The sequence below is a fragment of the Cynocephalus volans genome, chromosome 14, assembly GCF_027409185.1.
Source record: "Cynocephalus volans isolate mCynVol1 chromosome 14, mCynVol1.pri, whole genome shotgun sequence".
Taxonomy (NCBI): domain Eukaryota; kingdom Metazoa; phylum Chordata; class Mammalia; order Dermoptera; family Cynocephalidae; genus Cynocephalus; species Cynocephalus volans.
Genome location: NC_084473.1, coordinates 50,216,074 through 50,360,252, shown reverse-complemented (window position 1 = coordinate 50,360,252; position 144,179 = coordinate 50,216,074). Strand labels below are relative to the sequence as shown.

General features: G+C 40.1%; 1 protein-coding gene and 1 pseudogene across 1 annotated transcript; one reads left to right on the top strand and one right to left on the bottom strand.

Annotated features, from left to right (window-relative positions):
* Positions 1–32,699: 32,699 nt before the first annotated feature.
* Positions 32,700–88,400, bottom strand: LOC134362515 (mitochondrial import receptor subunit TOM40 homolog). Its single transcript, XM_063077771.1, has 3 exons — positions 88,395–88,400; positions 84,116–84,173; positions 32,700–33,799 (listed from the first exon to the last, which is right to left on the bottom strand). Exons 1-3 carry the CDS (start codon positions 88,398–88,400, stop codon positions 32,700–32,702), a joined length of 1,164 nt encoding a protein of 387 aa, XP_062933841.1.
* Positions 88,401–130,406: 42,006 nt separating this feature from the next.
* Positions 130,407–144,179, top strand: part of LOC134362514 (probable cysteine--tRNA ligase, mitochondrial) — a 21,363-nt pseudogene continuing 7,590 nt past the window's right edge.

Below are 144,179 nucleotides of genomic sequence, written 5' to 3'. Positions count from 1 at the left end.
TAAGCAGTAGTTCCCAGTGCTGATGTTTTACACTTTGATAGATATTTCTTTTTTTCTTTCAATGAAATCTTATAATATTTTTAATAGCTATTTCATTAATAGAGAACAAACATTTAGGTTGTGAGTGTGCAAAAAGTGAACCTGTGCCAAATTATGCTCAAGGACTTTAGGTGATAATGTGTTCTAAATAACAAAATAGAGGATTTTTACAGTAAAGAATAAGATTGCATGGTTTTAAGGCAGGTCTTTTGGATATGAAGATTTGACTTGGCACCCAGGTCCAAGCTGGTCATCCTACTGATGAAACAGATTAGTATTTCTAAGGTTTATTTTTTATTTTTTCCAAATGTTAACAGTTAACTGTACAACCCCTGCTCTTATAAGTAAATAAGAGACAAATTTTTTAAATATTTAAAAGACAAATACAAAAAATTTTAACACAAAGTGTGTTAAAAGACACATATTTATTAAATACTCAATATTTACACTTCAGAGAGGGATACAAGCCATTTAAGACATGGTTTCTGTCCTTAAGAAGCTTAAAAATCCAGATAAAAGGAAAGAACTAAGATGCATAGAGAAATTTAATGCAAACCTATGCAGTACATTTTCCCCAACTCTGGCTTTTTTGAGGAGGAATTCTACTGAGAACATTCCAGGTTTCTCTCTCCCTTTTATTCACTCTACCCCTGTGGAGGGGGAGAGTGAAACATGTGATTGATTAAACATGCTCAGGACAGTTTCAGCCTTCTTCCTCCTCTTGGGCACTAGCACATCCACATAGAGCATGGGCTCTTCTCAGTGCTTCTCTTCCAAGATGTGTGATTCACTGGGGCACGCATCTACCTCTCGCGCTGGTCCAGGACTGCCTGAGATTGGGAGCCAGTATACCTAAGTAAATAGACAAGGAACCCACTTGGTAACAAAGTCAATATTTTGGTCTCCATATTTATTCTTTGTTTTAATTCTCAGTTTTTACAGAAACCAGGTTGGGAGGAGACCTGAATAGTATATGATACTGAAGTTAATGTCCATGGTAAGTCAGGGTAGGCTGTAAGTGGTTGGGGAAGTCCTTGTGAAAATTTGTCGGGGTTGGGTCTTGGAGAATGAATAAGATTTAAAAAGTAGAAAGAAGGGAGTCTTTTCAGACTCATTCGCAATCTCTTTAACTTTTAGGCTAATAAAGTATGGAGAAATTGCACAATTATTTTCCTACTGCAGATGACCTTATGAGATCAGAAAAAGGATTTTCATAAATACCACAAAGTGGAAAAAAAAGAGAGGAGAATTCTAGATTTTCATAAATTGCCAGGTTTGTGGAATGAAGCGACACTATGTTTGTGACCAGTCTAATTACAAAAGGTTCCCTAAAGAAGTGTCATTTATCCAAACCCTAGTCAAACTCATCCAAGTCCTTGGAGAAATGGGTCAATTGACCAGAGGGCACAGTCCTGCTGATGGTGACTGAGAATCAGATGCCAAACATGGAACACAGTTTTCTGATGTGTTTGAAGGCAGCTCTTCCCTACGTTGTGCAATTGTAGGCAAATCATCTACATGCTCTAGGTCTCACTTCTCATCTGTCAGAGGTTGGGATGGAGTGGATGTTCGTGAACACCACTGTATCAGTCCGTTTTTGTGTTGCTATAACAAAATACCCGAGACTGGGTAATTTGTAAAGAAAAGATTTATTTGGCTCACAATTCTGGGATAGCTGCATCTGGTGTGGGCCTCAGGCTACTTCTATTTATGGTTGAAAGCAGCAGGTAGCCAGTGGGTACAAGCAGATCACATGGCAAGAGGAAGCAAGAGAGAGAGAGAAGGTGCCAGGGTCCTTTAAACAACCAGCTCTCACAGGAACTAACAGAGTGAGAACTCACTCAACCCCCACCCCCTGGCCCCCAGGGAGAGCATTAATCCATTCATGAGGGATCATCCCTGTGACTCAAACAGCTTCCAACACTGCCACGTTGGGGATGAATTTCCACATGAGTTCTTGGAGGACAATATATCCAAACTCCATCAACCACTGACAGCTCCTGGACAAAGCTTCTGTTAGAAAATTTGTATTAACCAACCCGGAGCTCTATAAAACCTGTGGATTTGAGCATAAACGAATAGAAACTGTCTATTACGTTTAAATTAACCCTCCTATTGTGTTTTCAAATTCATCCTAAATCCCCATTTACATGCTGAAATGGTAAAAAGCCTTTCAAAGGTTATTTGAAATCAAGCTGATTGCAAAGAATTGATACCAGCAAATGTGCCAAAATGACCAGGAGGGATTCAGAACAGCTCTTAACACTGTGATATTCAATAAAAGGTCATTGACTCCAGAAGAAATTAAGGATTCCTGAGCATGTATTGAATATTCCTGTGACTTAGTATTTCCTCTCCCTTCCTCCATATCTCAAATCCCCGCTAAATCTATGCCCAAACAAATGATCAAATGTTAGAAAAGGAAAGTTGGAGTCCTGCTGTGTTTATTTTGCTTTATTTGTTCTGGATTTAGAGTTAAAACCTTCCAGTAGATGAACTGTATGAAGGGCTTTTCATTTCATATTGTGAAATGCGTTGTTATGCAGCGTTCATTCTACTAAAAAAATAAACGTGTAAACCTAAACTAAAATGCATGATGTGCATCCCTCAGAGGGGGCTTTTGAAACACCCAGGCATTAAATGTTACATAGATTTCTTGTTAACTAGAAAGTTATTTTAGCAAGCGACCCTTCCTGAGGCCTTGTGTAGGAGCTGGGGTGTTGTAAGCCTCTGAAGCTGTAAGGTGGGTGCTTGATATTACGTACATTTATCTCAGTTGCCAGGAACTCCATGTTGCCATCTGTCTCAAGCTTTGCCAGAAGCTACCTGTGGTTTAAAGGCTGGAAAGGTCTAGACAACAGTGGGGGCTTAGAAGAATAATGTGGAAATAAAATATTGTGATTTTTTTGTAAACTCTCCTCGACACACTGCATGAGATATGCAGCTCTTTCTTAGATTTCATGCTGTGACGATACTTTCATGATGATATTTTAAAAAGACAAAACCAACTTCCTATGGTGGACACAATCATAACTTGGTGTCTAGAAATACAGTTATCAGCCCTTACATTTGAGCTATTTGCTAGAGCTCCAGATGAAGAAGTGAACTGCTGGGTGAATAGCTCTCCATAAGAAGGGGCTGAAAGTATTCACTAAAGCTTGGTCCTCTATAACCAAAGGAAATAAGAGAACAAAACAGTGATCAGTAGAGTTTAAAAAAAAAATCCTCTTTTAGGCTGCATTTCGAGTAATTGTCTCAAGCATTGGTATTAATACTGACGTCTGCCCCTCCTGTCTTCTACAACTGCATGCTAAATAAACAGCTTTGGAAATCAGATTTAAAAATTGTGGCTATTCAATGAACTGTGGACCACTACGGTCTTAACTAAGTATGCGAAGGGGAAATGAAAGTTGTCTAGGTAAATGAAAATGTCCCAGTAAATATGTTGTATTTTTATTTCAGCCTTAAAAATCAAAGCCTAACCCATGCAATATAATCCAAAAAAATGAAGCAGCAAGTCTAAATGATAATTGGCCAGCAGTTCTAAAAGATAAAGTATAGGCTAGTTACCTTGTTACTTGCTCTGTGACCTTGGCCGAGCTACATAACTCCTGTTTCCTGATTTCTAAAATGAAGACCTGTGAGGATCCTATCACATGCCTCATGTAACTCACCAACACTGCCTGGTGCTCAGCACTTTGTGAGATTCAACATTTTTACTGTTTTATTTCTGTTCTTTTTCCTGTCTCTCTTTTATGATGTTTTTAGTGTGACAAGGTTAAGTGAGAGAAGTGACAAAGTGCCATCAGAAACCATGCTTTCCCATTTATTTAAAAACAAAAATCAGGGGCGTGGTTCTGAGGGCTTTAAAAGGAGAACAGAGTCTGTCTCTCTCTCTGAGACCCCTGGGTTGCTGTTGCCACCAACAGAAGGACTTTGGACTTTCCAGCCTCAGAAACTATACGCAAGGTTCTTCAAGATGGCAGTGGCTGCGGCGGTTGGCACGGAGTAGCTGAGATGGAAAAGGCGGCCACTGGGCCTTAGGCAGCCGGGAAACTTGTGGATCTTCCTCTTGCCGTCTCTTAAGGGAGGACCACTGCTGGTGGCCGGTCATGGGGGCTGACCGCCACTTTGCCCCCGGCAGGAGAGGCTGCCTCATTTACAGGCAACAGCTTTGAAGTATGGAGCAGGAAAAGAACTGTTTCTTAGCTGCAAAAGCGAGTCTCTAAACAGGGAACATGGCGCCAGGGCTGCTGTGGATGCAGCCAGGATCCTGGAGGCTGGGGCCAGGCTGAAGGCGGCCAGCTGCCCTATTCAGGATTCGAGGTTTCAGGCCGGCATAAAAGAAGATTCCTGGGAGTGCCTGAGCCGCGCCGCGGGACCGACTGAGCAGCCCGAGGTGGCGGCGGCCGAGAACGAGACGGCGACAAAGCAGAGGCAGACAGGGAGCCGCCCGACCTGGCACAGCACTGTGAGTGACCCCTGACCCGGCCCTGCTCGGGGGGCAGATGCCTGCCCGGCTTCTGCCTGCGTCACCGGGCCACTCACCGCCCCCGGGGCTGTCTCCATTTTCTCAGGTGGTGGCAGCTCTGGCCCGGCTCAGCCAAGCATGTCCTCCTTGCCCGGCTTGGCTCCTCACTGAGCCTTCCCAATTGCTTGCCCCGGCGCGGGGCTTCCCGGGGCCTGCAGGCTGGCCTCCCCTCCCACTCCCTCCGCGGATCTCTGGTGGGGCAGGTGGCGTGGGGCATCCCCGGCCAGCGTCGAGAGGGCAAGGAAGTATGGGCGGGGCCGACTGTCACTCCACCGCACCCTGGGCTCCGGCCCCCAGTAAACGTCCTGTGACTGGGAGGCAGATACCATCTCTGTGGCCACCAGTTCGGAAAGACACCTAACCAATTTCAGGTTAGGAATAGTGTGGTTGGAGAGTTCCCAAGTCCGCTTGAACCTGCCGGAGAGCTGACTGCGGGCGGGCACGGGACTCGGTCCGCGCCGGGGGGATACAAAGGTGAACCGTGTGCTGCGGGCTCCTCCCCTGAGGAGCTCACGCTCTGATGTGGGAGATAAGACAAGTACACAAATAACCGCAATACCAGGAGGAAGGTGATAATTCCCAAGAATGATCTACACAGTGCTACAAAGGCACCCAGAGCGACTGGTCGTCTGCGCCTAGCAGAAACCTGGTAGACTTCCTGGGCAAGGTGGTGCAGAGGAGGGTCTTGAAGGCCCAGCTGATAGACGAGGGTTGCAGAAGACACCTCCAAGCACAGCCCAGAGCGCACAGAGTGGGGAGACATCCGGCTAGGGAGGTGGAGACTCGACAGAAACCACACACCCTGTGGGGTCGCCACTGCACGATCCAACAGCCTGGGCCAGAGCGCACGGAACAGGGAGTAGTCCTGCACGGGAAGTGAAAGCTCAGCAGAGACCACACACCCTGCAGTACTGCCCCGTGATCCAGCAGCCCAGCAGAGTCCAAGCTGACCAGAGAGGTGGCTCCCCGGAGAGGCCCAAGACCCAGGGCAACCATACACACAAGGCACTAGAGGCCAACTGAGCAGTCACTGAGGTAGCCATACCAAATTGGCAACCACAGCAACATCTTAGTTAGTCAATAGTCTCAAACCGGTGGACTGTGAAACCCCCTGCCACAATGAATAAACATCAAAAAAAAGATACCAGAAATACAAAAAATCAAGAAAGTACACCACCAAAAGTTAATAAATCTCAAATTCAAGATCCTATAGAACAAGAAGCCCTTGAAATGACTGACAAGGAATTTCGAGTGATAATTCTAAGGAAACTGAATGAGATACAAGAAAACTCAGCTAGACATCATGATGAAATGAGGAAAAGTATACAGGACCTGAAAGAGGAAATGTACAAGGAAATCAATGTCCTGAAAAAAAATGTAGCAGAACTCACTGAACTGAAGAAGTTATTCAGCGAAATAAAAAACACAACGGAGAGTTTAACCAGCAGGCTTGTCAAAGTTGAAGAGAGAACCTCTGAACTTGAAGATGGGCTGTTTGAAATAACACAAGCAGACAAAAAAAAAAAAAAAAAAAAAGAAAAAAGAATCAAAGACATTGAAGAAAATCTGAGAGAGATATAAGACAACCTTAAGCGCTCAAATATCCGAGTCATGGGTATTCCAGAAGGGGTGGGAAACGGAGATTGCATCGAAAACAGATTCAACAAAATAGTGGCAGAAAACTTCCCAGGTATAGGAAAAATCACAGATCTTCAGATCCAGGAAGCTCAACAATCTCCAAACATATTCAACCCAAAAAGGCCTTCTCCAAGACATGTCATAGTCAAATTGGCAAAACTTGGAGACAAAGAGAGAATCTTAAAAGCTGCAAGAGAGAAGCGTCAAATCACCTATAAGGGAGCCCCAATCAGGCTAACATCAGACTTTTCATCACAAACCCTAAAAGCTAGAAAGGAATGGGATGATATATTCAAAATACTAAAAGACAAAGATTGCCAGCCAAGAATACTCTACCCTGCAAGGCTATCGTTCTGAAATGAAGGGCAAATAGTGTATTTCTCAGACAAACAAAAACTGCGGGAGTTCACTACCACATGACCACCCTTACAAGAAATCCTCAAGGGAGTACTGGGTTTGGTTCCTGAAAAATAGCTACCACTGCCATAAAAACCCAAGAAAAATCAAAACCCACTACTATAATAAAAATGGCATTCATGAAGAGAAAAGAAACAAACAAAAACGCTATCTACAATCTAAGGAACCAACAAACACAGAAACCACAACAGTAAATCAGAAAGCAAGGAAGAAAAGACACCTAAGACAACCAAACAACCAATAAAATGCTAGGAATAAATCAACACCTTTCAATAACAACTCTTAATGTAAAAGGCTTATATTCCCCAATCAAAAGACATAGACTGGCTGACTGGATTAAAAAGGAGGACCCAACTATATGCTGCCTACAAGAGACCCACCTCACCCATAAAGACACACATAGACTAAGAGTGAAAGGATGGAAAAAGATTTACCATGCAAACAGAAATGAAAAACAAGCTGGAGTAGCTATTCTTATATCTGACAAAATAGACTTTAAACTAAAAACCATAAAAAGAGACAATGAGGGACACTACTTAATGATAAAAGGACTGATCCATCAAGAAGACATAACAATCATAAATTTGTACGCACCCAATGTTGGAGCAGCCAGATTTATAAAACAAACTCTATTAGACCTAAAGAAGGAAATAGACACTAATACCATAATAGCAGGGGACCTGAACACCCCACTGTCAATATTAGACAGATCATCTAGGCAAGAATCAGTAGAGAAACACAAGATCTCAACAAGACTCTAGACCAATTGGAATTGGCAGATATCTACAGAACAGTCCATCCAACAACCTCAGAATATTCATTCTTCTCATCAGCACATGGATCATTCTCCAGGATAGATCACATATTAGGTCACAAATCAAGTCTCTCTCAATAAATTCAAAAAATTGGAATTATCCCATGTATTTTTTCAGACCACAATGGATTAGAACTAGAAATTAATAACAAACGAAACTCTGGAAATTATACAAACACATGGAAATTAAAGAGCATTCTACTTAATGACATATGGGTCCAAGAAGAAATCAAGCAGGAAATCAGAAAATTTCTTGAAACTAATGAAAACAATGATACATCATACCAAAACCTGTGGGATACTGCAAAAGCAGTATTAAGGGGGAAATTTATTGCATTAAATGCTCACTTCAGAAGAATGGAAAGATGGCAAGTGAACAACCTAACACTTCACCTTAAAGAACTAGAAAAACAAGAACAATCCAAACCTAAAGTTAGCAGACGGAAAGAAATCATTAAGATCAGAGCAGAACTGAATGAGATTGAAACCAAAAAAATAATACAAAAGATCAATGTATCAAACAGTTGGTTTTTTGAAAAGATAAATAAAATTGACAAACCATTAGCATGGCTATCAAAAAAAAGAAGAGAGAAGATTCAAATAACAAAAATTAGAAATGAAAAAGGCGATATTACAACTGATTCATCTGAAATACAAGGAATCATTCGAGACTACTATAAACAACTATACGCCAACAAATTTGAAAATCTGGAGGAAATGGATAAATTTCTGGACACACACACAAGCTCCCAAAACTGAACCATGAAGACGTAGAAAATTTGAACAGACCAATAACAATAAAGGAGATTGAAGCTGTTATCAGAAGGCTCCCAACAAAGAAAAGCCCAGGACCAGATGGATTCACAGCAGAATTTTACCAAACATTCAAACAGGAATTGACACCGATTCTTTACAAACTATTCCAAAAGATTGAAACGGACGCAAATCTCCCAAACTCATTCTATGAAGCAAACATCATCCTGATACCAAAACCAGGTAAAGATATAACCAAAAAAGAAAACTACAGGCCAATATCCTTGATGAATATAGATGCAAAAATCCTCACTAAAATACTAGCAAACAGAATACAGCAACACATACATAAAACTATTCATCACGATCAAGTGGGATTCATCCCAGGGATGCAAGGTTGGTTCAACATATGCAAATCAATAAATGTGATACACCATATTAATAAAGTCAAACACAAGGACCATATGATCATCTCTCTAGATGCTGAAAAAGCATTTGATAAAGTTCAGCACTCATTCATGACAAAGACCCTCTATAAGTTAGGTATAGAGGGAAAGTATCTCAACATAATTAAAGCCATATATGACAAACCCACTGCCAATATCATCCTGAATGGGGAAAAGCTGAAAGCTTTTCCTTGAAGAACAGGAACTAGACAAAGATACCCACTCTCACCACTCCTATTCAACATAGTGTTGGAAGTACTAGCCAGAGCAATCAGAGAAGAGAAGGAAATAAAGGGCATCCAGATTGGAAAAGATGAAGTCATACTGTCCCTGTTTGCAGATGACATGATCCTATATATCGAACAGCCTAAAACCTCTACAAAAAAACTGTTGGAATTGATAAATGATTTCAGCACAGTTGCAGGATACAAAATGAACACATAAAAGTCAGTAGCATTTCTTTTCTGCAATAGTGAACATGCAGAAGGAGAAATCAAGAAAGCCTGCCCATTTACAATAGCCACCAAAAAAATAAAATACTTAGGAATTGAGTTAACCAAGGAGGTGAAAAATCTCTATAATGAGAACCACAAACCACTGCTGAGAGAAATTAGAGAGGATACAAGAAGATGGAAAGATATCCGATGCTCTTGGATTGGAAGAATCAACATAGTGAAAATGTCCATACTACCCAAAGTGATATTCAAATTCAATGCAATCCCCCTCAGAATTACAAAGACATTTTTCTGAGAAATGGAAAGAACTATCCAGACATTTACATGGAATAACAAAAGACCACGCATAGCCAAAGCAATGCTGAGCAAAAAAAATAAAGCTGGAGGCATAACACTATCTGACTTTAAGCTATACTACAAAGCTATAATAACCAAAACAGTATGGTACTGGCATAAAAACAGACACACTGATCAATGGAATAGAATAGAGAATCCAGAAATCAACCCACACACTTACTGCCATCTGATCTTTGACAAAGGCACCAAGCCTATTCACTGGGGAAGGGACTGCCTCTTCAGCAAATGGTGCTGGGATAACTGGATATCCATATGCAGGAGAATGAAACTAGATCCATACCTCTCACCATATACTAAAATCAACTCCAAATGGATTAAGGATTTAAATAGACACCCTGAAACAATAAAACTTCTTAAAGAAAACATAGGAGAAACACTTCAGGAAATAGGACTGGACACAGACTTCATGAATACGACCCCAAAAGCACGGGCAACCAAAGGAAAAATAAACAAATGGGATTATATCAAACTAAAAAGCTTCTGTACAGCAAATTAACAATTAGCAGAGTTAAAAGACAACCAACAGAATGGGAGAAAATATTTGCAAAATATACATCTGACAAAGGATTAATATCCAGAATATATAAGGAACTCAAACAACTTTACAAGATAAAAACAAGCAACCCAATTAAAAAATGGGCAAAAGAGCTAAGTAGGCATTTCTCAAAGGAAGATATACAAATGGCCAACAGACATATGAAAAAATGCTCAACATCACTCAGCATCTGGGAAATGCAAATCAAAACCACACTGAGATAGCATCTAACCCCAGTTTGGTTGGCTAAAATCCAAAAGACTCTGAACGATAAATGCTGGCGAGGTTGTGGAGAAAAAGGCACTCTCGTACATTGTTGGTGGGACTGCAAAATGGTGCAGCCTCTATGGAAAATGGTATGGAGGTTCCTCAAACAATTGCAGATAGATCTACCATACGACCCAGCTATCCCACTGCTGGGAATATACCCAGAGGAATGGAAATCATCAAGTCGAAGGTATACCTGTTCCCCAATGTTCATCGCAGCACTCTTTACAATAGCCGAGAGTTGGAACCAGCCCAAATGTCCATCATCATATGAGTGGATATGGAAAATGTGGTACATCTACACAATGGAATACTACTCAGCTATAAAAGAATGAAATACTGCCATTTGCATCAACATGGATGGACCTTGAGAGAATTATATTAAGCGAAACAAGTCAGGCACAGAAAGAGAAATACCACATGTTCTCGCTTTTTGGTGGGAGCTAAAAATTAATATATAAATTCACACACACACACACACACACACACACACAAATAACCGGGGGGGTGGGGAAGAAGATATAACAACCACAATTACTTGAAGTTGATAGACAAGCAAACAGAGGGGATATTGGTGGGGGGGAGGTGGGGAGGGAGGAGGGAGGGAGGTTTTGGTGATGGGCAACAATAATCAGCCACAATGTATATCGACAAAATAAAATTAAAAAAAAAAAAAAAGAAAAAAAAAATCACAGTATTAAAGCGATTTTCCTTGACAATGCCAAGAAAACAATTTGTTCGAGTATGAAGAATCATTGCTAAAAAAATAAACGTTCTTTTTGCCATTCAAAAAATTTCAAGATGTCCTAGTCTGTTCCATAGAACTTTGACTCTCCTTCTGCACTTCTGCCAACACATTCCTTAGTAGTCTCTTGCATTCTTCATCAATAATTCCTATAAAATGTTCAATCGCTTAGGAGTAGAGGTAGCTTTAGGATCTTTGGAAGAGGTGGGCACTAGGAAATTGGGAGACTAGGTCTTTGAGCCCCCTCTCCTCTGACTTGCTGTGGTTCCTCAGGCAGCTTCAAGTGAGAAAATTAGTACAAAAGCTATTATCAAGGGTAAAGATCTCTTCTTCCTTCTCACACTCTTCTTCTTCTGGCCACTGATGGAGACAACATGAGTCCGTGTCCTTGAGGGGCTTCCAGTTTTCAGCTCTGTGATAGCAAGAGAGGAGTATTTCATGAATTCCTGAAAGGCAAGTGGATGGGTTGGGGGTCCCAGGGCCCACCAGGGTGGGGCAGGTAAGTGAATGAAGGTCGGGGCCTAAGAATAGTGGAAATGGTGGAGGCTGGTGAGGTGGAAAGCACAGCCCAGTTAACCTTTGTTCTAAACTCTTCTATACATATTTAAATGCAAATCTATAAAAATGGCATCTGCAGCTGGATTCAGCTTCAAATTGCCAGTTGACAGACTCTAGTGAAGACAGCAGGTGGAAACTTGGGTAAAGTTGAGAAAGGTGCTGAACGGCCTCTTCTAGGTGTTATTCATTTCAGAAGGGGTGGGTCCCAGTCTAAATTGTAGTGTTTTTTTCCATTTCTAAAGGATTCAGCCTCGTTAGAGCCTCTCATCTTGGAAAATCAGAATTTTAACTGGCTCAATTTCTCCGAGTCAGCATTGGATGCTTATGTGCTCCCCGTCACACCTTTGGTTTGTTTTGCAATTCAGAATTTGGTTTCCCTGTGGGGCTGATGCAGTTGGCTTTGGTTATAGTGCAATAAATTCAAATAAACATTTATGAGGGTAAGTAATCATATTTTATGCAAACAAATTATTCTTCCTTAAAAGTCACTTTTTAAAAATGCATGCTATTTCTTTTCACAGTCAGCACATCCAGCTAATAAAAGTTATTGTATCATCTAAATTCCCTTCCTGACTGTTTATTGTTCCATTTATGTTCAATTTAGAAGGTTGGTCCCTGTTTTGTTTCTCCTTCTCCTGCCCCCATTAAAATTTTATACTCTTATTGTTGTACAAGAAATCATGATTAGTTCACATTATCATATAATTATGGCAAAAAACTAGAGATTGCTACTCCCAAGAAAGGACAGTGTTTATTAAAAAATGTATGTAAAGAGCTGCCCAATTACTCAGTTGGTTAGAGTGTGTGTTATAACACTAAGGTCAAGGGTTTAGATTCCCATACCAGCCAACAGCCAATTAAAAAAAAATGCATATAGTTTCCAAATCCAAGTGTAGCGGATTGAATTATGTCCCCCCCCAAACTCACTGGACCTTGAATTATGTCCCCCAAGTTTTACATATTAGAAACTTAGCCCCACTGTGACTGTTAAGAAGGTGGAAAATCCTATTACGGTAATTGAAAGGTGAGACTTGAAGAGGTGATTGGATTGAAGGACTGTGCAGTAGTGAATGGATTACAAATGGTGGTCAATGGAGTGGCTCTGAGGGCTTTAAGAGAAGAGGAGAGTCTGTCTCTCTCTCTCTCTGCTTCCACCATCTTGCAATGTGAGACCCCTGGGTCACTGTAGCCACCACCAGATGGACTTTGGACTTCCCAGCTTCAGAAACTGTAAGCAATAAATTTTGTTTTCTTATAAATCACCCAGTTTGGTGTATTTTGTTATAAGAAACAGAACCCTGACTAATACATCAAGAAAACAATGAATTCCTAGCTCATCAACATTGTAGATTTGTAACTCAAGGAAAGAAAAGGATTAGGGGAAATGGTGTGAACCATTGTAGGGTGCAGCCCTTTCGCAGTGTTCTGCTGGGAGGGACCCTAATAATAATAATCAGCATTTATTGTGTTCTCCGTGGGTGGCCCATTAGATGCCATGTGCAATGGTTGCTAAGGAGATTGAGGTTTGCCGAGCATAAACATTCAAAACCATCTGAACCCATGGGTTCTAAAGCCATCAGAACCAGGCTCTGCAGACGATGCAGTTGTACAAGGCTCCCGCTGAGAGCTCATCTCTGGAAACTCTGAAACTTGCTTGGGGTTATCTTGCATTCTGCATGAGTGAATATACTGCCTGGTTCCTTCTTGGCTATAGAGCATAACTTTCTAGAATCTTTGCTTCTGTATCTGTGGCAGCTTCTAAAGATCATTTGGGCAGAGCCTTGCTCCCAGAATGAGCACCTGTATGCCATTCCCCTAAAGCTTGAGCTAGAGGCAGCAATGTAGGAGCAGCAAACAAATATAGACTTGGGCCAGGACATAATCAGTCTCCATCCTAGTTTGGCCACTTACTAGCTGTGTGATCTTGGGCAGATTACTTAATCTCTCTGCACTTGTTTTCTCATTTACAACGTAGGAGTTAATACTACCTATTTCTTGGTGTTATTGTGAGTATTAAATAAGAGAACACATATAAAATATCCATCATAGTACTTGGAATAAAATGAGTACTCAAAAAATAGTAGCTTTATTATTTTTATGACAGTGATTTCCCATCACAGTAACTCTAACATAAAACAGTTAAACTGATTTGCATGTACTGCTTAGGTATGCAGTTCGTTCTGGTTATTTAAATCCATTTTTATTTTGTATTCAGTTTGAAGTATAGTTCATGTCATGAATATTACTTCCAGTCTTTAAACTAGAAACACTCAGAAAATTATTGCCAGCAATGTGTATAATAATTATAACATTTTTGACTTAACGTTTTAAAAAACAACCAGTCATACTTATAAATAGCTAAGTATAATATTTTCCTTTCTACTGAAGGGAAAATATTTTTCATTTATTGCAGTTCTACTTCTGAAAATAAACACAACAGTGTAAACATAACAGCAAAGCTGTCTTGAGCTCAAAATCAGTGAAAAGAAATTTAACTTCAGGAAAAGATAATGAATGCACGTACAAATTTCTCTTTGAGAAGATGTATGAACTAGGGGTAACAGTGCTGAAAAGTAACTGGCCCAAATGGAATGCTGTCCCAAATTCTGGCTAAAAAAACAATATATCATCATCATCATCATCATCCTCAAGCTTGCCAGGCTTAATGCATTGTAATTTGTTAGCCTCCATAGAAATGAGGTTTCACCCTGCAAAAATATCAGGAGTCTTCAAATTTACAAGTGGATTTTCTGACTCAGGGGAGAGTTGCTGATTGGTTGAAAGGCCTGTTGACACCTGTAAGAAGCTGCTTCTGTTTCCTGCAGTTTCTCGTTCTGGTACCAGGGTAAGTACCACTTTACCTGTGGGGTTTCCACCCCTTCCTCTCTAGCTGGTTTCTGTCCCTGGGGCCACTTGTCCCTTTGTAATTTCCATCGGTCACCTTTTCTCTTCCCTGTCCACACTGACATCTTAGAACTGCCCTACTTGTGATGGTGGCCTCATTCTTCCTCATTTTGCCTAACTGCAGTCTCCCATGTTGAGGTTCTATGTACTCCCTGCTCCTCTGGTTCTTTGCATCTGTCCCTGGAGGCCACTGCAGTCACATTCTCAGTTGCCTCCCATCTGGGCTTGGCCTCCCTCTGCCTTTGGCTGGGCTTCCACAGGTCTCTTCACCTGAAAGGAACTGGTCACTATAGGACCTGATGCTCTATTCTGAGCCTTCCACGGTCAAGTGAGTCCAAGCTGCTTATGAAACCTCCAGAGAAGAAGAGCCATTTACTTTTTTTCTCTCTCTCTGGAATTACTCTTCTGGCCCAGGAATCTGTTCCATGGGCCAGGTGATACCTCAGGTGGGCATGTGTGTGTGTCCATGTAAGATTTTTCTCCCTATAGTGGGACAAAAGTTTGTCACTTTACGTGCTGGTTGCTTTAGGAGAATGTGTTTGAACTGTAGTTTGAGATCCATTAGTGGGTCATGAAATCAATGTAACAGATTACAGCCAATTAGAATGTTTTCATTAAAAAATGAAATAATGTAAAAAAAATCAGAGAGTATTTTAGTAAAGGTAAAATCTCCCTCATCCATCACATTTGTATAGGTGTATATACTGTGTTACAATGTAAATGTATTTTTTATCGAGGTTCTCAATCAAAAATGTTTGAAAGTCACCACTCTAGTAGAATTAGAGCAGAATTCCACCCCAAAAGAACATTTTTTTTTCTTTTGTTTTAAAAGTTTAAATACCTCCTAGGGTGGATCTACAGAACTTGCGATTCTTCTGCTTACTCCCTCACCCAGCTCCATCCCAACTGCTACAGGGCCTGCTTAGAGCAGGGCACGTGAAAGAGAAAACTGATTTGCATAATAGAGTCACCACCTGCCCCACCATCATCCCACCCCGGTTCTGCAGGCAAGAGAGCCCAGGGTTTGGGGGCTCTGCACATAAACAAGAGAGGAATAGGGGAGAGGTTGCTGGAGGCTGAAGTTTGGGGGTTCAGAGGACAGAAGGAGAGATGGACGGAAGGACAGACAAACACGTAAACAGGAGAACCCAGATAGTGAGAAATACTCTAAGGGGCGGGGGATGGGGGAGGACATGGCAGCAGGGGGAGATGGGGGGGTCCTAGAGAAACCTCAGCACGGGGAGGTGTAATGGTCAGTTTGAAGTTTCGGGTTCCATGCTGTACTCCATTACTTCCAGTTCCTCACACGAACGCTCATCTTGCTCACAGCCTGTTTGTGGTGTTCTGCGACAGAGGGCAAAAAAGACGGTGTTCCCAGAACTCCTAGGGTGGAGCTGAGGGTGCCTGTTAGGATCCAGAGCAGAGCCAGGAGCAGGATTGATCGGCTGCGGAAGCTCGACAACCCCCTTTCCCTCGAGTCTGCTGCGGAAAATGACATTTGAAAAGGTGAGGATGCATCCGGATATTCTGTGGGGCCAGTGTTCTCTAGCCAAAGACCACCAGGAGCACATATGTAGCTGAACAAGTTGGTCACACTGTGCACAAGTCCCTCCCCCTGTGGGGAACCGGGGGCATCTCGGTGAGAGGGTGTTCGGGAGGGCTTGCAGGTTTGGGGCCTGCGTTGGGTGTTTTGGGGGAGGTTTTGAGGCCTTGAGCTTTGCTCTGACCCAGCGCTGTCGGGAAGTGGCAGTAATTCTGTGACTGGATATCTTCACCATCTTATCTGTAGGGGGCACACGAGAGCGAGGCTGGATCTGTAATTGGTAAAAAAAAGCAACAGTTACCCGTATCAGTCAGGAGAGGGGATGTTTGGTATGTGGTGGGTAGGACAATGTCCACGTTTTGTCTAAGTTCGCACATGCGGAGTGGTCTTGTTTTTGTCTTGATCCATCATGGCCACAGAGTGGCCCTGTCTGATGCTGATACTTCATGAAGATGTTTATGTTCAACACAAGAATACCACAGCCCAGCTGTGTGTGCCAGGCCAGCTCCTGGCAACATCAAGGCCTGGCTGACAGTCCTGGGCCAGTTCCCAGCTATCAGGGGCTGCCTGTCTCTTTCACAGTGGTATGGATGTTTGAATCATTTTACCTGAATATTAAAAGACAGGGTGAACCCAGAGAACTGTAAGATTAGGGACACCAAAGTGACAAACACATATTTGTATGTGTACATATGTGATGTAGTTTATATATATATAAAGGTTTCCTACATAGTTGTTTAAGATACGTTGACCTATATGTTAAGTACCAAGTTCTTTCCTTGAAAGGAAGGGAAATTCACACTTTCCTCATTAACTGAGGCAAATTCCATAATGTCTCTTGTGAATTTCATTCACTACTCTCAAATTTGCAAATTGAAAAATTAGGAAGCCAGGCACCTGGTTTAAATTTTTCTAGTCTAATTTGAATGACAAGGTCAGATGTCTTTAAGGATGGATGGAACTAATTACCTCCATAAATTGAAATGAGACTTTGTAGATATGGAGTCGTAGCATTTTTGTGTGCTGTGATCTTTGTGTGGATGGTCTTAAACAAGTAGTTTCCATGAGGCAGTTGGCTGGGCTGGGGAATGGTGCTGGCAATATAGCATTTGTGCAGCTAATTTCAGCTGAGCTCCACTTGAAAGACAGCCGGCTGGCTTCAAAGGAAAACTTAGAACCATAACGAATCATTGCACACTAAAGTGGGTTAGTACCATAATATCACTGAGAAATCATTTATAATAATGGTGAATTATACAATGCAACAATATGCTGACTTTAATTCCAGTGCCGTATGGCTTTAGGTTTACTTTTATGCCTTTAGAGGGGTGGGTTGGGTGGTTTAAGGCTTTTTGCATAGAGAAAATCATAAAAGCATGAAGCTATTTTATTAGGAGTGTAGAAATCTCAGTAAAACATAGACCTCAGATAGAAAGACAGAAAGTGGCGATGGAACATGTAACTTAAAAATGACTATTACACGTCCCTGTGCTAAGGTTTCCCTAGGACTCCTTCCCATCTCTGCCTGCTAACCCCTCCTCTCCCACTCTCCACCCCTCAGAGAATTTCTTACTATCTGGGTTCTCCTGTTTGTCTTCCCTCCATCCATCCCTCTTTCTGTCCTCTGAACCCCCAAACCTCAAAGTAGAAATGGAGAGGGATATACCAAATGCGAGACGAATTTCATTATTGTGTAGTCAATGAGTGTTGTGGGATATTTATGACTTTTTGTGGTTCCAGAGGCAGTGGGTGACTTCAGAATGCACAGCCTCTGCTCTGGGGCTGTAGCATTCAGGGCAAACCTATCTCTGGGTATATGAATTAGGATTGGCATGGAATGCATAAATCTGAGTCAACAACTTTGCCGGGTCAATGACTGAGTTGAGTGGTGATCTTTCTAATAACAGTTAATATTTTCAAAGCACTTATAGTGTGTCATGTACTGGGCTAAGGATTTTCATACATAAATTGAATTAATCCATACAATAAACTGTAAGGTAGATACTGCAAACACTCCCATTTTACAGGCTGGATACACTGAGGCTCTGAGAAGTTAAATCATTTGTCCAAGCTAGTAAATACAAGGCTTAAACAGATGTAGATAGGAGAGAAAATAAAAATATACAGTGTTTGGAATACCAAAAAGTGTTTTAGAAGGAAGAGCATCTATTTAATTTCTTAGTCCAGTTAAGACGGCAAGTATTCACTGAGTATCTACCTTGCAGGGTGCAGGGTACATTGCCAGACTGTCCTATAAACAAGTCTCCACTGTCCTATAAACAAGTCTACAAAAGAGAGAACGAAGAGGAGCCTTGAGAGGTCCCCATTGTAACAATATTAAGAGGTTGGGAGATCTGACTATGATATTTGGAAGGTGGGGCTTTTAAGAGGTGATTGGGTCATCAGGACTCTGCCCTGATGAATGTATTTATCCATTTATGGATTCATAGATTAATGGGGCTAATGGGTTAATGGATTAATGGGTTATCACAAGAGTGGACTGGTGACTTTATAAGAAAAGGAAGAGAGACCTGAGCTAGCATGCTCAACTCTGTCACCATGTGATGCCCTGTGCTGCATAGTGACTCTGCAGAGAGTCCCCCACCAGCAAGAAGGCCCTCACCAGGTGTGCCCCCTTAACTTTGGACTTCTCGGTCTCAACTATAAAAAATACATTTTTTTCTTTATAGATTACCAAGTTTCAGGTATTCCGTTATAAGCAACAGAAAACTAAACCAGGCTCCAATTAAGACACCTGTAGAGCACATTCTGTTTCTTTTTCATCCATCTTATGATTTAAAGTACTGCCTGTACATCCCTGCAAAGAAAATTATGTCCCACATTTTTCAGAAAAGAACTCTGGGATTGAGAGGCATCGTCCAACTTTCTTAAAGTACATAGGACTAAAAGCTGTGCCTCTGAAGTGTCAAACTCATTTCAGATCACCACAGGTGCAGGTCAGCTGACATTGCACTTAGAAAAGTGAACTTACCAGTTGCCCTTGTCTGTACCTCTATTCTCCATTTGAGCCAAACACTCACACCTGTGTCACCTATGAACCCTGGGCCAGACAGGTGCTAGCACTGGTGTTCCTGAAGGCCCTGTGATCAGCAGGACTACATGATCGGTAGTGTATCTGCTGGTACCTGGCTGGTGACTCTGTCTAGATTCTTGGCCTGAGGTCTTACTTCTTGTCTGCTTTCCTGAACTTTGGTCTGTGCTGCCTCTGACTTGGGACACATGTACAGCCCTTAAATCCTGCCGGCCACCTGGCTCCTGACCCGTTTCCCATTCCCAGGCACTCTGCGCCATCTAGGACTTGCCCCAGGTCCTAGACTCTGTGCTTTGTTATCTCTTTTAGTTCTCCAGGTCTGAATCACTCGTTTCCCTTATTTTTTTTTTGTAATTTATAATATAAAAACAACTTCTTATTTTTCAAATATACAGTTATATTAAAATGTTGAATATGCTTTAAAAAATGCATGAATTTCCCTGCCACTAGATTGTGAGACACCCTTGATATGCTTCAGATATGCCACTCTGAGGTTTTACATGGGGATCATTACAATCTCTAGCATGGTGGTTCTGAATCCTGAATGCCCACTAAAACCCCCTGGGAAGCTTAAAAGAATGTATGAGACCCACTCTAGAGACTGGTTTAGCTGCTCTAAAGGGAGGGCCAAGGCAACCACAGGTAATTCTAATGTGTAGCCAGGATTGAGGACCACTAAGCTTGCACGATCAGCATTTTCAATGTTAGGTGAGGCATTAAGATTTGCCTTTGTAGGTAGGGTTGCCAGATTTAGCAAATAAAAATACAAGATGCCAAGTTGAATTTGAATTTCAGATAAAAGATGAATAATTTTTTAGTATAAGTATGTCCCATGCAATATCTGGGACATTTACTAAAAATTATTTGTTGTTTATATGAAATTCAAATTTAACTGGGAATCCTGTTTTTTATTTGGCAATCTTCCTTTTGCAGAGAATCCTTATACTTTGGAGAATTTTTTTCATTTTCCTGGTTTGAGTGATACTCAGACTAATATTGTTCTTTGTGCTCACACTCCATTGAAAAGGCACTGGAAATCAAATTTGCGTGCCTAAGCCCTACCAGAAATTTCTATAGGAGAAAGCTTGATATGATGGTACATCAAAAAGTTTGGGGAAAGGGCCGAGCCTGTGGCGCACTCGGTAGAGTGCTGCGCTGGGAGCGCGGCGACGCTCCCGCCGCGGGTTCGGATCCTATATAGGAATGACCAGTGCACTCACTGGCTGAGTGCCGGTCACGAAAAAACGACAAAAAAAAAAAAAAGTTTGGGGAAAAATAGAATTAAAAGATAATATGAATTTTCCATGAACTTTTTGAAGTACCCTCATACAACCGAAAAAGCAAATGTTTCAGCTAGCAATGAATTTCTATTTTTATTTTTATTTTAACTTCTTATTATACATTGTAGTTGATTTTCATATCCCTTTACCTGTTCCTCTTCCCCTCCCCACCACTATACCATATCTGTTCACTTGTCTTAACAAGTTCAAGGAATTGTTGTCATTGTTGTGACTTCTTCCTCCCCCTTATTTGTTTGTATATTTATTTATTTGTTTATTTATTTTTAGCTCCCACAAATAAGTGAGAACATGTGGTATTTCTTTTTCTGTGCCTGACTTGTTTCACTTAATATAATTTTCTCTAAGTCCATCCACTTTGTTGTGAATGGTAGTATTTCATTCTTTTTTATAGCAGAGTAGTATTCCATTGTGTAGATGTACCACAGTTTCCTTATCCACTCATCTGATGATGGACATTTGGGCTGGTTCCAACTCTTGGCTATTGTAAATAGTGCTGCAATAAACATGGGAGTATAGGTATCCTTTTGGCATGATGATTTCTATTCCTCTGGGTATATTCCCAGCAGTGGAATAGCTGGGTCATATGGTAGACTTATCTGTAATTGTTTGAGGAACCTCCATACCATTTTCTATAAAGGCTGCACCATTTTGCAGTCCCACCAACAGTGTAGGAGGGTTCCTTTTTCTCAGCAACCTTGCCAGCATTTATCATTCTCAGTCTTTTGGATATTAGCCATTCGAACTGGAGTGAGGTGGTATCTCAAAGTGGTTTTGATTTGCATTTCCCAAATGCTGAGTGATGTTGAGCATTTTTTCATGTGTCTGTTGGCCGTTCATATATCTTCCTTTGAGAAAAGCCTATTCAGCTCCTTTGAACATTTTTTAATTGTGTTACTTGTTTTTTGCTGTTGTTTGAGTTCCTTGTATATTCTGGTTATTAGTCCTCTGTCAATTGTATATTTTGCAAATATTTTCTCCCACTTGTTGGATGTCTTTTTACTCTGTTGTTTCTTTTGCTGTGCAGAAGCTTTTTAGTTTGATATAATCCTGTTTGTTTATTTTTCCTTTGGTTGCCTATGCTTTTGGGGTCATATTCATGAAGTCTGTACCCACTCCTACTTCCTGGAGTGTTTCCTCTATGTTTTCTTTAAGGAGTCTTATTTTTTCAGGATGTATGTTTAATTCTTTAATCCATTTTGAGTTGATTTTGGTATATGGTGAGAGGTATGGGTCTAGTTTCATTCTCCTACCTATGAATATCTGGTTTGCCCAGCACCATTTGCCGAAGAGGCAGTCTCTTCTCCAGTGTGTAGACTTGGTGCCTTTGTCAAAGATCAGATCAAAGATAATATGAATTTTCAATGAACTTTTTGAAGTTCATACAACCATAAAAAAAAAAAGCAAATGTTTCAGCTAGCAATGGATTTCTAACTGTCCAGCTCCTTTTTACTTTTGTATGCTTTGGTTGGTGGCCTGTCCAAGCAAGTTTATAATCATATCATTGTGCTTGTTTCATCTGTGAAACAAGTCAGCCCATAAGCCAACATAGGGCTGGCCGGTTAGCTCACCGAAACAAAACAAAACAAAACAAAACAAACAAACAAAAAAAACCAACTTCTTGGCTTGGGACAAGAGAAGATTCCAAAGGACTCTTTGAAAGAACCCTGGGATGCCCAGGAACAGAGCCTCCTAGCTAAAGGGAGAGGAGCGTGTTCGGGGACATGGAGAAAGCAGATGCTGTACTGGCTTTGTCAGATGGGAGCAAAGTGATTGTGAACCAAGGTTTCATCAATAATGCATTATTATTTTGAAGACATTCAAGGTAACTAAGTGTTTACAGAGTTTATGACAGTTCTGACATTTTAATGGGCCTTAAAATGCATTGAATTATTAAAAAGCATACTTCGGATGAGGTCACGGATTCTTTAAGTTTAGGGATCAATAGAAATAGCCTGTGTGTGCCAATGTGGCAAAAGCTATGCCAGTAATTTGTGCTGTCAGGTTATTATATTAAGAAGGAACAATGAGAACCAGCCTCTCCTCCTCTCCCCCACTCCCTTCCAACATACATCACAAAGATGAGATACAGAGCAGGGATCCAAAGCGAAAGTCTCATCTTTTCTAGTTCTTATGTGGAAAATATACATGTATGTTGATTGCTCGTTATTATTCTAAAAATAACAAGAAGATAGAGACAGTATCTTCTGTTTTCCTGTGGTTTTTTTTGAATGATCTGGTTGTTTATTTTGCTGTAAGTTTTATTTTTTATCTGACTGCAAACATCTGGATGACTCCAAACATTGAGTGTCAACTAGTGTTTTAAAACTTTAAAAGAAAAAGCCTTTTCTTCAAATGGAATATTCTGTATTTTATATATATATTTAATGTAGCTGTAATTTATATATATATAAATTACACATACAGACAAATGCAGAGCTTTTCGTCTGAAGAGGAGCCAAAACCGATCTCTGCTTGCTCAGTCCTTTCCACGCCACTTGACGTATCTCTGTAAAACCCCTAGGGTTCTATGGAGCTCAGTTTGAAAACCACCGGTGTAGACCAACCATCTGATTTATCTGAACTTTTTGCTTAACCTTAGGTTGTTTGAATATTTGTAATCATTATTAACATGGTTGTTAATAGGGCCGACTGCTGTTCCTCTGTGGCAGGATCTGTAGAAAGTGGCAGCTTAGGACTTTTACTATCAAAATCTTGTTAGCAGAGTGGTTGGTTTTCATTGTATCACTGTGGATAAAGAGATGTCTAGAGATTTGCATTTAATGGCAGTGGAAATGGTGCTTGTCATTCACTGCAACGCATCCTCTTGAAAGTTGTAGCCTGTCAATACTTAGAGTTCTGATAGATATGCTTTGTAACAAGAAGAGAGCCCTGAGCACAAAGGCATTTGGAGTGTGGGAGAATAAGAGTTCACAAGGCTCTTGGGGCAGTGAAGACCCTGCTAACAGAGAGATTTTACAAAAGTCACTCTCCTAGACATGCTCTGGCTTTTGATTTCTTGCAATTTAGGAATCAGGCACTTAAGCCAATACCATCATTTAAAAATGTTGTGAGTGAAATACTCATATATGAGCAAGGGGGAAAATATAAAAGAGGTTTTTAAATTTAGGGCACTTGCCACTGAGAATAACAGAAAAGACATGTAAAAGTGGCTTAACAATAGGTATATACATTCACTCACAGGACGTGTTCTTAGGTGGGGCAGTTCTAGAATTAATTTGATAGCTCAACAACATCATCTAGGATCTTAGTCTTGCCATTGGTCTGTTCCACTGTCTTTAGTATTCGTGCTCTGACTTGTCCTCTCATGGTTGCAAGGTGATTGACAGGCTTCAGACATCACATGCACTTGGCAATTTTGATGAAAAAGGAATCTTTCCTTCTGTAGATTTCTTTCTATTGAGTGAGAAAAACTATTCCCAGGGGCCCCAGTAGGTTTCCCTTCACATATCATTGGCCAACATGGTGAGATAAGCCCCAGCCTAAACCAATCACAGAAAAAGGAAATATTTGGCTTGGGTCAATCTCAATTCATCCCCCAGGGCTTGGGAGGAATCTAGCCTCCGAGAAGCCCCGTCTCTTCTATGCGAATGAAGAAAAAAGGGAAGAAGTCGCAATTTATAGCGTCTATCACAGGTCTCATGTATATTACTTTGTTTTTTTTTTTTTTTTTTGGTGACACTTCAGTTATCTCCAGTAAGCCCGAATATTGTAATAATTTTAACACCAAGTTACTGTGAACTATTTTTAATAAAAAATGAATAACCTGAAGAACAATTTTGAAGAAAACCTATATTTTGCAGTATACACTAAAATAAACTCCAGATGAATTTGAGGCAAATATAAATAAAACAAAATAAAACCTCTTTATAAATTCTAGTGAAAACTAGAAGATAGCAGTTTGTATTTGAGAAAGAATGTGAACTCTCTCAGCTTTGCAGTAATAGAAAGCAATGAAAGAAGTAAGTATTGATATATTTGAATGCAAAAAATTATTAATTTTTATATAATGAAAAAAGCAAACTAATATATAAGTATACTTCAAAAAGTTCATGGAAAGATTTGTATTATCTTTTAATGTTATTTTTCCATGAGCTTTTTGAAGTACCCTTGTAAATGAACAACTGGCTGGAAAATATTTTAATCAAAAATTACAAAAGGTTAGTAATTCTAATCTATAATTTTACATTCAAATTTAAAAGTGCACATTAAAACTAGGCTAATCATAACATACAGGAATAAATAATTCACCAAAAGTGGAAACAAATAGTAATTATATACATTAAAAAACCATACAATCTCATTAGGAATTAAAGAAATTCAAATTTAAAAATTTTGTACGTTCTAGCACAACTTTAAAATATTATAATATGATTATGGATGTGGTATAGCTGCCACACTTATTCACTGCTGATAGATTGATATATCTTTTTGAAAAGTAAATATGACAATATATAATGAGAACTACAGAGATGCTCATACTTTTTTCCCCCAATAATTCAAATATAGAAAGTTCATCCTAACCAAATAAATCAAGAGAAGCAAAAAGCTTTATATACAAAGATATTCACCACAGTAAAAGCTCTAGTAGAAGAAAACTAAAGATCACTGAAATATTCAATATTATGAAAATTGTTTTAAAAATTATGGTATATCCACATGATCAAATATTCGACCATTGAAGACATAACAAGGGAAATGTTTGATTAAATATGAGAAAATGACAGAAATTGGAATTGTATTTGCATTATGATAACAATTTAAAAAAGCATTTTCCATGTGAAAGAGAATATGCAAAGATGGAAACCATATTAGGATGATGGTCTACTGATGATATCTTAATTGTATAAAATACTTCTTTTATGTAGCTGAATTAGTTACCTATTCTTATGCAGAAAATTATCCCCAAACTTAGTGGCTTACAACAATGAACATTTATTATCTCATAGTTTCTGTGCATTAGAAATTTGGGAGCAGCTTAATTGGATGGTCCTGGCTCAAGGTCTTTCATGAGGCTGCAGTTAGTAGTCTGAAGATATAATCATCTCAGGTTCGACTGAGGCTGGAGGATCTGCTTCCAAGCTCACTTACACAGCTGGTGGAAGGAGGCCTCAGTTCTTCAGTAGAAGGTCTGTCCATAGGGTATCCTGAGCATCTCTGTGGCATGACAACGGGCTTCTCCCAGAGTGAGTGAACCGAGAGTTTGCAGTGCCTTTTACGACCTATTCTCCCAGTCATACACCATTCTTTCCATTTTATTCTATTTGACAGAAAGTGGTCACTGAGTTTAGCCCACATTCAAAGGGAGGGGAATTAGCCTTCACATTTTGAAAGGAGATGTCTCAAAGCATTTGTGAACATGTTTAAAATCATCACAATAGTTTAGGTTTCTTTTTAATAAAAATATGCTGAAACAGAAAAGTAGATGACCCATTTAACATATATGAGGTTTGAGTATTAAGTGGAAGAAGTATACTAAAAAAAAAAAAAAAAAAAGAGGAAGTGGCCTATAGTGACCAAATTAAAATGCCAAAGAAAATTTAGATTGTACTCCCAGGTGAAGGCAATTCTATATGTCATTGTGGTGGCCAGAGCCGTGGTACTGATGGTTTGTCTCTTGCATGGGTCCAAAGGAAGCAGGTGGAGGAATGGCATCTTGCCAGTGATGACAAGAACTTTCCCTTATTTCTAACAACACTGCACAGGTGGAGCATAACATTTTCTCAGCCATTTCCAAAAGACCCTGTCTGCTTTGAGAGTGCTGGTTGTTAGGTGTACATTTCATCTTAGAAAAATTACCTTTGAGCCATCGATATACATTTGAAACTCAATTAAAAAAAATCACAGAACATGAGCTATAGTCTGTAAATGCTAAACACATGTAAAAAAAAATAAAAAGCAAATGCTAGTTCATGCTAGAGCTGCAATTAGGTATACCAGAGCATCCTGCTTGAATTCTGAAATATTTTCTGTAGTTATACTCAACTTTTACTTTTTCTTGGGGACTGGAGACTGGTCACCCACTTTGGCTATTTTTCAGGCTCTGTTGTCCTCCTGCCCAGCGTTTGGTTGCTCTAAATGTTTCCGGGTCCTCCATTAGAAAAATGTGATCTGATGATGATGATGATGATAATGACAGCAATAGAACTCTTTGTTGTCTCTAACGGGGAGGCTAGAGAATTTTCTATGAATTTTTGTTTAATCTTTTTTTATTCCCAGTAGTCAGTGTTACATAGTAAACAGAGCATGGACTTTGGGATTGGAAAGACCTGAGTTTGATCCCTTGCTTTGTCACTTCATTCATCCAATAAAGGCTTATTGTGCCAGACACTGTGAAAGATGCCTGGGATATAGTCATGAGGAATACATGGCATCACCTTCAAAGAGTTTGGTCCCAGGGAGAATACAGACAAGAAAAAAGGGAGATAAGTCCAAGGTGCTAAGGTAAGTGCTAAGGAGAGCACTTACCCCTCTTGGTGGTGGGAGGTATCCAAGTCAGGAAAGATTTCAAAGAGGAAACATTTACACTGAGCTGGAGAGAAAAGAAGGAAGAGTGTGTACAAAGATCTAGAAATAAGATCAAGCATTGCTATTTTGTGAATCTGACAGTATCTCTCCATGGTTGAGTGGCAGATATTTCTGGTTGGCTAACCTGAGACCTATTTCTACCTTTCTATTTTTTTTCTCACCTTCTTTCTTAGAAGGCTCTCTTGCAGATACAGGTGGCCATGTGAAACAGTTCTGGACAATGAGGCATTAGCACAGTTTGCTGGAAGGATTTTGGGAAAGTTTTTGTTTTCATATTAAGGAGGAAACCTTGGCTGGCACAGACCTCTGCCCTTCCTCCTCTTTCTTGCTTTCAGGGTTGATAGAATGCTTCCAGGAACAGCTGCGATTTTGTGATCACAAAGTAACAACACAACATACAAGAATAGTGAAGAAAAATAGAAAAAGCCAGGGTCCCTGTTTACATCACAGAGCCACTGTAGCAGCCCTGCATTTTCTACCTTCAGACTTCTTAGGTGAAAAAAAAATAGACTGTTTAAGCCACAATATACCACATTTGTAACTGATAGAGAAAAGAGCATGAGATTGGAGTTTGAGCCAAGAAAAAAGATGAGGTTGGAGTTGTAAACCATGTTAAGAAATTTAATCCTTGTACATCATGGTGACTGTAGTTAATAACCATATATTGTGTACTTGAAAATTGCTAAGAGAATAGGTTTTAAGCATTCTCACCACAAAAAAATACGTATGCAAGTTTGTGCACATTTTAAATTAGCTTGATGTAGCCATTCCACAGTGTATATATGTATATAACAAACATCATGTTGTACACCATAAATATAAACAATTTTTACTTGAAAATTAAAAAAATAAATAAATAGTAAAGAAAAATTACACAGAAAAAAAGAAATTTAAGCTCTATCTTAAAGGCAATTGGATACTTTTGGCAAATAATTTAATTTCTCTAAGCCTCAGTTTCCTTATCTGTAAAGCAGGAATAATTATGCCTGTAAAGGCTTGTGATGATTAAACGAGATAATGTGTGTAAAATTCACAATAGTGTTGGGACTTAATAGGTGCTTAATAATCTGAAATTGTTTTTATTATCACAATAATAAAGAAGAAAAAAAACATTAGTCTGTGCAACTCTGAATTGACATAGTATACAACTTCTCTGTTCCCTGTAGTTTGTTCATTCATTCATCTGCTCATTCATTCATCCATTCATTCCTCTCTCTCTGTGTGTGTGTGTGTGTGTGTGTGTGTGTGTGTGTGTGTGTGTGTGTGTGTGTGTGTGTGTGTGTGTGTGTGTGTGTGTGTGTGTGTGTGTGTGTGTGTGTGTGTAAAGCAACAATTGTGTGCCAGGTACTATGTTAGGCCAGGACAGGAATGATCCTTGCCCTCATGGAATTTAACATTCTAGTGGGAGGAGACAAAAACAACCAAACAAATTGGGTAACCAGGTAATTTCAGCTATGATTGACCTGCTCTCTAGGCTGTGTAATCACTTGACGACAGAAGAGTTACTCCTTGAAAGTGGATCTCTCATAGGCAGGGAGGAGAGTTCCTAAGGCATCTGAAAATACCATGGAAAGCACATGCAGTAAAATGAATGTATTTCCTTAGACAGCATTAGCAGATGGCATGGAGTGCTGATGGGGGCGGAGGGAAGGATACAGAGAGAAGCAGAGGCCCCGAGCAGCTCTCTCACTGGATTGTTTCTCAGGCCCCTGGTGAGGTTCCTTCTCTGTCCTGAACACAGAACACATCCCAGTGATATTTCCTGTGCCATGCGATGGTCATGAATGATTTAGACAGTCAAAATTCATTCCCAGGGATGGGACATATTTTCTTCCCAATCAAAATTAAGGTTTTACTCACAAGGAGGAGGAATAGATATTGTTTAGGCAAATAACAATGTGTACCCCACACTTCATTTTCCCAGCCATTTTTGCCATCAGGAGTCACATGAACAGGCTGTTCCATGAAAGCATTTCAGAGGATCACTGTTTCCAACTTTATTCTCACTGTGATTCAGAACACAGTGGGCACTGAGAACACCCACCTTGTAAATGGGGAAATGTTCTCATGTTGCAGTCTGTGTCTTTCAAGGGCACTACCTCCTCTTCCAACTCACTCCTACATGGAGATGGACAGACTTTTCTCATTCCCCAACCTCCCTCTAAGCTCTGTTCTAAAACCTTTTGATAGCAGCAGAACAAACAGCTGAGCTTTTCCACTTGTCACAGCCACACACACACATTTTGGGGCTGATAATGGGAGGGAAGTTGGATGTCAGTAACAGGTGATGATTTCAGCCAACAGATGCTCTCTGTGTTTAAAATGAAAAGCAAGTCTCCAAGCTCTGAACATTAGAGATCCAGAGGTAATGCAGGATGAGAGAATTTAAAGTTAGTATCACAGCTATATCCAGCAGAGAGGAAACACAGTTTTTATCATTGTGGCACATAAGTAGAGTGTCTGCACATTGACTTTTTATTTCAGCCTTGTCTTATGTTAATGTTCTTTTATCCGAGAATGTTTCCTCTCACAGTAGCAATAGATTTGATTTATGGCTAGTTGGGTTGCAGTCCTGTTTCGGAGAGTGGAAGTTGGAAGTAGTCGGGGGGAGGGGAGGGTACGACAGAGAGGGGATATTGAAGACACAGTTTGTCAACATGCCCTTTGGAGGGCCCCCTGTTCACTGGGACCACACTTGGATCAGCGCAGTAGAGAGTGGCCATCTGCTGTGTGTTGCGAATAGTTGCTGCTTGACAGTTATACAGCTTAAGTTGACTTAGTGTTTGCATGACCTCTCCTGAGTGGAGTGGCTCATGCATTCAGTATGAAGAAAACCTCACTATCAAGGAAGGATTGCTAATATTGACCCCTTTCATACTGTAATTTTCCCCTCCCCACTTTGGGAGCAGGCATGTTGGACTCAACCAAAGGAGTTCTATGGGACAGGTCCTTTATTTGTCTATCTAGTGGATAAATAATTTTTGCAATTATATTCCAAGTGCCCAAGGGGGCCGCATTATTGATGTTGTCCTGAGAGAGGGGCAGTTTGATTGTGTTGGTCTCTTTAGAGTCAGTTGTGGGGCTGTTAAGGATGAGGTGAAAACATTAAATGAAGCTGGGGCTGAACACTGCTCAGGAAAGGAAGACATTCATCTAAATTAAAATCTGGGGTGAGCTGTCAGTGTTACACTCAACGACAAAGACCCAGACCCTAGAGTAAAATTAGAAATGAGTGAAGGATTTGGGAGGATTCCCCAGGTTCTGGGCAAACGGTCAATTCCTGTGCTTAAAAACATAGAGGTAGTTTTCTTTCAACATTTATGTTTTAACTGACTCACAATTGAGTGAAATGCAAAGTCAGGGACTTATGCACTGTCTTTGGCTACAGGTAATTTTAAATGAAAAATGAAGTTAGTGCTGTTTCTTTCCTTCCTTTATAAGATCCTTATAGGTTTAAGAGTTTTTAATTTACTGTGTGGAAAGTAATGAAAACAAAATATTTTAAGTGATTTGAGCCCATAGTTCTGCATTGATTTAGCTAATAGTTCTGCCTTGATTCAGTTTATTTTAGAAGGTGAAGAAAAGGAAGAGATACCCCAGCTTTGGCTAGTTAAAAATTGGCAAACATTGTGTGCAGAGTACAGCTCATTTTTTTCTAAATGAAGTAAGAATCTGTGACTAGAAGATTGTTCACTTCTGAATCCTTAGCCTCTAAAACTGGATCCCATACATACTAGGACATATACATCCTAGTATGTCCTAGAACAATTTTTGCAGGGCTAGTGTGTTCTCATCTATAACTTTTTAAAATAAAAATTTAAATTTTAGTATAATTTTAGATTTAGAGAAAAGTTCTAAATATGATTCATATACCCTTCACTAGGCTTCCCCTAATGTTAACATCCCCTAATGGACAGGACAGCTGTTAAAACTCACAAGTCAACATTTTGACATTTAGTCTGAGCTCCAGAATTTACTCGAATTTCACCAGGTTTTCCACTAATGTCCTTTTTTTTTAGCTCCAGGCTCCCATCCAGGATTCCACATTGCATTTGGAATCCTTGTGTCTCCTTGTGTCTCCTTCATCAACTCCATGCTGAGGCAATTTCTCAGATGTTCCTTGGTTTCTTGGCCTGGGCAGTTTCGAGGAGTACTAGTCAGGTGTTTTGTATATTGCTCCTCAATTTTGGCCTTTCTATTGTTTTTCTCACAATTAGGCTACTACTTGTTGGGAGGAAGACCACAGAGGTAAAGTGCTGTGTCATCAGGTCCTATCAAGGGTACATATTCTCAACATGACAGCACTGGCACCACGTCCTAGAGCAGATTTCCAAGGTATTGTAACCCAAGGAGGTGTTTCCAGCTATTGTCATTTCAGCCCTTTAGTCATTTCTTCAGAGGACTCAACACAATTGGGGACCGTCATCTTTGTTGGACTGCTTGTCTGTTTCTCTATGCTGTAAGCATTGTGAGGGCAGAGCTGTATTTATTATCTTGTTCACCTCTGTGTCTCCAACACCCAACATGGTGCCTGGCACATGGCTGGCGTTCAAAAATGTTTATTTAATAAAGAATACATTATGGTTTTCTTACGTAAACATGCAGACATTTTTATTATAAAGATAAATACTTATTTCTCCATTTGTCATCTGGTGGAGCTCTGAGAACTGTGTTCTCATGTTATCTTTCCTTTGCTTCAATCTATTTCTCCATAACACTGAAATAACTGACAGGTAAAAAACAAAAAACAATCAAAACCCCTGGAATCTTGACTATCATTTCCCTCATTCCTTCAGCTGGGTTTTCCTTTGTTTGCTTTGCAGGTGAAAATCCTAAAATGGCATAAAGGAGAAATCCTCTTTCTGAAATTCTAGAGGAAGTAAGCGCTTCCATCCCTGATGTTCATTCATTTCCTCCAAGAGGTTTGTGTCCCTGACTTAGCCTACCTGTAGCTCCTCGTGGGGTAAATTTACCTGCTCTAACCTGCCGCATGAGCTGACACCGCGAGGCCAGGCTTGTTCAGCTTTCACAGGAAAGTCTGCCCTGAGTGGCTTTGCGGGCAAGGATGTTGTGGGTGGAAGTTGACAGTTTTAACCTTTCTTGACTCAATTATCTTATTTATATTGTATGTTATTTCCTGAGATGAGCTTTTATGAGAGTGGTTTTCAGAATCATTTTAAGTTGACCTTTTCATGGATAATCACTTTCACAGGAAACCTTCTGTGGGAAAGTGCCTTCAGCTGTGATGTGGTCATGTCTGTTTATGGAATCCCAGTTCACAGATGCAGAGATTGAGGTGGTTCTTTTTTGTTTGTTTGTTTTCTATGTGTATATATATATTTTTTCTGTAAATTGTCCCGGTTCTTCCATAACTTATAAACATGATTTATACGGAGGAGTAGATGGGGGAAGTGGATGGGGTAGCCTGGGAATGGGGAAGCTCCTCTTGCTGCATCCCCCTCAGGGCTGGGGCCAGGGCCTTTGGAGGACGGGGATGCCACGACACTCCTCCTTGAGGCTCTCTGGCCACCTCTATCCCCTGGAGCTCAGAATCCTGTGTGCCCCTCGATTCTGGAATCCCTTCTGGGACCCCAGGCACACCATTGGGCATACTGCCCCTGGTGCTCAGCATCCTGAAGTGCCCCTCAGTTCCAGAATCCCCTCCTCACTGCCCTCCTGACCCCCAAAGAGGAAGGGAAGGGACGGGGAGGGGGGCTCTGGTCTCTCCTCTGTGGTGGAGGGAGGTGGAGGAGGGATCTGAAGGAGGAAGGGCATGGAAGGCGGGGGCCAGGAGGGGCTCAGCGGATGGTGAGGCCAAAGCCGCACTGGAAATTGTTTTTGCAGTGATTCAGGAAGGCCCCGAGAGCCAGTGTGAGGGGCAGGGGTGGGAGCTTCTTCTCCAGTGTGGCACCCATGATCCAGTTGCTATCCACAGAGCCTTTGAAGAGGAGGTTGGCCTTGGGCAGGTCCAGCTGATACCCAAAAGAGACACTGGTGTCCTGCATCCTTGTGCTGGCCTCCAACTCCACGCCTCCTTGCAGCTGGTCACTGGCTTTGTGGTAATATGTCGTGTGCATGTCTGCCTGGCCCAATGTTACAGTTGCCAACCAGTTGTTTAATGGGTATTTCTCAGCTAGAGACAAGATGGTACCCTCCTCCTTGGGCTGCCGGTGATAGACCAGCTTCCCGCCCAGGGCCAGACGTGGCGTGATGCTCAGGAGGTAGTGAGCCACCAGGACATCTGGGTTCCCCAGGGTGACAGCTGCTGTGAATTCAGAACCCAGGTACTCCCCATCCACCTGCCAGTTCACCAACTTCGACTGCTGGGTCTGAATGGCCATCTTGGACCAGAGGCCGGGGTCCAGCTGGTGAAGGACCTGAGCACTGAGGCTGCCACTGTTGTCCATGTCACCCACCAGCACGGGGAATGCCTCTGTGGGAATCAGCTGCTTTGTCCCCATGTACGTGACCCCAAAGTAGTTGGACTCCCCGATTGTGCTGAGGGCGACTGTGTGGTTTACCTGGAAATGGTTCCTCAGCCCTTTGTCGACTGTGAGTGTGATACCCTCCATCTGAATGGGAAGCAGCTCTTTGCACTGCCGGTGGCGCTCCTCCGACGTGCCCGGGTTGGGCAGGCAGCCGCAGGCGCCGGCGGCGGCAGCCCCGGGAGTCCCTTCCGAACCTGGACCCGCGCTGGGCCCGGCGCCTAGGCCACCTCCGATCGGTGGCAGCGGGAAGCACGGCGGCGCGGGCGGCGGCGGTCTTGCGGGAGGCAGCTGGCGGCCAGCATGTCCCCGGGGTCTCTGGCGGAGGCTGCGCCGGCCCGACCCCGCTCCCACCCCGTGCGCACGCGCGACCGCACCCGCCGCCGCCTCCGCCGCCGCCGCCGGAGCTGGTTCTTAGTGTGAGGGGATTTAATGTGCAGCAAACGTGAGAGGAGGCTTGTGATACGTGCCTCTTGTGCTTCATGTTTTTATCTTTACCCTCTATATGGCCGTGAGTAATACCACCTTCCCAGGGATATTATTATTATTATTATTTTCATTCTAAAAGGTAGAGACGTTGCTACTATTGGGGAAATACAGATGTTCCTTGATTTATGATGGGGTTACATACTGAACAACCCATCATAAGTTCTAAAGGAAACCGAAATATTTCAGACCAAAATATATTTCTTCGTTTTTCAAGATGGCTATTCAGCGGGGGCTGGAAACACAAGAATAGCTAAAAAACACTGCCTTTTGTGGGGAGAGATTTGCATATGTAGAGAAAATCTGCATTGGTGAAATAAACAGCCCGCCTTTCTCTGACCTCACCATAGACCGATCAGACACCCACATGATTCCTGAGACCCAAACCCAAATTCCTGCCCTATAAGTATCTGTGATTTTAAGCACTTGAGGAGTCTGAGCTTAAAGCTCCTTTAACTGCCATGGGCTCCTTTGACTGGGCCATTCAAAATAAATGCTGATCTTTATCCCTGCAAACTTTGGTGGAGGGACTCTTTAGTCGTTTTGGTGTGGTGGATGACAAACTCCTTTTTGGTTCAGTAACATCCCCCATGCCCCATCTCCCCTCTCCACAATGAAAAGGGTATTTAAGCCTCAACCATCTTGCTGTTCTTTGAGTTTTCATAATTTGTATGACTCCCATGCACAACTATGCAAACAGATAAATTTGTTGTGCTCTTTACCCTATTAATCTGGATTTTATCAGTTTATTTTATAGACTCAAATTATTAAACCTTCAGGGAAAAATTTGAACTTTCCTACAGTTGAAAATGCATTTAATACACCTAATTTACTGAACATCATAGCTTAGCCTAGCCTACCTTAAATGTGCCAAGAATTCTTACACTAGCCTAAATTTGGGCAAAATCATCTAACACAAAGCCTATGCTATAATAAAGTGTTGAATATCTTATGTAATTTATCAAATACCATACTGAAAGTGGAAAACAGAATGGTTTCACACCATCGTAAAGTTCAAAAAATTGTAAGTTGAACCATCGTATTGGGGACCGTCATATAATTAAAAACAAAATCTTTTCCGTATCCAGAATTCCTCTCCACGAAAACAGAAGAGAAAGAAAACAGTTGTATTATTGAGTAAGTATTAAACCAGAATGTGATATGCATCACAGGCAATCCACTAAGGGATTGCAGAGACAGAAAGGAATCTCACCCCCTTGTATAGTCAGTTACAATAATTACATAAATGTTTTGAGAATAACTATTATTTTCAAAGTTATTAAAAACTATTATTTTAAGTTATTTAGGACAATAACTAGTCCTAAAGTAAGAGAACTTGATAGCACCTTTTGTCTCACATAATTTATCTAAACTTTATTGGCTTTATCCAGAAGAAAAACAAACCTCCTTTTTATTTTATTTTATTTTATTTTTTGATTTTAACTTTTCAATATACATTGTAGTTGATTTTCTTGTCCCTTTACCCATTCCTCTTTTCCCCCTCCCTCTCTCCCCTCCCTCCCCAACTACATCATATCTGTTCACTTGTCTTATCAAGTTCAAGGAATTGTGATTGTTGTGTCTTCATCTGCCCACTACTTATTTGTTTGTATATTTATTTGTTTATTTATTTTTAGCTCCCACAAATAAGTGAGAACATGTAGTATTTCTCTTTCTGTGCCTGACTTGTTTCACTTAATATAATTTTCTCTAAGTCCATCTATGTTGTTGTGAATGGTAGTATTTCATTCTTTTTTATAGCAGAGTAGTATTCCATTGTGTAGATATACCACAGTTTGCTTATCCACTCATCTGATGATGGACATTTGTGCTGGTTCCAATGCTTGGCTTTTGTAAATAGAGCTGCAATAAACATGGAAGTACAGGTATCCCTTCGGCATGGTGATTTCCATTCCTCTCAATCCTCCTATCTTTATGACAGGAGGTACCTTTGCAAATTGGAGCAAGGTGCCCATCGAAGTTAGGCTCCCACCTCCTGTAGACACCGGGAGATAGGGGCTATCTTGACAATTGCATTTCAGAAAGATGGCTCCCAGGTCCTTGATAGAGACATTCCTAGGTCATTTAGTTTTTGAAAGGATTTATATACATTTCGAAAAGAGGAGAAGGTACTTATAGTTGCAGTAGTCCCCCCTCATCTATTCTGTGGTTTTGGTTACCCTGGGTACAGTACAAAAGATATTTAGAGAAAGAGAGAGATCACATTCACATGACTTTTATTACAGCATATTGTTATAATTATTCTATTTTATTATTATTATTGTTAATCTCTTACTGTGCCTACTTTAAAATCATAGGTATGCATGTATAAGAAAAAAATAGTATCCTTGTATATAGGGTTTGGTACTGTCTGTGGTTTCAGGCATCTACTGGGTTTCTTGGAATGTATACCCTGTGGATAAGGGGAGCTACTGTGTAGGTTTCCTAAAATAAATGCTCCGAGAAAAAGGAGGTAGGATAAGTCTCTTTGCTTATTTTCAACAGGGAGAATTAAGCCTCTTATTTTAAAATTTTATTTGTCCTTACTCTACTACTAACTCCATGAAACATCCCAGCACTAGTTGTAGGAGAGCCTCTAAAGACAGGCTGTGCTTCCCAAACTTTAAAAGGAGAATTATCTAAGAAACTTATTTAAACTGCAGATTCCTGACTCTAACCTCTAGTCCCAACCTCAGAGATTCTAATTCAGTCTTTCTGGAAAAGAACTCAAGAATCTGAATGTTGAGCAATATCCAATGGGAATTTAATGCAGATGGTTCTTGCAAACTAAAACCACAATGAGATATCATCTCACTCAAGTTAGAATGGCTATCAAAAAGATAGAAAATAAATGCTGGCATGGATGCAAGGAAAAGGAAATTCTCCTACATTGTTGGTGGTAATGTAAATCAGTACAGCCATTATGGAAAACAGTATGGAGCTTTCTCAAACAACTAAAAATAGAACTACCTTATGACCCAGCAATCCCACTATAGGTATACTTCCCAAAGGAAATGAAATCACTATGTTGTAGGGTCACTTGCACTCCCATGTTCACTGCAATACTGTTCACAATAGCCAAGAGATGAAATCAACTTAAATGCCCATCAACAGATGAATGGATAAAAAAACTGTGGTCAAGAATGATTATGTTCTGTAATGATGAATATGCTAATTATCCTGATTTGATTATCACACACTGCACACAGGTATTGATATTCAACTCTGTACTCTACAAATATGTACAATTAAATTTAAAAAAAACAATTTTGTTTCAATAAAATTTAAAAACACTGTGATGTATATACACGATGGAATATATTCAACTATAAAAAAAAATGAAATACTCTCATTTGCAGCAACATGTGTGGAGCTGGAGACCATCATGTTAAGTGAAATAAGCCAGGCATAGAAAGACAAATACTGCATAATCTCACTCATATATGGAATCTAAAAAGAAAAAAAAGTGGTTCTCATAGAAGTAGAAAGTAGAATAATGGTTACCAGAGGCTAGGAAGGGAAGGGGGGTAGGGGGAGTGGAAGAGGTAGATTAATGAGTACAAAGATAAGGTAAGAAGGATTTCTGGTGTTCTAGGCTGACTAGAGCTAATAATGTTGTACTATATATTTCTCAATACCTGGAAAAGAGGATCTTGACCGTAATCACGACGAAGAAAGGATAAGTGTTCAGGGGATGCATAAGCTGTCCACCCTAAGTGAATCATTGTACAATACATTGCATGTATTGAAATGACACACTGTACCCCACAAATATGTACAATTAAATTTTTTAAAAAAGAAGAAAAAGAAGAGTTAAAAAACATACAGATGGTTCTCAGATTACGCTTTTAAAAACCTCTAGCGAAGGAGACTGAGCTCTGGAGTCAGGCCCATCTAGCTGGGGATCAGTCTCGGGAAAGTTACTTCTCTCGGCATCAATGTCCTGATGTGAATAAGATCATTGCTTGTCGAGGCTGGGTGAGGATGACAAGAACGGGTGTAAAATGCCCCAAATGGCGCATGTAGTATTTAGCGTATGCTCAATAAATAGTAGCTGCCGTTCCTATTATTATTGTATAAGCCATTAACCATAATTATATAAATGCTTAGGAATGGACCTCCAACATTAAGTTGAAAGATCACAAAACCCTGGGGTATCTGAATGATTTAATAGATGAGTCTGACCTCATGAGTGTATTAGATAGCACTTTTAAAAATTGCAAATAACAGAAATGACATTGAGCTTATTATAAACAAGACAAAAGAAAACGGAGTATTTATTATAAAGATACAAGGTGTCAACAGGAATGCACGGGTAGGAACTCAGCTGCATACTGGGGAGACCCGGGAGGCTGTGCCCTGGGCTCCTCCTGTCTCTGCTTGTCTTTGAGAAGCTGCTTCATTTCTTTTCCTCTCCGTAGACAATGTCCTGCCTTGAATGTGAACCTGAGGCCAGGGATAGGGTGGGGAGCCTGCAACCTCTTGCTGATAATCATGAAGCAGCAAGCATAAAACCGAGAAGCTCAGGGTGGAGGAGGGGAAACAGAAAGATCTAGCATCCCTGGCAGCACTGTTGCTACCCCGCATCGGCCCTGGACTAACCATGCTGGACTTCCTGTAACAAGAGGCAAATACCTTCGTTCCGTTTAAGCCACTGACAAGTCCTCGTTTCTGCTACTACGGCTGAGCACTCTTCTTGCTGAAACGGGAGTCTGGGGAGTTAGAGTTATGTAGCAGTTGTTCCCAAATGCGCCTGGAGACAGCTGCACTTGCCCTCCTCTGGCCACGTGTTTTGGGGAAATTGTGCCAGATTCTGACTTGATCTGTGTGTAATGTTTGACCAGAGCCTCCCACTTCTCTGGGGGACACATGCAGTCTGGCCTCTTTAACTGAGTCCCTATGTGGTAGAGGCTTCTGTTGCCCAAAGGTGGTCCCGCCTCTCCCAGTCTTGACAGAGGCAGCAGGAAACTTGTGCCAACAACAATGCGTGCCCCTTGCCCTTAAACTGTGCTTTGTCCAGGGTCCAATCACCTAACGGGCTTCCCTGAGACCTGCCAAATCCAGTTTCGGTAAGGAGTGATCTTCCCCAGGGAACCATTTTTGTCCTGCCCAGTTAGTATTTCTGTTGTATAGTCTGGGGGCATATGTGTTGAGCCAAAGTAACCCCTACACCGTGTAGGAGATGTACTGGGACAGTACCAAGTTTAGTCACACCACAGTTCTATTTGTACCATTTGTTAAACATGAATTATTTCCACTCCACTTCGATGTGAAGAGGTGCCATTTTTTGCAAAGACAACTGCATTTGCCTACTGATGTCCTTGTCATCAACCTCCCCCTTCCCAAGCCATCTTTTTCAAACTGTAACCAGAGTTCCGTTTTTGAACGTCTCAGGCAGAGGGGTACCTAAATTCCTGGACATGGATTGGCTCACTTTATAAATATGGAGGACTGTGTCCATGAATATATTTCCCCTGTTGTATGTCCTGTCCCAGGTTGTAAGCTGAGTTGGAGGCTGCCTTCCCAGTCTGGGTGTGGCCACCTTACTCTTTCACTTCCTCTGAAGCAGGCTGTGGGGCTGTCATCATTGCTTGGACCCTGCCCAGCTGGAAGAGTCCCAGAGAGGCACTGCCTGTGTTAAACCTAAGTCATGTGCTTTAGCCTATTTTAATAAAAAGCTTTTCAGTGGGATGATGGGCACAAGCCCAGCCCATAATCATGAAGTGGGTCATGTTTTCCATTTTCTCTTGTCCCATGGGAGTTTATCTCCCTCAAGAACATCACAGGGGAGAGAATACAAGTCAAGATGCGGACATCCTGAGTTTTTAAGTCAAACATCACTTAATACTGTTATATTCCAAAGCACTTAATACTGTTATACTCCAAATCCCTTCAAAGCCCTAAAACTTATTAGAAAAAGGTATTTCATCTTGTCATTACCTTGATTCTCTGTGTGTAGAGCAGGGTTTACAAACCCAGGTTTGTAAACTTTATAAACAAGGCAGGTAACATAAATGAACAAAATAGGCCATGAGTAACCATGTATCTCCTTACCATCTCTTGTTTTTCCACCTGTCATATTGGCATGGTTATAGAGAAACATAACTCTTCACTGCAGTAAAAACAAGGTCAAGCTCAATGATAAATGGCAGCTGACACTCATCATTAGTACTGAGAATACAGTAGGGAATGGTAGGGGCTGTGGCAAATTGGAGAGTGCATTCCCTGTGTGGGGAAGCCAGTTGCTACTGAGATCTAGCTGATTAAGTCCATGTGGGAATATAGGCTTAGTGTTTCCAGAAATCCTATTTTTTTTTAAAGCCAAATGTATTAATCCGTCTCTGTTGCTTATAACAAAATACCTGAAACAGGGTAATTTATAAAGATATAAAATTTATTTCTTACAGTTTCAGAGGCTGGGAAGTCCAAAGTCCAGGGAACCCATCCGGGGAGGGCCCTGTTGGTGGGTGGTGACTCTCTACAGAGTCTCACATGGCAAAAATGGCTGAGCAAGAGAGAGTGAACGACTCACTTGCTCTCCTTTTAGAGCCACCAGAACCACACCCATTACTCTATGAATAGATCAATCTGTTCATGAGGGCACAGTCCTTGTGATCCAATCATCTGTTCAAGGCCCCACCTTCCAATTACAATAATAGAATTTTCCACCCTCTTAACACTGTTACAGTGGGGATTAAGTTTCTAATACATGAAACTTTGGGAGACACACTCAACCCAAATCACCAGACATCAGGATTTTTTTAAAAAAAACCTCCTGAGTTTTAAATATTAGCTCAATATTTAAAAACAAAACAAAACAAAAACACTGTGTGGAGCAGTTAAAAATGTCTAGGAGCCCCCTTGTAAGAACCCAAATGCCCCAAGGGATCACACCCTGATCACATAAGCCCTTCTTGGCCGCACCCCATCATGGCGCTGGTTGCCCTTCTCTTCCGCATTCTCCTTCCCGCCCGCGCGAAGCGCACGCCAATCAGCTCCCCCCCAAGCCCCATGCGGTATGCTAAATAGGGATTGTATTTTAAACCAATCAGCTTTCCCTTAAAGCCCTATATATATATGTGTGTGTGCTGCCTAATAAACAAGCTCTCTCCGGTGGATCGTCAACTGGTGTCAACTCGTCCTTTCACCCCTGATCACACAACCTTTGGCTCAGGAGATGAAGCTCATGCTTCTTAGCTTGCTGCATGAACTTCTTCACGATTCTGCCACACTGCCTCTTGCCTCATTTCCTACTTCTCTTCAGGCATTCCACAGCTATTCAACACTAAACTTCATACTTGTGCCTAGATATACATCTCCTTTCCTGACCCCCCCATACTTTTGCACATGCTGTTCCTTGCAATGTCCTTCCCTGGCTGATTAGTTTTGTAAATAATTCATTCTTAAAAAATCCATGCCAAAGTCATCTCCCATTTCAAGCTTTTTACAGTCTCCTTGCCCCCTCCTGACCAGGCAGAGATATAGTGTCTCATTTCTCTGGTCATTCTGAGCGAGGTACACAGTCTTCTCACAGAACTTATTGGAGTCTCTTGTGATTATCGGTTGTATGCCCATCTTCCCAGCTCAACACTGAGGCTATACCTATGTGTTCCCAGCACTCATCACAGTGCTTGGCTCTGAGTCCATGCTTAGTAACTATGGTTTGAATAAATGAAAAACCAAATTCACTATGCATCATACATGTTAGATTTAATTTCCTTACAAGATACCTTCACATTTGTTGCAATAAAATATTTGTGTAAGGGTGACATTAGTTATTTGTGGTGCACATTTTATTTTATTTATTTTATTTTTAAATTTTTATTTATTAAGAATATTCATGAGATACAAAGCTAATTGTCACCCCTCATGCCCATGATGTGATGGCCAGATTCATACTGGGGGCATACCCATTACCAGAAATTACTGTTGTACCCCTTGTCCCCACCCGATTATCCCCCAACCTCCCTCCCCTTCCCCTTCTCCCCCCCAGTCCACTTTGTAGCCCTAGGAATGTTCCCTCCCTCTGTAAGACCACGGCACTACTGTGGCCTTTCTTTCCTTCCTTCCTTTCTCTCTTAGCTCCCACATGTGAGTGAGCACAAGCAGTATTTATCCCTCTGTGCTTTGCTTATTTCAGTCAACATAAATTTCTCCATGCTCTTCCACATTGTTGCAAATGGGAGTATTTCATTCTTTTTTATGGCAGAGTAGTATTCCACAGTGTGTATGTACCAGAGTTTCCTTCTCCAATCATCCATCGATGGACATTTAGTTTGCTTCCATATTTTGACTATTGTAAACAGAGCTGCGATGAACATGGTAGTGCAGGTATCTCTTCGACATGATGATTTCCATTCCTCTGGGTATATGCCCAGAAGAGGGATTGCTGGATCACATGGAAGATCTATCTGTAGTTGTTTGAGAAACCTCCATATTGTTTTCCATAGTGGTTGTACTAATTTACAGTCCCATGTGGTGCACATTTTAAATGGCTTGAAACGTAACTACCCAGTCTTAGACATTTATATGTTGCTCACTTCTCAGGGCAATACTCTTCTTTTCCAAAGCAGGACATCTGAAGTGACATCCTTACTCCTCAGCTAAAACATTAAAATTTAATGCAATAGTTTCATGCTTTCTTAAGGGCTTATCTAATCAGGCATGGGCAAGAAAGGGAGGAGGGAATTATTTGGGGACTTGATTTTTACACCACTCTTTTCCCAATACTATGGCAGGATTAATAGGGGAGTTAAAACAAGGATGAATGCGTATGCTGTATCCATTGACAAAGTGGTAAAGAGTAGTTAGCTGTAAAATTCCATTTGTATTTAAGTTTACTGTTCTAAGTAAACTTCCAACCCCTCCCTCTGGCAACTCATACCACCTTGACATTTTTTCTCATCTGACAACATGGAGAAAAAGGAATTTTGTAAATGTCTCTCTTGGGGTTAGTTTTATTTATTTATTTATTTATTTTTTTTTTTTTTTTTTTTTTTAAATTTTATTTTGTCGATATACATTGTAGCTGATTAATGCTCCCCATCACCAAAACCTCCCTCCCTTCTCCCTCCCCCCCTCCCCCCCAACCATGTCCTTTCTGTTTGTTTGTTGTATCAACTTCAAATAATTGTGGTTGTTATATCTTCTTACCCCCCCCCGTTTGTGTGTGTATGTGTGTATGTGTGTGTGTGAATTTATATATTAATTGTTAGCTCCCACCAATAAGTGAGAACATGTGGTATTTCTCTTTCTGTGCCTGACTTGTTTCACTTAATATAATTCTCTCGAGGTCCATCCATGTTGTTGCAAATGGCAGTATTTCATTCGTTTTTATAGCTGAGTAGTATTCCATTGTGTAGATGTACCACATTTTCCGTATCCACTCATCTGATGATGGGCATTTGGGCTGGTTCCAACTCTTGGCTATTGTAAAGAGTGCTGCGATGAACATTGGGGAACAGGTATACCTTCGACTTGATGATTTCCATTCCTCTGGGTATATTCCCAACAGTGGGATGGCTGGGTCGTATGGTAGATCTATTTGCAATTGTTTAAGGAACCTCCATACCATTTTCCATAGAGGCTGCACCATTTTGCAGTCCCACCAACAATGTATGAGAGTTCCTTTTTCTCCGCAGCCTCGCCAGCATTTATCGTTCATAGTCTTTTGGATTTTAGCCATCCTAACTGGGGTTAGATGGTATCTCAATGTGGTTTTGATTTGCATTTCCCGGATGCTGAGTGATGTTGAGCATTTTTTCATATGTCTGTTGGCCATTTGGATATCTTCCTTAGAGAAATGCCTACTTAGCTCTTTTGCCCATTTTTTAATTGGGTTGCTTGTTTTCTTCTTGTAAAGTTGTTTGAGTTCCTTATATATTCTGGATATTAATCCTTTGTCAGATGTATATTTTGCAAATATTTTCTCCCACTCTGTTGGTTGTCTTTTAACTCTTTTAATTGTTTCTTTTGCTGTGCAGAAGCTTTTTAGTTTGATATAATCCCATTTGTTTATTTTTCCTTTGGTTGCCCGTGCTTTTGGGGTCGTATTCATGAAGTCTGTGCCCAGTCCTATTTCCTGAAGTGTTTCCCCTATGTTTTCTTTAAGAAGTTTTATTGTCTCAGGGTGTATATTTAAATCCTTAATCCATTTTGAGTTGATTTTAGTATATGGTGAGAGGTATGGGTCTAGTTTCATTCTCCTGCATAACGATATCCAGTTATCCCAGCACCACTTGCTGAAGAGGCAGTCCCTTCCCCAGTGAATAGGCTTGGTGCCTTTGTCAAAGATCAGATGGCAGTAAGTGTGAGGGTTGATTTCTGGATTCTCTATTCTATTCCATTGGTCAGTGTGTCTGTTTTTATGCCAGTACCATACTGTTTTGGTTATTATAGCTTTGTAGTATAGCTTAAAGTCAGGTAGTGTTATGCCTCCAGCTTTATTTTTTTTGCTGAGCATTGCTTTGGCTATTCGTGGTCTTTTATTGTTCCATATAAATGTCTGAATAGTTTTTTCCATTTCTGAGAGAAATGTCTTTGGAATTTTGATGGGGATTGCATTGAATTTGTATATCACTTTGGGTAGTATGGACATTTTCACTATGTTGATTCTTCCAATCCAAGAGCATGGGATATCTTTCCATCTTCTTGTATCCTCTCTAATTTCTCTCAGCAGTGGTTTGTAGTTCTCATTATAGAGATTTTTCACCTCCTTGGTTAACTCAATTCCTAAGTATTTTATTTTTTTGGTGGCTATTGTAAATGGGCAGGCTTTCTTGATTTCTCCTTCTGCATGTTCACTATTGGAGAAAAGAAATGCTACTGATTTTTGTGTGTTGATTTTGTATCCTGCTACTGTGCTGAAATCATTTATCAATTCCAACAGTTTTTTTGTAGAGGTTTTAGGCTGTTCGATATATAGGATCATGTCATCTGCAAACAGGGACAGTTTGACTTCATCTTTTCCAATCCGGATGCCCTTTATTTCCTTCTCTTCTCGGATTGCTCTGGCTAGTACTTCCAACACTATGTTGAATAGGAGTGGTGAGAGTGGGCATCCTTGTCTAGTGCCTGTTCTTAAAGGAAAAGCTTTCAGCTTTTCCCCATTCAGGATGATATTGGCAGTGGGTTTGGCATATATGGCTTTAATTATGTTGAGATACTTTCCCTCTATACCTAACTTATAGAGGGTCTTTGTCATGAATGAGTGCTGAACTTTATCAAATGCTTTTTCAGCATCTATAGAGATGATCATATGGTCCTTGTGTTTGAGTTTATTAATATGGTGTATCACATTTATTGATTTGCGTATGTTGAACCAACCTTGCATCCCTGGGATGAATCCCACTTGATCGTGATGAATAATTTTTCGTATGTGTTGCTGTATTCTGTTTGCTAGTATTTTAGTGAGGATTTTTGCATCTATATTCATCAAGGATATCGGCCTGTAGTTTTCTTTTTTGGTTATATCTTTACCTGGTTTTGGTATCAGGATGATGTTTGCTTCATAGAATGAGTTTGGGAGATTTGCGTCCGTTTCAATCTTTTGGAATAGTTTGTAAAGAATCGGTGTCAATTCCTCTTTGAATGTTTGGTAAAATTCTGCTGTGAATCCATCTGGTCCTGGGCTTTTCTTTGTTGGGAGCCTTCTGATAACAGCTTCAATCTCCTTTATTGTTATTGGTCTGTTCAAATTTTCTACGTCTTCCCGGTTCAGTTTTGGGAGCTTGTGTGTGTCCAGAAATTTATCCATTTCCTCCAGATTTTCAAATTTGTTGGCGTATAGTTGTTTATAGTAGTCTCGAATGATTCCTTGTATTTCAGATGAATCAGTTGTAATATCGCCTTTTTCATTTCTAATTTTTGTTATTTGAGTCTTCTCTCTTCTTTTTTTTGTTAGCCATGCTAATGGTTTGTCAATTTTATTTATCTTTTCAAAAAACCAACTTTTTGATTCGTTGATCTTTTGAATTGTTTTTTGGTTTTCAATTTCATTCAGTTCTGCTCTGATCTTAATGATTTCTTTCCGTCTGCTAACTTTAGGATTGGATTGTTCTTGTTTTTCTAGTTCTTTAAGGTGAAGTGTTAGGTTGTTCACTTGCCATCTTTCCATTCTTCTGAAGTGAGCATTTAATGCAATAAATTTTCCCCTCAATACTGCTTTTGCAGTATCCCACAGGTTTTGGTATGATGTATCATTGTTTTCATTAGTTTCAATAAACTTTTTGATTTCCTGCTTGATTTCTTCTTGGACCCATATGTCATTAAGTAGAATGCTGTTTAATTTCCATGTGTTTGTATAGTTTCCAGAGTTTTGTTTGTTATTAATTTCTAGTTTTAATCCATTGTGGTCTGAGAAGATACATGGGATAATTCCAATTTTTTTGAATTTATTGAGACTTGATTTGTGACCTAATATGTGATCTATCTTGGAGAATGATCCATGTGCTGATGAGAAGAATGAATATTCTGAGGTTGTTGGGTGGAATGTTCTGTAGATATCTGCCAATTCCAATTGGTCTAGAGTCTTGTTTAGATCTTGTGTTTCTCTACTGATTCTTTGCCTAGATGATCTGTCTAATATTGACAGTGGAGTGTTCAGGTCCCCTGCTATTATGGTATTAGTGTCTATTTCCTTCTTTAGGTCTAATAGAGTTTGTTTTATAAATCTGGCTGCTCCAACATTGGGTGCGTACATATTTATGATTGTTATGTCTTCTTGATGGATCAGTCCTTTTATCATTAAGTAGTGTCCCTCATTGTCTCTTTTTATGGTTTTTAGTTTAAAGTCTATTTTGTCAGATATAAGAATAGCCACTCCAGCTCGTTTTTCTTTTCTGTTTGCATGGTAAATCTTTTTCCATCCTTTTACTCTTAGTCTGTGTGAATCTTTATGGGTGAGGTGGGTCTCTTGTAGGCAGCATATAGTTGGGTCCTGCTTTTTGATCCAGTCAGCCAGTCTGTGTCTTTTAATTGGGGAATTTAAGCCTTTAACATTAAGAGTTGTTATTGAAAGGTGTTGATTTATTCCTAGCATTTTATTGGTTGTTTGGTTGTCTTAGGTGTCTTTTGTTCCTTGCTTTCTGATTTACTGTTTGGTTTCTTTGTTTGTTGGTTCCTTAGGTTGTAGATAGTGTTTTTGTTAGCTTGTTTTCTCTTCATGAATGCCATTTTTATTGTACTAGCAGGTTTAGATTTTTCTTAGGTTTTTATGGCAGTGGTAGTTATTTTTCAGGAACCAAACCCAGTACTCCCTTGAGGATTTCTTGTAAGGGTGGTCTTGTGGTAGTGAACTCCCGCAGTTTTTGTTTGTCTGAGAAATATACTATTTGCCCCTCATTTCGGAAGGATAGCCTTGCAGGGTAGAGTATTCTTGGCTGGCAATCTTTGTCTTTTAGTATTTTGAAAATATCATCCCATTCCTTTCTAGCTTTTAGGGTTTGTGATGAAAAGTCTGATGTTAACCTGATTGGGGCTCCCTTATAGGTGATTTGACGCTTCTCTCTTGCAGCTTTTAAGATTCTCTCTTTGTCTCTGAGTTTTGCCAATTTGACTATGACATGTCTTGGAGAAGGCCTTTTTGGGTTGAATACGTTTGGAGATCGTTGAGCTTCCTGGATGTGAAGATCTGTGATTTTTCCTATACCTGGGAAGTTTTCTGCCACTATTTTGTTGAATATGTTTTCAATGGAATCTCCATTTTCCTCCCCTTCTGGAATACCCATGACTCGGATATTTGAGCGCTTGAGGTTGTCTGATATCTCTCTCAGATTTTCTTCCATGTCCTTGATTCTTTTTTCTTTCTTTTTGTCTGCTTGTGTTATTTCAAACAGCCCATCTTCAAGTTCAGAGGTTCTCTCTTCAACTTCGACAAGCCTGCTGGTTAAACTCTCCGTTGTGTTTTTTATTTCGCTGAATAACTTCTTCAGTTCAGCAAGTTCTGCTACATTTTTTTTCAGGACATTGATTTCCTTGTATATTTCCTCTTTCAGATCCTGTATACTTTTCCTCATTTCATCATGATGTCTAGCTGAGTTTTCTTGTATCTCATTCAGTTTCCTTAGAATTATCACTCGAAATTCCTTATCAGTTATTTCAAGGGCTTCTTGTTCTATAGGATCTAGAGTATGAGATTTATTAACTTTTGGTGGTGTACTTTCTTGATTTTTTGTATTTCTGGTGTCTTTTTTTTGGTGTTTATTCATTGTGGCAGGGGGTTTCACAGTCCACCGGTTTAAGACTAATGACTAACTAGGATGTTGCTGTGGTTGCCAATTTGGTATGGCTCCCGCCGTGGCTGCTCAGTTGGCCTCTAGTGTCTTGTGTGTGTGGTTGCCTCGGGTCTTGGGCTTCTCCGGGGATCCACCTTTCTGGTCAGCTTGTACTCTGCTGGGCTGGTGGATCACGTACCACAGGGTGTGTGATCTCTGTTCAGCTTTCACTTTCTGTACAGGACTTCTCCCCGTTCAGTGTGCTCTGGCCCAGGCTGTTAGATCGTGCAGTGGCGACCCCACCGGGTGTGTGGTTTCTGTCCAGTCTCCGCCTCCCTGGCCGCACGTCTCCCCCCTCTGTGCACACTGTGCTGGGTTGGGGCGTGTCTTCTGCACCCCTCCTCTATCAGCTGGGCCTTCAAGACCCTGCTCAGCACCGCCTCGCCCAGGAAGTCTACCAGGTTTCTGCTAGGCACAGACGACCAGTCTCTCTGGGTGCCTTTGTAGCACTGTGTAGATCTTTCTCGGGTCTTGTTCACCTTTGTATCCCCCCGGTATAAACCGAGTCTAGTGCCCGCCTGCAGCCTGCTCTCCGGCAGGTTCAAGCAGACCTGGGAACTCTCCTACCACACTATTCCCAACCAGAAATTCGTTAGGCTTTTTTCCAAACTGGTGGTCGCAGAGATGGTATCTGCCTCCCAGTAACAGGAAGTTTACCGGGGCCGGAGTCCAGGGTGTGGTGGAGTGACAGTCGGCCCGCCCGTACTTCCTAGCCCTCCCAAAACTGGTCGGGACGCCCCACACCCCTGCCCTGCCAGAGAACCGTGGAGGGAGTGGGAGAGGAGGTCGGCCCGCAGGGTCCGGAAAGCCCCGCGCCAGGCCAAGCAAATGGGCTCAGTGATGGCCGAGCAGGGCGGAGCTGCCCGCACCTGGGAAAATGGAGGCAGCACCGGGGCAATGAGTGGCCTGGTGGTGCAGGCGGGGAGCCGCGTGGGCATCCACCCCCCGAACAGAGCTTTGCCAGGGATCACTCACAGTGCTGTGCCAGGTCGGGCGCTCGCTCTGTCTCTGGTTTGTTGCCTTCCGTGTTCTCGGCGCTGCCGCCTCGGGCTGTTCAGTCGCGGCGCCGCTCGGGCGCTCCCAGGAGTCTTCTTTAATGCCGGCCTGAAACCTCGAATCCTGGATAGGGCAGCTGGCCGCCTTCAGTGCGGCCCCAGCCTCCGGGATCCTGGCTGCATCCACAGCAGCCCTGGCGCCGTGTTCCCTGTTTCAAGACTCGCTTTTGCAGCTAAGAATCAGTTCTTTTCCTGCTCCACACTTCAAAGCTGTTGCCTGTAAATGAGGCAGCCTCTCCTGCCGGGGGCAAAGTGGCGTTGAGCCCCCACGACCGGCCAGCAGCAGCAGTCCTCCCTTAAGAGATGGCCAGAGAAAGGTCCACAAGTTTCCCGGCTGCCTGAGGCCCAGTGGCCACCTTTTCCACCTCAGCTACTCCGCGCCAGCCGCCGCAGCCGCCGCCATCTTGAAACTCTTGGGGTTAGTTTTAAAAGAAAAGGAAAGTATGCTAAATGCATTGGCTAAATTATAAATTTAATCAAACCTGTAATTTAAATAACCCCCAATAATCATAGCCTGAAAGCTTGTCAGGCTGTGTTGGGTCTGGTTTGTTTCACATGGATTATGACAACAAAATCACAAAACATAGCTCTCTAAGTGCTTTTGCCCATTAGCTTCATCAAGTAATTGCAGGCGTGGAGGATCAATAATAACAAAGGTTGGCACGTTGGGAAGGAGAAGTGAATCTTTCCCTTTACTCATCTGGCAGGAAAGAAAAGTGCCTTGATGGATGCCCTGTGGGTGTGCGGATGTTCAGAGACCAGAGAAAGGAAGTAAAATGGATGCATGATAGAGTATCTTTGATTTGTTTGAATGAACACCCCGTTTCATTTTCACTTGGTTCTTTTGGCTCATTCAGCATACAATAGGATCTCCGTGGGTTTGCTGCCGGTCATCTCAGCATGACTATTCTTCAGAAAATGCTATTTACTGAGAACATAAATTTAAGAAAACTAATGATGATAGTTGGGAAGCAAATAGCAAGAAATCCTAACTCCATGTTAAGCAGAGAGGAAAACACTCAGCAACTAGAAAGTACAGGAGAAAAATCCCACTTATCTAAAATCAGGAATTCTTTCCCCCAAATCATTTCTTTTGAAAATGTTGCATGCTTGGTTGACTTTCATTGCAGAAAGGTTACAGTTTCCTCTGGTTGGAAATATCTGTTAGTATCTCTTGAATAAACAACATGGAAATCTTTTGCTTTAAGACAAGTCTCAGGTCAGTATAAAGAGTTAAATATGTATCTAGATTAACTTTACATTTAAAAAATTTTGACTTTAGAGATTAAATCACCAGATATCTTTTTTATCTTAGGTGAAATAAACTGTTGGAAGCTTTTTAGGTGTTATTAAAGTATACATTTTTACTCTCAGCTTAAAACCATTGAGGAAACCACAAGAATTTGAGTTACGTCTTAAAATCAGTTAGGCTGGTGTGCAGCAGGAACATTTTGGAGAAAGGAGGTCATAGGTAAAGCCATTTTTAGTAGTTCTTGTTGTCTTTAGCTACACATATCATTCCTCAAAGTTGTGAAGGATTATTGACACTGACTGTGTATAAGATTTACCTGGGGAGCTTTAAAATATGTGAATGCCAGGCTTCCCCCGGGCAGTAAAATTTAATTTACAGCAGTAGGGAGAATGGAAGAGGCATTTTTTTGTGTTGTTGACATTCCCTGAAGTGATTCTAATGTATGTTCAGAGTTGAGAACCACTGGAATCACAACTATACGGGTAGGGGTCCTGATCACTAATAAGATCACCCATGTGTCTTATGAGTCTATTAGGGCTATCACAATGGACCATAGACTGGGTGGCTTATAAACAGTAGAAATTTCTTTCTCCCACTTTTGGGGACTGGAAATCTGTGATCAGGTTACCGGCATGGGTGGGTTCTGGTAAGGGCCCCTTTTTCTGGTTGCAGACTGTCGACTTCTTGTTATATCCTCACATGGTGGAAAGAGGGCGAGAGAGCTCCCTGGGCTCCCTTTTATAAGAGCACTAATTCCATTTACGAGGGCTCTATCCTCATGACCTAATTTCCTCCCCAAATCTCCACCTCCAACACCATTACACTGGGGGTTAGGATATCAACATAGGAATTTGGGGGACACACAAACATTCAGTCCATTGCACGTGAATGTGACCTTATTTGGAAATAGGGTCTTTGCAGTTGTAACTAGTTAACTTAAAATGGGGTCAGACTGAATTATGGCGGGCCCTAAATTCAATATGACTGCTATCCTTATAAGAAGAGGAGAGATACAGAGAGACACAGACACACAGGGAAAAAGGCCATGGGAAGACGGAGGCAGAGATTGGAGTTATTCTGCCACAAACCAAGGAATGCCAAGGATTGCTGGCAGCCACCAGAAGGTAAGAGAGACAAGGAAGGATTATTCTCTAGAGCCTCTGGAGCCTACTGAGACCTTAATTCTGAACTTCTAGCCTCCAGAATTGTGAGCCAACACATTTCTGTTGTTCTACGTCACCTAGTTTGTGGTAATTTGTTACAGCAGTCCTAGAAACTAATATACATGCTATTCTCCATCATTTAGAAGTACAATATGAACTCTAGGAAAGACACTAAAAGGAGATTCATCTTAAGATTTAAGAGATCTTGAAAAAGATTCCATAAAGAGATTTTGGACTGTTGGATCCTTGCTGGCTGTTAAAATAGTGTGACCAACCATACTGGTTTGCTGAAGGCTGAATGGGGTTTTGGGGATGAGCTGTGTTACACTTGTGTTTCCTAGTCTATCAATCATGACAATACTCGTAAGACTATGCCAGGTTGAAACTCTGATTCTTGAAAGAAAACAAATATAACTAGGTTATCTGTGGAAGAAAGGATACTGCTTTGAAATAATAGGTCACTCATCAGTGTAGGATATGCAGGAGTAACTGTGGGAGCCAGAGTAGGACAAAACCCATACTGTTTTTAATGTCCCAAGTTCCACTTTTTTTTTTTTTTTGTCCAAAATGAAAACATATTTGATAACATCATTTTGAAGAGCTATCACAGGGCATTCCACAAACTTTTTGTAGACATTTATATTTTTGGCTAAAAACACTAAATTTGATCAGGACTGGGAGCAAGCATTTTTGTGGACCAATATTTGTCTTTATTCTCTGTATGTCCTTTTCTATACCTGGTCATCTTCCCATCCTCAAATAAAATAAGGGTAAGAGCATTGACTCAGTTTCTGAAGAATATTCTGAGGATTGACTAATACCTATAGCTCACTTTTCATATTAAAAACAAAAAGGATTATTAGTGCAGAAAACTATTGTTAACTGGCAGCAAGCAATGTCAAGACATCAAGTCATAATTACCCTATTTAATAAATGAGGATCCCTGTACTGGCCAGCCCCTGGGGGTGGGGGAGAGATGGGGCAAGAAAAGAAAGAAAGAAAAATAAATGAGACCATTCTTGCTTTTGAACTGGGCTGGAAGCTGCACTGATATTCACAATTGTGTCCATTGTTCCCATTTTTGTAGCACGTAATTCCAGACTATGAATCTCTTCCTCACGAGGAAGACGTCTATAGTTCTTTTTGGCTACAGTGGTGAATAGGGACTGTCAGCCCTGTTAGGCAGCATTCATTACTCTAGGCACCTTCACTAATGTTCCACTGACCTCAATTACTCTGGAGTGAATAATTGATCCTGTGTCAAAAGGCTATAGAATGTTCTTCAAACCCTTTCCTTTTCTGGGTGAGGGGTGGTGGTGAAGACAATATTTATATTTCTGATCTTCTGATTTCTGTGTGATAGCCAAAGTTTCCAAAGTTTCTAGGTTTTAGATTCCATTTGAACTTAGCATTGTGCAATGCAGAAACCCCTCCATATTTAAAAACCACTGCCACAAAGTGATAGATAAGTCTGAGGCAGATAATCCTCCCCTAGCACACAACTTAATAAATAATCCATGCAACTGTCTGCATAGTCATACTGATTTTTCCTAAGAAATCCATTCCGTTCAGTCTTTTAATTTCCCCAGTGTTTGCAGCCATGCTGGCATTTTCAAGAGATAAGCCTACACATTTTTTTCTTAGGAAAAAAAAAAAAAAAGGTTTGACTAAAGCAAAATGTGTTCTGTGGTAAATCATTATTTTCAAGCAGTGCCTTTTGTTTCCTTGCTTTTCATATTATCAAAGGGATGCATCTTAATCCTGTGAAGAGCATGGCTGCTGATCATGCAAAACTGGAGCTGTCTTAACACAAGCAACTCTCTTCCACTCAATGCCGGTGCCAGTCACTGGACACTGCCCAAAGGGATTTGGGTAATTCCAAGTCTCCAAAGCTGAAACAAAGGGAAGACTTGTCCAAGATAACCTTACTACAAGCAGTTAATTATAACATTAGTTTGAACAATATCCTCCCTGTTAGTAGTGATTTCATTGCTAAAAAAACCAGGTGGTATTATGGAAAAAATGTTTTCAGCTGCCTAAGTTCAGAGGGTAACCCGGAAATTGATGCTCTTGCAACAATGAGCGTGACATCTCTTTACTGGCAGAGCCTCTGAAGGCCTGGTCTGAGCAGCTAACTCTGCTTTTGAGCACTCTTTTTCTTACTTTCTTGAAGCAGGATCATTCACATCTCTTCAGTGGTTGTGATTAGTTCTTAAAACTGCCCCATCAATGACATCCAAAGTTACTTGCCAGAGCAGAAAGAAACAAAAGAAAAATAAAATCTTAAATCATGCATTACCTTCTTTAGAATGGGCCTATAGTTGGGGCTGGCATGTGGAAAAAATTGAGGAGGTGGAAATGTTCATGTAAACAACAACAAAAAGAGCTTCAGCAATTTCTCGTTAAGTGAAACTCTAGGACTACTCTAGGACTCAGCAAGTCTACTTCTAGACTTCAACCAAAGACTTGTACAAGAATATTCAGAACAGCTTTATTCATCATAGCCTCAAACTGGGGAAAACCCAAATGTCCATTACCAGGAAGGTGGAAAACAAACCGTGGTATATCCACATAACAAGTGAATAAAATATAGCTACTCACAACATGGATGAGCTTTAAAACATTATGTCAAATGAAAGTAGTTATTAGCAAAATAGTACATACTGTATGTTTCTAGAACAGGCAAATCTAATCTACGGTAATAGAAACTAGAATAGTGGTTGCCTCTGGATAGTGGTCGTGGAGTTGACTGAAAGGGGCAAGAAGGACATTTGGGGGGTGATGGAGATGTTTTTTATTTTGAGCAGCATTGTGATTGTATGGATATATACATTTGTCAAAATTCATCAAACATGCACTTAAAGCCTCTGCATTTTATTGTATATAAATGATCTCAATTTGAATAGAGGAAAAAACAGATAAAAAATAACTCATATTTTCTATTCTTCAAGTCTCCTCACTGATCGATGTGTGGCAGCAGTGGGAGCATTAGGAATGTTGCGGTGTGGAAAAATTTTGTTCTCAGTCTAATGTATTGTTAAACTGTGCTCACCAGGAACTCTTAGTCCATCAAAAGGATCTTAAGACCCTAATACTTAGTTGTAGCACTATAAGAGGACACACAGACACAATTCATCTTTTTGCCAGAATTAGTTGCTATTTTGATAAGCACCCGAGCCATCATTCAAGTAGCTAGCTATTAGACCAAAGTGGGATTTAGGTGAGTGGAGTCTTAGCTGTTGAGAGTTGATAGGTCAACAGTTGCACAAACATTTTTTTTCTATACTCTTCATTGGCACTCCTGTATCTAAAATTATGAAAGAGGTAGATGTGTCTCCACTACACTATGTGTTTTGCTTCTGAAAACCATGTCTGAAAACTCTGCTACAGGTACGTTAGCTAGTAGGAATGGCACAGGACATTTTGAGCCGATGTGGTCAGTCAGTGGTCCTCTTACAATCATGAGAATTAAGGAAATCCAGGAATATAAAACCAGAGTTTCCAGTTGTGTTTAAGTTCCAGGTTTGTGGATCTAGGAGTCTCAGGATCCTAAGGGGAGAAGATACATACATCTTCTGCTCTAGGGAGAGGAGCTGTAATAGGAGTACTTTCTCTTTAACACCTAAACATGTTTCAATTCCTTATCTAAAATTTGGCTACGTTTGTCACTGAAGTAAAAGTCATATATTTGTAGATTCTACTGGGCTCTGAAGGTTTGCTAGGTTATTTTCTTTCCCGTTTATTTCATAAAAGCATTCGTTAATCTTTTTAGGAGTCTGATTTGGAACTGCAGGTGTGAGTTGAAAACCAGACATAAACTAAATTACAGCAGATGCAGAACTGACCTCTTACAAATGGAAAATGCATATTTTCAGCTGACCTCCTCCTCAGGCAACAAGATGTGGGAGCAAAATATTTATTGGCAGCTATGTAATTGTCACCTTATTTTTTTAAAAGCTCCAAAATTGTAATTAAATAGCATTGATGGGATGGGGTAGCAGAGCAGAGGAAGGGGATGGAAAGGTTTGATCCCTGAGAAGCAGTTTATTGAGAAACATAGAAGGCTCTTGGGAACTCAGATGAATTCTCCTTGCTGGGGGCGATGGCTAGGGTGTGGAGGGAAGTGAAGACACAGGAGGTGACACTAACTGGAACACACATAGGAGCAGTCCATGGGATAGGCAGAGGCCACACTGATGCCCCAGAAACACCAGTAGTGTCCTAATATTTATAAAATGGAAGCATTGTGGTGATTGGTACAACCAACTTGCAATTTCATGTTATTCAATTTTTTTTTAAAACAGTAGAAGCTAAAAAGTTCAGCAGTAATCCAAAGGAACTAAAGGAATTACAAGTAGAAAAGCCATACATAAAAACATTTGTATAAGTAACTTCTAAAACTTAAAAGTAATCAAAAACATGACATCTATACAATAATTTACAATAGAGTTAAAAGAGAGGTTATGATTTTCTGGAGTGGAACTGGTCTGCATTTGGTTACACACGGACACTTGTTTTTATTACAAGGCCTGGTAAGAAATAATGAAATATCTAAGAATTTTAACACTATGAAAGCACTGTGAATAAATACAGTTTAGTGAATTCAACAGATTTAGAAATGAAGAGCTTATTTTATCAAGGCGTAAGTTATCCAAGACTAACTCAGCATTCAATGTTATGTCAAGTAGAAGGTGTGGGGAAAGTAGGAGGGTGAGTGTGTGTGTGCGTGAAACATTTTTTCAAAGCAAAATATTTAGTTTAATGGAAAGGATTTACCAAACTTTAAGGAACAAATAGTTCCTATCTTATTAAATAATGTTTCTTTTTAAAAATAAATTTTTTATAAAGATAATTTATGTACAGGAATATGCACTAATCTGAAATGTAGTTTGATGAATTTTTGCACACATAAACATTTATATACTCATTACCCTTCAATGTCCCTTTATAGTCAAAACTCCTTTATAGTCCAAAGTTACTACTCTTCTGATTTCTATTACTGTAGATTGATTTTGCCTTTACTTCAACTTCATAAGAAAGAAATCATTCAGTTTGCACTTTTTTTGAGTCTGACCGATCATGCTCAATATGATGCTTTTGAAATTCATCCATATTGTTGCAACTAGCAGTGATTTATTCTTTTTATTGTTGTGAGTTATTTCATTCTGTTCACAATGCATTTGTCCTTTCTCTTGCTGTTGAAAAGTTGGGTTGTTTTCAGTTTGGCGCTATGAGGAATGGAGCTGTATGAGCACAGTGGTAAAAATCTTTTGGGGGCATAAGCACTCTTTTCCAAGTCCCACCCTGGGGATGTGATTCAGTAGTTTCTGAGCCTTTTTTCCCAAGGCTCCCTCAGCCCATGCCTGCTTTGCTCCTGTGATTATGGTTTTTGGTCAGATTTGGGAACTTCCACCCAAGATGTCAGATGCCAAACATAGAATACGATTCAGGAAACCAAATGATGATCTTGAAAATTAACAATCCACACAAAATTTGATTCTGCAAGCTGAGAAGCTTTATTTTATTTTAATGACCACCAATGGATAGCCATTTGGCCAGTTGTCCTGAGATGGAATTCAACTTGTCCTTTTCCCTGTATTTCAGAGTCCTAATGTAGGTTCTAAGCTTCCATCTTTTACAATGAGAAAGGAGGACTTGCTGTCCTTTCTGCTGGGAATGGGAGTGCTCAATAAAAACATCTTATTTGTCTTCTTTCTCATGCATAATCTTTTGGCTTCAGTAAATAGCCACTGACGTCCCTTACTGAGCTAGCTACGGATTTGGGAAGCTTCTGTTCTTCTGGAGGCTGCTAACAGCTATTCCACACTTTGTTTTCTCAAGAAATGGCCTCCCAAAATATAAGTTCTCAAGGCCCTCATCTCCCCTGTCATGCGGGTAAAACTAGAGGCCTCGTCCTTCTAGGGCATTTTCTAGTGCTGTGGCTCTACCATCACAGACTCCTGCCAGGCCTGGGCTAGCAGTAAAGTCTGCTGCTACCCCCAAATCAAGCTTCATTCCAAAATCAAGCTTTGAAACCACTTCAGTCAGGAGAGAACCTTCCATTTTATCTCTAAGAGGAATGATATTGCAATTTTGAATGTTACCGTTGGGGCACAGATCTTTCCAGTTTCCCTCATCTTTGATAAAACCCAGCTATATAAAGAGCTGCTTTTTTGTTTTTCCTGCTCAAGGAACTGCATTGTGTACCTCAGAATATATTTCATTGTCACTTGTACCCTTTTGGTTGTAGAAAACAGTTCATATGCCTCAATTAAGGAAATAAGTGCACACTTCTAGGTTTTTCTAATTTTCTTTTATCTTCTCAGTGTTCTGAAAGATTACAATTATCTTTTATTTTGATGAAACATTAAAATTTCTCTTAAGATATTTTTCCTCCCAAGGATGATTTTTGAATAAATTGATGTATTTCATTTTCTTCTGTCTGGATGGTCACATTCAAAACTGCAATGTTATTCCTCTTAGAGATAAAAATGGAATGTTCTCTCCTAAGTAAAGTGGCGCCATAATATGGAGTGGTCCTTTTGAATCAATTGAATCAGTAGCTGCAGCTTGAGGCCTGACCTAGGCAAAATTGTTAAGTGGCTGGTGATTCAGTGTGTAATTTTCCTCCTTGAGAAGGTAACTCATGCCCACAAAAAGATGAGACACTTGTTAACATTAAACTGCAAATGACTGAGAACTTTAACTTATAGTTCTTTTGGAGGATTTTGCATTTTAACATCCATCATACCCAGAAGATAAGTAGTAGGATATTGCTTATCAGCCAATATGAGTATTCATAAGGCAATGGAAGTTTTATCTCCTAATATGAATAGGTATTAGAGCTGTGAGGCCTTTTGAGGTATAGCTGCTTGGTTAGGACTTCACAAGGATATTCCAGGCATTCTAGATTTCAAAGATTCTGGGGAACATATTCTATTAGTGCCTTTTGGAGAAAGAAACTATTTTGAGAGTCAGTTTTTTTCTTTGAAGTTCAGTGTTCATATCTTGCAGATGACTGGCAGGTGCAATACTTTTCCAGACATGGAAGAAAACCCAGTCCTGAGTCTCTAATGGACCCAAGTACAGATAAATGAGAAATAAGAATGAGATTCTTGTCAGACTTGGGTTTCAGTCCTTAGCTGGGGAGCCGACAGGTGTAGTGGATGAGGAGAGGACAAGTAGTGTTGGAGGAGCAAATTCTGGCTTCATTTTGTGCTTTATTGCTCACCTTATTCTGTGCTGCCAGAAGTGAGGTGTCTTACTGTCCCTCCTGCCCCAGATTACATTCTGTATGCCATTTCCTCAGGGTCTGTCCTTGCAAGGAGCTTTGTATCCCTCATCTCACTTTTTAGGCTGGTACCATGAAACAGTCGTTAGCACCACTAACTTGCAGATGTAGACTCCAAGTTGTTCTATTTTGGGGTCCAGTGTGTTTCCCTTCACTGTGTGTTTCTTCTCAAATTAAGGTATAAAATTGTGTATAATTATTGCTATTAGTGGTTAACACCATATGGTACTTTAAACTCTCCAAATCACTTTCATATCGATTGCCTATTGATCCCTCAAGATGGGGGAACATGAGTCTGAGTGATGTTAAATGGCCAGCTTGACATACCACAAATACAAGTATGTGTCACTTAACAATGTGTCTTTGATTTCAAAGGATGTATGAAAAAGCCTGGGGACCCAGGAAAAGATTTTTCACAGGGGTGGAGTCACCACATGCAACCTTCAGTAGATCAATGCCCAGGGAAAATGTGGGGGCTGAGTTGCAGCAGAAACCCCACATCAGTGCCATGTCTAGTGGAGCTGTGAGATTGGGGCCACCATGGAGAACTCAGAATTGTGGAGCTACCAGTGTGCAACACCAGCCTGCAAGAGCTGAAACATGGCCTCAGACCAGGAAAGCCATGGGATAGGAGCTGCCCGAGGACTTGGAGGCCCAACCCCCACACCAGTGTGCAGAAGAACATGGAACCAAGGTACATGATTTGCCAGCTGTAAGACTTAAAGCCTGCTCTGCTGGGTTTCGGACTTGTTTAGGACCTGTTACCCCTTTCATTTGGCCTGTTCCTCCCTTTTGGAACAGGAATAGGTACTGTATGTTTGTCCCACCATTGTATCTTGGAGGTGGATAACTTTTTTTGATTTCAAAGATGGTACTTTAGACTTTGGACTTTTGAGTTGGAACAAGTTAAGACTTTGGGGATGGAAAGAACATATCTACCTGTGAGGAAGACATGAACTTTGGGAGCCAGGGGCAGAATGCTGTGAGTTTAATTTTGTCCCCCAAAGTCCATGTATTAGAAACTTAACCCCCAATGTGACAGTGTTAAGAGGGTGGGAAATCCTATTGTGGTAGATGAAAGGTGGGGCTTTGGAGAGGTGATTGGATTGTGAGGTCTGTACCCTTGTGAATGGAATGATCTGTCCTTGGAATAATGGGATTTGTTCTGGTCACTTTAAAAGAAGAGAGATGGAGGAGGTTAGTCTCTCCCTCTTGCTTCTGCTTTTCTTGAAATGTGATACTCTGTGTCGCTAAAGTCACCACCAAAGAAGGACCTCACCATGTGTCCCTGGACTTTGGGCTTCCCTGCCTCTGAAACTATAAGCAATAAATATTGTTTCTTTACAAATTACCCAGTTTCAGGTATTTCTCTTATAAGTAACAGAAACAGACTACTACAGAAAATTGGACACATTCTGAGAAATGCACCATTACAACGATTTTGTCATGCAAAAGTGTATTGTGAAAGGGAACAACAATGCATTTTTCTGTTATCTGTGCTGGCCACCAGTTGTATGAGCAAGTGCCTTCTAATTATGTTACTAAATCTCTCTGTGCCTCACTTTCCTCATCTGTTAAATGGAGATTAGAATAATACAACCCTCACAAAATGATGAAAATTAAATTACAGGTAGGGATTGTGCCTGGCACTCACCAAGCACTCAGTGATGTTAGCTAACTGTTGTTAACTATTATTTTGCTATGGGGATGGGTGGAAATCATTTAAAAATGCAAACATTCTAAAGTAGATTACAGCCCTTTCACTTGGGGTCAGACCTAATGTGTTCAATGCTTGGCTTTCTATCTTAAAGGTCTGAGCTACCTTTGGGGGGGTCACCGTGTGAGTAAGCTAGGTGCTCCTCTTAAACATATTTTGCAGTAGATTTGTTCATACCAGCATCACCACAGACATGTGAGTAATGCATTGCACTACAAGGTTATGGCTGTGAAGTCACTAGGATAGGAATTTTTCAGCTCCATTATAATCTTATGGGACCACCATAACATATGAGGTTCATTGTTGACTGAAATGTCATTTTATGTGGCATTTGACTGTGATATGGCAGGGTCACACTCAGACGTAGGTCTTCTCACTCAGCACTTGGCTTTGCACTATAGACCAGCCTCTCTTCTGTTGTAATTTAGGCCCCACGAAAGTTCTTTATGAATTTGGATAAGGATCACAACATCAGAAGATGCTATGGGGGGGGAGGGTTTGAAGAAAATAAAACAGAAAAAAGAGAGGAGGGACTGATTGTTTCAAGAGGCAGCTGTGGGGCCGGCCTGTGGCTCACTTGGGAGAGTGTGGTGCTGATAACACCAAGGCCATAGGTTCGGATCCCTATGTAGGGATGGCCGGTTAGCTCACTGGGGAGAGCGTGGTGCTGACAACACCAAGCCAAAGGTTAAGATCTCCTTACTGGTCATCTTTAAAAAAAAAAGAAAGAAAGAAAAGAAAAGAGGCAGCTGAATATGGTGAAATGAACATGAACACCGGGCTGGGGATGAATATTAAGAGTAAGAGCTGTCACACACTGAGTGGTTTCTATGTGCGAGGCACAGTGTGAGGTCCCGTGTGGACTTTCCCATTAATCTCAACAACAACCCTCTGGCAAGGTCCTGTCATCATTTCTGTTTACAGATGAGGAAACTAAGGCTTAGAGAAGTTACATAAGTTGCCCAAGTTTACACAGATAATAAGTACTGGAACCAGGATGAAAAGCCTAAGTTCCTAACCATCACGCTTTTCTGTTTCTCATTATCTGAATCTTAAAAAAAGTACTTGGTCTTGGCCCATGCTTACCAAGCAGAGATGAGGCTAGCTAGAGTTTATGAGTATAATTTCTTTGGGACACCTAATTTGTCATTATTAATTAATAAATTATTCTCCTGATTTAATTAAAAATGGTAGCTAATCTCTATCAGGAACTTACCATATGCTGGGCCTTGTTTCAAGCACTTTATATGTATTAACTCATTTTATTATCACAATAGTCTTTGAGGATGTTACTACCTGTTAGTATCTTCATTTTACAAACAAAGACGTATAGCCCGGAGAGGCTCTGTACTCGCCCAGGTTTGCACAGCCAGCAAGTGGCGACGTTGGAGTCTGAATCCAGGCAGGCTGGCTCTGGCATCTAGACTCATAACCACTCTCCTGTACTGGCACGTGGATCTTATGAACCTGGATAATGTTAAGTCCCTCTTAGGAAACAATCTGTATATGGTGTGATGACACATTTGGTGTCTAAGCCTGCAAGTCCAGGAGAAAAATCCTGGACCAGGAAATATTTTTAAAGCTAATGAATGTCAACCTATAAGGTTTCTTAGGAGATGTCCTGCTGGTTTCCCTGGAGATACCTTGAGCCCACAATTGGCCATATGTTAAAACATTCCACACATGCTCTAGGTGATATAATGAAGTGCAAATTATGTAGTGCGGTGTGATGCTACAAGGTCACAGCAGGAGGTCAGTGTCAGGAGGGTTAGTGACAGCTTCAATTAGATCGAGGCATTTGAATGGAAGGGGAAGGGATGAGGCTCGAGAAGAGGATGAGGTAAAGGTGAGTGCAGATGGGAACATGGGCATGGTGGGAGAGCAGTGAGAAGAGGTGAGCAGGGAAGGAGGGGCTGGACCATGGAGAGAACAGAGCGTTCACAATTAATGTTGGAGCTAATAGGAGCTAAAGTCAAGATGAGAGGGCTGTGCAAGGGAGATGCTTCTGCTGGGAGTGTCCGGTAGTGAGTTTTGGGAAGCCGAGTCATTTGCTTGAAGGGATGTTCAGTGGAGTAAATTTAGAAACCTGAGCATAGAAATTGAGATGTTGAAAAAGAACTGGCACCCTCCTCATTTCATTTTATTTTCTCTTTGTCTCTTGGTTTTGAATTTTCTGAGGTTAAAGCAGAGTGAAAGAGAAAGGCCCAAAATAGAAATAGAGGTGCCTGAATGCGAAGGCATGGAAGAGCCGCTTTTCTACCTGCCTTCAGGAGGATCTCACTAGGACTGTTTGCCCGGTGGGTGCATCAAACCTTGCACTTGTGTGACAAATGAATATTTGTAGCTGTGGACTAATTTAGCTCTAATGGCCACTAGCCTGTTAGTTAGAACTAACTCTTGCACCACTCCCAGGGTTGCACTGAGAGCTGCTCATCTTTGGATGGAGCCATTCTCTGCCTCAGGTCCTCTGAAGGGAGACCCATGGGAAGTATGTGCTCAGTGACAGTTTGCACTTGTGCTGTGGAAGAGGGGACAATGTCATTTTGTTTCTGGAACTGGTCCCAGAGCAGAAATAATGTGCTCGCCTCCCTTCCTCTCAGCATCTGTGGCTGGATGGCTGAATTTGGATCCAGGGCCACCTTCTCTCCTCCACTCCTTTTTTTCATTTGGGCTCCTAGTCACAGGATCAGAATCTTTCTGGAGAGGAATGTGTAGACTCATTAGAATGGCCATCTTTTAATTTTTTTTCTGGCACCTCTAGTTCTATGTACTCTTTAAAATGCTACATTTATCTGTCGAGGGTTGTAGCCTCAGCCATCTTCTCTCCTATCCCTATGCTAATACATTCAGCATGAACTCCTCCAAGCCATGCCTTCTCCTAGCACCCATGTGCCGATGATGTCCATGGTCTTGTCTCCAGTCCAGACTGCTTTCCCAAGGTATTGCAGAGTAAGAGTGGCTTACTCTTTGGGAAGGCTTGTCTCAAACACCACAGGAAACAGTCACCTTTGTCCTTTTCAGAGACAGACTGCAGTCCCATCTTTGCCTTATTACCATAAAATAAATGGCCATGATTATTCACGTATGGGGTATAGGTAGCCGACGAGTAAATAGAGATGAACCAGTGTGACTCCATCTCCAATAGTAGAAATACAACAGCTAATTCCTGCCATGCTGTTTGCAAAGAAGGCCCAGTGATTGTGCTCAGGGACAGCCAATGTGACACAGACCAACCAATCGACAAAGTGTCAGCTCTAGAAATCGTTCATCCTGAATATACCACAGTTTGTTTATCCTGTTTGCTGTTCATGGATATTTGAGCTGTTTTCAGTTTCTGGCTTTTTCAAATAATGTGCTATGAACATTCTTGCATGTGTCTGATGCTCATAAACATGTATTTCTTTTAGCTATATAACTCAAAGTGCAAATGCTGGGTCAAAAAGCAGGTGTATCCTCAGACTGGTAGATAATAATAAACCGTTTTCTGCAGTGGTGGCACCAATCTGCATCCATACCAGCAGGGTTGGAGAGTTTCCATTATTCTGCATCCTTACTAACACTTACTATAGTCTGTTTTGAAATAAAAAGTAGCCAATCTGTTGGTGTATAATGACATTTTATTGTGGTTTTAAAGTGGGTTTTCCTAATTACTAATGATGTTAAATAGTTTATTAGTTATTTGGATGTCCCCTTTTATTAATCTCTTGCCTATTATTTAAAACTGGTCGCTAGTTTTTCTTATTGATTTACAGTGGTTAGTAATATGTTCGGAATACAAGTCTTTTGTCAAATATATGTGTTACACATATCTTCTATTTTTCACTCTCCTAAAGTTGTCTTTTGATGAACAAAAGATGTCTTTTGATAAGGAGAATAATATATTCCAATTTATGATCTTTTATATTAGTTTTTTTGTGTTCTATTTACGAAAGGTTGTTAAAGACATGTTCTTATGTTATCATCTAGGAGTTTTCTTTTTTTCCACATTTGAATCTAATCTATATGGAACCGATGTGTGTGTGTATGATATGTGATGGGTGGATTGAGATTAATTTTTAAAAATACAAATATCTCCTTTACTCACAAGCCATTTAATGTAAAAATCATCCTTTCCCCTTACACCACCAATGTTCTTCTTCAAGATTGCTGTGGCTGTTGCCGGCCCTCTGAATTTTTATATCAATTTCAGAATCACCTTGTCATTTTTCATTTAAAAATTTCAGCAAAGATTTCTGATTGGAATTGTATGGAAACTATAGATTAATACAGAGGAAAAATGATGTCTTTGCAATGTTGTCTTACATTACTTAATTATGAAATTTCTCTTTACATCTAAATCTTTATTGTCTCACAGTTATGTTCTCTTGCTTTCTGTATTGAGTTTTGCACATTTTTCATTAAATTTACTTTTTGGTATTAATTTTTAAAAATAAAGTACTATTTTAAAATTGTATCATGTTAAAGGTTATATTTTCAAATTCTTTTTGGTTGGTATGTAAAAATACATTTTTGGGGCTTTATATCAGAAACTTTGCTAAATTCACTTATTAATTCTAATAGATCATACATATATATTCTTTTGGATTTCTACATAATTATGTCATCTGTGGATACTGAGTTTTATGTTTTCCTTTCCATTTCTTATACCATTTATTGCTTTTTCTTGTGTTGTTCCAGTGGTTACGTCAAGGTTGAATCAAAGTGGTGATGGCTGGCATTCTTGTTATATTCCAAATCTCAGGGGTAAAGCTGTTAATATTTCATCATTAAGTATAATGTTTTTTATAGGTTTAAAAAATATACCTTTCATTAAATTAAGAAAATTTCTTTCTATTCCTAATTTTGTTGAGATTTAAAAAATTATGAATGGATTTTGAATATTATTAGATATTTTTGCATCTGTTGAGAAAAAAATGAGTTTTTCCTTTATTCTGTGAATGTGATGTTACATTGATTAATTTTCCAATGTTAAACCAACCTTAAATTCTTGGAATGGACTCAACTTTGATGTGATGAATACTCTTTTCATATATTACTGAATTCCATTTATTTAGAATATTTGCATCTATATTCATAAAAGAGATTGGCTTTTTTTTTTTTTTTTTAGTGTCCTTGTTGGGTTTTGGTGTCAAGGTTAATGCTGGTCTCATAAAAGGAATTGAGAAGTGTTCTTTCTTTTTGGGTTCTCTAGAAAAGCTTGTATAACATTGGCATTATTTATTTCTTGGATGAATTCACTGGTGGAGGTCTCTGAGCCCAAAATTTTCTTTGTGGGAAGGTTTTAAATTACAGATTCTTTTTCATAGATTCCAATTTACTGGTGAAATTCTCCACATCTCAATCCATTTTCATGAGCATATTAAACAGTGATTTTAGTGTCTAATAACTCCACTATCTGGATTGCTGCTGGTTCTGTTCCTATTGTATTTTTACATGTTTTATGATTATTAGGTCTTTCTCCTTGATATGTCTGCTAAATTTCCATTTAATGTCAGACTTTGTGTATCAAAATGTATAGGTAAACCGGCTGATGGGTTATTCTTCCAGAGAAGATGTAATTTTCTTTTAACCAGCAGTTAGACTCTATTAAAGGACAGATCTCCTTGATCCAATTAGTGATGAGCACAATTTAAGGCTGGGTTTTGGTAAGATCAGTAGCAATGTTCCTTCTTTCATTCATGATTTTGATAATTTGTATTTTTCCTCCCCCCCCACCCCCACTGTGGTCAGTGTTTTAACTTCCTGTGGCCACAGTAACAAATTATAACAAACTGGATGATTTAAGATTCTCCCAAATTTCTGGAGGCCACAAATCTGAAGTCAAAGTGTTGGCAAAACTACACTCCCTCTGAATGCTCTAGGAGGGAGTCCATTCCTTGCCTCTTCTAGCTTCCGGTGGGTCCAGGCATCCCTTACCTTGTGGCCCATCACTCCAGTCTCTGTCTCCACGGTCACATTGCCTTGTCTTTTCTTCTGTCTCGGCCCTCCCTCTGCTTCTCTCTTGTAAGGGTACATATGATTGCATTTAGGGCCTACCTGTACAATCCAGGACACACTCCTTTCAAGATCATTAACTTAATCACGTCATGTCTTTTGCTTCATAATATAATCTTCACTCTTTTGCCATATCAGGTAATATTCATAGACTCCAGGTATTAAGACATGGACTTGGCTTTTTGGGGGCACCATTCAGCTCACTATAGTCAGTCTATCTAGTGATTTGTCAGTTTCATTGTTTTTTTTTCCAAAGAACTAATTTTTGGTTTTAGAAATATCCCCCCTCTATTATTTGTTTTCTATATCATTGATATCTGCTCAATCTTTTTGTAATTTACTTTCTTTCCTTGCTTTATGTTTAATTTGCTCTTTTTAATCTAGTGTCTTAAGATGGAAGCTGAGTTTATGAGTTTAAGACCTTTCTTCTTTTCTGATATGGGCTTTTAAGTCTGTAAAGTTCTCTCTAAGTACTGTTTTAGCAGTGCATTCCGTAAATTTGCCAAGTTGTGTTTTTGTTTTCATTCACTGCAAAATATTTTCTAGTTCCCTTTGTGATTTTTTTTGACCCATAGTTTATTTAAAAGCATGTTGTTTAATTTTCAAATATTTAGAGATTTCTTATTTAATTCTATTGTGGTCAGAAAACATTTTATAATTTTATTCATTTTAAATTTACTGAAACTTCTTTTATGGCCTAGCATCTGGTAGACCCTGGAGGATGTTCCACATATGCTTGAAAAGAACGTGTGATCTGTAGTCATTGGATAGAACATTATATACGTCAGTTACGTTAAGTATATAGACAGTATTGTTTAAATCCTGTATCTACTTGCTGAATTTCCATTTGTTCTATCAACTACAGAGAATGGGATATTACAATCTCTGATTATTATTGTCGTCTGTTTTTCCTTTAAATTCTCTCAGTTTTTGCTTCATGTATTTTGAGATTCTATTGTTAGGTGTGTAAACATTTATAATGGTTATATTTTTATGATGATTTGACCTTTTTGTCATTATAAATTGGTTTTTGGTTTTAAAATCTATTTTGCCTGATATTAATATAGCCACTTAGCTCTCTCATATTTATTGTTGGTGTGGTATATCTCTCCCTGTCTTTTTGCTATCATCCTATATGTGTCTGAATATATGGTATATTTCTTAGTATATAGTATATAGTCTGTTCTTGTCAGTCTGATAATCTGCCTTTTGATTAGAGTATGTAATCCATTCTCACTTAGTGTTATTATTTTTTGTGTAATTATTTTTTATGTATTTATTTTTTATTTTAACTTCTCAATATACATTGTAGTTGATTTTCATGATCCTTTACCTGTTCCTCTTCCCCCTGTAATTATTATTTTTTTTTTAAATTTTATTTTGTCGATATACATTGTGGCTGATTATTGCTCCCCATCACCAAAACCTCCCTCCCTCCTCCCTCCCCCCCTCCCCCCCAACAATGTCCTTTCTGTTTGCTTGTCATATCAACTTCAAATAATTGTAGTTGTTATATCTTCTTCCCCCCACCGGTTTGTGTATGTGTGTGTGTGTGTGTGTGTGTGAATTTATATATTAATTTTTAGCTCCCACCAATAAGTGAGAACATGTGGTATTTCTCTTTCTGTGCCTGACTTGTTTCACTTAATATAATTCTCTCAAGGTCCATCCATGTTGTTGCAAATGGCAGTATTTCATTCGTTTTTATAGCTGAGTAGTATTCCATTGTGTAGATGTACCACATTTTCCGTATCCACTCATCCGATGATGGGCATTTGGGCTGGTTCCAACTCTTGGCTATTGTAAAGAGTGCTGCGATAAACATTGGGAAACAGGTATACCTTCGACTTGATGATTTCCATTCCTCTGGGTATATTCCCAACAGTGGGCTAGCTGGGTCGTATGGTAGATCTATCTGCAATTGTTTGAGGAACCTCCATACCATTTTCCATAGAGGCTGCACCATTTTGCAGTCCCACCAACAATGTATGAGAGTTCCTTTTTCTCCACAGCCTCGCCAGCATTTATCGTTCATAGTCTTTTGGATTTTAGCCATCCTAACTGGGGTTAGATGGTATCTCAATGTGGTTTTGATTTGCATTTCCCGGATGCTGAGTGATGTTGAGCACTTTTTCATATGTCTGTTAGCCATTTGTATATCTTCCTTAGAGAAATGCCTACTTAGCTCTTTTGCCCATTTTTTAATTGGGTTCCTTGTTTTCTTCTTGTACAGTTGTTTGAGTTCCTTATATATTCTGGATATTAATCCTTTGTCAGATATATATTTTGCAAATATTTTCTCCCACTCTGTTGGTTGTCTTTTAACTCTTTTAATTGTTTCTTTTGCTGTGCAGAAGCTTTTTAGTTTGATATAATCCCATTTGTTTATTTTTCCTTTGGTTGCCCGTGCTTTTGGGGTCGTATTCATGAAGTCTGTGCCCAGTCCTATTTCCTGAAGTGTTTCTCCTATGTTTTCTTTAAGAAGTTTTATTGTTTCAGGGTGTATATTTAAATCCTTAATCCATTTTGAGTTGATTTTAGTATACGGCGAGAGGTATGGATCTAGTTTCATTCTCCTGCATATGGATATCCAGTTATCCCAGCACCATTTGCTGAAGAGGCAGTCCCTTCGCCACTGAATAGGCTTGGTGCCTTTGTCAAAGATCAGATGGCTGTAAGTGTGTGGGTTGATTTCTGGATTCTCTATTCTATTCCATTGGTCAGTGTGTCTGTTTTTATGCCAGTACCATACTGTTTTGGTTATTATAGCTTTGTAGTATAGCTTAAAGTCAGGTAGTGTTATGCCTCCAGCTTTATTTTTTTTGCTGAGCATTGCTTTGGCTATTCGTGGTCTTTTATTGTTCCATATAAATGTCTGGATAGTTCTTTCCATTTCTGAGAAAAATATCATTGGAATTTTGATGGGGATTGCATTGAATTTGTATATCACTTTGGGTAGTATGGACATTTTCACTATGTTGATTCTTCCAATCCAAGAGCATGGGATATCTTTCCATCTTCTTGTATCCTCTCTAATTTCTCTCAGCAGTGGTTTGTAGTTCTCATTATAGAGATTTTTCACCTCCTTGGTTAACTCAATTTCTAAGTATTTTATTTTTTTGGTGGCTATTGTAAATGGGCAGGCTTTCTTGATTTCTCGTTCTGCATGTTCACTATTGGAGAAAAGAAATGCTACTGATTTTTGCGTGTTGATTTTGTATCCTGCTACTGTGCTGAAATCATTTATCAATTCCAGCAGTTTTTTTGTAGAGGTTTTAGGCTGTTCGATATATAGGATCATGTCATCTGCAAACAGGGACAGTTTGACTTCATCTTTTCCAATCTGGATGCCCTTTATTTCCTTCTCTTCTCTGATTGCTCTGGCTAGTACTTCCAACACTATGTTGAATAGGAGTGGTGAGAGTGGGCATCCTTGTCTAGTTCCTGTTCTTAAAGGAAAAGCTTTCAGCTTTTCCCCATTCAGGATGATATTGGCTGTGGGTTTGGCATATATGGCTTTAATTATGTTGAGATACTTTCCCTCTATACCTAACTTATAGAGGGTCTTTGTCATGAATGAGTGCTGAACTTTATCAAATGCTTTTTCCGCATCTATAGAGATGATCATATGGTCCTTGTGTTTGAGTTTATTAATATGGTGTATCACATTTATTGATTTGCGTATGTTGAACCAACCTTGCATCCCTGGGATGAATCCCACTTGATCGTGATGAATAATTTTACGTATGTGTTGCTGTATTCTGTTTGCTAGTAATTTAGTGAGGATTTTTGCATCTATATTCATCAAGGATATCGGCCTGTAGTTTTCTTTTTTGGTTATATCTTTACCTGGTTTTGGTATCAGGATGATGTTTGCTTCATAGAATGAGTTTGGGAGATTTGCGTCCGTTTCAATCTTTTGGAATAGTTTGTAAAGAATCGGTGTCAATTCCTGTTTGAATGTTTGGTAAAATTCTGCTGTGAATCCATCTGGTCCTGGGCTTTTCTTTGTTGGGAGCCTTCTGATAACAGCTTCAATCTCCTTTATTGTTATTGGTCTGTTCAAATTTTCTACGTCTTCACGGTTCAGTTTTGGGAGCTTGTGTGTGTCCAGAAATTTATCCATTTCCTCCAGATTTTCAAATTTGTTGGCATATAGTTGTTTATAGTAGTCTGGAATGATTCCTTGTATTTCAGATGAATCAGTTGTAAGATCGCCTTTTTCATTTCTAATTTTTGTTATTTGAGTCTTCTCTCTTCTTTTTTTTGTTAGCCATGCTAATGGTTTGTCAATTTTATTTATCTTTTCAAAAAACCAACGTTTTGATTCGTTGATCTTTTGAATTGTTTTTTGGTTTTCAATTTCATTCAGTTCTGCTCTGATCTTAATGATTTCTTTCCGTCTGCTAACTTTAGGTTTGGATTGTTCTTGTTTTTCTAGTTCTTTAAGGTGAAGTGTTAGGTTGTTCACTTGCCATCTTTCCATTCTTCTGAAGTGAGCGTTTAATGCAATAAATTTTCCCCTCAATACTGCTTTTGCAGTATCCCACAGGTTTTGGTATGATGTATCATTGTTTTCATTAGTTTCAATAAATTTTTTGATTTCCTGCTTGATTTCTTCTTGGACCCATATGTCATTAAGTAGAATGCTGTTTAATTTCCATGTGTTTGTATAGTTTCCAGAGTTTCGTTTGTTATTAATTTCTAGTTTTAATCCATTGTGGTCTGAGAAGATACATGGGATAATTGCAATTTTTTTGAATTTATTGAGACTTGATTTGTGACCTAATATGTGATCTATCCTGGAGAATGATCCATGTGCTGCTGAGAAGAATGAATATTCTGAGGTTGTTGGGTGGAATGTTCTGTAGATATCTGCCAATTCCAATTGGTCTAGAGTATTGTTTAGATCTTGTGTTTCTCTACTGATTCTTTGCCTAGATGATCTGTCTAATATTGACAGTGGGGTGTTCAGGTCCCCTGCTATTATGGTATTAGTGTCTATTTCCTTCTTTAGGTCTAATAGAGTTTGTTTTATAAATCTGGCTGCTCCAACATTGGGTGCATACATATTTATGATTGTTATGTCTTCTTGATGGATCAGTCCTTTTATCATTAAGTAGTGTCCCTCATTGTCTCTTTTTATGGTTTTTAGTTTAAAGTCTATTTTGTCAGATATAAGAATAGCTACTCCAGCTCGTTTTTCTTTTCTGTTTGCATGGTAAATCTTTTTCCATCCTTTCACTCTTAGTCTATGTGAATCTTTATGGGTGAGGTGGGTCTCTTGTAGGCAGCATATAGTTGGGTCCTGCTTTTTGATCCAGTTGGCCAGTCTGTGTCTTTTAACTGGGGAATTTAAGCCTTTTACATTAAGAGTTGTTATTGAAAGGTGTTGATTTATTCCTAGCATTTTATTGGTTGTTTGGTTGTCTTAGGTGTCTTTTGTTCCTTGCTTTCTGATTTACTGTTTGTTTTCTGTGTTTGTGGGTTCCTTAGGTTGTAGATAGTGTTTTTGTTAGCTTGTTTTCTCTTCATGAATGCCATTTTTATTATACTAGTGGGTATTGATTTTTCTTGGGTTTTTATGGCAGTGGTAGTTATTTTTCAGGAACCAAACCCAGTACTCCCTTGAGGATTTCTTGTAAGGGTGGTCTTGTGGTAGTGAACTCCCACAGTTTTTGTTTGTCTGAGAAATATACTATTTGCCCCTCATTTCGGAAGGATAGCCTTGCAGGGTAGAGTATTCTTGGCTGGCAATCTTTGTCTTTTAGTATTTTGAAAATATCATCCCATTCCTTTCTAGCTTTTAGGGTTTGTGATGAAAAGTCTGATGTTAACCTGATTGGGGTTCCCTTATAGGTGATTTGACGCTTCTCTCTTGCAGCTTTTAAGATTCTCTCTTTATCTCTGAGTTTTGCCAATTTGACTACGACATGTCTTGGAGAAGGTCTTTTTGGGTTGAATACATTTGGAGATCGTTGAGCTTCCTGGATCTGAAGATCTGTGATTTTTCCTATACCTGGGAAGTTTTCTGCCACTATTTTGTTGAATATGTTTTCAATGGAATCTCCATTTTCCTCCCTTTCTGGAATACCCATGCCTCGGATATTTGATCGCTTATGGTTGTCTGATATCTCTCTCAGATTTTCTTCAATGTCCTTGATTCTTTTTTCTTTCTTTTTGTCTGCTTGTGTTATTTCAACCAGCCCATCTTCAAGTTCAGAGGTTCTCTCTTCAACTTCGACAAGCCTGCTGGTTAAACTCTCCGTTGTGTTTTTTATTTCGTTGAATAACTTCTTCAGTTCAGCAAGTTCTGCTACATCTTTTTTCAGGACATTGATTTCCTTGTATATTTCCTCTTTCAGATCCTGTATACTTTTCCTCATTTCATCATGATATCTAGCTGAGTTTTCTTGTATCTCATTCAGTTTCCTTAGAATTATCACTCGAAATTCCTTGTCAGTGATTTCAAGGGCTTCTTGTTCTATAGGATCTAGAGTTTGAGATTTATTAACTTTTGGTGGTGTACTTTCTTGATTTTTTGTATTTCTGGTATCTTTTTTTTGGTGTTTATTCATTGTGGCCGGGGGTTTCACAGTTCACCGGTTTGAGACTAATGACTAACTAGGATGTTGCTGTGGTTGCCAATTTTGTATGGCTCCCTCCATGACTGCTCAGTTGGCCTCTAGTGCCTTGTGTGTGTGGTTGTCTCGGGTCTTGGGTTTCTCCGGGGAGCCACCTTTCTGGTCAGCTTGGACTCTGCTGGGCTGGTGGATCACGTACCACAGGGTGTGTGATCTCTGTTGAGCTTTCACTTCCTGTGCAGCACTTCTCCCTGTTCCGTGTGCTCTGGCCCAGGCTGTTAGATCGTGCAGTGGCGACCCCACCGGGTGTGTGGTTTCTGTCGAGTCTCCCCCTCCCTGGCCGCACGTCTCCCCACTCTGTGCGCACTGTGCTGGGCTGGGGCGTGTCTTCTGCACCCCTCGTCTATCAGCTGGGCCTTCAAGACCCTGCTCGGCACCGCCTCGCCCAGGAAGTCTACCAGGTTTCTGCTGGGCACAGACGACTGGTCTCTCTGGGTGCCTTTGTAGCACTATGTAGATCTTTCTCGGGTCTTGTTCACCTTTGTATCCCCCCAGTATAAACCGAGTCTAGCGCCCACCTGCAGCCTGCTCTCCGGCAGGTTCAAGCAGACCTGGGAACTCTCCTACCACACTATTCCCAACCAGACATTCGTTAGGCTTTTTTCCAAACTGGTGGCCGCAGAGATGGTATCTGCCTCCCAGTAACAGGGAGTTTACCTGGGGCCGGAGTCCAGGGTATGGTGGAGTGACAGTCGGCCCGCCCGTACTTCCTTGCCGTCCCGACACTGGCCCGGGACACCCCCTCCACCAGCCCCGCCAGAAAACCGCGGAGGGAGTGGGTGCGGAGGCCCCCGCGCCAGGCCAAGCAAGTGGGAGGGCTCAGTGATGGCCGAGCAGGGCGGAGCTGCCCGCACCTGGGAAAATGGAGGCAGCACTGGGCGGTGAGCGGCCTGGTGGTGCAGGCGGGAGCTGCGTGGGCATCCACCCCCCGAACAGAGCTGTGCCAGGGATCACTCACGGTGCTGTGCCAGGTCGGGTGCTCGCTCTCTGTCTCTGGTTTGCCGCCTTTCCCAGTTCTTGGCCGCTGCCGCCTCGGGCTGTTCAGTCGCGGTGCAGCTCGGGCGCTCCCAGGAATCTTCTTTAATGCCGGCCTGAAACCTCGAATCCTGAATAGGGCAGCTGGCCGCCTTCAGCGCGGCCCCGGCCTCCGGGATCCTGGCTGCATCCACAGCAGCCCTGGCGCTGTGTTCCCTGTTTCGAGACTCGCTTTTGCAGCTAAGAAACAGTTCTTTTCCTGCTCCACACTTCAAAGCTATTGTCTGTAAATGAGGCAGCCTTTCCTGCCGGGGGCAAAGTGGCGGTCACCCCCCACGACCGGTCAGCAGCAGCAGTCCTCCCTTAAGAGATGGCGAGAGGAAGGTCCACAAGATTCCCGGCTGCCTGAGGCCCAGTGGCCACCTTTTCCACCTCAGCTACTCCGCGCCAGCCGCCGCAGCCGCCGCCATCTTGAAAAGCCCCCCTGTAATTATTGATACAGTCAGATTTACATTTGGAATTTTGCCTTTTTTTCTTGGTGTAATGTCTTTTTTGTTCTTTTGTTCCTCTTTACTGCCTTTTTTATGTTAAATATTTTAGTGAGCCATTTTAATAATCTGCTGATTTATTTAAAATATATGCATATATACATTTATATACATATATAAGTTTTTCTTATTGGTTGTTCCAAGGATTACAATATGCTTTCTAATTCTTCACAGTCTACTTCAGAATAATACTGATGTAATTCTGGTAAAAAAAAATAAGAACTTTTCTATAATATAGTTCCACTTTCTTCCCATTTCTTCATGCTCTTTTTGCTGCATATATTATCTTTCTATATGTTATCAACCTAAAAGTACAGTGTTATAATTATTTTTTTAATTATTATTTTATAAAATCACATGTCTTCTAAGGAAGTTAAGAGAAGAAATGAGAAAAAAATTTTTTTCTTTTGAAGAAAGGACATGTATACACAGTATACTTACTATTGAGAAAAGAATGAAAGATAAGATGGGATGATTTTGGCTACAAGTAACAGAAAACACAAAACTAAAAGTGACTTAAATGACAGATCACTTGATATCTCACCTGACAGGAAGTCCAGAGAATGGCATGTTGGAGCTGGTGAATTTGGTGGCTTATCAAGAATAGATGTGATCTTCATTTCTTCACTCCGCCATTTTCAGTGGACTGGCAATGTCTTCCCTTATAGTCCAGAGATGCAGATAGAGCCATCTTCAGTGAAGAAGGGGCATTTTCCCTCATGCTTCTATTTTTACAAGCCCTCCCCCCCCACCTGCAGACATCTCAAGTCCCGCTGCCCAGGATTGGGTCCCCTGTGCAAGCCTGTGGCAGTCATTTGGCTCAGCAGAATGAGAACTGCAAAGCTGGCAACTGCCAGCCTTCCTTAAGCACATGGCTTTGGGAAACCAGAACAAAACCATGTTCCAACAGCAAAGAAAATGGGGAGCAACAGCTTTTCTTGGACAACCTGCAGTGTCAGCTATAATTACATTTGTATCATCCCCACAAGCAGACAAGCAAATAAGTGGCATATGTGAAAATGTTATTAGTGGTATTATGGGAGGTAATACTATGATAATAATGTTTCATTTTCTTCTCTATTTCCAATTTGAGGAAACTATATTTATAATATTTTATATTAATCCATATGTTTTAGTCCATTGTCTGTTGCTATAACAAATACCACAGACTGGGTAATTTATAAAGAAAATAAATTTATTTCTTACAGTTCTGGAGGCTGGGAAATCCAAGGTTGAGAGACTGCATCTGGTGAGAGCCTTTTTGCCACACATAACACAGCAGAGAGTATCACATGGGCAAGAGCATGCCATCACAGGTCTTTCTTCCTCTTTATAAAGCCACAAGTCCCATCATGGGGGCCCACCCTGATGACCTTATCTGATCCTAATTACCTCCCAAAGGTCCCATCACCAAACACCATCAACATAGGATTGGGGATTAAGTTTCCAGCACATGAAATTTGGGGGACACATTCAAACTATATCACCATGTATTTACTATATCCAATGATCTTCATTTCTTCTTACAAATTTGAGTTATTATTTCGTGTCATTTCATTTCAGGATGAAGAACTTCAGAATTTTTGGTAGGGCACGTCTTCTAGCAATGAATTTTCTTCGTCTTCTTTTCTTGGGAATGTCTTTATTTTGCCTTCATTTTAGAAAGATAGTTTTACTGAGTATGGAAATCCTGGCTGACAATTTTTTTTCTTTAGCATATAGATGATGTCATGGTTTCAGATAAGAAGGCAACTCATATTAGTACACCTTTGTATGTGGTGAATCATTTTTCTCTTGCTGTTTTTAAGATTTTTCCTCTCCCTCTCTCTCTTTGGCTTTCAATGGTTTGAGTATGATATGTACAGATGTAGACATCTTTGGATTTATTCCACTTGAGATTTGTTTAGATTCTTGGATGTGAAGATTAATTTTTTAAAAAATAGCGTTTGGGAATTTTCCTACAATTATTTCTTTAAGTATTTTTCTGCCCTGTTCTCGGTCTCACCTTTCTTTCTGAGATTCCCATCACATGTAAGCTGGTATGCTTGGTGTTGTCCTACAGGTGTTGGAAGCTTTATTCATTTTTCTTTAATTTTTTTCTTTCCATTCTTCGGATTAAACAATTTCTACTGGTTTATTTTCAAGTCATCAATCTCCTGTGAGCACTTCTTAACAATTTTTCTTATTTCAGAATCTCCATTTACTTCTTTTAAAAATAATGTTTGTCTCCTTATTGAGAATTTCTGCTTATTGATTTATTGTTGGTATACTTTATTTATTTAAACATGTTTTCAGGCCGAGCCCGTGGTGCACTCGGGAGAGTGCGGCGCTGGGAGTGAGGCAATGCTCCCGCCGCGGGTTCGGATCCTATATAGGGAATGGCCAGTGCGCTCACTGGCTGAGCATGGTGCAGACCATACCAAGGGCTGTGATCCCCTTACCAGTCAAAAAAAAAAAAATTGCCTGGGACAAATCTGTAAAATCTGTCTCCCCCTTAGGTTGCAGCCACTTATTTTTCAGCTCATTTTTTTTTCTCATTTTTATTTTTAAGCCTGGCTTCCTAGGGGTTATATGTGTCTGCATAGCTTAGTGGTTAGCCAATTATAGAACAGAGTTTGTGCTCAAATACTGTGAACCAGTTAGGCTGTCGACATTTCAACATTCTGCTGGGTGTGTGTGTGTGTGTGTGTGTGTGTGTGTGTGTGTGTGTGTGAGTGTGTGTGTGTGTGTGTAAGAGAGTGCGGTCAAAATTAAGGCTGTTCCCAAGTTTGTTCCTGCTTTTGCTTTCTGCTGGGCCATTTTGCATCTCCCCCTGTATACATGCAGCCTCAGGATTGGCAAGGAATGTGCTGCTGGCTTGGGTTGTCTCCAGTTACTGCTGCACATGTGCACAGCCTCAGGCAAGAACAGGTTGACCCTAGCTACAACTGACATTTTAGCCAATAGAACCATGAGCCCTCTCAGCTTGCCTGCTGTCAGCATTATTGATTCCACTGCCACAGCACTGGATGTGGGCATTGCCTACCACTCCTCTCTGATGCTGCTGCCTGCCTCACAGCCAGCCTCACTTTGGCAGAACTCCTTGCTGACTGAGTTGTAATGGGGATGGGAGCCTCCCCAGGCAAGAATGCCGTAGTCTCCCAACGTTCTGAAATGAAGGTCGGCAGTGATTTGAGTATAAATGCTTCTCATATAGTGATATGTCTTTGGTCACTTTCTAGAGTGCTGAAATGGTTGTTTTTGTCAATTTTGTCCAGATTTATAGTTGTTTTTTGGGGGAGATAATTTGCTGTAACCTTCACTTAGCCATAAATAGATGTCTTGCTTCTTGGCTCCACTGGTTTTGCTTAAAGGACTGTAGACTTATATATGAACTTAAGAGGGAAAAAACCAAATTTGTCTTTGGGATAGGGTCACCAGATTTAGCAAATAAACTAAAGTTAAGTTTGAATTTTAGGTAAACAATAAAATTCTTTTGATATAAGTTGTCCCAAATATTGCATGAGAAAAACAAATAAAAACTGTTTTTTAAATCTGAAATTTAAATATTCTGTGTCCAAAGCCTTAACTGAGCATGCGCCCGTGGTGTAACCAGGAAGAACAGAATGGACCACCTCCAGAAGTGCAGAATAATGACACTGGTCTGCACTCTTTGTCCCCTTGCCCAGCCCTGAACAGCTAGCTTTCCTATAGCTACCTCCCTTGTGCATATGTCTGTCTCCTGTTTTAATAAAGCATTGCTTGCTTTAATAAATAAGTAAATATTCTGTGTTCAGTATTTTGTCTGGCAGTCCTACTCTATAAAATTTGGGGGTTTATTACAGAAAAAGTAATATTTTAGTTGAGACTTAACAAATGTGCAGATGGTGAGCAAGGAAGGGTCATTTTCAAGGCTATTTTGAAAAGGCTAGGTCTGGTCCAACCCACTGGAGAGAACCATTTCATTTTATGGCATATTGCTGGTCAGAGACTGGTAGTTACAAAACTTTAGGTTTCATTTTCTTCCAAAGGGCACAGCATGAACCATGTAGCAATTATAGACTTAAAGGCACATCGTTTTACAAGGAGACTAAGAAGAATTATATTTAGAGTTGGAGTGGGGGAAAACAGGCTCCTTTGGAAAGCCCAGTTTCTCATCTAAGCTTACTGAATTTTTTTCTGGGTACTTGGGACAGGAAAGTCAGAAATGACTGTATTGTCATCTGAAATAACAGGACTTCTGTGTGTTTCAGGGCCAAGTAAAGGACCTGGATAGGAATTCACATGTTCACTGATGAGCGAATGAATGTGTGAAGAAATGAATGAGGTTTTCTTGTGGGATAATTGTCTGATTTCTGGTAGGTGTTTTCTCTTCATCCTATTGAGGATTTTCAACCAGGGTCTAGGAATCCTGTAGGCTTCAGAGAGCCTGGGACCTCTAAAATTATATTTGGAATTTTCTGTATATGGGTATAAGTTAAACTTGTCTGGTTATAGCTGTGCTATCCAATTTGGTACTCACTAGCCATGTGTGCTATTGAGCACTTGCAATGTAGCTAGTCAGAATTGAAGTAGACACCAGATTGCAAAGATTTATTACAAAAAAGGGAATTAAATATCTCCTTAATAATATTTTATACTGATTACATGTTAAAATGATAATTTAGGTATAATTTAGATGCCAGGATGGCACCTTGAATGCTCTGTCCTCACATGTCAAGGGCAAAAAAGGCAAAAGGGGTGGACAGCTCTCTGACTCCTTTTTCTATAAGGTCATTAGTCACCTCCCAAAGGCCCCACCTCTTCCCACTATCACACTGGAGGTTAAGTTTCAACTTAAAAATTTTGTAGGAACACAAACATTCAAACCATAGAAACTACATTAGAGGATCTCAAGGGAATCTCTAGCCAGCCACTCTAGGTGGTTTAAGTCTGACTTTGGGTCAAGCCACACTGCTAGATGTCCATATAACAAGAGCAAATTATCTTGCCCAGTGGAATTATCTCACCATGGGAAACTATTGCGTTTGTCATAATAATATTGTTGAGAACATTGCCCACTTATCCACTTATTCAATAAATTTGCCAGATACTGTTATAGACCCTGGGAAACAGTAGTCAACAAAACAGAAAAGTTCTGATTTTGTGATGGGCCAAGGATGGTATGTTAGGAGATGGTAAGTGCCGTGTAGAAAAAAATAAACCAGGAGAAAGGGGGTTGGGGAATGCAGGGGTGAGTGTGGTGTTTCCATTTTTAAGTGGGGTTGCTGGGGAGGCCTCACTGAGACTGAAGCTAAGACTTGAGACAGTGAGGGACTGTTGTGTAAATGACAGGGGAAGAGCATTCCTGATAGCAGGACAGTAGCTACAAAGGCCCAAGGAAGGAGCAGTGCCAACATGTTTGTGTGACAGCAGGACAGGGCACCCCCCTCTGTAAAACCACACATGAGAATTAAAAAAAAAGTGTATTGAAGCATATTGATTATACATATTTATGAGGAACAGAGTTATATTTCAATACATGTATACAATATGTGATGATCTATTCAGGGAAATTAGCATATTTATCATTGCAAAACGTAATAATTTCTTTGCGATGTGCACAATTGATCTCTTCTGGTCATTTGGTAACATTCAGTAAATCATTGTTAATTGTAGATTCCTGGGTCGATTACACACCAATAGGACTTATTTTTCCTATCTAGCTGTAATTTTGTGCTCATTAACCAACCTCCCACTATCACTACTTCCCCCCTTTCCCACTTCTGATAGCCGCAATTCTCTCCACATGAGAATTTTACTTTAATTCTAATCTTAGTTTAGAACTTGACTTCTTCTGAGGCATTGGGTTTTTATTTTTTTATTATTTATATTTATTTATTTTTGACAGCTGGCTGGTACAGTGATCCAAACTCTGGACATTGGTGTTGTAATAGTCTAATCAACTGAGCTAACTGGCCAGTCCATGACATTGGGATGTTTTATCCTCACTGGTAACAGGTGTGTGTGTTGCTGAGTGAAGTTTTCTCTTTCTTTTGACAACTTGGCAGCCCTTATGAACTAGACACGTCTTTTCATTGTTGTTGTCTCCTCACTTTGTCCTTATGCTTTAGTTTGTTTTGCCCTTGAATATCATGCTTTGTCCTCTTATTTATATTTTGCCATGATTTTTTGGTGTATGTTTTGTAGGAAGCCACTTCAACTGCTTCATAGAAAGAGGCAGTGAACATTTAGGGAAGCAAGAACCCCACAATTTACCAGTGTTAAGTCACCCATTCATTCCAAAAGTTTAGCAAATGCCACGATGTGCTATTCACTGTGGAGTGAAAGAAGTGGACACGTTTATATAAAAACAAGTTCACTTTTAGAGGACTGTAACTTAAAAAATGTGTTTAATGGTTCACCCATATATTTGTGTCTTTAGATTGCAATATTATTGTGGATCTGTTACAGGTCGTAATCTGATTGTCAATCACACTGTGAAAACACTCTGTAATGTCAGTTTCTCCCTTTATGCTTTCCGTGGTGGCTGCATGTGAAGTTTGCATGGGTGGCTTTCAGCCCCAGAGCTTGGGGCTGGCCATCCTTCAGATGACCATCAATTTAGTACACCCAAATTTCTCTTTCCAAAGATGTTTGTATGTCTTTTTGGAGACCCTAGAGTTTCTTTATCACATGTTAACACATAAAAAATTTTTGAATTTGGTGGTTTTTCTTTGGCGAGTGCAGCAGATGGGTTGCTAAGGCGTAAGGCACATTTGTGACAGTGGGTGGATATTTTCTGTGTGGACATTCTGCATCTCTTTGAGATTCGTTTGTTTCTTTACTGTTGTCATCCATGCATTCTCTTGTCCTCTTCCTCAGTGACTTGGGCATAATTTTGTGCACAAAAGGAGAAAAAATAATGACAGTTTTGGGTTTGCGGAATCTCTGAGGTCATTTGTACCCAAAGAGATAAGAAAGTCTATTAAGTGTGCACCTGCTGAGGTACTAAAGAGAGGCAGAAAGTGTTTGTCCTTCATCTTTATTCATGAAGCCCTTGAGGGTGACGGGAAAGGAGACTGGCAATTAGGAGACCAGGCACACTTGCAGACGGTCAGACTGTGCAGACACATTCGGGTTGGCGAGTCCGGCTGGCTCTGTTGATGTGCATTCAGGGCTGTGCCAAGCCATCTACCGTGGTGTGCTCTGCATTATTAATGCTTTCATAAGGGCACTCATTTGTATGCTGTCGGGGAGGCCAGGTTGGCACAGTCTCATCTCCACCGAACCCTGCCTATTCACTGCTGTGACACCAGGGTTCTCAGAACGATGTAGAATTGAGCCAGCACAGCTGGAAGACAGCAGATTGTCTGGAACTACGAAAAACAGGCATTTAGTCAATTTTAAATTAAGAGGTTTTGTTTATGTTTTCTCAGCTCCTCTTACAGAGTTAGTCAAGTTTTAGATTTCCTCCAAAATTAAACAAGTGTCAGGAACAGATGGTGGGTTTATTTTACTTTATTCAACCGGTTCAAGGAGTGTGAACTCAGGGACAGATCATTGCGACACTGCTTTTCATGTTAAATTGTCAGAAGAAATCTTGAGGTGTGGCTCCTTCAAAGAGAACAAGTTATACAGAGTTGAGGTGATGGCCTGGGAGTTAGATTTGTCCCCTGTCCAGAACTGGTTTCATCATCGTATCCTGAGAAGCCAGGTTGGTTCTTTAGGCTGCTAAGTAGCAAAGCAGAAAGATGGGTCTGGGCTTGTATTTCTAGCTTCTATTCTATTGGGTTCCATGTGGGGGGAAAGATTTAGTAATTCTGGATGGCATGGCTAAAATAAAATGCTTTGATAATGTCAATGATCTCTGTATTAGTTATTGTAACTTTACTTCCACTTTCAAGCTGATTTCAGGTTATCTTGTTGACTTGACTTTTGTGTGTCTCTTACATTACTATGATTTCACTGGAAGGAGCAAGGGAGGGAAAACTACTCTACTGGAATCTCAGATGCATTGAAGACCTTGTTTTACTGCTTCTCATTTAAGCTTGCATTTGGGCAAGGCTAACATTGGGGGAAAGCCTAAATAATTTAGACAAAGTTTTACTTGTGATTCCATAGATGGAGTTCCCCTCTTATAACAGATGTGAGTAATTATTTTTCAAATACTTTAAAAACAGTTTGACATAATCACACTAAAATATTTTCTTTGCTTTAGAGATTCTTGTCACCTAAATGAGGTATTTCATTTGGAAACAAATAGTGGTTAAAATAGAGGTAATGATTTTTTAATGGATAATTTGAGTCTCCATCCCTTACTTCCCACCCTTTCCCCTTGATAGCGTATCATGAGTTTTTTAATTACCCAGATAATTACTTCAATGTTGTACTTAATATTGCATTTGCTGAAACAGCATATCATGTGAGGTTTTTAGGTAAACATTGGAATTCTCCAAATCTTCCTACTTGTTTTAATTTGTTACTAATGTAAAATGACTGCAGAAGTCAATTTCTAATTAAAAATAGAAAACAGACCAATAGATGCTCAGTTGGTTGATATTCAGTTCAGACTTTTCTCAAACATTCCCATTTCTTATTGAATCCGAAATGGCTGATGTTCTTTAGCAACTCAGTAAGGCTTCAGTGATAATTTAACTTCATACGTGGCCAGACAATTCATATGTGAGGTAAGTGAATGGCCAGATAGCCCAAAGCTTTTCTTAATCTTGTTGTTAGTGCTTATAAGACTGTGACAAGTATCAAAAATGTGACAGCCAATGTTAAAGAAATATGTTCAGTAAAATAATAAAAAGAAAATGCTTACTGATTACTTAAAGTATATGCCCATGGAAATCTCATTGGTCATCATCACAGATTTGCTGGGAAATGTATGAATTTTTAGTATTTTGTAGAATGCTAGTGTAAAAAGATGTCAGACAAAAGACTGGTGAGGGATATTGAAATTGTCCAAGGAAAGACTCACCTGAACATATGAATGGAGTAATTTGTTCCTAGTTACAACCTGTTGTGTGTAGCCTGCTCTCAGCCTGATACTTAGGAAAGGGAAAAGAAAGTGAATCCTCGCTTCTTTTAAGAAAGAAAAAATAAAGCGGTTTAGGAAAAATTAGCTGGTTTTTACTTAACGTTTGAGAGCTCCTGAGACATGATGTACAAAAGAAGTGCTTCCTAATTATTTGCTTGTCTAATCATGAATCTCGAGCTCATTGTCATTAAACATAGTTTGGTATTCAATACATGAATGTAAATATACTACACTGTGCATGTTCCTAATTGACATTTCATGTATTTTAAGCATTTATCTTAAATAATAGAGGTAAAAATAATAGCTACTGTTTTCTGAGTTGCTTACTCTGTCCTGTCTGAAGTGTCCGTAGAATCCTCACGGTGGCCGTAGAGATGATCACTTTCTAGGTGAGGAAATAAAGTGTGAGAGCAGTAAAGACACTTGTCCCAGGTCATACTGCTGGTCAGCACATTTCAACTCAGATCTGTCTGATTCCATTCTGTTGCCTTGATGGGAATATAATCCATGATGGAAATTTACTTTAAATTTGTTTTCATAGGAATTTAGAGTTTTACTTTTCTTATAGCTAGAAATATTTAGAATCTTATTTTTGAGCTTTGCCTGTCCCCATTTAACTTTTTCTGAAGGTCTTGGCCTTCAGAATTTAGTCACTATACACCTGTAATTCTTCTTAGCTGGTGGCAAGGAATTGAGAAGAAGCTAAAATGTCTAACAGGAGACGGAAAAATCTAATTAATTACCTCAGATATCTAAAAATCCTTAGAAAAAGTGGCAAACAGTTATAAATTTGAAAAAAGCCAACAAAGTTAATTGAAAGAACAGGAATTAAATAGTATGTTATAACAAAATTATTTTAATAGAATTATCAGTTTAGAGGATGAGTCATTCTCCTGGAGAATTAAAACCCAAGCATTTTAAAGTGGTTTTTAAAAATGGTGACTTATAAAAATTACCCCACACATTTAAAAATCTCAGCCTTCTTATGTAGTTGGGCAGGCCTCATATGACAATCTGCAAATAGGCTTAGATTTTTCTCTATGTGCTTGCTATACATTTGTAACAAGTTTGTTAGAGGAAAAAGAGGACATAAAATTATATAGGCAAATAACTTTTCACATTGTTCTTGTATAAGGGTCGGTCATTTTCTTTAACTACTTTAAAGTTATTCAAAATTTTGGAAAAGTGAAAGATAAAGAGCAAAATTAAATATGGATATTTAAAACTTTTGAAGGAAGTCTAGATTTATTAAAAATAGCCATTTATGGTGATGAAGATGATGGTGTTAAAATTATGAGCAATGAGAGTTATTTGTATGTTCTCATTGATGAGATCCCAGGCTGAGAGCGATGGATTGCTCCCAGCACTGTAGGGGTAGCCATGAGGAAAGGAATGATGATTTAGGCAACAGAAAAATATATTAACTAATCCAAGGAGAATGTGGACAATTCTTTCAACAAAGGTTAGTATAAGGAAGGAGGTGGCCATGCACAATTGGCTCGAGATTGTAGAAGCCTCTGAAGGTCAGACTGAATCTTATTCTGATCCCCAAAGGCTATTTATTAAACATCTACTATGTGAATTTGCTTTATTTTAGGAGATATTGAAGTAAAACAGTAAGGAAAATGTGCAAGTTGTGCCCTCAAGGATATTTTAATCCAAAAGGATACGCTGGGAGAAATACTGAGAAACTGGTATACATATTTCCCTTATGTGCATAAAAATAAAGAACAGGAATATGGGGAAATCACACATATAGGCCTATTTCTCTCTAGAAAGAGGAACAAACAAAACAACCTATGTAGACACTAGGCTTCTGTGTGGACTCTGTGCCTTCAGCTCTGTCTGGAGATGGCCTCAGTTGAAGAAAACTGCCTCCCTCGAAGTCATGCCTCCTTCCAGTAACTGAGTGACACTTGGATATAAAGACCTAATTCCCTTGCTCCAACTTAGGACATCTTAGACGGGTTATCCCAGCTCCAGAGCTCCTTATGGGGTAGGTGGAAGACTTGGCTGGTCCTGCGCTGCTGCTTAACTCCTTCCTCTGCCCACACCTGCCTCCTTCTGCATGTTCCTACAGGTGTTAATCCCAAGAGCTGTCCCTGTTAAACATACTGCATGTCAATCTGCATCCTGGGAAACCCAACCTCAAACAGCTTCTCGGGTCTGTTAATAGCCCGGCCCTTCTTTTCAGCTACTCTGCTTGTCTCTGGCTTTCTTCCACCTGCAGTTCTCTGTGTTTATTTGTCTTTCCCTTGTCAATCAATTCTTCTTTTTTCTCTCATGCCCCTTTCTTTCACCAAAATGCCGATCTAAAATAAGTTTATTTTATTCCATTTATTGAGTAGTGATTGTTGCACTATTTTCTTAAAAACAATTGTTTTTGATTTCTCTTTCATATTGCACTCTCCTTTAAAAAATCTATAATCCAACACACTCCTCATCAAAAATAAACAAGGAATTAGCTCAAATAAACCATTGCTTTTCATTTTGAAATTACCTGTATGGCCCTTAACTAGGGTGACACTGTGTTAGAGTTTATGCTGTTGTCTCAGTATAGTTACTAATAGTACCCCCTTCACCTTCAAGTTTCATGTTTTAGATGAAAAACTATTTAGTCACGTTATCCTTAAAGAGTTTTGTAGGTCTCCTTTCATTTGCAATTGGAAAAATGTTTCCCTGTTCTAGTTTAGGTGGCATGCTTACCTAATAAAATTTTAAGAATAAAGTTAAGGTTCATGTGTCAACCACTCTCCCCTCCCCGCAATAGCTTTGAACTAATTGAGAAATAAGCCCTTTTGGAATTAAATTAAATACTTTATTTACTTATTTATTTTTTAAATTTATTTTTCAGCTTACTACAGGTTTTTATATGTCTTATTTGAGAATACAACAACATAGGAATGGGAGTGGGGATGGGGAGGGGTGCAGGGAAGGCATTTTATAAACTAAATATTTTTAAATGTTGGGTAGAAATTTGATTTAAAACAGTAACCCAAGTAAGGACTGCCAACAGTCTTTATATTAGTTTACTATCTTCTCTGAAGATTCATACGTTTTAACCATACTCACAGGTGGGTTCATTGAAGAACTCCTTCACACATTAAATCTGAGGATAAAACTCATTCATTCAGAAAAACTACTGTGACCACGCCCTGCTCTACACTCTTTGGGAGTATAGTCGTGCCCCTGCTCAAGCAAATAAATGCATGACAGAATTTCAGATTATGAATCTGAAATTTATTTTCTCTAAGGAGAAAATAAAATGATGATAGAGAATGGCAGGTGGGATTGATGGTCAGGGAAGGCCTCCCTAAGGAGTGGGTAATTTTTCTTTTTTTTTTTTTAAAGATGACCAGTGAGGGGATCCTAACCCTTGGCTTGGTGTTGTCAGCACCACACTCTCCCAAGTGAGCTAACCAGCCATCCCTATATAGGATCCGAACCCGTGGCCTCGGTGTTATCAATACCACACTCTCCTGAGTGAGCCACGGGCCGGCCCTTGGAGTGGGTATTTGAATTGTGACCTAAATGACGAAGATCTGAGTGTGGAGTGTTTCAGGGAGAGGGAAGAGTGAGTGTGAAGAATCAAAGGTGGAAATGAGCTTTTGGATCAAGGAACAAAAAGAAGACCCGAGTGATGGGAAGGCAGTGAATAGGTGGGAGAGTAGAACAAGAGGGCCTGGTAAAGTGGGGGCCTTGTAGGATTTTATTCTATGTAGATTAGAAAGCCATTGGGATGTTTTAAGCAGAGTTTGACATAATGTAACTTATACTTCTAGAGGCCTGCTCTGGCTGCTGGGTGGAGGATGAACTGTTGCAGGGCAAGAGTGAAGCTAAGAGACCATTCAGGCTATTGCAGGAATCTCAGTGAGTGATGGTGGTGTCTTGCACCTAGGTTGGTCCTGGAGGACATGGAGCCAACAAGACTTGCTGAGGGATTGGAAGTAGGGGAGAAGAGAAACTGTGTTCAGATTTCTGGTTTGAACAGCTAATAGGTTGGATAGTGGCATCATATAATGAGTTGAAGAAGACTGGAAGAAGACTAGGTTTTTGTTTGGTGGGGGGAATGGTAATAAAAACAACTTTCTTTGGGCTATGTAAAATTTAAGATGCATCTAATAAGATGTTAAATGGGACTTTTGCCTGTTGTTTTGGGATCTTAGCTGAAGCCCAAAGCTGAGGACAGTAGGTGACCGTTGCCTGCATTTTAAAGAGAAGTGGGAACCACCTTCACATGGCATGTTAAAAGGTGACCATAACTAGGCCTGCAACATGCCTCTAGTATCCAACAGAGAGAAGGATTCTTTAAAAGTGGTTCATTGAAGTAAAATGCCGTGGCATTTTCCTTTTTCCTTAGAAAAGGAGAAAAGTGTGTGTATTTTCTACCCCATAAGCTGAGAAAGGGGCTCCAAGAGCTGCTCAGAGAGATTGGAGTTGCTTGCTAGAAAGGGGACACTAGCTTGCTCCTTAATCATCAGTAAGTCTGTAAATCTACAAGGAAGTTATTCCTTCATTTGCCTGAGTCTCCTAGGTTGTAGGGTGAGGGAAGAATGTTGCTTGTGTTTGTTGTGTGCTGTGTTTATCACCCTAGATTTGCCTATACCTGCATCGCGACATGTTAGCTTCTACTGACCCTAACAGAAATTTCAGACTGTGTAGGTAAGACAGAAATGCAAATGGGTCGATTTTCATACATAAAATCAATGCTGGAATGTCAGCATTGATAATTAAACCCAATGGCCTCATCTTTTAAATAAGCTAATGGAGGGCTCAAATGCTAATTGACATGCCCTTGGTTACAGTCAGTTAAAGACGTAGCCAGGACTAGAACCCAGATAGCCTGCCTCTTCATAGTGGTTCCTGCCTTAAATATTTGTTGTCATATGTGAGTGGAGGAAACAAAATAACTTTCCACTATTTTGGGGAGCTATTTAAATCATTTCTTTTGGAAGCCGAGCAGTAAGGTAAGAACAGGTCTTTTTTTTTTTTTTTTTCTTATAACCATTGCTCAGAGATACTTACTGTCTGCTTCTCTGAAATCTTTAATTAAGTTCAGAAATGCTTTGATATTTTGGTTTAAGTAAAAAAAAAATGTTGAAATACTACTGATCGCTTATTCTGTCTTCTCCCTCCCCCTTACATTTCTCTTCTACATTCTCTCCCTCACATCCTCACTTTTGTTTCTTTTATCTTGCTGGCAAGCTGCAGACCCTCACTGTGTTAAATACCTTCTTCCTAAACTATGTCTTAGCTGCCTGCCCCTTGCATAGAAAGGAGAAGGAAATAGCATGTATGTTTCACCATCACAGTGACATATTTCCCTTGGCATTGCATTTAATTAGATTATAGTGTGTGTCATACTGTGCAGTGCTGTGTTTTATTAAGGCCAAAATGTGGTTCCATGATAAAACATGCTGTAAGTCCTGCCGTGCAGTGTAACACGAAATTTGTAGCAACACCTGTGCCTGCTACATTGTAGATGGTAAACATGAACCAAAATGTCTATGTAAGGGAGAAAAAGGCCAGAGGAGATGCTATTATCTTGGTAAAAACACTCTAAGCTTGAAACATGAAAGATAAATTTCTGATTGAAAATTTCCACTTTTATAATAGTACCAGAATTTAGCATTTCATTGTGGTAAAGCAGTGAAGTCTAGTGCAGGCATTGCTGGAAGCCTGAGGTCATTGAAGGCTTAGGTGTTCATTTGCTCACTCATCCTTTCATTCAATATGTACTTATTGAGTGCCTGCCTTTTGCATAGCATTGATACTATACAACACATGGCTCCTTCCACAATGAGCTTGCCCTGTTGATACAACACATGGCTCCTTCCACAATGAGCTTGCCCTGTTGATTCACTTGTGAACCTTATTTTCCTTATCATTGGAGTGGACCCTGGCTACAAAGATACAGCTTTCAAGAAAGATTCCAGTTCAATAAATGTTTGTTAAGCACTGGCTGACTATATGGAAAGAATTAGACTGGGTTCCATCCTTGTTCTTTTCAGAGTCTCGGCTGTTTTTAAAAATTAATATTTGCTTTCCCCCTCCTTATTTTTAAATTTTGTTCTTTTGCTGAGTAGAGGAATCTATTTTTTTCCCCCATGATTTGCGCTAAAGGATATGTGGACATTTTAAATCTGACGTTATCTTATACATTGGTTCTGCTGTATCTCCTTCCTCCATGGCCTAATTAGGTACTCCTATGGAAATATGCCAAGAGATAATAAAATGGCATGGGAAGAAGCCACGTGTTGGAAATATATCATGTTCTTCATCCAAGGACACCATGCCAGTTGCTGGTATCCATGGAACATACTCTGATTTTTTGTAGCCTGTGTTCAGCCCTGGGCTGAGCTAGCCATTCACAAGCCAGATTTGTTTTGAGTGTAATGCCATTAAAAAGTCAGGGTGATTGTTGATTATTGGTGTTTGTGAGTTCTCAGTACAGGAGCCAAGCCCAGACAGACTTTAAAGGAGATTTTTAAAAGCAGTACTGAAAGGAACACAATAAATAAAACCACTATTTCAGGCCCTGTCCTCTGTCTGAAACATTGAAACATCGTGAAATAGGGCTGTGTCGCTAGCTAGCAACTGTCTTGCCCAAACCTTTCACGGGCTGAAGATTTTCCCAAATGAGACAGAATCTCCTTTCCTTAAAGGGCTGGTTCTGCTCTCCTAGAATGTCCTTAGTTAATAGGACAACAGAGTTTGGTCTGTCCAAGCAATGAGCCCCATCTAGGTTAACCTTAGTAGCTAAAGTGTAGCAGTTCTGGCATTCATGAGAAGTTTGGCCCAGAAGATGATCTATTGTTATAAAGCAGATGCCACTAGAAAGAGGAGTTGCTGACAGAGTATGATAAATAACACAGCTAGATTATATATGAGAAGAGGCTTAAATCTTTTGAAAGCTAATGAATAGATAGATGACAATGATAGCTCAGTCAATGCTGATAAATAATGACAAGTTGCTGGATAGTGGAATATGGAACTAATTTGTGCATCATTCAGCATATGAGATTAAAAAAAAGTCAAGGAGTCAAATATGTGTAACATTAAATATGAATAATTAGAATGAAGATGGGACAAAGTGAAAGTCAAATCTGTATGTGCCATTAAATAGGAGCCTGCAGTACTCAAAGGCATTTCTTCAATCTCTTGGAGGATCAAAGGGTACTTTCCTCTGAAAGCAAATGTGTGTGTATTTTTTAAATGTGAGAAAGAGTCAATGTAAATAGATAAATAAAAAAACAACTTTAAAAATGGGCAGCATATTCAGAAAGAATTGCTAATGTGACTTTTGATTCTGAGCATTTGAAACAGTGTGAATGGTATTGATATTTGGCTCTGAGAATGAAAGGCAAAGAACCAAAGAACAAAGAGCAGCCGTAGTGAGCAACGGACAAGAGTGGGATGGCAGATAATGAGAAGAGTGCAGCCAGGCACGCTGGGCCTTAGATCTCTGGGAGGTTAGCAGACGAGAAAGGGCGCAGCCAGGGCAGAGAAATGGGGAAACATGATGTCTTTGACGAATCTTCCTCACATCAGTCTAGGTATGCTATAAAGCAGACCTAGAGAAATAAAAATCACCTTCCAAAGGCTATCGTTGAGTTCCGTTAATGATGATGAGACAGAAGACAAAACACCTACATTCATATGCAGACTCTATGAAGACACCCACGAGTGACATTTCACCGTTAAGTGTTTATTAAATTGTACGGAAAAAAGTGTTTTTGTTCGAGGCAAAGATGTATACGTGGCTAGTTAAAAAATAGACAAACTAATCTGCATTAATTCAGGGAAAATCACTTGTCCACAACTAAGTGACAGGATGGTTAGAATGGGTCTTCCGATTTAGTCAAGTAAGAGCAGCATTGCCCATGTCTGGATACTCTTGCTCCAGACATGAAAATGCTGGCAGGAATTTTGTCTTACAGGGGTGATCAGAGAAGGCCCTTGGGAGACAAAATGTTTAAGTATGGGGAGATTATAATGCTGTTATTCCTGTTGCCTAGTAATAAAATTCTAGCTAATCAACAGTTCCCGTTCCTTGGTTTATAATCAAGTAAGTAACCAGTCTGGAAGAGTATAATGAAAATAGGGTAGTCAGAAGTAATGACTATTTCTACATACATGATACCAAAGCATCCAGCCAAAAAGTGAATGATCAATCCTTTGCCATTTTCCACCTTCTGAGAAAGGACCCCAGAGTTCAGAATGCTGTCTTCTGTGCCCTGATGTCCTTTCAGTAATTAGCATCTCCCTTATCTCAGAGGCAGAGATCTAGAATGGTGGGAAGGTAAAAGAAAATCCTGGGTCAGGGAATACGAGTGCCTCTTTCACCACTCAGGATGAACCTTACCCGCCTGGCCTCATGAAGAAACCCCTCTCCCACCTTACTTTACATATATTTTCTTCTAAAAATATTTCAGTATAAGTTATTTTTATTACCATCAACACCAACAACATATTTCCTGCTGTATGGATTCAATGTGTTGGGACTTTATAGAAAGGCAAGTCCAAGTCATATTCTGTATGTTCTTCCTCAATAGTGATTGTTGGTTTTACTAAAGCTATAATTGTGGTTGAAAGAATGATAGTTAATTTGCTGCCTCTCAGAGACTGATCGCCCAATTTGGGGATTTTTTAGATTCCTTGGTTGCTATTTCCTTTCTTTAGTGCTACTTTGCTTCTGAACCTTGCAATTCTCATTAAGGGGTCTGCCTCCATTAAATTAAAAAAAAAAAAAAAAAGAAAGAATAAAGTTGTTCAATTACCATCTTTGGTTCAGTTCAACAAACATTTCTTAAATGTTTATAGGTATTGTGCTAGGCACTGGTGTTATAAAAATAGGTCATGGTCTATACCCAGCGTAGCTCCATTATTCACAGTTAGGTACTGAGGAAGTTGAAACTAAAATGAGCAAGAATTAGTTTCTGATTATCTAGATGTTTCATTTGATCTACTTTTCCCATTCATTTAAAAATTTTATTGTAATTTTTTGTTTAGCCTTTTAAAGGGATGTTGAGATGTGTGAAGGAAAACTTAGCACTGCCTGCCCTAAATACCTTCCCCATTCAGTTAAATGACTGAAATCCACCATTAATATTCATGCCTTTTATTTAAGGGCCATGCCTTTTATTTTATTATTAAAATGTAAAAATGTATTGCCTGTATTCACAACTCAGTATCCTCATATTCCTTTCTGTCTGTATGTTTGGCAGGCTTGGAAATGGAGAGAACATGGGCTTTTGGTCATCTGCAGGAGATGGTCAGGGACATATTGAAGATATGTACATCTGAAAAGGAAAGCTGATAGTGCCAAGAGTAGATTACCAGTTTCTTAATGTTCTTATTTATTTTTAGATTCCTTAAAAATGAATCATTTTGTCATTTCTAATTCTAGGAAATTAACAATCCTTGAATGGTCTATGTGGCAGTGCTCAACTAACTAGAATATTTGATTGACCAGAACATCTCTGTTGCCAGCTACTCTGGACCATTGAGGTTTATGGTGGATCATTAGTTCATGGAGGGAGGAGACCATGTGTGTCTTTTATTTCCCTTATATCCATTTTCAACACCAACACCTGTCTTCTAGGCAAGAGTATTGGGGACTCAGTTGAAGTTGTTGTTGTTGTTTTAAAAATCAACTTAACTTGGTTTATATTACAGCAAGAAATTAAAAATGTTCCATTCACACAGTTTCAATATTAAGCTCAGGATATATAAATTTGTAACTAATTTTAAAAATCACAATATTAACAACAATGCATAACATATGACTAAGGTAAGAAATAAATACATAGCATTTTCATTTGCTATTAGTCTAAGAGGATTGACTCACCAATATGCTTTCTTTCTATTTCTATTATGGGTACTTTTTTTGTTTTAAAGGAATTTATTTGTTTTTTAATTGAAACATATTGATTATACATATTTATGGGGTACAAAGTTATATTTCAACACATGTATACAATGTGTGATGATCAAATCAAGGTAATTAGCATATTCATCATTGAAAAACTTTATCATTTCTTTGTGATAAGAACATTTGATCCCCTCTCTTCTAGCCATTTGAAAACACAGAATAAATTATTACGAATTATAGATGCCTAGAGCTACTGTACACCACTAGAACTTATTTTTCCTAACTAGCAGTAATTTGTGTCCATTAACCAACCTCTCTCTATCCCCTCTCGCCCCTCCTCTTCCCAGCCTCTAGTAGAGGCTGTTGACTGATTGAATGAAGATGTTCTGACATCTTGCTTCTTTCCATCTGGCATGTTTCCTCTTGGCCTGAATGAATTTGAGGCTATTTTACCCCACTGAGTTCTCGAGTATGCCCCTTCCTCCATCCCAGCTGCTTGATCAGGCTCTTATTATCTCTTGTAGTTGGAATTGCTCCCCAGAAGCTGAAAACAGCCCAAGTTAATGGTTCATGAATTGCTAGGTAGCCAGACTCTGCCACCTGGATTTATTAACATTATTGAGAGCCTGGATGTCAAAGGGCCTGGGGGGCTTTGTAAGCATTGTGTTGGGAAGGTGAAGAGGTTATACTCCCTCACTTTTGCAGAAAAGCATAATCCCTGGGGATAATTGTCAGGAGTTGATCCTTTAGGGTAGGTTTGTTGAGGGTTGATAGGTTCAGACATGATACGCTTTCAAGTAACCCATTCTCCCACTATTCCTTCTCACTCATTAAAAAAATTTTTTTATTGCACCAGAGTGGTTAATGTGTAGGCTTCGCAGACATTCTGTTTAGGTTTAAATTCAAGTTTAATGTTCACTAACTGATTTTTAAGAAAGCGACTTTAACCTTACTGAACCTGTTTTCTTATTTGTAAAATAGAGATAATAATAACATCTACCTCATAAAATCACTGAGCAGGGATTAAATGAGTTAATATAAGTTAAGTGCTTAGCATATGTGTCCAATAGATGTTAGCCATTATTATTATTATCCAGATAATATGATCAAAATGTCTTCAAGAATCCAGGGGATTTGGAGAACCCCTGACCTCCAAGTCCCTCTGAATTGCTTTCTGCTGGGAAGAAAATAACGATCTGCTCTATGCTAATCTTCATTGTCACTAGCTTACTAATTAGGTTTCCAACTCAACAAAGCCCAGAGGGTGACAGACAAAATTGGAATTTGGAAGAAAGGAATTGTACCAAAAATAACAAGATATTTGCTGAAATGTATCATTGCTATGGAGGCAGCAGTGGTATGCAAAAGCAGCAACAGACATGGAGTTAGATTGCCTCTGCCCCTGGGCAAACCATTTAACCTCTCTGACCCTCTGATTCCTCACCTGTAAAATGAGGATAAGAATGTCTCCTTGCTATGGATTGAATGTTTGTGTCCCTCCAAAATTTGTATGTCCAAGTTCTAATCCTTGGTGTGATGGTATTTGGAGATGGGGACTTTGGGAGGCAACTAGGGTCAGATTATGTCATTAGAGTGGGTTCTTCATGATGGGATGAATGTTCTTATAAAAAGAGGTGGAGGCGCAGGATCTCTCTCTGTGTGCACCCGCTGAGGAAATGCCACATGAGGATATAATGAGAAGATGGCTGTCTGCAAACAAGGAAGAAGACATCGCCAGACACCAAATCTACCAGCGCCTTGATCTTCAACATCCAGCCCCCCAAATTGTGAAAAACAAGTGTTGTTTAAGCCACCCAGTATATGGTATTTTGTTAGAGCAACCCAAACTGACTAAGACATTGCCTCACAGTGTTTTGAGAAGAAATTACACGCAAACATGTATGTGTCTGAGCACACATGTGCAATTAGCATAGTACCTGGCATGTAATATACATTTAATAAATGTTAGCTGTTTTTCATTTTATGAAGCTGTTTTCTGACTATAAGTATATTCTTGGCTTTCTTCCTTAGTCTGTCTGGCCCATCCATCTCTTCTAAGAAGGCTCCGTGTATTTGTGCTCCTGAAACCATGAGAATTCAAGAAACAAGGCAAAGCCATGAAGAATGTACCGGAATTGTGTGGCTGTGTCCTTGGAGGATAAGCAGGCATGGTGGCCTCATCTGGAATGTTAACCTGGTAGAATGGCCCTTTTGACAAGATGGGTTCTATCTAAGTACTGAGTTTAGGGTAATACTCCTTCTGAGCAGAGTATAATAAAAGAAAGAGTTCCTGAAAGTTTGCTTTCTAGAGATCTATTTTCTTTGAATAATTGCAATATCTCTGATCATCATTTTTCTGGCCTTATTCTATCCTATTAACCATTCCCTTAGCTTAAAAATCTTCCTTTTGCCTTTCTTGATACTATTGTCTTCCAGAATGTCTTCTCTTTCTATGATGGCTTCTCCTCAGTCCTTTCTATGGCTTGCTTGTCCTTTGCTTATCTTTCAAATATTGATGATCCTCAGAGATCTGTTGTCACCCCTCTTCTCTTCTCTACTAATACATTTGTGGCAGAGAGATATTTGTTTACCTCTACATATGATCTCTCCTTTGTTCTTAGTAACAGAACCTCAAATATCATCAACTGCTCAGAGTCTCCTCTGACCCACTCTACCAAATGGAAGTCTTTCCCTTGCCATAAGAGTTTAGCCACTTACCTGTGCTTCCTGTGTGACCTCAACATTTCCTGTCCATCTCTTTAGGTTCATAGCCCATTCTATCACCCCTCCCTAGGCCTTGAGTTCCTTAAAAAAAGAATTGATGTCTGACTTATCTCCCATCCCAAATGATCACAGAATTTTTTTTCATGGCCAAGGCTAAGGAGATGTTTGTTGGATGAGTGGCATATCTTTTGGTTTTCCCATATGAGGAATAATAATTTATTGCTCATGGTACCCTTGAATCTCAATATTATTTAGAGGTTTTTCATTGTAGTAAAATATCAAGGCTCTAGAGATAAATCTTGGGTGTCTGAAAACATACCTACTATGCTGCAGAAGCAGGTAGCAAAAAAGCAGAGTTTTATAAATGGCCTGGCTGGATTGTCCTGTGTTGTTTTGACCCTTTGAAATATGTAATTAAAGTAGGAGGAGTGATTTTCCCACTGTCTCAGCAGCTGGAGACTCTCAGGTTGCTCTTGGCATGACCTCATTTACCTGTTGAGGTTGTTAGCTCTAAAACAGCCAATCAAAAATGCAAGAGTCTTTTTTAAAAATTGAAACATAATTGATTATACATGTCTGTGGGGTACAGCACTGAGTATCAATAACTGTGTGCAATATGTGATGCTCAAATCAGGATAATTAGCGTATTCAACATTATATAATGTAATAAAAATGTAAAGTCTAAAAGCATACAAATTCAACATACAAAAGTTAGTAGCATTTCTATACATTAATAGCAAACTATCTGAAAAAAAACCCAACAATTCCTTTTACAATAACTACAAAAAGAAAAAAAGTAAGATACTTGGGAAGGGAGTTAACCAAGGAGGTAAAAGATGACCTCTATAATAAAAACTATAAAACTTTGAAGAAAGAAATTGAAAAGGATCTAAATAAGTGGAAAGATATCCCATGTTCACAGATTGGAAAAATTAGTACTGTCAAAATGGCTATTCTACTCCAAATGATGTACAGATGTAATGCAATTCCTATCAAAATACCAATGACATTCTTCACTGAAATAAAAAAAAATCCTAAAATCAACATGGAACCAAAAAAGACCCCAATAGACAAAGCAATCCTGAGAAAAAGGAACAAAGATGGAGGCATCACACTATATGATGTCAAATTATACTACAAAGCTATAGTAACCAAAACAGCATGGTACTGGCATAAAAATAGAAACATAGATCAATGGAACAGAATAGAAAGCCCAGAATAAATGCACGCAATTAAAGCCAACTGATCTTTGACAAAAGTGCCAAGAATACATATTGGAGAAAGGAGTGTCTTCAGTAAATGGTACTGGGAAAACTGGATATCCACATGCAGAGGAATGAGACTAGACCCCTACCTCTTACCATATACAAAAATCAACTTAAAATGTATTAAAGATTTAAATATAAAACCTGAAACTATGAAATTACTAGAAGAAAACATAGGAGAATGATCCATGACATTGGATTCGGCAAGAATTTTTAAAAATAAGACTACAAAAGCACAAGCAATAAAAGCAACAATAGACAAATAAGATTACATCACACTAAAAAATTTTTGCCCATCAGAGGAAACTATTAACAGAGTGCTGTAGAGTGGATTCCCCCCAAACTCATTGAAGCTTAAATCTCCACTGTAACTGAGGGTGAGAAATCCTATTATGGTAATTGAAAGGTGGGGCCTTGAAGAGGTGATTAGATTGTAGGGCCATGCTGTAATGAATGGATTAATCATAGTGGTCATGGGTGTGATTCTGAGGGCTTCAAAAGAAGAGCACATGAGATGTTAGTCTCTCTGTACTCCACCATTTCTGCCGTGTGAGACCCTTGGGTCACTGTTGCCACCACCAAGACCCTCACCAGATCTTTTCTCTGGACTTTGTACTTAACAGCCTCTGAATCTGTAAGCAATAAATTTTGTTTTCTTATAAATCACCCAGTTCCAGGTATTTTGTTATAAGCAACAGAAATAGACTAATATACAGAATGAAGAGACAATCCACAGAATTGGAGAAAATATTTGCAAACTATACATCTGATAAGGGGTTAATATCAAGAATATACATATAAGAAACTTAAAGAGGGGGAGCAAGATGGTTGACTTGAAGGAGACATTGCTCATCTCTCCCACAAGGATGGAAAATACATCAAATGTGTAGCTATACTTGGATAGAAAAACAAAAGAAAGGAGCAGGAACACATAGAGGGAGTAGCAGAGATGTTGGTGAGTGCAGAAACTCAGGACAGTCACAAAGAGAATGGAAAATTCTTGGCCAACACTGCTCCATCCCCCACTCTAGAGCAGAGGAATCTCTGACCACAGGAAGGTGAGCGGAATTACAACCCAACCCAGGGGGGAGTCTGTGCTGCCCCTAAGGCCATGCACTTGGTGTCTGGAACTACTGCAGGCATGAGCGGTTGTGTTGGCCTGGAGAAGGACACATGCCCCCACCCCACTGGGTCCCAGACTGCTGCAGCAAGCTTGGAACCAGGATTGGCCCTTGGCTTCCGCCTTGTGCCCTGGAAACAGATAGTTCAGTGCAGTGTGGATGTCACCCTCAGGACAGAGGAGGTCAGTGCATGCTCCCTGCAGACCTAGAAGGCACCCTATTCAGGCTAGTGCCATGGCCAGTGACCCTGCCTAAGCTGGTGGGATGCACATACAATAGTTACATCTGTTAGGAGGAGGAGGAGAGCCCACATGCCTATCTCAAGGATAGCCTCTGCAGCCAGACACTGGAGCTGGGAACTCCTGGCAGCAAATGTGACTGAATTGAACTGGAGAGGGTCACTCATTAAACTGTCCTCACCTCCTGGACCCCAGACTTCTGCAGTGTTTGCAGATTTGAGATTGGCCCCATCATCTAAGACCATATTGCTCTGGCCCCTGCAGAGGTCTCATCATGGCACTGGGTTGCCCACACCCATGGCCATGCAGTGTCCTGTGCCCTGGGAACAGGTGGCCCAGTGCAGAGAGGGTGCTGACCTCAGGACAGAGGGTATTGGAGCATACACTTTCCAGAGTCAGAAAACTGCCTAATTGGGCATCTAGCCACTGATAGCAACTCCTCATTTGTTAGTGAGGCACCCTTGCATTTTGTGCAGCCATGAAGAGGTAGTAGAGGACTTGTATTCTTCTCTTGGGCACAGACTCATGCCTGTGGCACCAGGCACCAGTGAGCCTGCCCAAGGCTACCCATCCTGGCAAAGGGGCTTCAGAGGGATCCAGCATCTTTCTTCAGGGTGCAGAAGCCCACCCACAGCCCCAGTGATCCCAGGCAGGACAGCCCACTCAGATGAGGAGATCCAGAGTGTCCCAGTAATGCTCTTATGACCACATGGGCCTGTCCACAACCACACAGCCTTGCCCAGAGTGGCCACTCCAGCTGAACAGCTATAGAAGGCCCTAGCATCCCTCTTGGGGGTGGAAGGTCCCACACAAAACTGCTAGCACCTCACCCAGAGTACCCCACTTCAACAGTGGTTCTGCAGACCATCACAGTGTCCCTTGTGAGAAGAGAGGGACCCCCACACAAATCTAGTAACCCCACTCAGTGTCACCACTTCAATAACAAAGGTACAGAGTACCTCAATGCCTCCCCTGGGAGTACAGGGCTCTGCCCAGAGCCCCAGGGGCACCACTGAGTCACCCACTTTAAAAGAGGGGTTGCTGAGCACTCCATTATCCCCCAAAGCCTAAAGTCTTAAATCCAACCCCCAGGATCCCCACCCAGGGTCTTCCATTTAAAGGGATTATCTTCAGATCCCTACAGAGCACCAATCAGAGTCATAGGTCACTAGCTGGGGTGCTAGAAAGTATGCCTAGGGTCACTCATCTCAGCCAAGGACATCCAGTCACTTCTCTCCAAGAACCCAAATCTTGCCCATAATCTCAATGAAACAACCTAGCAGCACTCACTTCAGCAAGGAACTACTGAGTGCCCCAGTGCCTAGGCCATGCGGGCACTCACAGACAACTCTGATGTAGAATATGGTTGAAGTAACCACACAGAGACTACACTACTAGGTCTACCTGGAACCAAAACTAACACACCCTTTCCAATGGTCAATATAAAACACATCTGCAGGAGGGAGTTTCTGTCCTCAAAAGCCACTCCTGAGAATTAGGGAAACAATTGCTCAACCAGATGCCAAGACATCAACATATGGATACTAGAAATAAGAAAAAAACAAGAAAATGTGATGCCGTGAGAGGAATACAATAATTCTCTAGTAGCAGACCTCAAACAACAGGACACCTATGAAATAACTGAAAAGGAATTCCAAACAGTGATCTTAAAGAGACTCAATGAGATACACAGAAAACAAAGATAGATGACACACAAAATAAAAAGAAAATCCAGAATGCAAAGGAAGAACATTATAAAGAAATAAATGCCTAAATTCTTAAAAAAGAATGTAGCAGAACTCATGGAACTAAAGGATCCATTCAACAACAACAACAATAATACAACCGAGAGCTGAAGCGACAGTCTAGAGCAAGCAGATGAAAGAATTTCTGACCTTGAAAACAGGCTTTTGAAATAATCCATGTGAAGAAAAAAAAAAAAAAAGAAAAAATATTTTTTAAAAATGAAGAAAACCTATGAAAGCTGTCAGACATCTGTAAATGTACACATCTAAATTATGGTTGTTCTGGAAGGGGAGGTGAAGGGAAAAGGCGTTGAAAACCTGTACAATGAAATATTAGCAGAAAACTTCCTGGGTATTGGGAGATATATGGACTTTTAGATCCAAGAGGCTCAAAGATCTCCAATTAGATTCAATCCAAAAATGTTCTCTCCAAGAGGGATAGTCACACTGTCAAACTGTCAAAAGTAAATATCAAAGAGAAAATCCTAAAAAACAGCAAGAGAAAAGTGTCAAGTCACCTATAAGGGAGCCTCTATCTGACTAATAGCCGATTCCTCAGCAGAAACTTTACAGCCCAGGAGAGAATGGGATGATATATTCAAAGTACTGAAACAAAAAAACTGCCAGCAAGGAATACATACCCACAAGGCTATCCTTTAGAAATGAAGGGGAAATAGTGTATTTCCCAGACAAACAAAAACTGTGGGATTCACCACCACACAACCAGTGCTACAAAAAACTCTCAGGAAAGACCTGCATCTTGAATCAAAAAATGGTAATCATCATCATGAATACACAAGATAGAACAAAACCCACTGGTAGAGCAGATATGCAATCAAGAAAAAGAAAAAAAAACTATATCTTACCACTTCAAAAAACCAGCAAACATCAAAGACAAACAATAAAAGGGGAAGGAAGGAAGAAAAGATATTTAAAATATCCAAATTAAAGTCAATAAAATGCCAGGAGTAAGACGATACCTTTCAATAACAACTCTGTATGTAAATGGATTGAATTCCCCACTCAAAAGACATAGACTGGCTGAATGGACTAAAAAACAAGAACCAACTGTATGCTGCCTACAAGAAACTCATTTCACATGCAGAGACTCACACAGACTAATAGTGAAGAGATGGGAAAAGATATACCATGGAAATGGAAACCAAAAATGTCCAGGAGTAATTATTCTTATATCAGATAAAATAGACTAAACCAAAAACTATAAAAGAGACAAAAAAGGTCATTATATAATGATAAAGGAATCTTTCCACCAAGAGGATATAACAATCATAAATATATAGGCACCCAACAATGGAGCACCCAGATCCATAAAGCAAACACTATTAAACCTAAAGAGGAAATAGACCCTAATACAATAATAGGTAGGGACTTCACCACCATGTCCATATTGGACAGATCATCTACACAACAAATCTATAGAAAAACACAGGATTTAAACTACAATTTAGGCCAATTGGACTTAGCATACATCTACAGAACATTTCATCCAACAAGTATAGAATATACATTCTTATCATCAGCACATGGAGCATTCTCCAGGATAGACCACATGTTAGGTCACAAATCAAGTCTCAATAAATTTTTTAAAAATTAAAATAATTTCAAGTATCTTTTCAGATTACAGTAGATTAAAAATAGAAATTAATAACAAGTGAAACTTTGGAAACTATATGAATACGTGGAAATGAAACAACATGGTCCTAAACAACCTATGGGTCAAAGAAGAAATAAAACAAGAAATCAAAAAATTTCTTGAAACTAATGAAAATAAAGACACATGATACCAAAACCTATGGAATACTGAAAAAGCAGTACCAAGAGGGAATTTTATTGCAATAAGTGCTTCCATCAAAAAAAAAAAAAATACAGACATCAAAAAACAACCTAAGACTACACCTCAAAGAAATAGAGAAACAAGAGCAATTAAACCCCAAAATTAGAGGACAGAAAGAAGTAATTAAGATCAGAGCAGAACTAAATGAAATAGGGACCAAAAAAAGATACAAAAGATCAATGAAACTAAAAGTTGCTTTTTTGAGAAGATAAACAAAATAGACAAACCATGAGCAAGTCTACTAAAAAAAAGAGAGAAGACCCAAATTAGAAAAATCAGAAATGAAAAAGGAGACATTATAACTGATACCACAGAAATACAAACAACCCTTACAGACTATTATGAAAAACTTTAAGCTAACAAATTTGAAAACTGGAGGAAATGAATAAATTTCTGAACATGTATGAACTGCCAAGACTGAACCAAGAATAAATAGAAAAACTGACCAATAACAAGCAATGAGATTGAAGCAGTAATCAGCAGTCTCTCAAGAAAGAAAAGCCCAGGACCAGATGGCTTTACTGCTGAATTCTACCAAACCTAAAAGAGAAAGATACAACAAAAGATACAACAAAAAAAGATACAACAAAAAAAGACAACTAAGGCCAATATCCCTGATGAACATAGATGCAGAAATCCTCAACAAAATATTATCAAATGGAATACAAGAGCACATCAAAAAGAGTATGCATAACAATCAAGTGAGATTCATCCCAGGGGTGGAAGGATGGTCCAACATGTGCAAGCTAATAAATGAGATACACTAAATCAAGAAAATTAAGGACAAAACCTACATGATCATCCCAATAGATGCAGAAAAACCATCTGACAAAATTCAGCATCCCTTCATGATAAAAACTCTCAATAAATTAGGTATAGAAGAAAAGTATCTCAACACAGTAAAAGCCATATATGGCAAACCCACCTCCAATATCATCCTGAATGGGGAAAAGCTTTTCCTTTAAGAACAAGAACAAGACAAAAATGCCCACTCTCACTACTCCTAGTTAACATAGTATTGGGAGTATTAGCCAGAGCAATCAGGCAAGAGAAAGAAATAAAGGGCTTCAAAATTGGAAAAAGACAGTCAAATTGTGCCTGTTTGCAGATGACATGATCCTACCTACATATAGAGAAACCCAAAGATTCTACCAAAAAACTCCTAAAACTGATAAATGAATTCAGTAAAGTTGCAGGACACAAAATCAATATACAAAAATAAGTAGCATTTTTATACATCAACAATGAAGTAACAGAAAAATCGAGAAAGCAAGCCCATTTATAATAGCTACCAAAAAGCAAACAAATGAACAAACAAATAAACAAAAAACCTGGAAATAAATTTAACCAAGGAGGTGAAACCTACAGTGAGAACTTGAACTCACTGCTGCAAGAGATTAAAGAGGACACAAAAAGATGGAAAGACATTCCATGTTCATGGATTGGAAGGATTATCATTGTCAAAATGTCCATACTTCTCTAAGTGATCTACAGATTCAGTGTGATCTCCAACAAATTACCAATGACATTCTTCAAAGAAATAGAAATAATCCTAACATTCACATGGAACACAAAACAACCCTGAATAGTCAAAGCAATCCTGAGCCAAAAAAAACCCCAAAACAAACTAAAGCCAGAGGCATTGTACTACCTGACTTCAAATTATACTACAAAGCCAAACTAACCAACACAGCATGGTACTGGCATAAAAACAGACACTCAGACCACTGGAACAGAACAGAGAACCCAGAATCAGCCCATATACCTACAGTCAACTGATCTTTGACAGTGGCAACAAGAACATACATTGGGGAAAGGAGAGCCTCTTCAATAAATGGTGCAGGGAAAACTGGATGTCCGTATGTAGAAGAATGAAACTAGATCTGTATCCCTCACAATATACCAAAATCAACTCAAAATGGATGAAAGACTTAAATATAAGACTGAAACTATAAAACTCCTAAAACAAAACAAAGAAGAAACACTTCAGGATGTAGGTCTGAGCACAGACTTTATGAGTAAGACCCCAAAAGCACAGGCAACAAAAGGAAAAATAAGCAAATGGGATTATATCAAGCTAAAAAGCTTCTGGACAACAAAGGAAACAATCCATAGAGTGAAAAGACAACCCACAGAATGGGACAAAATATTTGCAATCTTTGCATCTGACAATGCGTTAATAGCCAGAATATTCAAGGACTTGAAACAACAGTAAAAAACCAAATAATCCAATAAAAAGTGGGCAAAGGAGCTGAATACACATTTCTCAAAGACATACAAATGGCCAACGGGCACATGAAAAAATGTTCAACATCACTAATCACCCGGTAAATGCAAATGAAAACCACACTGAGATATCGTCTCATTCCAGTGGGACTGGCTATTATCAAAAAGACAGAGAATAACAAGTGCTGGCAAGGGTGCTGAGAAAGCGGAACCCTCCTACATTGTTGGTGGGACGATAACTTAGTGCAGCCATTATGGAAAACAGGATGGAGGTTCCTTAAACAGCTGCAGGTAGAATTGCCATATGATCCAGCAATCCTAATACTGGGTATGTAACCAAGGAACGGATGTCATCATGTTGAAGGGATACCTGCACTCCTATGTTTATTGTAGCTCTCTTTACAATAACCAAGAGATAGAACCAACCCAAATGTCCATCGGTGGATGACTGGATAAGGAAAATGTGATATATGTATATATACACACACACACACACACAATGGAATATTACTACTCAGCCATAAAAAAGAATGAAATTCTGCCATTTGTAGCAACATGGATGAGCCTGGAGAAAACTATGGCGATTGAAATAAACCAGGCATAGAAAGTGAAATACGGCATGTCTTCAGTCATAAGTGGGATCTAATAACTAACTAACTAATCACAATAGTATGTTGAACTTTCAGAAGTAGAGAACAGAACTGTGGTTACTAGAGGTGAGAAAGGCAGAGGTGAGGGGAGTTAGGGAGAAATTGGTCAATAGACACAAAGAATGATGATGTTTTTCAATGATTAATATGCTCATTAACCTATTTGATCATCACATATTGTACACAAATATCGATAATCAACTCTGTACTCCATAAATATGTGTAATCAATTATGTTTCAATAACAACACAAAAAGAAACTTAACTCAAAAGCAGAAAAACAAATATCCCAATTGAAAAATGAACAAAGGATCTTAATAGACTTTTCTCAAAAGAAGAGGTATAAATGGCCAACAGGCATTTAAAAAAATGCTCAACATCACTAATTAGGGAAATGCAAATCAAAACAACAATGAGATTCCACCTCACTCCAGTTAGAATGGCTGTTATCAAAAAGACAAAAGCAAACAAGTGTTGATGAAGATGTGGGAAAAAGGAACACTTGCCCACTGTTCGTGGGAAGGTAAACTAGTACAGCCATTATGTAGAATAGCATGGGAGTTCCCCTCAAAATTAGAAATAGAAATACCATATGATCCAGTAAGTCCACTACTGGGTATATAACCAAAGGAACTGAAGTCAGTATGTTGAAGAGATATCCTCATACCCATGTTTATTGCAGCACAGTTTACAATAGCAAGATATAGAATCAACCTAAGTGTCCAACAACAGGTGAAAAGATTAAAAATGTGGTATATACACACAATAGAATACTATTCAGCCATGAAAAGAATAAAATCCTGTAATTTGTGGCAACATAGATGGACTTGGGGATCATTATAAGTGAAGTAAGCCAGGCACAGAAAGACAAATACCACATGATCTTACCTGTATATGAAATCTTTTAAAAAAGTTGATATTATAGAGACAGAGAGTAGAAAAGTGGATACCAGAGACTGGGAGGGGATGGGAGAAGGGGAAACAAGGAGAGAGAGGGTGGCCAACGGGTGCATAATTATAATTAGACTGGAAGAGTAAGTTCTGGTGTTCTATTGCACAGCAGGATGACAATGGTTAAGTTTTGTATATAACATAACAGCTAGAGGAGAGGCTTTGGAATGTTTTCACCACAAAGAAATGATAAATGCCTGAAGTTATAGATGCATTAACGACCCTGACTTGATCATTACACAACATGTTAAAACATCAGATTGTACCCCATAAATACATACAATTACCATGTGTCAATTAAAATAAAAAAATTCTTGAAGCAAATTGGAACATTTGAATATAGATTAAATATTTTATGATATTATGGATCACTTAATTTTTCCTCAGATGAGATCATGATGTTGTGGTTATACAGGAGAATCTCCTTGTTCTTAGAAAACTCATGCTTAAGTTTTTAGAAATAAAATATCATGATACCTGAAATGTACTTTAAAATAGTGTGTAAGTGTGTGGTGGGATAGGGGAGGATTGCTAATACCTGTCTTTGACCTACAAAACAAACAATATGGTTTAACAATGTATGCACACAGAGTTAAAGCAAGTATGGCAAAATGTTAGCAACTGTTTTTTTTTTTTTTTTTGATGGTCGAATAAATCATATGTGCTTTATTGATGCAATGTAAACAATTTCAGTAATTAAGAATAATATATAAAATATTTATGAATAAAATTATGAAATAGATTAGGTTTACTTTAAAATAATATAAGAGAAAACAATTGATGTGTAAATAAAGTAAGAATGGCCATGAGTTGATAATTTTTTAAAAAAAATTTATTTTATTTATTGAATCAAAATCGATTATACATATTTTGGGAGTTGAACATTGAGATATGTTGATCAAATCAATATTACTAGCATATGTATTGTTACAAATCGCAATTATTCTTTATGCCCCTTGTCCAATCTCCCCCCTCTAATTACCCTAGATTTCTTCTCTCCTTCTGAAAGAATCATGGTTACTCTGTTAATTTGCTGCCTAGATGATCTGTCCAATGCTGAGAATGTGATCGGGTCCCCCAGTATTATCATAGAGCAGATGCTTCTTCTGTCACTCTGAAATGGGCTTTGTGGAAAGAGACATCCTCTTCTTTTCTTTGACTCTGCTGGTGACTCTCCCTGTGTGAATGCACTCCAGTGGTTGGTGGACCATTTGCGTGGTGCTTGTGGTATCTAGTCGCTTTCGCAGCAGTCATGGTTATTGTGGAGGCTGCAGTGGTCCACCTACATGGAGGTGCTGTTTCTGGTATGCTCCTTGGCACTGGCGGTATGGCTGGTTGTGGGGTGTGTCTGGTCCCCTTCTCCATGTCTCTAGTAAGTCGCTGGTGCCATGTGCCAGGTTGTGAGAGTTGTGTCTAGTCCCGTTCTCCATGCCTCGGGTCACCAGGTGAGACCCAAGGAGCTGACTTGGTGTGCCTGGTTGAGGGAGGGTGGTCTGGTCCCCTTCTCCATGCCCCAGGTCTCTGGGTGGGCCCCGAGGCACTGGAGTGGCATGCCTGGTTGTGGGAGGAGGGTCCAGTCCCCGTCGCCATGCCCAGGTGGGCCCTGAGGCACTGGCATGGTATGCCCAGTTGTGGGAGGGTGGTCCAGTCCCCTTCTCCATGCCCTGGGTCCCTGGGTGGGCTCCAAGGTGCTGGCATGGTGTGCCTGGTTGTAGGAGAGTGGTCCAGTCCCATTCTCCATGCCCCGGGTCCCTGGACAAGCCTCAAGACACTGGCTTGGTGTGCCTGGTTGTGGGAGAGAGGTCCAGTCCCCTAGCAATTGTTTAATCTAGGTGTTGGCTATACTGATGTTTATTGTAGTCTCCTTTCAATTTATCCATATGTTTGAAATTTCTTATAATAAAGAGTTGAGGGGCAGGATTCCTCTAAGGAAAATGCTGCAATGTGTTAAAATGATCAGACAGGCCAGACTGACCCAGGCCAAATTCTTTCAACTGGCTGACACACTAGCAGTCTAAGGCACCAATTTTGGATGTGTTCTCTGCCATGTGGGGCTTCAAAGAGATTGAGAAGAAATGATTTGCTTCTTTGCTGGGTGGGGATGTCTAGAAAGCTTAACGAGGCCAGCTCTGGGCTTTGCAGTCTGCTGATGGGAGGCCTGGTGTGACAGACAGTTAATGTTTAAGGACAATGAACTCTCTTGCTGTGTGATCACTGCAAGATGGCCTTTTATGGTCTCAGTGATGAGTCATCCTCTCTGAGCAATCAATTTTTAGCTTGCTGTACTTGTTCCGCTTTCCCTATGAATAAGTTTATTTATAATCAAATCCTCTATTCCTGCTTGGTTTCTTGTTTTGAACTTTGGCTGGGCACCGGCTGAGAAACTTTAGGCTGTTCAGGTTTGGGGTATATATTTCAAAGTCAAATTGTCTAGACATCTGTTACAGGAGTTGGTGCAGCTCTACTGAGCATGTCACTTGGGAGATGAATTTCTTTATGGTTGGCCTGGCATCGTTAATTTAAGTAAAAAGTTTTTGCATTGTAGTTTTATACACTAACAGTCTAGAAGTGCTCTGCATTTCTAATCCCACAGGCCTGGGGAAATGAAAGCCTCTGACAGAGTCAGTGACAGGAAAATATCACCGGCTCCAACACCTGATTACTCATTGATGTTTCCAATGAATCTGCCAGTGCCTGAGCCATCTGCTCTACCTAGACGGTTTTTCTCACTTAATATGAGAATGTAAATATGCCAATAATGCCAAAATGCATAACAACAACAACAGTGATGATGACAGTGGTAATGGCCACCATTTATCAGTATCGGCTGTAGACCAGCCACCAGGCTGGGTGCTCTATACACATCAGTGGTTCTCTCCCTTGGTAGTATGTTAGAATCAACTTAGGAAGTAACCAAAAAATATACTGGGGTCCCCCACCTCATATCTATTAAATCAGAATTTTCTTTTTGTATATTATTTCCCAGAGCTCTCTTTTCTAACTCTTTTCAAAATTACTATTTAATTTCTCATAATAATTGAGATAATATGTAGTTATTATAGAGTATTTCAACAGTAAAGAAATAAAAAATAGAATCATATATGATTCCACCACCCAGAAACCCTCTGTTAACATTGTTTTAACAACTTTACTGAGGTATAATTGTCAGGCAATAAACTGCACATTTGAAGTTTTGACACTCTGTTAACATTTCAATATATTTTCTCTGATCTCTTTTCTCTTCCTCCCTTTCTGTCCTACCCACCAAGAGACAGTTGGTATTATACAGCACACACATTTTGTATCCTATTCTTTTAGTTAACCTTTATAATGATCACTTTCCTGTTATTTTCTTCAATAGATGAGTTTAATGGCTGCACAATATTCTGTTGTATGGCTCTCATATAATTAATCTAACATTCCTTTACTGTTGGAGAGTTATATATAATTTCTACCTTTTTACTATTAGAAATATATGAGCTGTTATAAACTGTCCTTGTCAGTTTAGACTACTGTGGTATAGAACTTTGGTTGAGTTAAAAAACAAATCATCTTAGAGGCTGCACCATTTTGCAGTCCCACCAACAATGTATGAGAGTTCGTTTTTCTCCACAACCTCGCCAGCATTTATCATTCACAGTCTTTTGGATATTAGCCATCCTAACTGGGGTGAGATGGTATCTCAGTGTGGTTTTGATTTGCATTTCCGAATGCTGAGTGATGTTGAGCATTTTTTCATATGTCTGTTGGCCATTCGTATATCTTCCTTTGAGAAATGCCTATTTAGCTCTTTTGCCTATTTTTTAATTGGGTTGCTTGTTTTCTCTTGTAAAGTTGTTTCAGTTCCTTGTATATTCTGGATATTAATCCTTTGTCAGAAGTATATTTTGCAAATATTTTTTTCCCACTTTGTTGGTTTTCTTTTAACTCTGTTAATTGTTTCTTTTGCTGTGCAGAAGCTTTTTAGTTTGATATAATCCCATTTGTTTATTTTTCCTTTGGTTGCCCATGCTTTTGGGGTTGTATTCATGAAGTCTTTGCCCATTCCTACTTCCTGAAGTGTTTCTCCTATGTTTTCTTTAAGAGGTTTTATTGTTTCAGGGTGTATATTTAATTCTTTAATCCATTTTGAGTTGACTTTAGTATATGGTGAAAGGTATGGGTCTAGTTTCATTCTCCTGCATATGGATATCCAGTTATCACAGCACCATTTGCTGAAGAGGTAGTCTCTTCCCTAGTGTATAGGCTTGGTGCCTTTGTCGAAGATCAGATGGCTGTAGGTGTGTGGGTTGATTTCTGGATTCTCTATTCTATTCCATTGATCAGTGTGTCTGTTTTTATGCCAGTACCATGCTGTTTTGGTTATTATAGCTTTGTAGTATAGTTTAAAGTCAGGTAAAAGTGGGGGAGGGAAGAAGACATAACAATTACAATTCCTTGAAGTTGATATGACAAGCAAACAGAAAGGACATTGTTGGGAGGGAGGGGGGGAGTGAAGAGGAAGGAAGGTTTAGGTAATTGGCCACAATAATCAACCACATTGTATATTGACAAAATAAAATAAAATTTGGAAGAAAAAAAATCATCTTGCCTCAGGTTTCTTATCTGCATGTGGGGCTGATGTTAACACCTACCATGTTAGGATGTTATGATGAGTAAATAAAATATCGCCTTAGCATAGCACTCAGCATGTTATATGTGTTCAATTTATATTTTCTGCCATCATTATCATCCTTGGCATTTAGATATATGTGTGCATATCCTTTCTCCCATATTAAGTGGAATCTCTTTAAACACTAAAAACATGTGTTATCCTGCTTGTCTCCTTTGAAAGTGACCCCACAGTGTACATGGCAAAGTCCACGCACATTTTTGAATAAAGTCATTGAATCGATCAATCAATTAATCAATGAATTCAACCTTTTAAAATGGATTTTCAATATCCTTAGGCTCTCCCAGCTCTCCTCCAGCCTGAAAAATTGGTATGGTCCCGCTCACATTTGTTCCTTGTCTCCTGTTCTGTCATGCTCATTCCTTGTTAATGCACTCTGGTTACAGTGGAGCAAAGTCACAGGTGACCCACAGTAGGAGTGCTCAGGAAGGTTCCATGGCCTCTCCCACTGAACATCTCATTTAGTTGAGACTCACCCAAAGTGGAGGGGGCTGGAGATTGGAAGGAATAGAAGGGGAGTTTGGATGCTTTTGCCTGTGAGAGATGCAGCCTTAGAAGAGGTGCAGGAAGACAGGGCAAGGGAAGAGCTGCAACATTTGTAGGGCTCAGGTCATAGTGTGCTGTGGTCTGATAGGAGGAGTGAAGTTATGTTGGTGGCAGGTGGTGGGGTTGAGGGACTATTGCTGGCTAATGTGTTTCCCTGCTCATGTGGCTAATCTATGTCAGTTAATGAAGGTTTCCCATAGTCCCAAGTTATTGCAAGACTCTGGATCTATTGATGGATGGGAGGCAGCCATGAGCAGCAGGCAGCTCCTAACATTCGCCACGGGATTTGGGGTATGTGCAACAGGCCAGGGATTGGAGGTGGAGCTCAAGGTGATGGGTGTTACCTCTTCCAGCTTTTTGGTTTCTTCATCTTTGAAGAAACTAAATTTTGGACAGCTAATTTGACTGCTAATTATTGTTTGCTCTCTCTTTATCTTTCCTTTTCCCTTTTAAGCAGGTTGCTAGGGACTTAGTGACTTCTGGAATCAGGGATTCAGAAATTTGGAAAATAGAAGCTTCTGGGAGTTAATGTCTTTCTCATTTGGAACAGCTACACTGAAAAATAAGATAATGCTTGTTCTTGACAGGGAAGGGAGAGAGGAGGGAGAGATTTCTAGAAATTGTGATGTCTCACCTTCATCATGAAACCACACCTGGCTTCACAGCAAGACCCGGAAGGTTGCAACAGCTCAGGGACGATGGCCATGGAGCAATCCAAGTACCAGGAGTCCCAGCCCCAGCAAAGATCCTTGGGTCCCGTATGTGGCATGGAAGCAGAGGGCTACCACATCTGAAGGGACCACACTAGGCTTGATCAATGAGGATGGCATCTGTAGTCATGATGGGTTAATGTTAGTCCCTGCCACCATTTCCTGGTACCAAATAAGGCGTCTCAATTCTGATGCATCTTTAGGAGGAGAGGCTTTGCTAGTGATGTCTGGCTGAATTTCCTTCTGGCCTGGCCAGATGGAGATTTGGAGTGGAAGTTGAATTGATGATAACAAATTAGAGAAATATATATTTCTTGCAAGCCCAAGTTTTCATATGCACTGAGATTTTATTCTCTCTGTATCTCAGAATTGAGGATGACATTTCCCCTTCTTACACGGAGGAGTTATTGTCAGAAAGAAAGTGAAAGTGGGGAAATGATAAGGGCTGTAAGTTCCACAGGGGCAGGAACACATCTGGCACCCACATTGTAAGTCTTCAGTAAGTGTTTGTCAAATACATAATGAGTGAATAAATAAGCAAAATATAAATGGTTATTTTTGCTTGATGGGTTCAGGAAGGAAAACCAGGATATACATTGGCCACATTGAGGTGCTGTCATTCTCTACGTCTGTGGCCCCTCTAGTCCTGAGGATTACTTTCAACTTGCCTGACAAAGGGCCAGCACAGTGGACAATACCAGGGGACAGTGAAAGTCCTCTAGACGTCCATAATAACAGGCTGCCCTGAACACCGGAGAGTTGGAGTCAGGAAAGGCAGGCACATTCAATTACCTTTCTTCAGGCTCACTGACTTGTCATTAGGCTTATTGCCTAATTTCCTTCAGTCTGCTCCAGTTCCTTTCTAGATACATGATCTAGGAGATATACCTGCCTGATCACTAGGGACACGGCTTGTCTTGGACCCGGCACCCTGTGGCTGGTACAGAAGCAGACTTCAGTTTCTTCTGACCCCTCCCATTTTCCAAACTGCATGGTGCCTAAAGCCCTGACACAAGCCATTTTCCCCATTAGCACTACCTGTGCATGAATGCCTCATTGCATTCCAAATGTCAAACTCTAATGGAACAATAGGCTTTAACCCAGAGCAGACAGCAAGGCTGATCAAGTGTTAAAGAAGGATTATTAATGAAAATGAGAAAAATGGTATATTTGAGCTAGAGTGTCAAATGAGAACAGAGGGCTGGGATAATGGTTTCCTGCTGCTCGCGGGAAGCGGCTGCAAAGAAACAGCATCTGCTTCACAGCAGACACGGGGGTGCTCTGTCTCGGAGAGTAATGAAGATTGCACCTTTCATCACAGGAGGGCAGCACATTTCCTGCGCATTAGCTCCTTGCTTCTCACTGCATCCTGAGACAGATGTCACAGAGGGTGGGAGACATTGGCAGGAGGCTGTGTTACAGAACTACCGAGGGTGTGGGGTGGGAAGGAGACGAGGAAAGTGAGGGTGATGTGAGTTGCTTTGGGACCAGGAAGGGCCTGGGCCAGACGTGGGACGAAGAAAGCAGAGTTGAGCAGAAAGAGCCCCACTTAAGTGCTGAAATCAAGGAGAAATGAGTTTCACTCATCTGCCACATCTTCACAAGGTGATCTAAGGAAAGCTCCTTGACATTTCTGGCCCTAGTTTTACAGGAACAATACTATCTATTGTGCCTCCCTCAGCTAATGGTTGTGCTGTGGTGATAGATGTGAAAGTGCTCTTAAATTGAAAATTATATTTCACCTGGTAAATATTTATTTAACAATTTATTTAGAAATTTTGTATCCATCATGCGGGAGACACTGTTACATGCTAAGATAAACATGTAAAAAGGAAAAACATGGCTTTTGAATCTAAATGATTACAAGGTAAGGCAGGAGATAATAAATCCCCGAAGTGCAATTTAGATTAAGAGCTGTGAAACTTTAGAGGAAGAAGAACTCATATCTGGCTTGAGACCCGATGGAAAGCTGCCCAGGGAAACAAGTAGCAGGAAAGCTGACTAAAGCCGGGCGGTGTCCCACATGTAAGGAACAGAATGAGAAAGAATGGAATGGAAAAGGCCTAGGGGTGTTCAAGGAGTGGAGAATAATCAGTTGTCTGGAGTGAAGGGTGCATATAGGGGACAGTGATGGATGAAGCTGGAATAAGGAGAAACAGCATGAGTGTGAGGGTCACAAAGGCTAGGAGGAGAAGTGGGAATTGTCTTCCTAGCTAATGGGGACCTCTATCGAAGGGGTCTTTTAAGTAACTTAATTTGATTGGACAGTGTAATGTGGACTAGAGCCGAGAAAGACGAGAAGTTCCTGTTAGGATACTCTTGGAATAGTCCAGATGTGGTATAACAAAGGCTGGACTGAGATGATGATGAGAGAATAAAAAGGAAGGAAAAAAGGCAAGAAATGTGAAGAAGAAAAAAATCAGCAGGTGCTCATTAGATATAAGAATCCAGGGAGAGAAGACGGTTGAGATTAGGAAGTGGAGGGGCTAGAAATGAACCTGAAGAGAGGTGGAGTTGGACCAAGAAGGGACTTTTGGTCCATCCTAAGGTCTCTGGCTTCATTTGGCAGGTGCATGACATCCGTGATGCTTCTAGGAGAGACAACGATGTGGTCCAGTTTGTCTTTTAGGAGAATACTTGTCTGGCCTGTGGTCAGAAAAACTGGTGGCAGGAAGAACTGTCAGAAAACTTGATAGTCAATTGCTCAGAGAAAAAAATGATAGGATGTGATCCAGGGCAGTAGAGAAGGAGTGAGTTTTTAGTTAGAACTTAGAGGAGTAAGAGAGAGAAGAGTTGAAGATGACTTGGTTTTCTACCTGTGGAAAATAGGTTGATGGTGATCTCTATTACTGGAGACTACGGATATGGGCAGAGGAATGGCTTTGTGGAGAACAGCCATTAACTTGGTTTTGGACATGCTGAGTTTGAAGTGCTTTTAGAACATTCAGGTGAAGATGTTCAGGAGATAGTTGGAAATAAAGACAAGAGATCTTCGGAGACACAGGAGATAAAAACAGAAATGAGATTCAGCAGCATAGAGGTATAAATAACAACGGTCTTATAGGATGAGAACTGCACCAAGGATGGGCTCCTAGGTATAACCCCAACTTTCATGAGGCGTTTTTTGTCTATCTAGAGCTTTAACAACCGTTATATCTTTTGGTCATTAGAACCTGGTGGTTAGGTACTGAAGGCTGCATTATAGGCTGGGTGTCTTGGCAAGACAACGGTGTGAAGATGGGAGATCCAGTGGCCTGATACCATAGTGACATCCTAACTTACTACATGGAGGAAATTTGTCCATTTTCCTTCATCATTACTTTATTGCTTATGGGTTTTTCGAGGAAAAATTTTCCTTCCTGCTCTTTTCTTTTTTCTTTTTAATTAAAACATTTTTAAATTTTTTATTAGCATATTCATTATTACAAATTATAATTATTCCTTATGCCCTTTACCCAATCTCTCCCCAACTCCACTCTCCTTCCCCTGCATCTCTAGCAACCTTAGATTTGTTCTCTCCTTCTGAAAGTTCAGTGTATTATTGTGGGCTTTCCTTTCTCCCAACCCCCCCCCCTTTCCTTCCTTCTTTTTTTAGCACCCACTTATGAGTGAGGACATGCACTATTTCTCTTTCTGTGTCTGGCTCATTTCACTTAACATAATTTTCTCCAGGTTCATCCATGCTTCTGTAAATGGCAGAATTTCATTCCTCTTTTCATGGCTGAGTAGTATTCCATTGAGTATAAATACCACATGTTCCTTATCCAGTTGTTTGTCAGTGGACATTTAAATTGGTTCCACATTTTGCCTGTTGTAAATAGAGCTGTGATGAATGTGGGAGTGCAGGTATTCCTTCGACATGATGATTTCTATTCCTTTGCGTATATACCCAGAAGTGGGATTGCTGGATCATATGGCAGTTCTGTCTGTAGTTGTTTGAGAAACCTCCATACTATTTTCTATAGTGACTGTACTATTTTGCAGTCCCAACAAGAGTGTGGAAGAGTTCCCCTTTCTCTGCATCCTCACCAGCATTTGTTATTTTTGGTCTATCTAATAATGGCCATTATAACTGAGGTGAGACGATATTTCAGTGTGGTTTTGATTTGCACTTCCCTGGTGATTAGGGATGTTGAGCATTTTTTCATGTACCTATTGGGCATTTGTATGTCTTCCTTTGAAAAATGTCTGTTCATCTCCTTTGCCCATTTTTAAGTTGGATTATTTGTGCTTTTTACTGTGAAACTGAGTTCCTTATATATTTGGATATTAATCCCTTGTCAAATGTATAGTTTGCAGATGTTTTCTCCCATTCCGTAGGTTGTCTTTCTGCTCTGTTTATTGTTTCTTTTGCTGTGCAGAAGCTTTTCAGTTTGATATAATCCCATTTGTTTATTTTTCTTTTGTTGCTTATGCTTTTAGGGTCTTATTCATAAAGTCTTTGCCCAGTCCTACTTCCTGAAATGTTTCTCCTTTGTTTTCTTTTAGTAACTTTGTGGTTTTGGGTCATATACTTAAGTCTTTAATCCATTTTGAGTTGATTTTGGTATGTGATGAGAAGTACACATCTAGTTTCATTCTTCTACATATGGATGTCCAATTTTCCCAGCACCATTTATTGAAGAGGCAGTCTTTTCCCCAATGTGTGTTCTTGTTGCCTTTGTCAAAGATCTGTTGGCTGTATGTGGTTGATTTCTGGGTTATCTATTGTGTTTCATTTGTCCAAGGGTCTGTTTTTATGCCAGTACTATGCTGTTTTGGTTACTATAGCTTTGTAGTATAATTTGTAGTATAATTTAAAGTGTTATGCCTCCAGCTTTACTTTTTATGCTCAGGATTGCTTTGGCTATTCAGGGTCTTTTGTTGTTCCATATTAATGTTAGGATTGTTTTTTCTATTTCTGTGAAGAATGTCATTGGTATTTTGATGGAGATTGCATTGAATCTGTAGATTGCTTTGAGCAGTATTGACATTTTCATGATGTTAATTCTTTCAATCCAAGAGCATGATATGTCTTTCCACTTTTCGTGTCTTCTTTAATTTCTTTCAGTAGTGCTTTGTAGTTCTCATTGTAGAGATCTTTCACTTCCTTGGTTAAATTGATTCCTAGGGGTTTTTTTTTTGGTGACTGTTGTAAATGGGCTTGCTTTCTTGATTTCTTTTTCTGCTAGTTGTATTAGAAGATAAATTTCCATTAGAAGACAACAGGCCATAAGATGGATAGGATATGTGTTATATCACTAAGGAATGCTTTTAGTGGTAGGTAACTAACAGAGGTTGAAGACATAGGGGTTTATGTTTCTTATATAGCAGGAAGTCTGGAGATAGGGAACTGAAGATGTTGGTTCAGCAGTTCAATGAGAGTTTCTAACTCTTTTGGTCTTTACCTTATGGTTGTCAGATGACTTCCATGCTCCAAGCATCAGGTCCACTTTCAGCACAGGAAAAGGGGAGGATGCCATCTATGTTGACTTTTTTTTGTTTGTTTTTTTTTTCCATCAGGAAATCATACCTTAACCAGAAATATTACGGAAGACTTCCTCTTACTTCTTATTGGCCAGAACTGTATCATGTGGTTCCCTTAGCTGTTGGAGTGTTTAGGAACATCAGTATTAGCTTTTTTCATCCTCTATAATGGAGTCAGGCAAAGAAGAAGAGACTGGGAATGGACATTTGGTTGGCCAACCAGCAATGTGTGCCACTCATGTCACTTAATCATTCCACCCTGTCTTAATCACAATATTTATTACTCTTGGTAAAAACTGCAACCATAAAAATAATAAAGCAATGGAAATAATCGCTGATCATTGCACAGCAGTTTTACTTTTAAAAAGTTTCTTTGCATTTACAAAAATTTGCATTTTTTCCTTTCTGCAATCCTATGAGACTGGTATTCTTTGATAGATGAGGAAACTGAGTACAGGTATGGCTGAGTGACTTGTCCAAAGTCATAAGTTAGTAGCAGAGCTGGAATGATTTGATTTTAGTAACTGCTCACATGTGGCCAGGGCATACATGAGTCCTCCCACCCAGAGCTTTCTCCATTGGACCTTTGTCCAAAAGCTAAAATGGTTACTATTGCATGTTCTGGGGTCTTAACACTTTACAGATGAGTTAACATTTGTGATCTGAGTGCCAGGATATCCTTGATGTACTGAGTAGGGACAGTAAGGGGTCGAAGAAGCACAGTGTCACTGCCGAGGTCCTTTTCCCCATTATTGTTTTAAATCTTCCCCCACCTCTTCTTGCAACTGGATAGATACTGCAGACTGAGAGACAAGAACAATTTATTGGTCATAAGCATGGAATAAGGCATCCAGGAAACTCGCTAAACAGAAAGGGGGTGTTCAGTTGTGAACAAACAATAACAGCACAGCACAGCATGGCAAAACCACACATGTAACTGTGGCCCAATTGCTGGTTACTTGGGTGTCCTGAGGTTCTCCAGGTGGCCAGGATCACCCTGTTAATTAAATGTGTTTGCAATCACAGACTGTGAATAGTGAGACACCTCGAGTTTCTCTTGACGTCTCTGGGAATTCCTGGGGGAGAAGCATATGTTTTTCCAGTGATCTCCTGTTTGGGTTTCTCTCCTTTTGCTTAATTATTTCAGTTTGTGATTCATTTCACGGAAGTGAATATGTATGTACCAAACAGTATGTAATCATATTATCAATCTCACCACTTGGTGCTGTTTACTGTTCTAATTCTTCTCTGTTTCCAAAAACCACCTCCAAAGGGCTGAGCGTATTTCAGACCTTGTCTAGGCTGCGGTGCCCTGTTGGTTATGACTAGGCTGGGACTCGGGTGAGGCACGTGTCCCACAACCTTGACAGTGAGTGAGTGCCTCCTGAAATTTTGCATCCCAGGTACCTCTCTTGCCTCACCCTAGTCTGGCTCTAGGGATAACATCCCACCACAGAAAAGCAAACAACTTAAAACTGAATAAGAAACATCCCTGTTCTTTTTGTCTCTGAGCCATTCTCCCCTCTAGAGCATTTATTGATTACCTCCTGGACAGAGACTGGGCTGTCTTTCTCTCAGCTCCTCTTTCTCTGTGGCACGTTTCTTATTATCCTTTAGGACACTAAATTCTATCCTTCATCTCCATTCTTTTCCTCTTATTTCCTTTATAGCTCAGCCAGGCCATGCTCCCTGGGCTTCCCCTTCATTTGTGAAAGGCCATCATGATTTCTGTTTAACAAAGACCTTGTTCTACATATGAAGAGCTCTGGTGCAGTCCCATATTTGCAGAGCATCAGTCTACAGAGAAGTGGAAGATCAATGTATCTGGACTGTGTCTCTGAAGATGATCAAAGTCTGGAGTCAGTTGACCATCCTCCGAAGGGGCCCTTCTTACTGGGAAGTAGCGTGGGGGGGGGGGTGGGCAGCGTGCTGGCCTTGGAGCTGGCTAGCCTGAGGTTGTGGAGCTGGTGGGGTGCATGCCTGAACTCATAATTTGTGTGAATGTGAGCCAGTCTCTTAACCATCTTGAGTCTCAGTTTGCACATCTGTGAAATGGTGTTGAGATTATATAAGATAATATCAATGAAGTTGTTGTTTCAAGTAATACAGGGCTTGAAAATGTTATTGTTAATATAACCACAGAAACAAGGACAGGCTCAGGAACGTTTGTTAAAGCAAACTTCTTATTTTCTAGGCACAGGTTGTGCGGCTGGGGTGGGATGAGCTGGGTTGAGGTGAGGGTCCTGGAGGTGTGGTGGGCAGGGAAACAGAATGCTGTGTTTTCTGCTGAACGGTGACTGCAGGAAATCACCTGCTTCCCTCACTTGTCCTCCATGGAGTTCCTCTCTCAGGAGTATCAATTAGGAAGGGGTTCAAGTGGTAAGTCCAATTAATGACTAATTGCCAAAAGTGTTAGAAGAATTTCAACCGGGTTCCTAATGATCACTTAAGAGACCATTCGGTGCACATATGAGGCAGGGGAGCAGCCCGAGGAAAACACACAGAAACCTCTTACCTCTTGGGGGTCTCTTGTTCGAGGGCATTTTAAAAGCATCTCTTGATGGAGAGTCTGCTGAGAAATGGCTGCAGAAATAATGCTTAGGATTCCCTCTGTTTAATCCTGTCTATGGATTTCATTTTTAGCGTCAGCAAAAGAAGCAGGGTGGAGTTCCATGCAGAATAGTGCAGGTTTACTGCTGGGAAAGTTACTGATACTGGGCTCTGTTTTTCTCCTATTAATGAGCGGCTGTTAATACACTTTAAAACAAATGCTTTGCCTACTGCAACATCTCTTCCTTACTGGCTGATTGAAAGCATGGAAAATTCTAGTTAAAAAATGATCTCCTTAGCACTTCCAATCAGAAGTCCTGTGTTACAGGGAATTAATGCTAATGAATGAGGCAAATACATTTGTTGGGAGTTAGGTGGGAACATGTCCTCTTGGGCGACGAGGATGTTCTTTAGAGCTGTGCATTTTAGCATCTTTGGGAACTATCTGTGCTCTCCTCTGAGATACACAGGGGAGTCTCAGTGAGCAGTGCCTTGCTGAAATGAGAAAGACTTTTCTATTTTTCTAGTTTTACTTCAGAAGTTCCTAATTAGAAATGACTGAGAACATTGTTTCAGGAATGAAAAAAAAAAAAAAAAAAAAAAAAAGCCACCCATCTTAGTTAGTTCATACAAATGTGAAAAGTGAAATTAAAATCCTGAGTTAAGAGAGTGAGACTTAAAATATTAACCTTCTAGTTCTTTTCAATGTTTCTTAACAGTGATATTTAAGAATTAACTTCTTTATTTTGTTTTTATTAATTCAGAATAATTCTCTTTCTCTATCATTTGGGAAAGCCTATTGGCCTGTTTGCAAAGAGCAGTACTGGTATTTGCTCTAAATACTCCCAGTTCCAAATGTAATAAGGAGGTACAATCCCATCTGTGGTTCAGGACTTAACACATGAGTCAAATTCCTTTATTATCCATGGGGGATCGAAGTGTAAATTTTTTAAAACCACAGTAGTAAAAGAGTCAAATGCAGTTTCCATGGTCAGCCCGGCTTTATAATTAGGAAAGCTGTGCATCAGTTATATGACATTTTCAATAAGTGGGACTGAATTTTAGAGAATTGGTACAATCTATCAGAAGGCGCTCAAAGCTGTGATTCAGTAAAATGCCTGCATGTAGAGGAATTATAAATGAGGTGAGAGCCAGGTCCTGGTGGCTTGAGAATCTTACATCATGTTTTACTGTAAATGTTGATGTCAGTGTGTAACGATGTCTGTAACTCACTTTAAATACTTCAGTGTAGATCGGGTAACATTAAGAATGTGTGTGAGTTAGTTTAAGCCACATTTTCGGGGAAACTGGTTGCCCTAATCAGAAATTCATGCTCCAGGAGTGTCCAGTTAGCAATTAATCAGAAAAAGCTCTACTGCAGGTGGGGCTACTGGGGACATCTGTTCTATTTATTTTTGAGCAACCCCAGAGGCTTCGCAGATTAGAATAATAGATGTTAGAAATGGGATTTAAAAAGTGAAATTCGTGGCTTTTTAATTAACATAATGGATGTTTGGAAAGAGCTCTCTGGTGAAATTAGTGTTATTCAAGACGGATGGATCAGTTAAAATATTTTCGAGAAACTTTCTACCTGTGTTCAAATAAGGTCTAAAAATGTAGCAAGCCCTCTAGTCTGAACTCTTAGGGAGGGCTCATTATCCGATGCTTCTAGTACAGGGATTGGCAGTCTTGTCCTACAAAGGACCAACTAGTTAATATTTTATGCTTTGCAGGTCAAATGGTCTCTGTTCCAGCTACAAACTCTACCTTTGTCCCATGAAAGCAGCCATAGACAATTGGTAAAGGAATGAACATGTCCGTGTTCCAATTAAACTTTATTTATAAAACCAGGCAGGGCCAGATGTGGCCCATGGATGGAAGTCTGCCAACCCCCACAGATACTGCTTCATTTGTCTCAGGTGAGTCTTTCAAGCCACATGGGATTACCTAAGGGGATGGAGTCCTGGGATGTCAGTCAGCAGACAGAGCAGATCGTGTGGACGGTTTTGTGAAGACTTGCTAATAGATGTTAGTATGTGTGGTAGAATTTGGTCTCAGACTTGCTTCCGTTACATGCTCGTAGCAGGGAATTAGATAACGCTCATACATCTAAAAAATGTTGGTGGCTTCAATTACGGTTGCATATCCTTAACTGGCCTAGATCATGACCTGGCACACCTTGGTCAAGATCAGGAGGCTTCTCTTAGATGGTGGCCCTGCTGCTTCAACAATTCATGATTGTGCTGGCATGTGGGTGCTCAATACAGACTTACCAAATTAGTGAATGGATTGATTTTTGCTTGGCAATTTAGTTCGAGGTGGGCTATTTCCTGGTCCTGATGTGCTTAGCATTTAACTATCAGTGTGAGCATGAGAATTAGGTAGACATATAGATTAAAAATTGTGCAAATTTACAATATTGACTTTAGAGATGTTAACTCATAAATTATCATCCAATGTCCAAAGCCTTGTTTCATATCAGGTTTCATGGAGTAGGAAAATTAAACAAAAAATTATGAGCTTTGTACACAAATTATCTTTATGCCACACATTGCTTAATTTAGACAGTATGATTTGGAGATGAAATTTTAATTTTCGAAGTGAGCTAATCCTTATTGTAGATATCAACTAGAGATAATTGAGATAATCAATTGCTGACTGTAATTGGGAGAATGGGGGTGACTCTCTCCTTTTTTCTCACTCGGATTTTCTTCTCCCTGCTTCTCTCGATAGCTCCTTCCCATTGCAATGAGTCTTCTTGTTTTAGTATCTGTCTTTTCATTTGCAAATTAAGCAAATATTTATTAAGCAACTCTCATGTGCTAGTTGCCTTGAGGGCACAAAGATGAAAATGGTATTGCTCCAATCTTAAGGTCAGAAGGAGGAAATGAGGGAAGGCTTTTTCCTTTGTTGAAAATCATGGAGCACTGCCTTTGATCCAACCTTCAAGGACAGTAGGATTTTGTGGGTTGCTGGTGGAGAGAACTGGGGAAGAGACTTGGAGTGGGCAAGTTCTGCATAAAGGAAAGTAGTCTAAGGTCAGGCTTGGGGATGAGGAGTGGGGGGGTGGGGGGAGGTGAGAGGGGTGGTGATGGGGGTTAGGGGGGTTTGGATGGGGGGTGGGCATGTTATTTTCATGTAAATCTTGGGAGCCTGGGGGTTGTGAGGGAGGACAAAGAAGAAGGCTGGGGGTTTGGATTGCCACTACTTCCAAAGGAGCTCTTTTGGAGGGCAGGAGAGACTATCTCTGTACAAAGGAAGTGCTTGACAGGCCATGCAGCCTGAGTTTTGACACCTGCAGTGTTTTCTGTGAGGATGAGAGCCAGGGTTATGCAATGTTGAGTGGTTACCTGGAGTGGAGAGACAGCTGTATCACTAACAGTGGCCCCACCTCTAGAACTGAGGGGCTAGTTTGGGAAAGCCTGGAGATAGAACTAGCTGGGATGCTGATAGATTGCTGAGATATGGTCTCTGTTCCCTTGCCTCCCTCTTGTCCCTCACTAGATGAAACTTGCAAGGTGTAACCCACTTATTGACAGTGTTTCTTCCCTGTGTGAGAATCATCTAGGGTTCTTTTCGAAATGCAGATTTCTCCGGTCCACTCTAAATCTAAATTTGAGGAGTCCACTGACGCAGAGTTTGGGTGTTCACAAGTCAGTCCTTGCAGTGATTTTGGGTCAGGGCTATATCATATAACTCCAGGGGGCTCAAAATAAGTAGATGATCTGAGCAAGGGGCAAAGCCAGGCCTAGCACTGAGATCACTCAACTCCCAGTCCCCACCACTGATGCCTCAATGACAAAACCTGCTCTCCTCAAAGTCACATCTAAATATTTTCTAATCATGGTGTGTTCTAGCATTCTTTTGGATGAACATGTTAGTAACCCTTAGGGATTATTTCAAAGCACAGTGTTCTTTTCAGCATGTGCAGATGGGCACTTGTCATTTGAAAGTTTTCAAGAGAGAGGAGAAGGTATGTATATCAAGTATTCTCTGACTTCTGTTAAAATTACTTTGAGTTTTGGAAGATTTTGTTCATGTTTCAGACCTTTTCCTGAGGTGCTACCCTGGATGGTCAGGTGCTGAGCAGGAGGTTTCAAAAGAAAGAAAGAAAGAATGATACTTTTCAGGTTTGCTGCTTAATGATGTTCAAAAGAAGCTAGTGTAGGTGACTGAGTGTGAAACCAGCGGCAGGGTACGTTTTAATTTCCATTTAAAGTGGGGAGGAAGCCCGTAGGGAGCCAGCCTGACCTCATTTAGCTGGCAAAAGATAGGTATGTGCATAGCTAATAATGAAAGTATCTTATATTTGTAAAGGGTTTTGTGCTTTGAAAGCTCTTTGACACACTTTATTATATTTTTGATCCTTCTAATAGTCCCGAGAGGTGGCCAGAATTATTATAGCCTTTTTGGGTAAGTGGAAAATAAGACATAGAAAAATGCAGTGGTTTGCCCAATGTCACTTGTAAACCCACAGTTACCTTGGCACAACTACAGTTCTAGAGACCATGTCTGGGGCTGTCTCTGTTATAGTGAAAACCACCACAAGGTGTGATAGAATCCTCCCCCCTGACTTTAAGTCAAAACTAAATCACTATATTACTAGGTATCACTTCAGACTGTGCTGGATTCATTGTCCAATCAGGCGAAACACTTCATCCCTCTGGACCTTAAAATCCTCTTGAAAAATGAGGATCACAAAGGAGTCCTAAGTTTCCTCCATATCTTAAAATTGTATGATTCTTAGTCATTTACTTTTTTTTTTTTATTTAACAAATATTTATTGAGTATCAACTAACAGTATGTGTTCAGCACTGTTCTAGGTGTCAGGAACACAACAAAGAACAAACAGACAAAATTCCTTGTCATGGATTTTACATTTTTATTATTTTTTTATTGGTGATGAATATTCATGAAATACAAAACTGATTGTCACCCCTTGTGTCCAAGATGTGAAGTCCAGATCCATACTGGCAGCATGCCCATTACCACAAATTGCGTTTGTACCCCATGTCACCCACCAAATTACTCCCAACCTTCGTCCCCCTTCTTCTTTCCCCCCAACTCCACTTTGTAGCCCAAGGCATTTTCTCTCCCTCTGCAAGTCCAACACACTACTGTGGTCTTTCCTTCCTTCTTTCTCTCTTAGCTCCCACATATGAGTGAGAACATGTGGTATTTATCCCTCTGTGCTTGCTTATTTCACTCAATGTAAGTTTTTCCAGGCTCATCCATGTTGTTGCAAATGGGAGAATTCTTTTTTATGGCAGAGTAGTGTTCCATGGTGTATATATACCACAGTTTCCTTACCCAATCATCCATTGATGGACATTTAGATTGGTTCCATATCTTAAATATTGTGAACAGAGCTGCAATAAACATGGGAGTGCAGGTATCCCTTCATCATGATGATTTCCATTCCTCTGGGTATATACCCAGAAGTGGGATTGCTAGATTGTGTGGAAGATCTATCTGTAGTTATTTGAGAAACCTCCATACTGTTTCCCATAGTGGTTGTACTAATTTACAGTCTCACCAACAGTGCAGTAGTCTTCCCTTCTCTCCACACCTTCGCCAACATTCGTTATTCACTGTCTTTTTGAATATAGCCAGTCTAACTGGGGCGAAGCGGTATCTCAATGTAGTTTTAATTTGCATTTCCCTGATGTTCGTCATTTACTTTCAATGGAACATTTCATTACATGCTTCCTTACCCAACTTCCAGGGAAAGTCAAGTGCATTTTGTTTCCTGGGAAAGCTTGGATATTTTGGGTTTTGTAAGCATGTCTAAAAACCCTGAAGACTGCCTTCTCTTATCCCAAGAGTCAGAGGTCTTTTTCCTTAATAATGTGAGTAAAGTATAGCCATGCTACGGTGTCATTAAAAATGATTTTAAATTGTTTGGCAGAGGTGCTTGTAGGAAAAAATGGAAAGATGGAAGGAAGAAAAAACCCAGACTGTTCTGACTGAAGTTATAAAATGCAAAACATATGTGTTAGAACAGAAAAGGCATTGGCAAGGTGTAGAAGCAGAGAGTGTTAGAGTTAGGAAGCCTTTACAATCTATGATTCCAGCCTCCTTATTTCATAGGCATGGACCCTATGCTTCAGAAAGGTTAAATAATTGACCCAAAGTTGTATGGTAGGCAACGGCAGTACGGAGACTGGAAAGTAGAGAGCCAGTGTTTGAATGCCTATTGTGTCAGGGGCTTTGAACATGTTATCTCCTAATATAATAGGCTGAATTGTGTCCCTCTGCAGTACCCCAACGCCCCCCCCCCCCAATTCATGCAAGGGTACTTCAAAAAGTTCATGGAAAGAGAGTAAAAAAGACCACAATAATACATTGAACTTTCAGAAGGAGAGAACAAATCTATGGTCACTAGAGGTGGAAAGTGGGGGTGGAGAGGGGTTAGGGAGAAATTGGGCAATGGACACTGTAAGGTTAAGTGACTGTTGGGAAAAATAGGAAAACGTCAGGGCCCCTCAGTTGTTCAGAACCTTGCTGAGCATTTGCAGTAAATATCCTCAGGTGTTCGTTGTTACTACTTAATGCAAGTTGTGTATGGGCACCCAGGTGTCCAGGGCTGTGGACTTAAGTATAAAAGACTAACAGCTCTGATCCACAGTGCTTCTCAGAACTCTCAGAGAAGCCACTGGGACAGTTGCTCCTAGATCTGATTAAAACCCATTCATTTTTCTATACCCATGGCTCCCAGAACCTTTTTTTCCTATTACCTAGCTCACAGACCTGCGTGTGGAGGGTTTGTAACCCAATCTGTGCAACAGACTCGAGGGGTCTGTAAGCCTTAGCTTTACAGTGGCTATGCCACTTGTTGGTTTAGGGTGATTGCTATGCCAATTGTATGGCTAGGCAATTCATAACTAAAACCAAAATGTTTCATTATTTTAGTTATGCTAAGTTTTCCTTTTGTATTGTCTGGGCTAGGGGTTAAGGCCCAGAGACCCTTCAAACCCATTGTACGGACTGGGTCACCAAACCCCTCACATGCCAGCCTTGGTCACCAGACGCTTCACATGCAGGTACACGCAGAGTAATTGGGAATGATCCTGGGAGTCACTGGCAGATGACATGAGTTCAGTTCTCAGCAATAGCAGCAGCAGCTTACAGCAGCAGTAGTAGCAGCGGTGGTGGCCTTTCGGGGCATTCTCGGGGCACTGGCAGCAACAGCTTACAGCAAAAGCCTCCAGCAACAGTAGTGGCCTCCCCATGGCCCCCCCTGGGGGCATCCCAGGGCAGGGGGAGTTGTGGATCAGAGCCACTTGTCCTGTATACTTAAGTCCATAACCCAGGACACCTGGGTGCCCACATGCATCTACATCAGACAATAGCCAAGGAACACCTGGGTGCACGTGCATATTTACATAAAATGGTTGGTAAGATTCTGAACATCTGAGGGGCCCTGACCATTTTCCTATATTTTTCCTACAGACACAAAGAATAATTATGATTTGTAATGATTAATATGTTAATAATATTGACTTAATCATTACATATTGTGCACAAATAATGATAGTCAACACTGTACCCCCAAAATATGTATAATCAATTATGCTTCAATTAAAAAAAAACAAACAACAAAAAGTTCATGGAAAGACATATTATTTCTCAATTCTATTTTTTTCACGAAATTTTTGAAGTATCTTGGCATTTTGATGTCCTAATCCCCACTACCTCAGAATATGACTTTATTTGGGGATAGGGTCTTTACAAAGATAATCAAGTTGAGAGGTCATTAGGCGGACTCTAATCCAGTATGACTGGTGTCCTTATACAAACAGGACATTTGGACACAGACAAGCATACAGAGACAATGCCGTGTAAACATGAACGTAGCCATATCTACAAGCCAAGGAGAAAGACCTGGAAGAGATCCTACTCTCACAGCCCACAGGAGGAGCCAAGCCCTAGCACCTTGATCTCAGACTTCTGGCCTCCAGAACTGTGAGACAACAAATTCCTATCATTTTAAGCCAGCCAGTTTGTGGCACTTTGTTGTGGCAGCCCAAACTATCACCCCCAAAACCTTATTTTGCAGGTTTTCCTTTATTTATTTACTAGTTCAGGATGCTGAAAGGTTTGTTAAGTGGGGGAGTTGTGCTGGCTTCCAAAGCTCGTGTGTCTTTTGCTGTGTGATGTGGCTGTGCTGGGAGGAAGAGGGACAAGTTAAACGGGCCTCCCCTCCTCTTCTTTTGCTCACACTAGTTTGGTGTGAAACTGCAGGTTGAAGGCCTCAAAGCATTTAGTGACCACCAGCTTTCTTTACAGTTGAATCAAGGAGTTTTTTTTCCCCTTTCTTTTTAAGGAGAGGGTTTTCTCTCAAGTGTTTTCAACTGTGTGAATTGGTAGGCCCCAGGTTTAGGAAGATAAGCCCTTAGCTTTAGCAGTTGGAGGATTTAAACACTTTAGTGTATAAAGTCGTTTGTTTCACTTTGAACCCAAATACCTACAGCTGCAACTAGAAATAGTATCAGTCAAGTGTCAAGTAATGGTTGTGCAGAAGTTAGGACGCAGAGTTTCTTTTCAACACCAGGAAGCCCACTGTGCTTGGGGTGGCGGTATGAGGTTAGGGGGCCTGCTGGAGTGATATTGAGCTGTTTTAAAAGCTGCTTAGGTTGAGAAGATGTGTTCATACCTTGACTGTTCCACTTCTTTAAATAGAGTTCCAAAAAATAGTTTCTCTCAATGGTGGTGCATAAACTGTTTCTCAAATCAAGGTAATTGTTTTGTAGAAAAATTGGTTTTATAGAAAAAGCATATTTAAGTACTCAAAATTTTTTGGTCTTTTAAAGTCTCTCAACTTGAGCTTTCTTAGCTGTGAAATGTGGTAAAATCTGCCTTATGGGATCATTGTGAGGATGAAATAAAATGTGCTGGGAGTTTTTGGAAAGCAGAATGTACTAAATCAAAGTAAATAGTTGTTTTTAATCAGACTATTAGTTTACCCAGATAAACATTAAATTAGCCTTAGAATCGACTCATTCGGAAGTTATAGCCAAGTCTGCTCTCTCCTATTTTTGAAATTGGGAGGGAGTGTATTTGTGTATGGCATACCTTGTCTCTGTGGGGAAAAAGTGCTAAGTGAATTCAAGGTCTTGATATTATTAACTGGTATGTTCCTCCTCTCACACTTGATAAATGGCTTTTAGCTACATCTAAAGGTTTTTACTCTACTTGTTTTTGTGTTTCTGGCTCTACTGAGGCAGACATGACTTGTGCTGGCCACAGTCCAAGGTTTGAGTTAAAAAAAAAAAAAAAAGAAGACAAGTAGCTGTGTTGTACCCATAGTGCCAAACCGAATCACACAGCACAGTCTCTTGCTGTTCTCTCTTCTAGACATCTGGACAGGTTAATGGGAGTTAGGGGACAGAAAAGAAAGAGGTCATAGGAGACTTTGGGAGACTTGATGAGAAGAGATGGCAGAAGGCGCATGCAGAAGTGGTGAGTGTGGGACTGAAGTATAACGTAGTGGTTGAGATTATGGTTCTGGAGACAGACTTGCTGAGTTTGAATTCTAGCAGTATTCCTATCTATGCCTCAGTTTAATCGTCCATAAAATGGGAATGATGAAGGTGTGACGATGAAGTGAGTACACACGTAGGCCACTGAGGCTGGTGCCCAGCACCCAGCAGTGCTCAGTGCTGGTGTTCTTGCTACTGTATCGTGATGATCTGTTTGTGTGTCCCCTCCCATTAGACAGTAGGCTTCTTGAGGATGTCTTACTCACCTCTCTGTCTTCTAACATGAATATTGTTGAATGAATGGGCCCTAGGAGCTGTAGGAGTATTGCCCACCTTCACCCTGTCTCTTAGCCCTGTCTCTGTTATTATCACCATTGGAGATAATGTGGAAGTACATTGGAGGGGTTTGTTTGGTCAGAAGTTGGCAGGGGATGGGGTGGATAATGGCTTCATTTTTTTTTCTCCTTCCCCTCCCTGATATTGGCTTCATTTTGGAAGCTATTTGGCTCCAAGTGTAGACAAGACATACAAATACAATGGATCATGGATAGCACCTCAGTGATGACAGCAGCAGTTTTAGAAGTTAAGGATCAAAAGAGGCGACAGAGGTTTGTTCTTACTTAGCAAGCGTCTTCCTAGAATAAAGTGGCTGAATATAAATATAAAATGTGCCTTGAAGGAGCAACAGCAAGGATGAGGTCATTTCTTCACAGATATTGAGTGGCTTATTTGCTATCACAGTCCTGTGCTGTCCTGCCAGTACCTTTCCTTCTGGCTTTGCATGGCCCCACCTTGGCTTCCCTCCCATCTTTCCTTCCTTCCATGTCAAGATTGTTTGTGTAGATGACAGTCCCTGACCTAAGAGAGTGAGTCACTCAAGGGAAGGATCATTTGTCCTTACACTTCCCACCCTTCACCCCTTCTTTATCCCACAGTGATTACAATGACAAAGTAAACACTCAATAAATGCTGGCCGAATTTAGCCTGATTTTAGGGCTATTAGCATAAACTGAGTAGAATATAGGATCCTGCAAATAGATTCAGTGGCATGACCTTAAACACGGATGGCTGAGGATTGGGCTGTTTAGTGGGGATTATTTCCTCTTGTGCGGTGACTATTGGATCACACACTGGGGTCAGTTATAAAGCTCTAGTTCTGTGGATTTCTATCTCTGTCCTCTTCCTTTTTGGTCATACTGGGCTTATTAAAATGATTTATTGGAAGATCAAGTCTAGTGTCCTTTAAAAATTACATATTTTAAATTGTTAGTTACAAGAGACTTGGAGTTTTGTAGAAAATTCATAAAATTAAACTATTGGTTGGTGTGTGTGTATGCGTGTGTGTGTATGTGTGTGTTGGGGGTGTGTGCCAGGGAGGGCCCAGGAAAGGTTTAGAACCAGCAGGGCCATTTCTATGTTCAGGACAAAAAGAGAAAATAACAATTTCCCTTGTATTCTAGAAGGGGTAAGTGGGTGGGAAACCTGCATTCTCTATTTTGGTTCTTTTTGGTTGCAAAATAGAGCCTACTCCTTTGGCACATTGTGTCTAGTGGATTATGTTGTGGGTGTTTTGCTTATTCTGCCTTGTGGAAAAGATCCCTAAGAGGCAGAGCTGTGTCTAAACAGTGTCTTGTCAGCTGTGTGCATTCTTGCACAAAGTAGTGGACTATAGATAGTCACTGTATAGTATTCATGTATGAATGAATGTGACACTGATGTACAGTGTAACTCCATGTAAGGCAGCAATCAGAGTTTTTAACTGTAGTTGAGGGAAAATTTATTATAAGATATAAAAAGCATTCATAAAGTAGCATTTCCCAATGTGAGTTCTACAGAAGACTAGTCCCCCAATCTGCTCCACAAAAAGGTGGGTTGGAGCTTTGTGGTTTAATATGCTTGGGAAATGTCGTGAATCATATCCTTCTCTTAGAAATTCACAATGTGGATTAAGTTGTTAAAGGCTCTGAGAAGTCCTGCAGTAAAAAAATACCTATCAAACTTTGTTTAGCCCAGTGTTTCCCAAACATATTTTACTTTGGAATACTCTTTTTTTTTTTTTTTTTTGCATAATACCAATGATATCCTGGATAATGGTGTTTTTTTTTTTTTGTGATATGCTTTGAAAGTATAGTACAAGCCTTTGGGCTAGTGGGGAGGGAATTATTTTAAATTGTACTTATTCTAGCAGAATCATTTTCTTCCTATCAAAACCTAGAGAAGCCTACAAAATGCCCTGTACTCAGTAATGCACAGAAGGTGACATTTTATAGTAGGCATTTTTGCAGAATGAGCTTTAGGGAAGACATGCATCTCAGGGTTTCTGCAGTGGTTTTGAATCTGTGTAGAAGCAAATAGAACAGGCACTAGTTTGAGTTGCAGAATGATAGCACAGACTGAAGTCTGAGCTGCTGCATAAGTAGAATCTGAGGCTTCTCTCTATTTGTTCAACAAATATTTATTAGTTACCTGCTAGTTTCTGGCACCATGCTAAGCTCTGAGAATGCAATTTTGAAAAAGACACAGCCCCTACTTTCAAGGACTAGTGAGGAAGACCTAGTACACAGGCCATGAAACTTCACTGGGAGGCATGCCATGACCAGGGGGAGCCAGGGTGTTGGGGAACTGCAAAGGAGAAGCACCCAATCAAGCCTTGCTGGACAAGAGCAAAATTTGTCAAAAGGAGGTAACAGTTGAGTAGAGATGTGAAGGGTGGAGGGAGATTGGGAAGAGTGTCCTGGGCAGAGGTAATGGCCTGTGCCAAGCCTGGGAGGAGCACAAGTATGGCACGTTTGGGGAACATAGAGGAGATGAGTGGGCCTACCATGCTGTGTTCTAGACGTGAGAGTGACCAGAGAGAGGGGTGCTGGGTAGGGCTTGCTGGGTGGTGAAGGGCCCTGATGACTATGTAGAAGGGTGTCTTTTATCTCTGTGGTTGGTACAAAGGACTGGTACAAAACGATGTGCAGTCTGCTGGGGACTGTCCTGGCATGTGCGTGGCTGAGGGACAGAAGCTCGATCAGTGGGTGACTTAGGACTGGACAATAAAAGGAGAAAAGTTCTGGATAAAAGTGGCTCCCCAAAACCACCAGTCTAGGATTTTCCCAACACCTTAGTGAGCAGAATCAGCAATTAGGCCAGAAGCACACCAGAGTCAAGCTTTTGCATGACTGGTAGTTTATGTGAGTGGGCATGTATTATTCCTCTTTATGTATTCATATTTGTTAGCTGACTGTATGTTATTTATTACAGAGTTTGCATTAGTCTACTCTCAACTAATCTTTCTTGTTTATTCACTCATTTATTCTACAAGTATTTATTGAGCTTCTGACAGTGCCAGGTGCTGAGGATATAGTATATGACAAAACAATTACAGTCTTCCCGACAGTCTAGAGTGGGAGACTGACATAATGCAACTAATCATACTAATAAACATAAAATTACAACTGTGATAATTGCCATAAAGAAGAAGTACATAGTGTTATGAGGTCATAGTCTCAAGGGCCAGGAAAGGCTTACCTGACCAAGGTAGGCTTTAGGCTGAAAGCTGCAGAATGAACAGGAGTTAACCAGGTGTAGGGTGGGGGAGAGCCAATAGCACCTGTGGCAGGTGGGGGCCCAGTGCATTTAAGGAATGGAAATGAGCCAGTGGTACAAGGGGGATGTGACTGTGTAGACCCGACTACTGTGGGAATCTGGTCTGCAGATGGTGGTACCTTGGACTAGAGTGGTAGCAGTGGAGGTGGAGAGAAGTAAAATAATTCTAGAGCCATTTAGGAAGTAAGCTTTACAGACATGTAATGCACTTGTGTAAGGAGCAAGGAGAGAGAAGTAGCTCTCCTAGACTCTGTCCAACCAAGGCAGAGAATATTGAATCAGATTGTAGGTAAAGGATCATACAATCAATGTTGGTCATATGGCTGTGAAGCTGAGAGGAGGGTCCTGGACTGAGATATCATTTGGAGAATTGGCACTGAGGGAGTGATAGAGTTTGGATGTGTTGTCCCCCCCAAACTCATGTGGAAATCTGATCCCCAATGTGGCAGTGTTGGGAGCCGTTTGAGTCATGGGGGTGGATCCCTCATGAATGGATTGATGCTCTCCTTGGGGGGTGGGGGTAGTGAGTGAGTCTTCATTCTGTTAGGGTCCATGAGAGCTGTTTGTTTAAAAGACCCTCCCTCCCCACGCCACCATGTGATCCACTTTCTGCCATGAGTAGAAGCAGCCTGAGGCCCGTGGCAGGTGTAGCTGTCCCAGAATCGTAAGCCCAATAAACGGCTTTTCTTTATAAATGACCCAGTTTCAGGTATTCTGTTATAGCAACACACAACAGACTAAATCAGGGAGTAATTGGTGCTTTGGTACACATGAGGAGTTTTAGGGAGAAGGTTAAGACTGAGGAGAAATAGAGCTAAGGAAAGCCTTGAGGTGGCCCAGAGGAAGATCAGCCTTCAGAGGCACCCCAGAGACCAGCCGGAGAAACAGCAGAAAATCAGCAACATGAGGTATGAAAGGCAAAGGATGAGATTGTTTTAAGAGGAACAACATGGTCATCAGTGATTGAAATGGATCCTTCAAACAAGATGAGGAATGAAAATGAGAACTGAGTTTAGTAACAGGGAGGTGATGCCTGAATGAAATGCCTTTCATAAAGTCAGTGGTAAGGACTCCTTCATGTGATGTAATGCAGAGGCAAGGAGACTGGCTGGATTCAGCAGCTGTGTGTATTCACAGGCCAGGTGTTCAGTGAGAGGACAGGTAAACATTATCCCTTGTAAAATGGAATGGAAATAGGGCCTTTCCTGTCGCCCGCACGTTAGAGACACACGCATGCGCACACAGTGTCCTGTGTTGTAAGTACCCTGAGAGTATAGTCATGTCTGCCTTATGTCTATTTCATCTTTTGATAGAGGGTATTCAATAACCAATTGATTAATTAATATGCTTAAAAGTCTCTTAAAAATATGTTAAGAAAATGTTGAAAGTACTTCATCAAAATTTTCTTGTGTTGATGGAGAGAAATAGAAGAATTATAAGGCCTTATATTGTTAAGAAAAAAATCCTCTACTTTTGTAGTCATCCACAGAGGACCTGAAAAAGAAATAGAAATAACCAATTTTTTCCCCAGAAGGCTGTAGCTGATTAGCTTTGGTAGATATTGAGTGCCTTCAAAATTCCTGCTAGGGTCTAACTCCTTGAATGTAATTTATCCTTTGTTTATCCTCTTGGGCAATAAGAATAAGCATTTGTCTCAAACTTATATTTTCCCCACTTTATTGAACCACTCTGTAAAAACTGAAGCATGATTTACAGTAATGTTTCATAACAGCCGGTATTAATAAAGTGGGTAAAGATTTTCCAGGCTCTTCAAAGACGAGGCTCTAAATTTTTGGAGAAAAAAGGATATTATGGATTGCAATTTACAAAGCAGCTGGGTTAAATTCAGTCCTCAGTCACAAGGGCTATTTGTTTGCTTATACTTCTGCCAGTTGGTACGGATAATTGTGTAAAAAATCTTGAATGTTTCATGCTCATTTAAAGGTCTTTTTAATTTTATGTGGCCATTTGATAGGTTGCTTTGTAGAACACAGTTTCAAAAAAAAAGGATCTATATTGTCTCATTCTCTAGGGCAGTAGTTCTCCCACTGTGGTCCTGGGACCAGCAGCAACATCACCTCGGAACTTGTTAGCGTGTAAATTCTGTGGCTCCCCCCAGACCTACAGAAACTCTGGGGCTAAGGCCCAGCAAGCTTGGTTTTAAAAAACCCTGTAGGTGGTGCTGATGCATATTAAAGTTTGAGATTCACTGCTCTTGGGTAGCAATATTATGGAGTGTGTTTATGTATGCATGTATGTGTTGACACCAAAATATTACGTACCAAAATAAACATCAAAAACTCTCAAAGGGAGAAGAAAATCAGAATATTTTAGTCACTCTGTAAATGGGTGCTCAGCTCACTTCTGGCTCTGAACAGCTACAGTGGCCCGGGTTCTCCCTAAAGCAGTGACCTGGACCATCCCTTGAATTTGACGTTCAAGGATCCCAAGAACAGTAGCACTGATGATTCACTCAATAGCTGAGGAACACGGAGATCACTTCTTTCAAAGTACTATCTAAAAACACTTACAATAAGCAAGGCACTGTGCTAAGCACTTTGCTTTTAATATCCTTTTAACCTTCAAAACAATCTTATAGGTAGGGATTTTAATCTCCATGTCACATATGAGAAGATTAATGCTCAGAAAGATTTAAAGACTTAAGATCACTCAGAAGGTAAACATGAACAGACAGGATTTGAACCCATGTTTTCAGCTGTTATATGCTGTGTGTGTTTGATGATGCCATTAGTGAAAGGTCTTTTCCATTGGCTATTCCTGTTAACTTATGTCCTAGAAGCCCTGCGCTCCAGGTTTCTTTCTCCAGCAATGGTTGACTTGGAGCTTTTAATCTGACAATTCCATATACTCAGGTAAAGAAGCACTAGCAGGATATAAGAAGGTGTTCTTGAGAATTTGGAAGAGTCAAAGAAGGATGAACACGAACACGAGGAATGTGTTATTGAAAACCAGAGGAAAGGGAATCCTTGTTATATAGTGGCAGAAGCTGAGCAGAATTGTATCCTGCAGTTAATGTGGAAAGCATAACTTGTAAGTGATAAAAATGTACACGGCTGATGAACTTTCGAAGCAAAGTATTGAAGATGTGACCTGGTTTCCTTCCCCTGCACTCCTCTCCACACCTCTCCTTTCTTTCCCCCTTCCCTCCACCCATCCCCCATCTGCTCCTGTCTCAGTCTGTTCAGGCTGCTGTAACATAATACCACAGACTGGTGGCTAATAAACAACAGAAATAATTTATTTCTTACAATTCTGGAGGCTGAAAAGTCCAAGAACAAGGCACTGGCAGATTCAGTGTCTGGTGAGGGCCAGCTTCCTGGTTCATAGGTGGACATCTTTTTGATGTAGCTTCACATGATGGAAGGGACAAAGGAACTCTTTGGGGTCTCTTATTAGGGCAGGAATCCTATTTGTAAAGTCCCTCATGATCTAATCACCTCCCCAAAGTCCCACCTCCAAATACCATCCCCTTGGTGGTTAGGATTTCAACACATGAATTTTGGAGGGACACAAACATTCAGTCTATAGCACCTCCTTTCTCCTCTCCCCCTCCTCTGCACTGACACTTTACTCTGGATTTGGACTTATACTTCCTTATTTACAAGCAATTTGAAGTTCACAGTATTTTTGGACTCCTATTCACGCTGTTGGTTTGAGTTATAAGCAGTTTTATTGATTTTTCTTACTAATTTGTATATTTTTATAGGAGATGGAGAGATTCACATTTAGGTGGCTGCATTATTTTATGGCAAATTTTCTCCACCTTTGTATTTTTGACATGTTTGGCCAGGAAATTCTTTATTGTGATGGTCCAACCTGTGCATTGTAGGATGTTTAGCAGCACCCCCCGCCTCTACTCACTAGATGACAGTAGGAGTCATTCCCAGCACTCTCCAAGTTGTGACAAACAGAAATATCTGTGGACTTTGCGAAATGTCCCCTAGGAAGCAAAATACCCCCCAACTGAGTACCATTGTTTTATAGGAACGCTTTTCATCTCTTTTTGCTCTACTTCTATATTTTCTCGGAAATTTTCTCAGCTTTATTTTTCATTTCCATCATCATGATTTAATATTTGTTGTTCTTGGAGTGTTTAATAAAAATTAAAATTACATCCTGTTCTTTTTCTATGAATGAGGTATTTTTTCTTTTTTCCTTTAAAAACATTTATCATTGTTAATTGTTTTGATTTTTGCCTCTATTACATTTGTTTTTTTCTAAGTTCTTTTAAGCCATTGGTTTGTTTTTTCATTGTCTTCATGTTAGGTGAGTTTTTCTAATGTCTGTTCACTCTTGGTTAACAATTTATATTTAAGAGTGAGATACCACAACACTGATTGTGACCTCTTTGTATGTGTATGGGGCATATGTGGTGGTCTTCAGGGTAGACTAATTGGAGAGTGATCCCATCATTTCATTGGAGAATCCTTAATGTTATTATCTATGTGTCTATTTCTCTTGGCTTGATAGGTTTCACCAGAGAGGAAGCCTTCAGTTTTCTACTTGTCAGTTAGCATTTTGGGAGGGGCTCAAGAAAGGGGAGGGTGGTAGGGGTGTGGGTCTCACCTTTCAATGTGTAGACTTTCCTTTTCTGTCCCTGTCTTTTTAGTAAAGCACTTCCCAAGCTGTGCCAGATTCCTCTGAGACCAAGTCCTTCATGGTTTAATCTCTTCAGACAGTAAACATGCAGTCTTCTGCTGGGGTATAGAAGGAGATCAGGGGCTTAGTTATTTCTTTCAGAGACTTTGAACCAATTTTCGTACTTTCAGTCCTACCCCTTACTGTTTTTTGTAAAGATACCTGATGCCTGCAGTTCTTGAGCATTTGCATACTGCCATTTGGTACCCTCCACCTCCAAATGACACTTAGCTTTCAGCTTTCTGTGGTCTTCTAGGTCAATTGCCTCTTATCAATTTGTTTTCCAGCTCCTAAAACTTGCCATTTTAATGGGAAAGGGTTGAGATAAATGCAAATACTTAGAGGTATGTTGTTCAAATAAATGAACATATTCAGCCCGTGTGTTCAACTGGAATCCCAACATGGTCTTTATCGTAGCATATTGGTTCTCAAAGTGTCCTTAGAACAGAAGCATCAGCATCACCTTGAAACTTGTTAGAAATGCAAAATTTTGAGCTTCATCCCAGATTTCCTGAATCAGAAAATCTGGGAGTGGGTCCCAGCAATTTGTTATTACCAGTCTTCCAGGTGATTCTGATGCAAACAAAAGTTTGAGAACCACTTTAATAGAAGAAACTTAGAAGTTTCCAAAAAGCAAGACATCTGTCTAAATAATCTATTATAAGAATTCCTGTTCTTTAAATCTTTGTCTTTCTTCCCATTTCAGGAAAACAGTTTAGTGTTTCAGACTTTTAGTTCACCTGAGCTCACTTCTAAGACATCTGAAAACTGAAAGGGCATTTTAATTTAAAATATTATATTTAGTTTTGCACATTTACTATTTTTGTAATGTCTGCTTATTTTTGCAAACAAATATTTCAGTATTTCTTAAAAGGCTGCTTATATTTTTAGAATCATTTTTATTTCTCTGTTTTTCTTCTATATCCTATTTAACTACACTGCCCTCAATAGCCCCTTAAATTGAATTCAAATACATTTCAATTATTTCTGTTTCAACTTTTTTGAGTACTTTTCAGTTTTACAGTTATTTCCTCCATATGTTATAGAACTCTAATTAAAATTCCTTGCTTACTCCTGTTTCCTCTCAACTCATTTTCCAAATGTCAATGGCTTCAGCTTTTCTTTCCTCATTTTTAACTACCTAACAAGAATAAATATGGAGCTGTTTTCACCCTTTCCAACTAAGTATACTTGTCATTACTTTTAGAGTTATGGAAACTAGGATGAGGTAGGGAACATTTTCTCTTATTCATACTTAATGTTTATGTTTCTTTGTCTTCAACTTGAGCAAGAAAATCCAAACAAATCAAGGTCTCAGGAATCCACAATTTCTAGTGTAGCAACTAGCAACCTCTGACTCTAAGTGACAACAGGAGGCACATCAGTGCCCCTGATGTCATATCTGGCTTAAGATATACAAAGGAAACACTTCTCATTAAACAACAACAACAACAACAAAAACTATCTTAGTTATTAAATTTGTATAACCCTTTGCAGTTTTCAAAAAAATTATAACTTACCTCAACAATTCTGTATAGGTAGGGTCAGTTATTTCTATGTCTGTTTTACCAGCTAAGAAAACAAGCTAATTAGGTAACTGGGACAAATTTCCACAGACTGGGTGGCTTAAGCAACAGAGATTTATTTCCTTAAAGTTCCGCAGCCTAGAAGTCCAAGACCAAGTGCTGGCAGGTCTAGTTTCCTCTGGGGCCTCTCTCCTTGGCTTGCAGATGGCCGCCTTCTTGCCGTGTCCTCACATGGCCTTTTATCTTTCTTTTGTCTCTCTTGTGTCTCTCTGTATGTCCAAATTTCCTCCTGTTGTAAGAATACCAGTTGGATTGGATTAGGCTCTAAAAGCCTCATTTTAACTTAATTACCACTCTGGGTCTCATATCCAAACAAAATGGGTCTTCAAAAAGTTCACGAAAAGAATTTATCTTTTAATTCCATTTCTTCCACACACTTTTTGAAGTACCCTCATACATTCTGAGATACTGGGGCTTAGGTTTTAATATACGAATTTTGGGGGGGACACAATCAGCACATAACAGTAATAGTAATCAGTTGTTCTGATTCCAGCTTTTTCTAGTTAACCATGATGGAGAACAAGTATAAGATGAAGACAGAGACAATGGAGAAGTAGGAAAATTAAAGAAAGGAGTCCATATTAGGACAAATGCCAGTTAAGCAGGCTTCGGGCTACTCTCCAAAGAAATCTATCCTGTCTTGGTCTTTCTGGATATCTGATTTTTTTTCAACTTCTGTTTTTAAGCCTTGTTCTCACCCAAGAGATATCTCTTTTTTTTTTTTAGCTCTATTGAAAAGCTTCTGTTACTGTTCTCTAGCTCAGCAGGCCTTTATAAGTATAGACCCAAAGTTACTCTTGCAAACTCAAGCAGATACTCATGTATCTATTTTTAGGATGTCTGTTTCCTAAAAGCAACATAGAATTTAAAAAATTCTGTGATGATTAGGCTTTCAGGTGCTGGAGAGGTGTGAATTCCACAAAGAGCACTCATCTCCCTGAAGTACTCCCTATCCTTGTGTTGTACTGCTAAACACTTCAGGGCTTGTGAATTAAATTAGTATCAGACTCACTCTCATTGCAAATTCCCAGCTAGTTTTCTTCCTATTTTTAATAAAATAATGTCTTTCTCTCACTGGGAACAGTGAGAAATTGCCCTCCCTTTTCCCAAAGTGCATGATAGAATTTAAGAATGGCTGAGATTCACTTAGCCTTTGCACAAATACAAATTTTACAGAAATAGAAATTTTGCAGAAAGGAACATTTTTAACTTTGTGTGCTTTACTGAAAAGGAAGCACAGATGAGCCAAGAGAGTAGGGCTTGTTCTTTGGGAACAGGAACATTTTTGGAACCTTTGTCTCCTTATATCTCTTTCCCTTGACAACAGGATTCTCTAGAGAAACAGAATCAATAGGATATATCTATCTATATCTATATCTATATCTATATATAGAGAGGGTGTGTATTTGTTTGATGAGAGAGAGAGAGAGAGAGAGAGAGAGAGAGAGAGAGAGAGAGAAGAGGAAATTCATTATGAGAAATGGCTCATGTAATTATGGAGGCTGAGAAGTCTTACAATTTGCCATCTACAAACTGGAGAACCAGGAAAGCTGGAGTATAATTCAGTCCCAGTCCAAAAGCCTGAGAACCAGAGGAAGCAGTGGTGTAATTCCCACTCTGTGGCCGAAGGCCAGAGAATGGGGATAAGGGAAGGGAGTGTGCATGTTGGGAAATGGGGCGTGAGCTGCTGGTGTAAATCTCAGAGACCAGAGGCCTGAGAACCTGTAGTTCTGATGGCCCAGAGCAGAAGATGAATGTCACAGCTCAAGAGGAATTTGCCCTTCCTCTGCCTTTTTGTTCTATTTGGACCTTCAATGAATTGGATGATCTTGCCCACATCGATGAGGGTGGATCTTTTCTACTCAGTCTGCTTATTCAAATGCTGATCTCTTCTGGAAACACCTTCACAGAAATACCCAGAAACAATGTTTTAACAGTTATCTGGACATCCCTTAGCCCAGTCAAGTTGACACATGGAATTAACCATCATGCCTTTCCTTAAACTGTGTACATGAGTCATTTTAGGATCAAATTTAATGTGTGCGAAATAACCCCTCTGTGCATAACTGCTTTAAATAAAATCCAGTTAAAATTAGTCTTTTACACATCCTCTTTCTGGTCCCAGACGAAAGTCTGCTTTTTATTTTGACATGTGGATGCAGTAGAATCAATTCAGTCTGTTATGTGTCTAAAGCTGACACTACTGGGGCATGTGATTTATGTCTGCTAGACAGTTGGTAGGTGCTAGGTATATGCATAGTTGCATATGCACATGTGTGCAACCCAAGGAGTGGAGTGATTTAGTTTAATTGAGGGGACAAACACATGTAAATAAATCCTTCTGCCCTTCAGGCTTATCCCATCTTAGTTCTTTTCTTTTGAGAATCTGATTTTTCTTTGGTAACCCCTCTGTGCATAAATAAAGCTACATCTACATGATTACAAGGTTCCTGGCCTTGTGGTAAGTAAAGAATGGAACTTTCCGTCAGGTGAGAACATCGACATTTTGGGGGCCCTCCAGAAGAGAGGAATTCACCCAACTTGTACAGGTAATCAGAAAGTAAGTCAGATCCTTGGCTTGGCTTCTTAAGACTCAAGTGAGTTTTGAAGGCCTAATCTGAGATTCTTTATAAAAGTCCCAGTAAAGCCAACTCAGGAAAAGCTTATATGATAAATCATTATTTTTGCTGCACTTTATGCAAATAATCTGGCCAGAAAATAAACTTATTTTGCAAACAAATTAGCCTTGTCATAAATATATTTGGTAAAAATGGGAAACTTGGAGAGGGAAATTATGTTTCAATAGGAAACTATGGTACACCTGTTATTAGATTCTAGTCCTGTCTTTTAATCTGTTAGTAAAGCTTGTATCTTCCAGGCAACAACAGTTCCACATCAGGATGATGGTGGTGGAAGGATTCCAACCTATCTTCTCCTGAGAGAAACCGAGTCCCTATAAATCACTACATCAGTCAGTGAGGGATTTTATGCCTCCAAAATGTAGGCAGGGACTATGCTCATGACCAGGAGGAAGTAGTTTCAGAAGAATGAGAGTTCCAGCCCCTTTCTCCTTAGGAGGAAGGAAGATAAAATTTCTCAGGGGAAAATGAGATGGATTAGGGCCAGGTCTGTGAACAAAACTGACTCCATTTCCCGTGCACAGCACATTTTGTTACTTTTCTTCTCCTCAGTCATGAGAAACCTAGAGTGTATGATTACCATGTAGCCCACCCTGATAAAATAAACTGAGATAAGAAGGGAACAGATATTCACTGAGTTACAAAACCCCTTCCCCAAGGCTTGTTAAAATATAACTGTGAACTTTGTTTAAAACTTATTATTATCTACCCATTCTTTCTTTTCCAATAATTGTAAAAATTACATTACAGGTTAACCTTAAGACTCCTTTAGGAGTTCCTGCATGTGCACAAATCTTCAAGGTGACAGCTACAATGACTTTCCTGGGGTGATGATAATGAACACCACCACCGTCTTGGACCTACTGAGCAGGCACAAGGACTAAAGCTCTAAATGAGCATGTGCCCATGACACAGCCAGGAGGAACAGAATGGACCACCTCCAGAGGTGCAAAATGATGATGTTGGCCTGCACTCCTTCACGCCTTGCCCTATAAAGGACTCTGAACAGTTCCCCTTGGGGAGCTAGCTTTCCTGTAACTGCCCTACCTTATGCATAAGTCTGTCTCCTCTTTTACTAAAGTGTTGCTTAAATAAATAAATAATAAACAAAGAAAGAAAGAAAGAAAGAAAGCAAGCAAGCAAGCAAGCAAGCAAGCAAGCAAGCAAGCAAGCAAGCAAGCAAGCAAGCTACAGACCAGCTTGCAAGGCTTGTAGACACCTCTTACCTATCAAGATGGATAACTCTCTTCAGGGATCTGCTGATTCAGTAATGGTAACGGAAGCATGTCCTACTTCCACTTGTTCTAAGACAGCTTGAGTCCACAATACATACTGGTATGTGCTGGCAATAATATTAGCATATAGTTAAGCTATAGCTTCTAAAATTAGAGGCTGTGCCTACTTACAAAAGAATGCTGACTTATGTTCCTGAGATTTAATTGTTTTTATGATTTTTGCTCATATGAAAGAGCTGAAGCCTTCTTTTCTTTCCGACTCCCATATGTATAAATTGTCCCAGAAGACTGCACTGCAGGGATTCTATTAACAAATAGAAAGGGAGCCTTTGGGGAAGATTTAACTGATCATTCATTGGATTGATCATTGAAAGAACAGCGAACGGTGCATCCAACAGCTGAGCCTGATGATTGAGTCATGCTTTGAGTGGAAATGTGGATGGGTTTTATGCAGGAAACACCCAGGAGAAGATATCCAGCAGGCTGGCAGGAGAGGGGGCCACTGACATGCGAATGTGGGCTTGTAGAGATGGGAAGGATTTGTAACAGCTGCTGAGAAGAATGGGACAGGACGTTCCACTGACTGAATAAAATGACTAAAGA

What these genes read in the sequence shown, in the direction of transcription:
- LOC134362515 (XM_063077771.1), bottom strand. An exon ending in GACACTTCAGACAGGACAGA is followed by an intron (nt 33,800 to 84,115) that starts GTAAGCAACTCA and finishes CCTCACACTAAG; the next exon opens with AACCAGCTCCGGCGGCGGCG.